This window comes from Zalophus californianus, chromosome 4, assembly GCF_009762305.2.
Source record: "Zalophus californianus isolate mZalCal1 chromosome 4, mZalCal1.pri.v2, whole genome shotgun sequence".
Lineage (NCBI taxonomy): Eukaryota > Metazoa > Chordata > Mammalia > Carnivora > Otariidae > Zalophus > Zalophus californianus.
The window spans coordinates 160236188-160380366 of NC_045598.1; the positions used below are offsets into that span (position 1 = coordinate 160236188).

Sequence of the window (144179 nt, forward strand, 5' to 3'; positions counted from 1 at the left end):
TAAAACTTTTTAAAATGTGGAAATTCTTTTCATTCCTCTAAGCCAAAACTAAAAAGCTCTTATGATTCCTTTCCTTAAAAACTAAATTATATTAATATAATACCACCATTATCTGTATCTTTCAAGACATCTGTTTGCTTAAATGTCCATTACGAAGTAGTTCAATATTTATTACCAGGAAAATGATGATATATTCTGATTCCACCAATAGTAAATTAATAGAAAATGGAATAAAAAATGTTATCTATAAAAGTTGCAGGACTTGGAGAAAGTCACTTCTCTATTCACTGAGGTCCTACAATAGTTTTCTATTACTGCTCTTACACATTACCACAAATTTAGTGTTTGGAACACACAGATTCATTATGTTGTATCTCTGTAGGTCATAAGTCTGACCCACGTCTTGTGCTAAAATCATTGTGTCAACAAGGCCACGTTCCTTTATGGAGGCTCTAGGCAAGAATCTTTCCTTGCTCATTCAGCTTGTTGGCAGAATTCATTTCTTGTTGCAGGACTAAGATCCGTTTTTTGTTTTTTGTTTTTTGTTTTGTTTGCTGGCTGTTCACTGGTTCTCAGCTTAGAGAGGCCACCTGCATTCTTTGATTTGTAGGCCCTTTTGTCTTCAAAGCCAGAATGGTCATGACTGTCCTTTCTTTCTTGCCTTTTATCTGTCGTCACATCTCTCTGACCATAGTTGGAAAGGAACTCCACTATTAAGAGTTACATTGTTCGATCAGGCATAATCCAACAAAATCTCCCCATCTCCAAATCCATACTTTTAATCATGTTTGAAAAGCCCCTTTTGCTGTCTCTAAAGTAACATTCACAGGTTCTGGGAATTAGAGCATAGACATTTGGCGGGTCTACTACTCTGCCTGCTACAGGTCCCTTATGAGATTCTGTGACTCTTTGATTCACGTTTATAGCTGCAGAATAACAGTTTTTTACTTCAGAGAAGTAAGAAATATTGCAAACATCGTGGCTCCTGTTTTCCTGGAACTCAAGGTCTTTCCGTTTAATTGCATTAAAAATAACTTTTTGGAAGGGCGCCTGGGTGGCTCGCTTGGTTAAGCATCTGACTCTTGATTTTGGCCCAGGTCATGCTCTCAGGGTCGTGAGGATTCTTTCTCTCTTTCTCCCTCTGTTCCTCCCCCGACTTGTTCACTTTCTCTCTCTTTCTCTCAAATAAATAAATAAAATCTTAAAAAAATAACTTTCTGGAAAAACAGACTCTGTTCCAATTAATGTTAAATATACAAAATAAAAGATTGATTTTTGTTAATTCAGTCACTCAATGCAATGAAAACAATTATAGTCTTGGTTGTTTAGTGTCAAAATGATTGAAGGTCCCACCTTGAAGATGTGAAACAATTCTATGCAAACATAATCATAATAAATGCAAATGGCTATTCATTAAAGGACAATATTCAATTTAAAAGAAATGTAATATAATAAAAAATAAATATTTGGTCTTTGCCTCTGGTTCCTGGCAAACAATTCCTAAAACCCTTGAACTTCCAGAGTGATTAAGAATGTCTTTTGTATGCTAATGAGATGTCTGTTGGCTGGGGGCCTCTATATTGAGCCAGGATGGGGGCTAGTAGCCAGAAGACCAATGTACATTTAGAGAGTTTGAACTTTTAGCCCCACCCCCCGACTCTGTTTCCTTCAACCTATTATGTTTTGTCAAATCTATTGACATTCAATGAGCTTTTAAATTTCAACATATATAATTTCAATTATAATTTTTTATTTCTGTACATTATAACCTTTTTCTATCTGCTTATTTCTCATAGTTTTACTATAGACTTTATAATCCCATTTTTCTTTTACAAATTTTACACATAGCTATTTTCTATTATGTCAAACAGTTTCAATATCTGCAATTCTTTCTGTTTAGATCTTTGTTTTTTATGGGCTGACTCTCCTACATAGTGGCTTGTTCTCCTGTGTATGTGGTGATTTTTATTTTGAGGTCATTCTTGCTTTCAATCGCTAGGAGACTCGTGGTCCTACCTTAGGGAAGCTTTCAATTAAGGACAGTTTGCCTCCACTGTTGGGTGGGTGGTTGAGCTATCCCAGACATTGCAGATCCTTTCATCTCAGTTACAGCTCAAAGGAGGAATCCCAGACTCAACTTTGTCTCCTGGTGCTACTCCTACATCATTGTTGCTTTGGGACTCTTGCCTCTCAATGATGTCTGTTGATTTAGTCTATTTCCCTGCCCCCTGGCTGCCCACTACTCTAATTCTCTCTAAATTTAGCCTCAACTCCTTTCCTCTGTGGGCCTGGCTCATTTTTATCAAATTCTTTTTTTAGACATTTTTATTAAATTCTTCAGAGAGTCCTGCTTTGTCTTGTGCCTGACCCAGTCCCTGTCCCCTGGAAGCCCTGGGGTGAGCTCTACTTTGTTGGTTTGTCTATTTTCTTTTCTTGGAGGGAATGTGACTCTAGGAACTGTCTCCCACCTTTTGTGACACCAGTAGTATCTCCAAGAATGTACGGTGTATGGTTCTAGTTGTGAATAATATGGTTGCTCATACCACTTAGGTACTAGTGCTCCTGGAAGTAAAACAAGCAACTGGTTTCTTGGCACAAGGATGTACAAGCAAGAATCCCAGAAGATAGCTCCATGTTTGTATACTGAGGGTGTGAAGGAGCTATATTTAGAGAGTTAGATTTTGAGAAGCAAATGTGGCAAGGACTATCTCACTTGTATTTGTGACTAACTACTAAGAAGAAGCCAGAAATTGGACATGATGGCAAAGGTAAAAAATACAGTCAAATCTGTATTTTCTTTGTGGAAAGAAAGGCATTACAGTTCCCACACTATTAGGAATGTTCTAATTTTTAAGTTATGAAATAGCTTTAAATAGGAGCTTGTCATGAGTACACTACAAATAAAAGAACTTATCATGAGCACCCTATGCAGGCACACACACCACTGGTGTCTTTATTCAGTATTTCATGTCCGCTTCAATCATAAAGCAAGGTTAACATGATTATAGAGTAGGTTCAAGATTCAAACTCAGTGACATTTCAGTATGTACTGAAATTGGCTTCATACACGTCACACAGAGCAAAGCATAATACAGTCACACAACAAACAAGATACCGAAAGGGGTAAGAAGTGAAGGAACTGAACACAAAGTTCACGAGTGTGCAGTTGAGGTTAGGCCTTGGTCTAGCCCAGGTCAGCTCTCAGGGCCTACAGCTTATTCAAGCCATAGGGGATCTCTATCATGTTCGAGATCAAACAGGCAGAGGCTCTCATGGCAGTTGCCTTTCTGATGTGGAAGAATCTGGAGAATCTGACAGGTTGCTGCAAAAGTCTTCCCTTTGTAAAGGAGTTTAATCGGTCTTGGGCCTCCTCTGGTTCTGGTGATTATCAGCTTTTGGCTCTTCCAGGCTCTCTTGGTTTTGCTGGGTATCAGTTCTGGGTGATATCCACCTGTACTGGTTTTCATGATATCTGGTCGTAGGTGTGATTCCTTTGCCCACTTACCTTTACTGCTTGACATGAGGGACTCCATCTTGCCCTCTGCGGAACTATCTTGTTTTCTCTCGAAAGCATAAAAATCTGGGTAATACATGAAAGATCCAGATGAGGAGAATTCATCTTCTGTCCAATTCTGTATGTAGATGTATAACTGTGGAGGAGTTAATGTCACATTGTCAAACATCTATAGATAACATGGGAAAAGCTCCTGAGAATTATGGAGTTTTATAATTATAAAGGAGAATCTCCATTTAGCCCTTGCAGGGAACTAAGTTCATAAAGGGGACAAGCTTTGTTGAAAGAACCAGTGAATGATACCATCAGTTTAGGACAAGTTTTTGATTTCCAGACCCATGCTCTTTTCACTGTAACCTGCTGTCAGGCTAGGGATACATGAACAGAGTCTACAGGGACAAGCTGGATGGAGGACAAGGGTCTTTAAAAAAAATCTAAAACTGTAGTTGGCTTTATTCAGGCCTTTAACAAAAAGTACTAATTTGTGAAGAGACTTTAGCAATAACAAATCTTTCTTGAATTATCACTGATTAAAATGTCATGTTGTCTATTGATTAAAACAGTGTGTGTGAGGAGAGGAAAACTTGTAGCCTCATTTCTTCCTAATGAAGTAGAATTTGGCATTCATCTGAAAAATTAAAAATGTGTTTTAATTTTCATGGGGCCCATGTCTATCATTTCAGGCTATTGAATAGTGGATAAGGAAAAAATATAGGGAGTGATAAGAATAAAACTTTTGTAGCAGGCACTTTGTAATGCTCACACTGTTGCCAAGCATGACTCTAAGTGGTTAATGAATTTTAGCGCACACATTCCTCACAACAACCCTACGAAGTAGGCCTTATTGCAATCTATATTTTAAAGATGGGGAAACAGAGTCACAAGAAGATTAACCAACTTACTCTGGGTCAAACAAGAATATTGAATTCCCGCAGTGAAATAATTTCTGAATCCTTATATTATTTAGGGGCACCTGGGTGGCTCATTCAGTGAAGCATCTGCCTTCAGCTCAGGTCATGATCTCGGGTGTTGGGATGGAGCCCCAGATGGGGTTCCCTGCTCAGCAGGCACTCTGCTTCTCCTTCTCCCCCTGCCCCTTCCCCCTGCTCCCTCTCTCCCTTTCTCTCTCAAATAAATAAATATAAAATATTTTTAAAAACCTGATATATTTAGAAGTGAATAACAGAACGAAATGACCTTACAAATCTAAATGAAGATTTTTTTTTCATATCTGTTCATTCTATGGCTTCTGAAGACATTTGCCCAACATACTGAAAATCCATTCATTATTTCACTGATCTTCTCCACCCCCCATCTTCTGGACTGCTTTTGTTGATGTTCTTCAACAAGGCACAGTTTTACCATGAAAATCATTGACATTCATGTAGTAAGACAAGCAAGGCCAGAAAAACTCTATAGATGGCAAGGCGCTCTGAAGACAAGTGCCAACAGCAATAATATTGTATAGTTTTTATGTCAACACCGAGGACATCTGTAATGAGTTCTTCTCATTGGATAGTTTTGTGTGATTGCCACCTTAAGTGAGGTGCCTACCCAGTGAAATCACTAATAGAAAGAAGAATGGCTTCAGAAAATTGATGAAAAATAACTATGAATTGGACATGACAATAGAAAAAAATGTTGATGGCAAGGGATGTAGAGATTGTTGGATTGAATAGAAGAGTATGATCTTGAGTTGAATTAAATAAAAGAATTTGATCTTGCTTATTCAAAATTCTTTTGCAGATAAACCAGAATGTTTTTCCAACATCTAGTCCTAAATAAATTGTAGCACACACACTACAGAGTATCTACAACCATGATCAGTGTTTCAATATTTATTTTTGTATTTAGTTCAGAAATGCCACATGGCACATTATACGTGAGGAACTCACCATGACCTAAACAGCTTTGTAAGCTTACTGCAAATAAATCACTTGAACGGATATATCATCTTGGGTATTTTCTCAAGTCATAGGATGGAATTAAAGTCTTAATAGAATACAGAGTAGGAAATCTGTATTTTGCTCTTGTGTTTGTAGGGCTATTGATAAGGACACTGCTAAGGATGCTATTGCACACTTTCTATGTTGGCCCACAGAGGGGAAGTCGGACAGATTTCCATGATGTAAGAAGTTGTGCTTCTCTTGAGTGATTGCTTATTAAAATTATTGGGACATTATGTATCTGGTAAGTGATTGTTTCTCTCTTTGTTTTGGGCACTAGGAATCTCAAAGTGGAATTAACAGAGCATTTTATAACTATGTAAACTCCTGCTGGACTCAAGTTTTATGTATTGAATCCCTCTAACAGACCTGCCTTTATTCTTCTTTGCACCCATTTCTCAATTTGTCCTTGGCTCTGTGGTGGTATCTATAAGCAACTCCAAATCACTTTGAAAGCATTTTAGGGTATAATTACCTGAAGAGATGTTTTTCCTTATCAAAACTTATAAGTATGATAAACAGGGATAAGAAATGAATTATTAAATACAGTCAAAGGACCTACGAGAAAATCACATACCATTATTTTCTGAGTATGATACTTCAACGTCTGAAGAAGATCAGAAATAGAGAAAAAATAATGTTCTATAATTCCAGTAACGGAAAGAAAGAAGCAGACACACAACTCAAATACAGAACATATACCAGATAAGTGTTATTGAAAGGAATTATGGGACCACAGTCACTTAGAACTTGAAATTTACAACATGGTTACATATTGGAAGCATTTCTACAAAAGCCTTTGAGATGTATGAGCTTTGTAACCTATTTTGGTTCATGTAAACCAATTGTAAATTATCCATCCTACTTGTTTGTCCATTTAGCTGGTGGGAGTATGCAAGGGACAAAATTTGATGTTATACATTTGCTTCAGCTTATTTAAGGGTCAGATTTTTGGAACTAAATTTTAATAACAGTGCTGGAATTGTGGTTTGAGGCCAGGCAGTTTGTTGACTTCATCCTCTAATCACTATGTTGGATTGTTTGTATCTGTAGGGAGAGACAAGGTTAATGTGTGGTAACAAATGACCTACCAAACTTAGGGGCTTTACACCATAAAAAGTTGATTTTTCTCATTCTCATTTATATGTTCACCATGGGCTGGTTGGGGTTTTGCCATCTGTTGTCTTCAGTCTTGGACCTAGGCTGATGGAGAAGTTCCTGTCAGGGGCACTGCTGGGCTCATAATAAAGGGAACACGGAAACACAGAGATTCATGTGCTGGGTCTGAACGCCTCCGAAAAGTGACACGTTTCACCTTCTGTTCACATTTCATTGTCCAAAGCAAGTCTGGTGGCTAAACCTGTTGTCAACAGAAAGGGGAGATAAAAAACAATTCTCCCACAGAGGAGCAGTGAATATTTTGAATAATGACACAGTATATAACACTGTTGCAAAAAGTCTTACCCCCTGGTGTTTTTTGTTATGTTAGATTGAACCTGGTACAGTGTTTAGTTCCTGAACTTTGACTCTCTAGTATGCAGACTGTCACCATCAGGTTCTGATCCTGGCACAAATAAATGGCACTTCCCTCTGCCTATCTTGTCAGGGACGCCAATTCTTTGAAGCGATAAAGCCTGAAACAAAAGCCTCCCAGCATGGCCTACTTTCATGCATTCTTTTCTAAACTGCCTTATAAAGGATAAATAGGAAGGGTGTATGTGACTTTGGAAAAGGTGTGAGGTCTGGTATATGTTCACTTCATGCAGTTGTGTTGAGGATTAAATGAGATGTTTGGGGGGGTCATCGTTAGCAGGGTGTTTGGCATGTGATAAGTGCTCAATACATTTTTTTTAAAGATTCTATTTATTTATTTGACAGAGAGAGACACAGCGAGAGAGGGAACACAAGCAGGGGCAGAGGTAGAGGGAGAAGCAGGCTTCCCACGGAGCAGGGAGCCCGATGCGGGGCTCAATCCCAGGATCCTGGGATCATGACCTGAGCCGAAGGCAGACGCTTAACGACTGAGCCACCCAGTAGTAGTATTCTAGCACAATGTCTTCTGCTGACTTCATGGCTCACCTAATACTTGAGTACTCATCTAAGGAAATGACTTACTTTTTAAAAAACTTGAAAAAACTCCCTATTCAAGAAATTTGTGTTTTATTAATACAGTGGTGTGTATGCACACACATGCATGGACATGCACATAACTAGAAAAGATAGATGTGAGAAACTGTATTTCATCTACTAAAAAAGGCAAATAGGTGTGCCAAATGATTTGGACGCCTTATAAAAAATAAATCTGCACCCTCTGGGCTGGTCCGCTCTTTCAGAGTTTCATGGCTGACTCGTTGGTGCCTATAGACCATTGCGTCCACTCCTTCAGTAGTGCCCTCATTCCAACACTGGCCTCTCATTAACTGCCAGTCCTCTCACTCAACATTATTCTGTAGGTTTGGCAGACCTTTTTGGTCAACATCAAGAAGCTTACTTAAATCTTAATGATTTCAAATGAAATCAAACTCTCTTGAATTTAAATTTTCATTAAAGCACACATGGTTTTAAAACTGAAGGGCCAGAATATTCCATAAAATATGTTTTTAATTTAACGAACCCAAGACTGTTAGCAATAATTTGAATCCCGATGAAATCAGCATGTATGGCAAAGATTTGTCTACTCTGGTAACCAGCAGTGCATTTGTGTCCCAATTTTGACTTGACGTTTTATAGAACTATAGCAAAAGGGAATGCGGTTGCTTACTTCAGCTCAACTCTTTAAGGCATTTTCTGAATAAAATGGAAAAAACGTTTCAGAAAAGCAAACAAATGACCCCATTCACTAACATACATACAATTGAGTTTTCTTTTCTCTAAAGCAATTATATATTATGTTAGTACTGTGCTTTGCATTTTCTTTGTCTCTTCCTCTCAAGAAATATTTTTCTTACAGTGGAAATTCAATGATTTCTTTCCTTGTATTGACATTTTCTGTTTGCATGAGGACAAGGATGAAACAGAGCAAATATAACTGGATGAGGCTGAGGAAGAAATATTTGGTGGGGAGCGGGGAGAAGAGTTGTAGGAGAACTCTTTCCTTGGATATAGGGGGCACAACACAGATGCATGTACTGGAGTAGTTTTATATCCCTGGAAACAAGCCTTATCACTGAAGCACTGGGTGAATTAATGTTTTGGAAAACAGGGTAATTTCTTTCCATTGATTTATAACTATAAATGTACTTGTTTTTTATTTCTGATTTAACTGTGACCTCACTTCCAATTTTGAAATTATAATCTAGATGTAGATAAGAATTCAAGGTAAAAGGATACTATATACTTTATAGAATTTTGAGATGAGGGCTTTTATAAAGTAAAATATATTACTTTAGTGGTAGTAATAACCCTCTGTTGATCTCTTTTCTAAGTTGATTTTTTAATATTTTGTCACATGCTTTTTTTTTTTTAAAGATTTTATTTATTTATTTGAGAGAGAGAGAGCACATGAGAGGGGGGAGGGTCAGAGGGCAAAGCAGACTCCCCGCTGAGCACGGAGCCCGATGCAGGACTTGATCCAGGGACTCCAGGATCATGACCTGAGCCGAAGGCAGTCGCTTAACCGACTGAGCCACCCAGGCACCCACATGCTTTGTTTCTTGAAAGTGAACACATAACGAATAATCTCTTTGCAATGTGAATGTTTACCCTGTAATTTCTCCTTTGGAAGTAAGGACCAATTACGTGTTAGGGTTCAGGGGATGCAGGATGGGCCAACACAGCTCCCAGATTGGGAATGAGCAGATTCTGAGGAATTTTGCCAAAATGACATGGCCCCTGATGGTGTTGCATAAGGTTCCACAAAGCCCCACCTGTCTTATGGAAGGGAGGGCTTTCACCTTTTTATGCCCTGGTTCCCATAGTAACTTGGTATATTACTTGTCTTTGGCATTAATAGTGGCATGGTGGCAAATCATGTTAAATTAGAGCCCAGGCCTCGGCCTCAAATGCTTTTGCTTCCTGATTTATGAAAGACATCATGATTGAGAGAAAAGAATTTGTAAGTAGCAATTAGAGGAGTGAGGTAAAAGAATTGCAGTGAGATTTATTTTTTCAGTGAAGTGCAGTTAATGGAGCATATAAATGGAAAGGACTTTCCATTCTTTGGCTGGCTGGTACATTCCCTGATTTAATCAAATAAGACTGAAGTGTGCCTTTTACTTTCTACACAGTCTGACAGAGGTAATTTAGAAAGGAGCTTTTAGATGAGTGTCGGCGGCGGCTGCCCGACTTATGTTTTTATGAAGGAAATACAATTGCAAATGTCTTCTCAAGCTGATTGATAAGCAATAAGAAAGTGAAACAAGAGCTCAATCTCCAAGAAACGAGAAAAAGTTGTGTTTGTTAAATGGGGCAGAAAGATATCTGCCATCCTCCTGGGATTTTTGTCTCTGATTTAGTGCCTATGCAAATCTGTACTGTAGCACATGAAACCAGAGCCACATTACTAATGTCACATGCCTCATTTCAGTCCCAGCGTTTTCACTGAACTGCATATCCCATATTGCTCCAGAGCCAGCCAAAAAATTTGGCTGATTAGAATTATCTGCATTTGTAAATTATTGACGTTGGGTCCAGAGAGAAAAGAGAATTTGCTGAGTTTGGGGCTCTAGTACATAATTGTAATTAATAGAAGGATTTAGATACAGAGCCTTATTTTCATCCTCCGATTATTCCCTTTTGTTCATATAAAATCTGTCCACTAAAAATTGAAGGCAATACTCTAAGATCACAATACTGCATTATTACTGCAACACATTCCTCCTCCTTCCCTCCTTCCATTCTTTGGAACATACGGCATCTTTGCATACCTAACAAGGACATGGCCATTTGCTATGGAGGTGGACATAAAACTAATTGTGAGGTAGTGTGTTTGGACAATAGTAGATAATCTCGGTACTAGAGGATTAAGTCTGTGTAAGGTGTCGGGAAAGAGAGTCAGTAACTCTGCCAGACAGTAACACCTGTCTGGGGGTGAGTCAGGGGACACTTCATACAGGAGCCCAAGGAGAAAAGAAAATTCCAGCCAGGAGAGCACCGATATGAAGATACAAAAGAGCAAAGTATGTTCGATTACGTAGCTCTGGTCAAAACTTTAAGGAAAGCTTAAGAACAAAAGGTAAGGACATTAATCTTTCCATACTACTGAGCTGGCTTACCACGTTGACTTGATAGTGTAAGAGTAGATAGAGCTTTGGGACAAAAGAGGTAGTCAGGAGCAAAGGTTAAACAAATTTCTCTTTGATGAAGGGTGTCTGGGTAGCTCAGTTGGTTAAGCGTCTGCCTTTGACTCAGGTCATGATCCCAGGGTTCTGGGATCGAGTCTCCGAGTTGGCGTTGTGCTCCCTGCTCAGTGGGTAACATGCTTCTCCCTCTGCCCCTCCCCCTGCTTGTGCTCGCTCTTTCACTCTCTCTCTCTCTCTCTCAAATAAATAAATAAATAAATAAATAAATAAATAATAAATCTTTAAAAAAAATTTCTCCTCCATGAAACTCTCAGGTGCCTAAGTGACTGTAATATGCAGCTATGCAAGGGGCACATTAATAAAGGAGATCCAAATATTTGGTGCAGATAGCAAATGGCTCCTCAATTTTGGAGAGAAAATTAAGAAGCAAGAGATGATGACCAAAGGTTTTTGTGAGGATTCTATCTTGGATTGTGGGTCATGCCTATGCAGATATTGGATGAGTTATATTTGAAGTACTGACGAGCCAAGATAACTGGAAATACAAAGTTAGATTCCAGGAAAGAAGCTGAGATTGCAATACAGATTTGAGAATGCCCATCATACAGTTGGTAGTTAAAATCATGAAATAGCGGATTAAAATACCCAGAATTGCTATACTTTGAAATTTTAGGCAGCCACAAAATTTAATTCATGGTCTAGGAGGAAACTGATTAGCATTTGTGCATGATCAACCCAGCAATAATTCCCCTACCTTCTCCTTCCAAACGGTACCCAGATTTTTGGGGGGCATCCAAACATCTTTCCAATATGTCACTGATGTGTTTCCTAAGAAGCTGCCTTAAACCCAGCTCTAGGGATGAGTCCTGGTTTATATAGCCATTCAGAGTAATCCCATACCGTTGCCATAATGATGGGGTCAAATAACCCAAATCTGAGACAATCCGAACACAGCATTTCCAGGGTAAGAGGGGTTCGTTGACGAAGGGGTAAAGACCCAATTAAATTTAATTGGACATGATAGGAAATTTGCTAGAGATTTTTCTGGGGGGAAAAACTCCTGAGAGTCCGTCTTATTCTGAGAGGTGTGGCCTGTTACTGTGAAACATGAAACTGTTACAGTATAGGATGAAACTTATACCAGAGAAGCAGAATAGTAGGAAAGAAACCAGGTTCTTGATGAACTGCCTAACCAAATTGGCTCTGAAACCTACCTTAACTGAAAATTTCAGTTATATTCGTTTACAGATTGTTACTATTTAAAGCCAGTTTTGGTTGAGTTTTCCTTTATTTGCAATGGAAGTCATCTTCACTGATACAGTTGCGTTATCACAATCAAGAAGACGTTGAACAAAGTGACTAATGCCCCAGATGGCTGAAGTAGGCGTGGGTTTAGCAATTACAGTTCGTTCCCTACCTTTGCTAGAGCAATTCTGGCCTAGTAGATGGGTGGAAGTAGATTTCAGTGGGTGGAAGTAGATTTCGATGGGTAGAAGATGGGAGATGAAAAAATAGCAAGTTCAATAAGAGCAAGCATTTTGGTCTTTAAAAAAGATATATTGTACCCCCAGCACTTAGAAGAGTTCCTGACACGCAGTGTGCACTCAGTGCATTCTGGAGAGTGAGCAAATGTGCAAACATTTGTTGCATATTTCTCATTTACAAAGCATGAGGAGAAGAGAATAGAGCATGGCGACATGCTTAAAGAGGGTGGGTTAAGTAACAATAATTTAAAATTGGAAAATTTTTAGCTTGGCAACTTTTTAACTGAGTAATCAGAAGAAATTCAGGAAAATGTAAAAGATGATAGAAAAGGCTGGAAAATATGAAGGATAGGCCTAGAAAATTTTTGAGAAGGTAGAAGATGGAAAGAGAAAATCTTGCAAGATTTCAGGCTGAAAAGAAAAATAGACTACTTACAAAGGAAGAAAAATGATACTGGAACTCTGGGAGCCAGAATATGTTGGACTCATTGCCATAGACCACCGGGGGGGAATCGGCTGCAAGCCGAGAATGTTGATGTAACTCATCTGCTAAGGGAAGAGAAAGATTTGTGGATTTGCAAAGATTGAGGGAGAATGTCAAGCACACACCCCAAATGGAAAAGATACTTGAAAATCTTACAGCAGAAGAAACCTCAGTATAAATGGGGATAAAAAGAAGAAAGAATGGCAAGCAATAAACTTTAAAATGTACATAAGTAGGTATAAAAATACACAAACGTATATTAAATGCGTGTAAATGGATAGTGATAATGGAACAAGGAATGCATCGTTTAAGTGCTAAATTCACACTGTTAGAACAGAAGGGATGTAGAAGAAGGGAAGAGTGTAGTTACTAAATGTTTGCCTTAGAAACGTAGAATTTAGATGTGGGTGGAGTGGGCTGGAGTAAAGAGCTCATTCTACAGAACTCATCATCAAGAGCGAGAGTGGACAAAGTCAAGTCTTTTAGGGTGGACTTGCTGGGGAGCGTGGGGGGAAGAACACGTAGTGGACACATAGCTCATCTAAGTTGGGAGAAAGAGTTATTTTGGTTTCATATAAAAAGAGATAAATAAGTGCTTATGAGTATTGGAATGGTAGAATGGAAAAATACAGTATTTCAAGTTAAATGCACAGGAAAGAGGGAATAACTGGCAAAACAGTCAAAGCAAGAGAAAAGAATGAGGAAACCATAAGAAAATGAAAATAAGTAAACCAAGTAAGAGGCAAAGAATAAAATTAAGTATATAAATTGTTGCATATGATTTAGTCAAAATCTCTTATTGAAAGATAGAAATGGAGAGGTTGGCTTCAAAATAAAAGAAAGCAGATAACATTCTTAAAAGTGATAAAATTTGAAAACAGGAGGATGGACAAGAGAGACCAAAGGCAAACAAAAAGAGGAGAGTGGCAATATTATTAGATGAGATAGAATGTGAGATTGAAGTTTCAAATCGTGTGGAATCAAAGAAGGCATTAGATCTACCAACTTTCTTGGTGAGATTTCCATGTGTAAGTGTGAAATGGTACCTGTAGAGACTATTAATATGAAAATCATTTGTATATAAAAATAATCCCCCAAACCAAGTTACATATGTGTATGTGTGTAATTCTATGATCATGGGGAAAGGCGTGGAAGGACACACACTAGTGTTTAATAATGGCTACCTAGAAAGCGTTGGGCAAGTTGTACAGGATCAAGTCAAGGTGACAGTTTATTGGACGCTATAATCTTACATTCCGCCTCATCTAATAAGAGTGCCACTCTCTTTTTGTTTGCCTTTGGTCTCTCTTGTCCATTTTTCTGTTTTCAAACTTTATCACTCTAAGTGTAGTTTCATGAGACTGAATGTGTCTGTTTTCTTTTATTTTAAACCCAATCTCGGGTTGGAGGATGACAAAGAAGGATTTGATAACATCTGACTTTGAGCAAAAGCATTGGTAAAAACACTACCACCAGGGCACCTGGGTGGCTCAGTTGGTTAAGCGACTGCCTTAAGCTCAGGTCATGATCCTGGAGTCCCAGGATTGAGTCCCACATCAGACTCTCTGCTCAGCAGGGAGTCTGCTTCTCCCTCTGACCCCTCCCCCTCTCATGTGTGCGCTCTCTCTCTCATTCTTGCTCTCTCAAATAAATAAATAAAATCTTAAAAAAACAAAAAAACACCACCACCAAATCCCTTCTAAGAACTGAGCAGTACAGGGGCACCTGGGTGGCTCAGTTGTTAAGCATCTGCCTTCGGCTCAGGTCATGATCCCAGGGTCCTGGGATTGAGTCCCACATCCAGCTGCCCGCTCCGCGGAAAGCCTGCTTCTCCCTCTCCCACTCCCACTGCTTGTGTTCCTGCTCTCAATATGTCTCTCACTGTCAAATAAATAAATAAAATTAAAAAAAAACAACTGAGCAGTACAGGGTTTGGATGGAGAACGGGACTTTGGAGGATAGGACCAACAAGCACAGAGGGGTTCTACAGAAAACGTTCTAGAACTGACCTGTAACTACTTGCTTAGGTATACTCCTTAGGAGGAGAATCAATTCTCTTTTTATTTGCTTGTACATAAGTATACAAAGGAACCTACATAATTTGCATTAAAAAATAAAAGCATAAAAATCGATGCTTAAGTCTAATAAAATGTGTTTGCATTGTCTGTTGGGGCTAAGCACCCTAGGCAAATACACCATTAATGTTTTCTTACAGTATTGTCCTAGATGTGTACATATTAAGGAGTGTTACTAAGTCAATTTTCCAGAGTCTTTGTATCACAGGGCTAATGTCTGCCAGAAAGTTTAGGCATAAAGAGAATAGAGTATATCCTGAATACTTTGGATCTGTGCTTTATTCTTTCTCTGACATTTCTTACAGACAGATTAGTTTCAGAGAGACAGACGTACACATCAGTATTTTATTGTTATTCCCCTGACCCCAGGTAATTGCTTTAAATATCCTACAAAGGTCTGGAGTCACCTTTATTTGGGTGATTTTAAATAAAAGACCATTTGGTGTAAAAAAATCTTAATAATTTGGAATTTTTCTATATGTTTCAAAGTCTAAGAAGTCTGACCATAATTTATATAAATATAAAAAACAGGCAAGTTCTCCAGAGCATAAAGAATTATCTTGCATGAAAAAGCAAAGTAACTTTGTGACATGTTTAGATAAATTTGTCAGAGGTGAGCCTAATTTTTCTTTCTATAGCTATAGGACACTAGCGGGAATGCTCTCTGCTTAAAAGAAAACCCACATGACGAATTCATGTACACAAGAAGGATGAATTCATTTACAGAGGGCTGGATTGATTATAAGGTTGATGTTGGTGAGCACATTTATAACTTCAGTGTGTAAATTTAACTTCTGATAACATTTTTTTTATTTAGGTGAGTATGGTTTCCTATAGCAAATGTCTTACCATGTTTGTGGTCATCAAAAGCTTTACTGTGAAGAGTTACATTCCTTTGTGATTAAACCAAAAGGTTAGTTAGGCAGTTGAATATTAAAGAAAAGCACTTTAATCATGCTAATAAGAAACAGAGCTTGCATAGATTTAAGCCTAAATAAGGCAATTGCTCCTTCAGGCTATTCTCTGCATCACGGGCTACCCTTGCTCTCTGTCTCCCAGACAGGTTCTACTAGGGCAAGGCAGAGGCAGGGTACTGGACTTTGGGAGGAGAATGGGTTGGGGTATTTATTTCCCTTGCTCCCTCCCTGTCCTCTTGCTATAGGTTGGCTGCATGTGTCTCTGGATGTCAAGGCTGTCCTTTATGCACCATTCTCTCTGGGTTCCAGTAACTGCCCTCTCCCCCTGCCTCTTCTGGCCTGGGAGTCCGCCTGGCCTCCACTATTGCCCCAGGCTACTATACTCCCCTCAGAGCAGTGCAGAGGACCCATTACCGAACACTCCTCAATACCTAGTATGATTGTGCCAAATGTTTGCTCTGAGGCCCTGTCCCTGTATCGTGTACTCTGCCCCTCTCTTCTGCCTCTTATTCAGAAGTGCATTTCAACACAGGATGTTTTTACTTATGGTAACAAGATCTCAAAATAATTTTAATCAAATACAAGCTTACCTTATATTGGCACAATTAAGACCAGCCAAAAAAAATTGTTTACTCATCGTGATTTTCATACTTACATCCTGTTTAGTAAGTTGCTAATCAGGGGCCATCCAGTTGCGATGTGGCTATTATGATCTTTGCATTTCATTACTGTATATGTTTGCAGGTTTATGCCTATAACTCTTTAGACTGTGGAATTAACATGTTGATATTTTCTGGCAGTGCTCTGTCTTTAAGAGAATCCCGAGCAGGTCTCAGTGACCATGATGTCTCCTTTTGTGTTCATTTTTGAGACCGACTGGCTCAGCAGGGCCCCTCAGGGTGCGTAAGAAGATGTGTGTACATCTAAATCTCTGTAGAAGAGGATGTCTGTTCATCATTCATTCATCCAGTTAAGAATTCTTGTGGTAATTGGAATCCCTAGATAGTAAACTAGAGACTTTCTCCTGCTCCAGACCCTTTAACCTAGCTGAAGACAGTGAGGTGTTTCTCAAACTGAGAAAATTCTAAAGAGCTTGATGGAGGTGACCAACTACTAGAGGTGAGCACCCTGACAGCCCAACATGCAAATTGCTGAAGAGGTTTGGTGAGTCTTGATCCTTAAGCTCGGCTTGCATTTAGGAAAAATGGCCCATGCAATACACTGACTGAACCATGATTGGGATGCAGCCTCTTGCTGACACAAAACAGTTGTTAGAGGGTTTCTGGCTAGGACTTTTGGCCACCTGATTAATGCTGTACTGTTCAGAGTCAGCACCTTTTTCCAGGGGCCCTGACCAGAGATCCAAGAGGTGAGGAAGGGGTCAGAAGTATCCCAGCTCCAGGCCTGGCTCCATTCAGATGATGGTAAAGATGATGATACAATGAACAGGAGAAATTTGGAGCCCTAAGGCAAATTTCCTCTGGATAAAAGGAAGTGAGGGCCCCTTTGGAAGACAGTTTGGTGGTTTCTTATAAAACTGAACAGACTCTTACATGTGATCCAACAGTTGTACTCCTTAGTATTTACCCAAATGAGTTGAAAATGGATGTCCACACAAAAACCTGCCCACAGGTGTTCCCAGCAGCTTTATTCATAATTTCCAAAACTTAAAAGTAACCAAGAGTCCTTCAGTTATTGAATGGATAAATAAACTGTGGTATATCTGGACAATGGAATATTACTCAGCACTAAAGAAATGAGCTGTCAAGGTTAAATGCCTATTGCTGAGAGAAGCCTATTTGGAAACTTCCATATAGCATGATTCTAACTATATACCATTCTTTTTTAAATTTATTTTTAATTAATTTATTTTTAAAGATTTTATTTATTTGGCAGAGAGAGACACAGCGAAAGAGGGAACACAAGCAGAGGGAGTGGGAGAGGGAAAAGCAGGCTTCCTGCCGAGCAGGGAGCCCCATGCAGGGCTCGATCCCAGGACCCTGGGATCATGACCTGAGCTGAGGGCAGACGCTTAATGACTGAGCCACCCAGGCGCCCCTAACTATATACCATTCTTAAAAAGGCAAAACGATGCAGATAGTAACAAGATTAGTGGTTGCCAGGGTTCAGGGTGGGGGACAAGGAGGGAACACAAAAGGTTCTTAGGGCAGTGAAACTATTCTGTGTGAAGTTATAGTGATAGATACATGTCATTATACTTCTGTCAAAACCCGTAGACTGTACAACACCCAGACTGAACCATGATGAATCCACGGTCTTTAAGTGATAATGATGTGTCAGTGTAAGCTTGTTATTGGTGACACATCCACCACTCTGGGCAGGATGTTGATAGTTAGGAGGCTGTGCATGTGGGGGGCATGTATATAGTAAATCTCTGTACTTTCTGTTCAATTTTTCTGTGAACCTAAAAATACCTTAAAAAATCTGTTTAAGAAAAGAAATGAGGCCCAGATGTAAATGTGACTTGAGGAAGCGAAGCAGGGTGGCTCATGGAGTCTCTGGCTCCCTGGTCATAAGTAAAGAGTATTTGTTCAGTCTCTATTTAAGCCCTAGGATCCTTCCACACTGCTGGTCATGCTAAGAGAGCAGAGTGTCAGAACAGTAAAGGGGGGAAGGTCATTCAGTAGTCATGGGGCATAACCCTGTCTGCAACTTACTCTCCTGAAGTATTCTATGCCGATGGGAATCTACCTTTACCAGTAGTGGGTTTAATAAACACCCTTAATCTATTCAGGTTTCTTTGCTGTTGGTGACAGCTTTTTGATTTTGAAAAACACTTCCTAAGTTACTGCTTGTGTTGTAGAAGCTTAGAGGTGTCCTATCTCTAAAGACAGAGGATCCACCCTGCACAAAGTTTTCTAAGAGTAAAAGAAGAAGAGATAGGATGACTGTTCACACCAAAGGCCAAGTGAAATAGTCTGTGCTATGATTGCATGTTGTTGGAACCCTGAAATTTTGAGGCAGTGTTTTCTGAAGCCCTTCGTCTTCCAGTAGCTGCCAGTTGGCCAAGAGAGAAAACAGCAGGGGGGCACATTTCTGTATGTTACTATCCATAACTGTTTTGGATATTTCCCCCAGAGAAACTGATGATCCTTTGGCAGACAGTAGATAATTAATCCATTATCCCATCCTTGCAGAGGAGAAAGTTTTCTGGTTTCACAGATGGGGGAAATGTGATCACCAGTGGAGGAGAGACTGGCCAAGGTCTGGGTCTGGGGAGAAAGTGTCAGAGACCTTGTTTCACGATCAAATTGAACAGCTTGGACTACTGGATACTCATGATACTGTGGGGTGCTGCTGAAGTTGCCAAGAAAGATTGGTTTGCTCGTGTTGACCTAGTCATTTCAGAAGTCAGTGGATATCCAAGGCCACTTAAATTTGAGGCAGAAGTGTCCTGACATTTCTCATGCTGTGTGTTCTTTAGTCATTCTCTTGGAAATTCAGCACATGCATTTATCCCATTAGTGATAGGAGAAAAATACTGATTACCTTCCAACACATATGATGTATGTCAGTGGGTTAGAGCTGTGGTGGTAACGTAATACATTCTTCTCTGCTTAGGCTGCACGTGTATTTAAGCATCCTTGAAATCTGAAAGTGGCAGCACTGAAAGCAGCTGAACCCCTTTTCCTAGCTACTCAGATACAGATTTCTAATTTAAACAACTATCCCAATCTAAGCTGTGGAACTCTGAAGGAGGAGATTATGACAGGTTCTATTTCCAGTTTCATTTCTTTGTGGTAGTTTGCCTTGATTTTACAAATTTAAGTTGATGTTAAAAAAGGAAAGACATGGAGTGCCTGGGTGGCTCAGTCAGCTAAGTGTCCGACTCTTGATTTCAGTTCAAGTTATAATCTCAGGTTGGCGAGATTGAGCCCTGCCTTGGGCTCCATGCTCACCAGGAAGTCTGCTTGAAATTCTCTCTCTCCCTCTGCCCCTACCCCCATTACTGCTCTCTCTCTAAATAAATAAAATCTTTAAAAGTAAATAAAATAAAGGAAAGACACATCTTTATAACACGTACACACATAGGCATAATAATATCAACAAACCTGGCTAGCTTGAGCTTCAGAATCTTTTGTTCCAGTGTTGTATGTGACTGCTATTAGGATTGTATGAGAAATGTGGAGAAATGTCAGCATCCTACTGGGAGGGGAGCACTGGAATAATTTTTCATGTAGGGTCTGTTTCCTTACTGCAGAATGACATCAGGAAAGAGTTGGATCGGTTCTCATCTTAATGGCCTTTGTCTCCTGTGTTAGGTCTAGGCCAGCTACATTTGGAGAAATGGCTGAGCTCTCTACTGAATTTTTTGACTCTAATGATGCTACAGTGGTCTGAACTTTTTTCTTCTCCCCCACTCCCTGCCAAATTCATATTTTGAAACCTAATCCCCAACATGATAGCATTTAGAGGTTGAGCCTTTGGGAGGTGATTAGGTCAGGAGGGTGGAGACTTCTGATGGGATTAGTGCTCTTATAAGAGACCCCAGGGAGCTTCCTCATCCTTCCCTCTTCAGAGGACACAGTGAGAAGACAGCTATTTATGAACCAGAATGTGTGTCCTCACCAGACACTGAATCTGCCAACACCTTGACCTTAGATTTCCTAGCCTCTAGAACTGTGAGAAATAGATTAGTGTTTGTTTATAAGCCCCCCAGTCTATGGTATTCTTTTAGAGCAGATAAGTCCTAAAGAGTAAGTTATATTTATGACAACAGTAGCAAGAGGCAGGGGCATTGAAAAGCCATATAGGGTAGGGATTGTGAATGGGCTTGGAGTTTGGGGGCCCACAACTTGAATCCCAGCTTTGACTGTTAGTTGTTGCATGGCCTTGGGCAAGGTGTAATTTTCTCATCTATAAAATGGTTTCGAGGAAAAAAATACATGCTGATAACACTTTTAGCATGGTTGCTGGCCTAGAATGAACTTTCAGTGTATTGCATAACAACACTGGAAATAGATCAACTTTGTATTTGAATCAAAATCCTGCATGCATTTCCAGCAACAGAGTTAGAGAATCTGAATAATCTGAGATTAGGGCCTAGACATGCACTTTTTACAGATCTCCGTAGAGGATAATGTAGGGACTAAATGAAAAAATCACGCTCTGGGTTGGGACATTCTCTGACCTCGCTCAGCTTGGTCTCTGAATATCTAACTCCAACAAATGTAGACCCTACTTTGTACAGGTAAACTCCTAGTCCTGACTCAGCCTTTCTCTATTTCTATATGATCCCCACCTCACTGACACAACCATTTCTCTGCCCCACCCCAGAACTTCACACTTCAATGAACACAGAGAGGGCCCGCTGAAAGATGGTATTTGAAAGAGAACCATAGTTGGACTGAGCTAGGACAGGTCTTTTGTATAGAAGATGCAACTGGTGAAAAGATGCTAAATTTAGGAGTGGGAAGAACCATATAGCACATAAGGAAGTTGCATAGACAAAAATGAAAAACACGTTTTTCTGATTCATCAATATTATTACTGAAATAATTTTACCCTAACTCCCTACATTCCTTGTGTCAGTTACGCAAGAGGGTAATAAAATTCTCAGCCTGGAATTTCTGTTAACTCTGTTAGTTGTTGAGGGAATGGTAGACATTCCAATATCCTGTTCACCTGTGGGTTTAGGGAACAATGGACATTTTTGTTCACCTGTGGGTGGGTGGTACCAGGGTCATAGAGGAAGCAGGATTGGGAATGATCACAGGTGAGTAAAACATCTGTTCATAGAGCATTCAAGAAGGGAACCAAACCAAGTCTTTAGTCAGTGAACTTAGTGAGGATAGTCTCTGAGACTGGGAAGTCTGGCCACACAGTTGGAGTCCCAAGTGAGACTTCTAGAAGCACAACTTAAAATCAGAAATCCATTCATATGAACCTGGATAGATTTGTCTGATGTAGTGTTAGGAGCACAGGTGAAAGTGCCCCCAAATTAACCAGATATCAAAGAATAGTGAACAGATTGTAAATTAGGAGAAATCAGCTTGAGGTTGCCACTTTTTCAAATTAGGGAGTAACAATGTTATAAGCCACTCAGGACCAGGCTAAGTACTTCCAGTTGTTGGGAATCTTCAGTCAAGATCAGTAGGTTTAACCGTGAGGAAAGTGGGTGGGATGGGGCGGGGAGAGAAGTCAAAGGCAATGAGGAGAGGGCTAATACCATCAGAGCATTACCAACTTTGAATTTTCCCAGATGCAATTTGCAAAGTATTACTGCAAGTGAATGTCACTACTACCTACCATTTATTAAATACTTACTATGTGCTAAGAACTGTGCTAAGTATTTTACATGTGTCATCTATTAATTCTTCCCAGCAACCCAATAGGTAGATTTATTTAATCACTGAGAAAACTAAGTTTTCATAGAAGTAATATGCTAGTTTGACAGAGCTGTTAGTGAAAGAGGTAGAACCCAGATGTGTTAACTACTCTATATTTTCTGATTTTAGCTGTGATGTGTTTGTGCTAAAAGCACAATAGTCCTTTCCAAAGTAGTTCTCTTTATTCCTTTCCACGTGTAACTCCAACTTTCCCAGAAGGAAAATGAGGACATGTGAAAAAAAATGTAAGAATATACATACCTTATCTCCCTCTTTCTCCCTCCTTCTCTCAACCATCTCTATCATCTATTATCTATCTAATGTATATTTATATAATGCTAAGCAGCATTAATTGATAAATCATACAAATACTGAGCTTCTATTCTGTCTTAAACATTTAGGAATATAGTGTGAGAAATTCAAGCATGTAGGAAACACTCTTCCTGAGCTCAAGGAAGTTCAGTTGGGGCCATAAGATAAATGCTGTAATAATGTAAGGAAGGTCGTATGTATACATGCTATGCAAACAAATGCTATAGGAGTCCAAAAGAGGGAAAGGCCTCTTTGATAATTGGGGATGACTTTATGGGATATAGGGGAGGTTTGGTTAGGACTTCATAGTATTCTGTAAAAATCAGCTGATTCAAGTTTGGGGCTTCATGTCTGCATCAGGAGTATCTAGCCCAGTGCATAAGACATAGTAGGAGTCAATGTTTTCAATTAAAAGAATGAGGCAATGAATGATATCTGTTGACCATTTAGCTCCTCTACTTTTTGCAACAGATTCATGGCTGCACACAAATTATTCCCTTTGTACAACTGTTGTGCATTATTTAAAGGCTAATTACATTTACCATCAAGGCTTTGAATCCAATCATCTTCTAATATTTGTGGTTATTGTAGGGGGCTCATAAGGAAAAAACAAACAAACCTGGAAATGGAAAAAAAAAATCACTTTGACCTGGAAAAGAAACTCAAAGTGTTTTCAATTAGACTCATTAAATTGTGCATATCTGTATTTTTCCACAAGTAGAAGCTTGCAAAATCTTGTAGACATGTAGTTCTTGTCCCATTGAAAAATACTCAGAAATATTTATTTTGTCTTTAGGCAACCAATAGCAATGTTTTATTATCTACCAATTACAAATAGCTTAAATCTTCTAGCCTTTCCCTCCAAGGAAGTTGCATTAGCTTTCTATTTCTGTATAACAAATTACCCTAAAACTTACCAGCTTAAAACAGCAAACCCTGGTTGTCTTTGATAGCAGCTCAGCTGGGTGGTTCTAGGTCCACATTTCTCGTGACATTGCTGTCAGGGTGCCAGGCTGGGCCACAGTCATCTGAAAGCTTGTCTGTAGCTGAGGATTTACTTCCAACCTCTATCATATGTGAATAGGAAGCCTCAGTTTATCACTGTCTCTTGGGAACAGACCTCAGTTCCTTGCCACATCAGCCTCTGCATGGGGCAGCTCCCAACATGCCGGCTGGCTTCTTTCAGGATAAGTCATCTAAGGAAAAGAGAGAGAACAAGAGAAAAGCCCGCCCTTTTATGACTTGGTGTCTGAAATCTCATACCTTCGTTTTCACTGTATTCTATTTATTAGAAATGAATATTAAGTCCTCCTTTCAAGAAGAAGGGGATCAAAGAAGGGGTAGAGAAGCAAAGAAGTAGTGAAGATTTGTTTGAAACCACCTTGTTCACTTATTATGTTTGTCTCTATACATAGTCTTCCTGCCTTAGAATAAGAGGATTTTTTCTTTTGAAAGGAATGATGGGCATTTTGATGTATATCACTTTCTATATTACAAATACATTGGCAAAATGGCATTGGATTATTTTGAAAAGTATTTAAGAAACAGACCTTTGTGAAACTCCTTGTTCTGTTGACTGTATGAATGTTTAGCCTGCTAAATAAAGAATAGTTTTTCTCCATCTGAACAAAACGTTTACTTTTTTGACCCTAAGAACCTCTTTAAATGATCAGCTTTCCTCCTCTTGCTATCTGCAAGATTTGAAGTAAAATTTCTGGCCGAACTTCAGTGAAATTAAAAATCTTTTGTATATATTTTGAGAACTAATTTCATACCTGACTTCCTCTTATTTTCTCATCACAACTGGCCCTTATCCCAGTTTTTTAACTTTCTCTTTTTTGTTTTTGTAAATTTTTGAAATTTTTTTTAAAATGTGTTTGAAAATGTCCTCTCATCATTTTTGGAACAAAAGAGGCTATAAATAAGTATGGGGCTTATCAGGGAAATTCAAGTCAAAACCACATTGAGATACCACCTTATACCAGTTAGAATGGCAAAAATGGACGGAAAGAAACAACAAATGTTGGAGAGGTTGTGGAGAAAGGGGAACCCTCTTATACTGTTGGTGGGAATGCAAGTTGCTACAGCCACTTTGGAAAACAGTGTGGAGGTGTCTCAAAAATTTAAAAATAGAGCTACCCTATGACCCAGCAATTGCACTCCTGGGTATTTACCCCAAAGACACAGATGTAGTGAAAAGAAGGGCCATATGCACCCCAATGTTCATAGCAGCAATGTCCGCAATAGCCAAACTGTGGAAAGAGCCGAGATGCCCTTCAACAGACGAATGGATAAAGAAGATGTGGTCCATATATACAATGGAATATTACTCAGCCATCAGAAAGGATGAACACCCAACTTTTTCATCAACGTGGATGGGACTGAAGGAGATTCTGCTAAGTGAAAAAAGTCAAGCGGAGAAAGTCAACTATCATATGGTTTCACTTATTTGTGGAACATGAGAAATAACATGGAGGACATTAGGAGAAGGAAGGGAAAAATGAAGGGGGGGGAATCGGAGGGAGAGACGAACCATGAAAGACTATGGACTCTGAGAAACAAACTGAGGGTTCTAGAGGGGAGGGGGGTGGGGGGTTGGGTTAGCCTGGTGATAGGTATTAAGGAGGGTATGTGCTGCATGGAGCACTGGGTGTTATACGAAAACAATGGATCATGGATCACCACATCAAAAACTAATGATGTATTGTGTGGTGACTAATATAACAAAATTAAAAAAAAAAGTGTGGAGCTTATATGTGTGTTGGGGGGATATATATTTTATCAATGTAAAATAATGACTATCATTTATTGAATGTTATATATAAATCACTTTATGGATATTAATTTAATGTTCACAAAGATCCTTTGATATAAAGAACATCATCCCAATTAATACATGATGCAACAAGGTTAAAAATTGCTTGTAATTGGCAGAACCAGAAAGCAAACCCAAGTCTGTCTTACTCCAAAGCCTCTCCCACAACTCAGAGCATAAGTAAATGGCTGAGATGCCTGTGCCCTCAGCTTCAGACTCTCCCAGTGCAGCTCTCTTGACCATCTCTACTGATGAGTCCTGCTTGCTCAGGAGAAGACATCACACTGCTGTCTCTGGATCACATGCTTGAACAGAAACATTGTGGTACAAGGGGTTTACTTCCCAACTATTTTCTGTCCCGTGCATTCCTCTCCTCCACCCACCCCAAACAATATGAAGCAAAACACAAGACAGCAGTAGGGGAATATGAACTAAGATTTATATTTTGGGAAGGCACAAACAGCTTTGTGGACTTAGCATACTTGAAAAGTATCTCTGAGGGCTCAACTTGACTCCATAAAATTTCCCTTCACATTTATGTGTTTGGACTTTGGGGATTGAGATAAATACTTGACTTGATATCAGCCCTACTGCCAAAATTAAACTATAGCCATCTTCCTGTTTTGAAAACAAATCTGCACAAATTATTGAACCATGCAGAATTTCTACCTGCGTTAATAAACTGATGACCTAAAATCAGGGAGAAGGGAGGCATGGTGTATACTTCATTTGATCTGTTGGCTGATGAAGGCAGAGAATCAACTTTATGAGATTCAAATTCACATTTTGCTTTCGATCATCTTTAAGTCTAGAGAAATATTCTTTTCACTGTCAAATTTTCCACATGAGTAGATTTGGGAGTAGTCTATTCAATCCATTCTATGACAATTTGGCAGGGATGGAAGTCCTTGATTTGATAGACACAAGCCCTATGAGCTGCGCGTGGTCTGTAATGTTCATCTGTTGACTTGGCTGAGGGGGAACTCAATTTATTCAGCATCAGGATATGAGTATTGGTTGATTGTAGCTCCTGCTTCATTTGCTTCATATAAATGGCATTCTACTTTAGACTCAGGAAATAAGTCCAGATTGGACTTATAATACAAACAGTTTAGCAATTTTTTAAAAAAATGTGTGTAAGGATTGGATTCCTTTAGTAGATTTAGCAGAATGCTAAAGTATCCTAGAAGTTGAATAGAGCAGTAGAAAATGAGTCTCATGGGTTGAAATCGTATAATTATTAGACTTTCTCTAATTAAAAAAGCAATCACTCTGTCCTCAGATCTCTGAAAATGCAAAAGAAATTGTCTTCTCAGAACATGGTTGGAAACTAAACAATTCTTAGGGAAGATTTAGAAAAGGCATTGGCTGGGGTGCTGATTTTTCTGTATGTTTTCTGTCTCTAATCCTTTCTTTAAATTTGTAATTTCTGAAGAAATGGGACCCCCCAAAATTTATCTGATATGGCCAAATTTTTCCTGTTACTTTAACTTGAAAAACCATCACTCACAACTATGTATTGGAAATGGTAGAGTTTCTGGGGTACAACAAATATACAACATCAAAGATTTTGTACATTCATTCATTTACTCATGTAACAATTTTTTGACTGCCTACACTACCACCAGGCAATGTTCAAGGTACTTGGGGATTCAGCACTGGGAAAAAAAAGTGAAGAGAGCAAAGACAAAAATTTGTTCTCTTAGAGCTTGTGTACTAATTAGGGAATACAACAATATACGACATAAGCAAAACATAGTTTGTTAGATAGTAGTAAATGCCAAAGAGAAAAAACAGGGGTTGGAAGTGTTGGGGGTAGGAGAGATTGAAGGTTGACAGCTTGTGGGCAGAGAAGTCTTCATTGAAAAGATGGCATTTGAACAGAGACATGCTAGGAGGGAAGGAGTAAACCATGTTGGGATGCATGGAAAGGGTTTCCAGTCAAAGAAATAGCAGTGCAAAGATCCTGGGGTGATAGCCTTTCTGACTGATTATGGAACAGAAGGTAAGGCCAGTGTGCCTGGAGTAAAGTAAGGGAGGGGAGAATTAGAAGAATAAGAATAATAATTATTGGGGACAAGAGGCAAATCCCCTAGAGGTTTGCATGTGTTAGCAAGGCCTGTTACTCTGTCAGTGTTTCCCAATGCATTGTTACATGCCTAGTAGTATCTCTGGCCTCTGTCCATTAGATTACAGTAGCCTCCCCCCAGAATGAAAATTAAAAATGTCTCCAGACATTGCCAAATATTTCCTGGGGGCAAAAATCACTGTGGAGAATCACTGCTTTAAGTGATATGAGAAGCCAAGTGAGATAGAAGAGTGGGCTGCATGGTCTGACTTAAAATTTAATAAAATCACTGACTGCCGTTTTGAGTATAAACTGAAGGGAGCATGAGAAATCATACAGTATTTCTGTAATTCAATAGATTCTGAATTTTAAAACTGGATGTTGATAATGAGAATTCTGTTGCTATATTCAAAGGCCACTTCTCCTTGTGTGATATCTGATTAGCTCAATAATTAAAGGAAATTTGTAGATATCATAGGAAACCCCCAAATGGCATCCCTCCTCTCCATTACAATGAAAAACTTTAAGTTTTCCTAACTTGTTAGAGGGAAAAAAAATCTCAGATTATCAATGTAAACTAACATTAGAAGACTGAATTTTGTAGCTGTCTGTTATTCCATATACTTTTTAAATGGAATTCTGTACAAAGTGGCATCATCTCATCCTAATATTAATATGTGTTAATATTAACATATTTAAACATATATATGGCAAATTATCATATTAAGGACCAAAATTGCTGGATAACTCTATTTTTATTATCAAAATCCTAATATTACATTTACCGTGAAATTAAAATTAATGTCCATTAAAAAAAAAGACTGAATTTCATAAGCTTTGGGCACATAGCTGGTTCAGTCAATGGGGCATGTGACTCTTGATCTTGGGATTGTGAGTTCGAGCCCTGCATTGGGTGTAGACATTACTTAAAAATAAAAAAGCTAAAAACAATTTTTTAAAGGTTTTCTATTACAAACAGTGCCATATAGTAAAATAAGGCAATTGCAAATGTTATTTTTGGACAAATGCTATTTTGTATATGTATGTGACATATTTTTTAAATTGTTTATATTTTACATCTACAAATTCATATATATTTGAATATATTAGCTTGAATATATAAAGGATTAATATTAGTACACAAATCTCTTTGGAATTAATAAGGAAAAGAGAAAGACTAATAGCAAGAAGGACACCTGGTATCAAGAAGTACACAATAGGAAAAAAATAGATGAATAATATAGAAAAATAATTTTAAAAACTTGTTTAACACCTCTAAGAATCAAATAAATTCAAATTAAATGATGTACTATTTTTCATCTATCTGGCAAAGATTAAAGAGCATCTTATTTAATATTTGCAAGTAACAGATAATTTACATCACTGGGTAAAGAGTAAAAATGAGAAACCATGAGTATTCTGCTTCTAAGAATTTTTCCTGTGGCAATAATTAGATAAGTACCCAACCATGTATGTATATGTTTTGTGGTCGTCATGCAAGGGTGGGATCAATGCCTCACCCAGAATAGGTTCAGATATTGATACTGATGAAACCACACATGGACCAAGAAGCTGTAAAAAAGTTTATAATTCTTATAATAGGACTTACTGGGAAGAGCAGAGCAGACACCCAAACTGATTTGGAAGGGCTTGATTGGAGGGAGAGATGAGTGGCTTTGGTTTTGATTGTGGTTAGGAAATGGGGCAGGGGTGAGTGTTTTTGTGCAGGGTCAGCCATTTGCATGGTCTGAATTTTCTGGGGCACCAAAAGAAGGGAGGACCCAGGTCTTCTTACCCGCCCAGGTGGGGCTTGAAAGCTGTCTGTGGTCAAACATCAAAAATAGAGTCAGACCCTTTATTGCAATTCACTCTTGATTTTAGATTGATAATGGAAATATGCCATATTTTATTAACTGATTTTGAAGTCATTTAAGCCATTATGACATTCTTTGAGGCCTGAACCCTAACTGTAAGGAAAGTGAAAAGTTCCATTAGATGCCTTGTTCAAGAGCCCAGTATTATGTATTCTGAGAAGTAAGATGAGTGCCTTGGTACTATATCAGTAATGGCTGGAATTCTGAACGGGTTAATAAGGAGTGTCTTGGTAAGACCTTGTTCAATGGCTTTAGTATGTGTAGAGACATGTGTGACTCTGATTTATATTTTCGGTATCAGTAAAGCAAGAAATTCTTATTGGAAGAGACCTTGGTTAAAGAACTACTATTGCTGTTGACTGCAACAGATAGCCAGACCATTGTCAATGACCGAAGAGTCTGTAAAATTATGCAGAAAGGGCTGATAATTGTTCAGCTCCTTTTCCAGTGCTAAGACAATTGCCTGAAGTTGGTCGGTGATGCTGACCCTTGGATGCTGTTTGATCAGGGATGTACCAGTTAGAGGATGGACAGAAGCAACTCTCTGGGGACCTCCCTCACGTGTGCCATCTGTGAAGTATATAAACTCCCTTTCTGATCATCCAGTTGATTCCTATGGGCTTCCCAAATGGCCAGTGGGTCTGAAGAGGCGTGACCTCCTCTGGTGCCATTGTCCCTGGTGAGGGAATGAGGACGGGTGAAGCCACTTTCTGTTATAGGTAGTATATACCAAAGGGTCCAGGTTTGGCTCTATCTGTAAGCACTGTTTCCATTTTAGTAAGGAGATCTCTGTGGTCATCCTGAGCCTTTAGACTTCTGTTCCCATAACCCAAGGCATAACAGTCAGTTGGGTTTGAGGAGTCAGAGGCTTAGGGCCGGATGAAAACCTTCATCTCCAGAAGGGTTCAGAATGTGGCCAGAGGTGGTTGTTCTAATGGAGTGTAGCATGGGGCTGAGGAGGGAGTTTCTTGTACAGTGACATTCTCTAGGAGTGCATGTTCCACTGCAGTTTGGATAGATTCTATTTTTTTTTAAAGATTTTATTTATTTATTCATGAGAGACAGAGAGAGAGAGAGAGAGAGAGGCAGAGGGAGAAGCAGGCTCCCAAGGAGCAGGGAGCCTGATGTGGGACTCGATCCCAGGACTCTGGGAGCATGACCTGAGCCAAAGGCAGATGCTTAACCATCTGAGCCACCCAGGTGCCCAGTTTGGATAGATTCTAGAGCCCTTTTTTGGTAGAGAACACAATTCAAAGTGGGCCAATTTGTAAGTGACAGCATGAATGGGCCTACCATCAGCTGGAAATGAAACATGATTTAATCTTTTTTTTTTAAAGATTTATTTATTTATTTGAGAGAGCGAGAATGAGAGAGAGAGAGTACATGAGATGGGGGAGGGTCAGAGGGAGAAGCAGGCTCCTTGCTGAGCAGGGAGTCTGATGTGGGACTTGATCCCAGGACTCTGGGATCATGACCTGAGCTGAAGGCAGTCGCTTAACCAACTGAGCCACCCAGGCGCCCAACATGATTTAATCTGTCACACAGATCGATTTTGGCCAAGACAAACAACCCAGGTCCACTTTAAGAGAAGCCCTAATCCCACACCTATATCCCTAATGTCAGGTATTGAAATTTGGGATTTTAGATGGGTTACAACTATAACAGAGGCTTGGTAGGATTCTACAAATGCAACAGAGTGTAGGGCAGCTCACATGCAAGCTTGCCAGCAGATAGCAACACAACTCAAAACTCATGCTAGTTGGCACACAGCAGCCCAAAGTGTATGCTTGCCACAGGCAGATGATCCAGTTAGCAAGCCAGATGCAAGAGAACAAAGCTCCCCTGGTGGTGGTGGTCATCACCTAAACCATCCTGCTTACAGCACCAACCCTATTGTCATGATCCTGTGGCTGGCGGGATCCACACTTCATTAAAATTTGGTTTGGATGTTGAGAATGATGTCACACATGCAGTGCACAAAGGGGATAGGAAAAGGTTTACTCAGATAACAAGACCATCCAGAATGACTGGAACAGAAAGAGGGACGAGTAATTGGCTTTGCTTTTTGTTGGGGTTGGGGCTAGGATGAGGGTCCCTGTGGGGTTTGTGGGGTTTGCCCCAGATATGGGGCAAGCAGAAGAGGAAGAGGGGTAGGGTTTGAAAACAGGTCAAAAAAATGAAGTCAGTCTATCACTGTGTGTTTATCACAATTACGCTTATAGTTGAAAGAATTAGAACTAACCCAAATACCCAAGGAGAGGATTCAGTAAATAATTTTGTAGATCTATGTCATGGAATATTGTGAGGCCAGAAATATTGCTAGGTGAGAAAATTAGGTTATACAGGATAATTTTATTTTTGTCTATATCTACACATGCATCAAACATACTTACACACATACATACATATATACAAATGCAATTAGAGGGACATACACCAAAACGTCAACAGGATTTACTTATATGATAGGATTACAATGGTTTTCATTCTGATTTTATTTGTATTTTCCTTTAATGTATATTATGTGTAATTTTTTTTTAAAAATAAGTATTTTTGTGGAAAGAGTGTTTTCTTGAAACCTCTGATTTAATGTCATTTCCAGACATGGGGCCACACATAGAGTTGAGGTGAGAGCTGGCTTTGCTGCACGTGGCTCTGGTCCTTCTGCCTGTGTGTTTCATCATTATGTTGGTCTAGTTTAACAGCGATCCAGATGGCCAAAAATGCTGTGTTGTGTAAATAGCTTTGCGGCATGGTCTGCTTAACTCTGATTTACCATGGTTCAAAACATCTTGAATTACTTTTGTATTTATTTTGTAATTTCATAAAACCCCCACATTTCAGAGATAGATAAGATTATTCAGAGTTACTATGGTAAATTACCTTCCCCTCCACTTTTTCAGTTCCTTGCCTAGAAAATGATACCATCTTTATAATAAAATTACTGAATTCCAATGATTGAATACAGAGAAAATCTGGTCCATGATAATGATTACTTCATTAGTAAAGCAAATAATTTGTGGAGGACATGAACATTTCATAGCAAAAATGAAGGTTAATAAATGAGACAATTAAAGACTACTTTGCATGTTTGAGAAAGCATTGCTTTCTAATGAAAATGAAATGCTATTTTTTTAAAAAAAGACTATTAAACATTTATGTTAATGCCTTGTAGAACGTTAATACTAAATTCTTAATCATAATTACTGAAAAAATATGTTTAAAAGTTACTTTAGCAGGTGATCTAAAATTAAAAGTCTTTGGGCGCCTGGGTGGCTCAGTTGGTTAAAATTAAAAGTCTTTATTATGTGGTATTTACTTTCATTTTCAGAATATTAACTAAGGATATAACACACAATGTCCAAGAGGTAATACTGTAGAGGTGTCTAACTCGGAAAAAAAGGGGGGTTAATTGAATTAAAAAATCTTTAACAGTAACTACATATATTATATTTTAATTACTTTTAAATTGATAATTTATAGAATGTATATTTACCATTTAACATGCTATTCTATAAATCAGAAAACTTATTCTCCAATTATTAAATATAAATGGTTTGTATAACATAGTTTCCAGAGAAGTGAGCATCACAAACTGGGAGAAGAAAATACATTCATTACTTGAGTAGTATGTGCCACACAGTGTGAATCTTTACCTGTATGGTTCATCTGTTCCTTGCTTTAAAAAAAAAAAAAGATTTTATTTATTTATTAGAGAAAGGGAAAAAGAGAGAACACGAACAAGGGGAGGGGCAGAGGGACCAGCACATTCCCTGCTGAGCAGGGAGCCTGTTGTGGGGCTCCATCCTGGGACCCCAAGATCATGACCCGAAGGCAGACACCTAACCAACTGAGCCACCCTGGTGCCCCTGTTCCTTGCTTTTTAAAACTTTATTACTCAAACAGCTCTTACTGAGCAACCGTTGTGTACCAGCCTTGACTTAGGGGTTATGGTCTCTTCCTTGATGGAATGTGTACAATTTCAGCCTTGTTACAAGTCTTCAAAGGAAGTATTTGTAGCTGAGCAATGGGTAAAAGTTATCTTCCACTGCATTCTCTCAGCCTCCCTCGTAACTAAGATGTGGGCATACTGACCCCAGACTTTGAATGGAGAGAGTGTGTTCCTGATAAATCAGAAGCCTTAAAAAAAAAAAAAAAAAAAAAAACCTATGCTTATGACTGATGGAAGAGTGAAGAGAGAAAAAGAAGGTGCCCATGGCATCTGAGAGGCAAGCCAACTCTGTATGCTCAACGCTATTGACCTCCATTAGTTTTTTTAGTTCTTACAATTCTATAAGATAAAATACTGTTTATCCCCCCACCTTACAGATGAGTGAAGTCATATAGTTTTGCAGACATTTTTCTTATTGCCTATTTGATATTTGCAGAGAAAGCCAGCTCTCCTTTTATGATATACTAACTAACAACAAAAAAAATTGTCAGGTTCTAATTTGGTACATGGGTTAATGCCAGAAGAGCCCTTACAGAAAGGGGAGAACCACAGGCCCAGTGTTGCAAGAGGAGCCCCCGCAGGAACCCCTCATGGCCTCCATCTGAAAAGTGGTTAATGGAGTCACAGTGTCCTCTCCAGCTGCTCTTTTCCCACCTAGCCCCTCAGAAACTGGGGTGACTGGGAAAGCTGTAGAAGCCCATTGCAGAGAAAAGTATTACTCTGAATGTTGAATTAAGTTATGTCAAGGCCTGGATCTCGCCTCTAAGCTTGGTTCTCTGCCCTTCCCTGAGACCCTGTGAACCACACTTTGTCTTTCTTTTTTTTTTTTTTTTAAGATGTTATTTATTTATTTGTCAGAGAGAAAATGCATAAGCAGTGGGGAGCAGCAGGCAGAGGGAGAAGCAGGCTCCCCACTGAGCAAGGACCCTGATGCGGGATTCTATCCCAGAACCCTGAGATCATGACCTGAGCTGAAGGCAGACGTTTAACCCACTGAGCCACCCAGACATCCCCACACTTTGTCTTTTAAATAAAGTTTTTTTTCCCCTAAAATCAGCTATAGTCAGTGTCTATTGCTTGCATCTTAAGAATCTAAATAACTTAATATTACTAATTTATTTCACCAAGGAGGGGGAAAAGATCTGTCTGCAAAGCCCATGCTTTTTTTAACATGTCATGCTGTAGAGATGGCTTCTCTTGCCAGCAAAGCTCCCTCTGGGTCGTTTTACCACCTGCTGGAAAAATCACTCTTGGTTCACTTTGGTCTGTATGCTCTTCTGCAGTGGTAACCCTAATGAGGGCAGAACAGGCTTTATCATCTTAACTGAGGTTATGTCTATGGTGCTGCGGCAATCTTTAATTCATTCATTGTAATGAGAAAATCTGTATTAAAATATGGCTGTACAAATAAAGCTCAGCATGGTGGAAGTGTCTAGTTGACTTATTGCATATTTTTATTTTCAAGTCATTGTTTTGTCATCAAATATAAAATAGTTTTTTTTTTAAAGATTTTATTTATTTGACAGAGAGAGACAGAACACAAGCAGGGGGAGTAGGAGAGGGAGAAGCAGGCTTCCCACTGAGCAAGGAGCCTGATGTGGGGCTCGATCCCAGGACCTTGGGATCACAACCTGAGCCGAAGGCAGACACTTAACGACTGAGACACCCAGGTGCCCCTAAAGTAACAGTTTTAAAGTAACACCTGGTCACCTTCTATTAGCGAGAGCAAGGCTGTTTGAAATGTTAGAGTTGGCAGTGGGGTTGTGGAAACATGGCTCATTCCACATACTCCTGCTGTTATGTAGAAAATGCTCTTAAGATTTATGTTTGTTTTGAAGTTAATTAGCCCAATATAAACTTTATGTGTTTTTGATTAATTGGTTTCACACTGGTGGACTCTGATATGCATGCATGATCTAATGCTGACACAGAAATGAGACAACGGGCTGGTCGTAGGGGGGAGGGCTGCTGGGTCCCATGAGGCAGTGGGTAGGAGGTCTTTCCATAGATGGCATGACATCTTGTTTATTCTCAATTATATCTGACAAAAATCTGAGTACATTTTACAGTCTCAGAGGAAAAATTTGTTTTACAACTCATATTGTGATTTCATGATCTGTCATATTTCATGTTTGCACTCAGTTGTAACTGTTATAATTTGTAGGGTTTTTTTTTTTAACCTTCTAAACTGTATTCTGTGAAGTTCTGGTGGTTGTTTATAAGGTCCTTTTTTGTGTACCAGACCCCTTCTTGAGTAATTGCTGAGTTTTTTAGATTTCATCCTTAGCCCTTTTTCTTCCCAAATTGACTACTTACCTTTGGGGCAATCCGAGGTGTGTTTGTGGTGGCTGGGGGGTAATAGAGGAGGTTTCATATCTGCATAAAAATCTCAGAGTTGTTTTCTGGGTCCTTGTTGGGCTTCACTTCTCCTGTCTTGCCCTCCTAGTCCTGCTTCCCAGAAGGAACCAGTCAAGGCCTGTCTTCCCTCCAGCGGGCCCATAAAAACTTTTAGTGCCCCTTGCATCAATCATATCACATAAGGGCAGATGGCAGAAATTCTAGAAAGATAAACGCAGGCCATGCTTCTCCATTGTACCGTTTGTTTACAGTGTGGTACTCCCAAAGGACCAGATGGGAAACCAGACCAAAACCCTCTCACTTTTAGTTTTTCCCGAACCTGTCAAATATGCCTCCTGCCCTAACCTGAGATTTTAGCTGAAAGTGGGAAGGAGATCTTGACTGGTCCTCACCACTAAATCTTTTACTCTTCTAGGCTTGGAGGAGACTTCTTTCTCCTTCCCAAGATGACATCTGTCTTGCCACCTTCTCTGGACCATAAGCATTGGTCAAATTGCAACCAAAGAAAGTGATGTATTAAGAGAAGTGCCACAAATTTTATGCTGTGTATGCATGCATTTAGTTCTATTGAAATTGGACACATAATAATAATTTTCTGCACCTTAAATTAGAATGTAATAACATATCTTGCATACACTTCTTTTGGGGTTGTATGTATACCTAAATACTTTAAAGAATTGAAAAAAAAAAGAGAGAGAGACAAAGTTCATAAGTAAAGCAACAGTTCCTGTCTTTCTCTTTCCCACTCCGTCTCATGTTCCTCAGAGGGGACCATTTTATCCTTTTATACAATTTCTGCTTACATTTTTGGATAATTATGTCACTAGATTATACAGTATCATTGTAAGGAGGGAAGCTGTCCCCCTGCAGGGAACTCCTTTACTTCACCTGGAGATGAACTTAGAGGGGAGTCCAGGGGCTATGGAGTGATGCATCAGTTGCATCTGCTGTTGTGTCTCTATGCTGACTTACAACCATTTATTTCTTATTGAGAGCTCATTATATACTAAATGTATGGGTATGATTAAATTTACTATAGCATTTAAATTAAGCATGCCCAATTATTTGCAGATGTCTTAAAATGTGAAAACCACAACATTTATAATGAAGATTACATATATATAGTAGGTATGTGTAACTGATAAATTGAATACATGATTCATGGGATGTGATCAAATCCTTGTCTCCCAATGTCCCTTTCAACTTTATTCAGTGAAGGGAGGACTTTCCTCAGCTACTTGGTGGAGTTATTAAAGTAATAGACGGTATTGGTGTCAGTTTCTGTCACCAGACAGTCACGATTCAAAAATTAAAAGCATTTAGTTCAAGCTCTTAATTAACACTTTAGTCTTTATTCAAAGATATGTCTCTCACCTTCTCCCAGCTAAGGCCTGGGATGTAGTGATCACTTACACTCTTAATTTCTTATTCTGTTTCTCCAGTGGTTGTTCTCTACCCCATCAGTGATAAGGCATGGGGAGAGAAGAGAGGTGATGAAATACGGATGTTGGCTGGATGGTTTTGTGCTCTCTGGGTTTGGCATGGTTAAAGCCCACTCTTTCTTGTGGTCCCTTCCATTGGCTCCTTTGAGAGTTCTAAATGGGGGATTTCTTACTTGTTGTTCCCTTGATTCAAGAGATTGCATGTCTAGTCTGACTAGTGACTGGAGCCTCCTCCTACAGCCACTAGGGATTGCTTCCATCTCTAGCTTTTTGCTTCAGGACTTCTGCTTTTCTAGAACAGGACACAAGGTGACTCCTTGCTAGCCCTCTCTCACTTATAGCACATAGGAAACACTCATGCATTCCTTGTTCCAACAAATTCTGGGGACAGACACAACGTCAGTGATGAGGCAGCTATCCTGGCTCTGCCACCATAGCACTAAGTCAACTGGTCTTACATCTTCTAGTTTCCTCTCCACATAGAGCACTCCAGCCCATTTCCAAATGCTCCTCCATCTCTTTTCTCCACAAGCACCCTAGTTCACTATTAGGGAACTATTAGTCTTCCCTCTTAGGGAATAGGTCTTCCAGCATTATGTGGCACGCTTCACAAAACAGTCTCTTCCAGGTCATTATCTCCCTTCCACTCTGACCTCCTTTTATGTTCTCATCTGGCTATGTTGTCCAAAGAATCATAGAATAGGTTTTGGCTGCTATTTTGTAAGTTTCACCTGGAATTTTACATTTGTAAATTTATTTTTTATCTTTTTTAAATTTTTAAATAAGTTACATATAATACCTTGCCACATACTTTTTCATCCAGGTCATGAATCCTTTCTTTACACAATGAGTTGATGAGAATTCATTAGCTTGTAGCTTTTAGATACAAGCCTTAATTCATTCTTATTTTCCTTTGTCTGCATTATTTAGGACTCTGCATTCTAACCAAAAGAAACCACCCACACTTGGCTTAAGCAACTGTTCATGATGACAGTTCTTTCATGGAAGTGAAAGGCAAGAATGCAACCTGACCATAGAAGGAATTTGAGCCAGGAACTAGAAGGTGATAGGAAGCCTAGGGAATAGTCTCACTCTGCTTTATTTATATCCATGTCGTATGTATATGTTTAAATCCTGAGTTGCAATGGTTGATTGGAGCTAACTAGTGACTGGACAATTGATGGAACATGTCGTCTCTAGCTCATTATAGTCCCCACTATTTCCTATTGTCCCTTCAACATAACACTGAGTATCAATTGCCATATATCATCACACATACTCTGAGATTGTTCTCATAGTCTACAAATATGAAAATCAATAATTTTAGCTATAATTAGAATAAAGCTCATTTTCTATGATTGCTTCTGTGGTATTTCCATAAAGCATAAAGTGATTGGCAATGAATTAATTGAATATTGGGATAGAATGATCAGCTAGAGTTAAGCCTTACTGTATATACTTTAAAAGGGCTATGAGATAGTCATTTATAAAACACAGTAAAGCAGCGATTTTAGTTCTAAGTTGCCACAGTGAAAACCAACTATTATTGCTATAATGTCCTTTGCCTTTTTTCTTTGATGGAACAGTGACTAAGGGCATGTGAGAAATACCTAATACCCTATTTCCCAGACACATACAGGACTCATTTCTTCATCTCCTTCAGCTCTGCTCAACTATCATCAGTGAAGTCTTCTTTGACCACCTTATTTAAAAATTACACTACTTACCCCTTGGCAGTCTTTTTACCCCTTCTCTGCTTTATTTTTCTTCAAAGCACTTATCACCTTTTAAAACACCATATTTTTAAAATATTTGTTTTTGGGCACCTGGGTGGCTCAGTTGGTTGGGCATCTGCCTTCAGCTGAGGTCATGATCCCCAGATCCTGGAATTGAGCCCCGCATTGGGCTCCCTGTTCAGTGGGGTGTCTGCTTCTCTCTCTCCCTCTGCTGCTCCCCCTGCTTGTGCTTTTTCTTGCTCTCTCTCCTGCTCTCTTTCAAATAAATAAATAAAATCTTTTTAAAAAATAAAATATTTGTTTTTTAGGTATTTAGTCTAAAAATATTTGCCCTTACTGCTACCTTAACTAGAAGGTGGTTTCTATGAAGGCAGAAACTGACATTTGTTTGGCTCATTCCTAATAGCTAGAACAGTGCCTCAGAATATTTTAAATGAATAGTTCTTGCATGAAGAATCAATATTTGTTGAATGGGTACTGAATGTTTGCTTTTACCTATTTATTTATTGAAGTATAGTCAACATACAGTATTATATCAGGTTTAGGCATACAATATAGTGATTTGACAATTCCAAACATTACACACTTCTCACCATGGTAAGTATAGTTATCATCTGTCACCATACAAAAATATTACACTAGTGTTGACTCTACTATGCTTCCATCCCTGTGAGTTATTTCTTTTGTAACTGGAGGTTTGTATTTCTTAATTCCCTTCACATATTTTGCCCATCTTCCCACTCACCTTCCCTCTGGCAACCACCAATTTGTTCTCTGTATTTACAAGTCTATTTCTGTTTGTTCTTTTGTTTTGCTTTTTAGATTCTACATATAAGTAAAACCATATATTTGTCTTTCTCTGACATTACATTTAGCATAATACTCTTGGGGTCATCCATGTTGTTGCAAATAGCAAGATCTCATTCTTTTTCATGGCTGAGTAATATTTCATTCTCTATATCTACCATATGTTCTTTATCCCTTCATCTATCAATGGACACTTGGGTTGCTTCCATAATTTGGCCATTTTACAATGGCCAATAAATATAGGGGTGCATATATTTTTTTGAATTAATATTTTTAATTTCTTTGGGTAAATACACAACAGTGGAATTACTGGATCAGTAGTATTTCTATTTTTAACTTTTTGAGGGAGGGAATTACATATTGCTTTCCACAGTGGCTGCACAAATTTACATTCCCACCACAAACGGTTCCCTTTTCTTCACATCCTTGCCAACATTTAGTATTTCTTTTCTTTTTGATAATAGCCGTTCTGACAGTGTGAAATGATCTCTCATTATGGTTTTGATTTGCATTTCCCTGATGATTAGTGATACTGAGCATATTTTCATGTGTTTGTTGGCTGGTTATATATCTTCTTTGGAAAAATGTCTATTTAGGGCCTCTGCCTATATTTAGTAGGATTAATTAGGGGTTTTTGGTGTTGAGCTAGGAGTTCTTTACATATTTTGGCTATTAACCTCTTATTGGATAAATGATTTGCAGATATTTTCTTCCATTTTGGTGGGCTGCCTTTTGGTTTTGTTGATGGTTCCTTTTGCTGTGCAAAAGATGTGGTCCCAATAGTTTATTTTTGCTTTGTTTCCCTTCCCTGAGGAGACATATCCAGAAAAAGTTACTAAGGCTGATGGCCAAGAGATTACTGCCTATGTTTTCTTGTAAGAATTTTATGGCTTCAGTTCTCACATTTAGGTCTTTAATTCATTTTGAGTTTATTTTTGTGTATGGTGTAGGAGAGTGGTCTATTTACAGTCTTTTGCATGTAGCTGTCTACTTTTCCGAGCACCATTTACTGACGAAACTGTCTTTTCCCCATTGTATATTCTTGCCATGTGTGTCTCCATTTTAATTGATAATCTAAACAAATATAAAATAGGTTTCTCTAAAATTTGGGAGTTATAAATTATTTGAAAACAAATTCAATCAGTTATTTGCTTACTTTACATTGTTAAATGGCGGTTATGGCAAGGAGAATTATGGAAGATATTACAGTTCTTGTTATACTTTTTAAAACGTAGAATTTTGGGGTGCCTGGGTGGCTCAGTCATTGGGTGTCTGCCTTCGGCTCAGGTCATGGTCCCGGGGTCTTGGGATCGAGCCCCGCACTGGGCTCCCTGCTCAGCAGGGAACCTGCTTCTCCCTTGTGTTCCCTCTCTTGCTGTCTCTCTCTGTCAAATAAATAAAATCTTAAAAAATGTAGACTTTTTTCAGAAGAGCATGAATATTCATTTTTTGAACATAAAATACACAAATATGTATTTTAATGATTATTTTCAATGTTTGTAACAAATGGGGTATCAATTGTTACTAATTTAGAGTCATCAAGAATCTCAATTATTTCTCATTAATATTTCTTTGCTGTGTATTTACCAGGGCATGGAGCAAAATTGCTAAATTCAGAAAGCATGTGCACCCTAGGAAAATTCTGTATACACTAAAAGATTATTATAAGCAAAAGTAAGCTAGTTGGAATGAAAAGGAAATGGCACATTTGAACTTTTCTGGTTTTTTTTTTTTTTAAGATTATTTATTTATTTGATAGAGTGAGAGAGAACAAGCAGGGAGAGCAGAGGGAGAGGGAGAGGCAGGGTTCCTGCTGAGCAGGGAGCCTGATGACATGGAGCTCAATCCCAGGACCCTGGGATCATGACCTGAGCAGAGGGCAGGTGCTTAACCAACTGAGCCACCCAGGCGCCCAGAACTTTTATTTCTTTTTACTTAATTCAGAACTCTTGTTGTTTTTCTATCTAAATTGATTTTTGGCATTTTGTTTTTATCTGTGCTTGATATTACTGAGAACATTGCTTAAGTTTTGCTCTAATTTTTATGATTTATTACATTTTATTAAAACAAGAGAATGTTTAAGATAACCTAATTACTATGAAGCCTCCTTAGAAGGGATACTGAGGTGATTTATAAAAATTGTGTTAACAGTTTAATAAGATAGACATGGAAAAAATAGTTCATTTGTTTTAGTTGATGCATTAAAGTTGAACTTTCTCCATTTGCCATATGGTGTATTTTAGCTCTTCGATATATTATTTTCCATGATCCACATCCCATTTAATTAGCTGGAGGAATTTGTAGAATGTGGTATTTTAGTCAGAATCTTCACAAATAGATGGCCGGAAGCAGAAAAGAAAAGAGCTTGGATTTCTAAGTTAGATGGATGTGTTTAGGTCTGTGCAGTAGTAAAAGCTTAAGGAAGATTCTCTTGTATTTATGGCTTTTGTATTATGGACCTAGATCAATGAACGACTTATTCTAAAGTCATAAAAGCCTGCATTAGAATTGTCAATCACAATTTCATGTTATTATAATTGTGGGCTTAATTTCTTTAAGGCTTAGTTTTCTCATCTGTAAAATGGGTGCTATTTTACACACATATATATGTACATTGGGGTGTAAGTTATATATTCTTCCCAAACCATGTGATGTGATGGGCACTAACTCTGACTTTGTGGTATTGACCAAAGAAGTTTAGAGACCTAAGACTTCATAACTAGTAAGTGGCAGAGACTGGTTAAGCCTGACACATCTTCTAATACTACAGTCTTCACATTATGCCTCACAGAAATCAGCATCTGCTTTATAGGACCTGTGGCATTCAAGAGATAGAGAAAGAAAGAGTTGGAAATCATGAGAGACCAAGAGAAAAATGACAGTAAGAAGGAGAGCAAATGATAGAGAAGTGAGAGGTCAGGGTCTAAAGTTAAATATTTATATTTTTTTTCATTGAGATAGAACTGACCTATAATATTATATTAGGTTCAGGTGTACAAGACAATGATTCAGTATTTTTACATACTATGATATGATCATTACAATAAGTCTAGTTAACATCCAGAACCACACAAAACGTTTTCTTGTGATGAGAACTTTTAAGATCTACTCTCTTAGCAACTTTCAAATATACAACAGTATTATCGACTATATTTACCACACTGTACATTATATCCCCAGGATTTATTTTATAATGTGGAAGTTTGTACCTTTTGACCCACTTCACCCTTTTGCTCACCTCATCCCTTCGTTCCCCTCTGGCAACCAACAATCTGTTCTCTGCGTCTTTGAGTTCTGTGCTACTGTTTTTATTTGTTTTAGATTCCACATACAAATGAAATCATATGCTTTTCTTCTCTCCGTCTTGCTTCACTTAGCATAATGCCTCCAGGATCCATCTATGTTATTGCAAATGACAGGATGTCCTTTTTATGGCTGAATAATACTCCATCGTGTGTGTATATTATATATAATATATATATCATGTCTTAGGTACTGTAAATGCTGCAGTGAACATAGGAGTGCAGATATCTTTTTGAGATAGTGTTTTTGTTTCCTTTGGATAAATATTTAGAAGTGGAATTGCTAGATCATATGGTTGTTCTGTTTCTAATTTTTTGAGAAATCTCCATACTCTTTTTCCATAGTGGCTATCCCAATTTTCATTTCTACCAATAGTGCACAAGTGTTCTTTTTTCTCCACATCTTTGGCAACAGTTGTTATTTCTTGTTTTTTTTTTTTGATACTAGCCATTCTGACTGGTGTGAGGTGGTATCTCATTGTGTTTTTCATTTGCATTTCACTGATGATTAGTAATGTTGAGGACCTTGTCACATACCTGTTAGCCATCTGTATGTCTTTAGAGAACCGTCTATTCAGATCCTCGTTCATTTTTCAAATTGGGTTGTTTTCCTGCTATTGAATTGTCTGACTTCTTTATATATTTTGGATATTAACCCCTTGTCAGATATATTACTTGCACATTTTTTTCCCATTCAGTACGCTGTCTTTTCATTTTGCTGGTTTCTTTTGCTATGCAGAAGCTTTTTAGTTTGATGCAGTTCCATTCATTTACTTTTGCTTTTGTTGCCATTGCTTTTGGTGTCTAAATATTTCACTGATTTGAGTAAAAATGGAGTGAATCCTAATCATGAAAGTGGAGCTGTCATATTTACATTTATCCAAACTTGACTACATGTGTTCAGTATACAAAAAAAATCATTTATCTATTACAGTATGGACATTATATATTAGCTAATTACTTTATCTTTATTTGGTGCACACCAAAACAAAAACAAAACAATTCAAATCCATGCTGGAGAGAGAGAGTGTACAAAATCACATAATGTAGTATATGGTGATTTAAAGGGTTATTGAGGATAATGTTGACAACATGGAGTTTTCTCCTTATGCAGTTATTTGAAAGCATAACCCATGTTAGAGGTGATTTTATTATGATGTTAATGTAAATCGTTTTCTATGAGTTAGGTTAATTTTTGCATAATCTATGATAATTCATAGATTTGTGCCAACATGCTACATTCTGCCAAAAGCTTTAACTAGTATAGAACTGAATGTTTTTTATGGTGATTTTCTGTATTTCTATATTTCCTAGCTTGTTCATATTTATGTGGTTTGCAACTTACTCATATATTACATTCAGGTGCATATACAGACGTTGTTATAAATGGTAGTTACTGCTCCCCCAACCCCAGGAACTACAATGTACCTGAAATATTTATACATTTATAATGAAAACAACACAATACCAACTTGAAAGTGAATTGCCCTAGATGATTCATAAAGGAGATAAATATACCCACAGTAATGCTTTGAAAGCCTTGAAAGAAATGTGCCATCAAAATGTCAATATGTTTTCACTTAAAAAGAAAAAAGTTCCCTCTGGAAACTGGTTTACATAGGATTTGGAGTTAACATTCCAGTTTTTCAACTGATTGAAACCATTGGCTATTTTATTTACCAATGTTCTTTGGACTTATTACCATCTGCTGTTTATTGTTAGGGCATGCAAAATTCCTGGGATTGTATATCCTCCAGCAGATTTCTTTGTTATGGTCCATTTTTGTAGACTGTTAGTTCAATTTTTCTTGGTAGCTCCAGTATTTCTTTACTAAAATATGTATTTTGGTGTAGTTCTTCCATGACCTGAACGACAAATTCCTATTTTCCAAAAGAAATAACAAAGCAAATGTAAATTATAATAGCTTAACTTATTCTGACCCTGTTAACATTTTACTTTTTTTTTTTTTGCTTTCAATAACTACATATGTTTTCCTTCTTATTTTCATTTGTTCCCTGAACTAAAATCATTTAACTTAGGTTGTTACCTAAGGTATGGTTAAGCAGTACTTCATTCCACTAGCCCATTAAATAAAGCTCTCTCTGATCTACTGCTTACTGTAATGGTTGATTGTGTCCCCCTTCTCCCAACTTCTCCACAAGAAAAAAAGGTATTGGAGTCTCTCAACCCTCAGTGTCTCAGAATGTTACCTTTGGAGCTAGGGTCCCTTTAGAGGTAATCAAGTTAAAATGAGATCATTAGAATGAGTGCTAATGCAATATGACATGTGTCCTTATAAAGAGGGGAAATTGGGAAACAGACACACACACAGGAGAATACCATGTGAAGATTGGAGTTATGTTGATATAAGCCAAGGTACTACCAGAAACTAAAAGAAAGGCCTGCACAGATTTTTCTTTAGCACCCCCAGAGGGAACGTGACTGCTGATACCTTGGTTCCAGATTCCTAGCCTCCAGAACAGTGAGACTATACATTTCCTTCAAGTCACTCAGTATGTGGTAATTTGCTACAGCAGCCCTAGCAAACTAATACATTTACTCACTAATCTTGTTGATCATTCTATTTCTTCATGTTCCCTCCTGTGTTCCCAAAGTTTCCCAATTCCTTGGCTTTTTTTTTTCATTGCTATTCCTTTATAATATGCTGCCCTTCTCTCACACTCATATATTCAAAATTTACCTTTCATTTAAGGTCCCGTTGTGCAAATGCCAGATTGTTTATGAGAATTACATGAACAATTAACCTCTCTTATAATTAAAGGTATTTCCTCCCCAGTGTCCCATTTTGAGATCTTTAGTTAAATTCCAAAGGGCTAGCAGATTGTCTTTGCATCACTATAGTAGATGTCTAGGGCCACGTATTCTGGGAAGGCTTGTTAAATGAGTTATTGGAAGGAGACTTGAGATATGCACATGAAAACTGCTAGAAGCAGGTGCGGTGCTTGGGGGCAGGTGCTAAGAAGTCCACATTTGTGGGGAACATGAGTAGTACATGGGAAAATTCTCCCTATCTAACCCAAGCTCTGTTAGTTTCTGTACATTCCTCCAATGGCCCTAAGGAAATTTTTTCTTCATTACACTTATCCTGGTTCTTCCCAGGCAGCAAAACTGCTGCAAAAATATTCTCCTGTATTTTATTCTGGTTCATTTTCATTTACTATGTAGCCTTTAATATAAAATTGATTTGGGGTGCAGAGTGACCTAATTTTCTTCTACAAGTCAATTTTTTCTTTTACCACATATTAAAATTTTACATATGCCAGAAGCATATTCTTCTATTGATTGATTTTGGGGGCCAATTTTATATTATTTTAATTATTTTAACTCCATAATAAATCTGAATATTGTGCAAGGCACATCCCTTTGATTACCTTTTTATTTATAAAACACATATTAACAAGATGCTTACTACTCCAGGTAAATTGAAATACATCTTTATCTTTGAGTTTAACATAAAATTTTATTATAGAAAAATGATACCTCTACAGTATTTGGCATTATCATTATTTAATGTGAATTTTCATTCTTTAGCAAAATTTCATAATTTTATTCACTCAAAATATTTCTTTTTGAGGTTACTTATAATTCCCATTATTATATTTCCTCCATTAAGTTAGGACTATAAATGATTATTCACTTGGGAATAGTCCATTTTATTCAGATTCTTTACTGAGGTAAAGTTTCAATTAGTAGGATTTTGGTCCATTTTTAAAAAAATTTTAAGTACAGAATTATTGAAATAAGAATGTCTTCTTTTTTTATATTTTGTTACATCAGTGTTTTCTGATTTGTTTGTTATTGTAATTGGTTAGAACTTCTAAAAACAAGAAATAATAATGATCAGAGTCTGCATCCTTGCTGGTTTCTGTTTGAATGGGAATTTCTTTTACCTATCACATCAAACATGAATGGGTGTGAGATTTTTCATCCATTGTCTCTTCAGTGTCTTCTGAGATGATTATACAGTTTTTCTTATGCAATTTCTTTTGATGTCTTTTAAGAGTTAATAAACTTTAAATCCTTCTTGCATTTCAGATGAAATCTAACAGCATTTTATAGAATTCACAATTAAAATATTCAAGAAAATGTCTCCCATGAAGCTTTGAAGGAATTAACTGATAAGAATATATCAAAGCCTTTATGTGAAGCAATTTTTTAATATTAAAAAATTTTTCCTTTTTAGTGTTTTGGGCTTTGACATTGGGTCAATCTTGATAACTTATATTAGCAAATCTGCCTTTCTAGTCTCACTATAATTTCTAATTTTAATCTTGTTTTATCACTTTTCTTCATTGAATAGAACTTTGTTACTAATGTTTACATATCTAAATTTGTACAAATATATGTATTTGCTGCTTCTGTTAATATTGATTTGTATTTTTTTCCCTATTCTTTTTTCCTTCTGAACTCTTTTGCATTTTACTATTATTATTTTAATTTTTTCATTGAGATAGAGTTGACATAAAACAACATATTAGTTTTAGGTGTGCAATATAATGATTCAGTATTTGCACATACTGCAAAAGGATCACCATAGTAGGTTTAGTTAACATCCATTACCACACATTGTTATAAACATTTTTTCTTATGATGAGAGCTTTTAAGATTCTCTTAGCAACTTTCAAATATACAACAGAGTATTATTAATTGTAGTAACCATGCTGTACATTACATCCCCAGGACTTATATATTTTATAGCTAGAAGTTTCTACCTTTTCACCCCCTTTTCCCATTTCATCCACCCCCATGTCCTGCCTCTGGCAACCACCATTATCTTTTCTGTATCTAGAAGCTTGCTTGCTTTCTCTCTTTCTCTCTTTATATTCTACTTATTCTTTCTTTATATTCCACATATAAGTGAGATCATATGGTATTTGTCTTTTTCCATCTGACTTATCTCACTTAGCATAATATCCTGAAGGTCCATCCATATTGTTACAAATGGCGAGATTTCCTTCCTTTTATAACTGAGTAATATTCCATCATGTATATATACAAAAATTTTTTATCCATTCATCTGTGGATGAACATTTAGGCTGTTTCCATGTTTTGGTTATTGTAAATAACACTGCAATGAACATGGGGTTGCAGATGTCTTTTCAAGTGAGTGTATTCATTTCCTTTGGATGAATACCCAAAAGTGGAATTGCTGGATCATATGGTGGTTCTATTTTTAACTTCTGTACGGCTGCACCAATTTATATTTCCATTTACAGTGGACAAGGATACCTTTTTCTCCATATCCTTGCCAATACTTTTTAGTTCTTGTCTTTTTGATAATAGCCATTCTAATAGCTATGAGGTGATATCTCATTGTGATTTTGATTTTTGTTTCTCTGATGATTAGTGATGGTGAGCACCTTTTCATGTACCTGTTGGCCATCTGTATGTCTAGTTTGGAAAATATTTGTTCTGGTCCTCTGCCTATATTTTAATCAGATTTTTTTTTTTTTTACTAAGTTGAATGAGTTTTTATATAATTTGGATATTAACCCTTTATCAGATACAGGATTTGCAAATATTTTCTCCCACTTGGTAGGTTGCCTTTTCTTTTGTTGACCATTTCCTTTGCAGTACAGAAGTTTTTTAATTTTATATAGCCCCAATTCTGAATTTTGCTTTTGTTGCCCTTGCTTTTGGTGTCAAATACAAAAAATATATATATATTGCCAATATTGATTGCGAGGAGCTTACTGCCTGTGTTTTCTTCTGGGAGTTTTATTGTTTCAGGTCTTATGTTCAAGTCTTTCACTCATTTTGAGTTAATTTTTGTGTATGGTATAAGATAGTGGTCAAGTTTCATTCTTTAGCAGATCACTATTCAGTTTTCCCAACACCATTTATTAAAGAGACTGCCCATTCCCCATTGTATATTCTTGGCTTCCTTTGTCCTAAATTAATTGACCATGTATTCATGGGTTTATTTCCGGGGTCTGTATTCTGTTCCATTGATCTGTGTATCTGTTTTTATGCCAGATCAAACTGTTTTAATTATTATGGCTTTGTAATATATTTGATATCAGGAAGTGCAATGCCTCTAGATTTGCTGTTCTTTTTCTAGGTGATTTTCACTATTTGGAGTCAGGCTTTTGTGGTTCCATACAAATTTTAGGATTGTTTTATTTCTGTGAAACATACCATTGGAATTTTGATTGCATTGAATCTGTAAATTGGTTTGGGTAGTATGGAAGTTTTAACCATATTAATTCTTCCAGCCCATGAGCACAAAATAGCTTTCCATTTATTTGTGTCTTCTTTATTTTTTTTCATGAAGGTCTTAGAGATTTCTTTGTATAGCTTTTTCACCATCCTGGCTCAATTTCTTCCTAGGTATTTTCTTCTTTTTGATGCAATTATAAAGAGATTGTGTTCTTAATTTCTCTTTATCATAGTTTGTAATCAGTGTACAGAAATGCAATACATTTTTGTATATTGATTTTGTATCCTGAAACTTTACTGAATATATTTATTTATTAGTCCTAACAGTGTTTTTGGTGGAGTTTTGGGTTTTCTATATATAATGTCATGTCATCTGCAAATAGTGACAATTTTAATTCTTCCTTCCCAACTTGGATGCCTTTATTTTTCTTGCCTAATTGCCCCAGGTAGGACTTCTAATACTATGTTGAATAAAAGTGGCAGGAATCAGCATCCTTGTCTTGTTACTGATCTTAGAGGAAAATTTTCATCATTGAGTGTAATATTAGCTGAGGGCTTCTCATATATGGCCTTTATTATGTTGAGTTATAGTCCCTCTATTCCCACTCTGTTGAGAGTTTTTGTCATGAATAGATGTTGAATTTTGTCAAATGCTTTCTCTACACATGTTAAAATGATTGTATGATTTTTATCCTTCATTTTGTTAATGTGGTGTATCACATTGATTTATGGATGTTGAGTCATCCTAGAATCCCTGGAATAAATCCCACTTGATAATAGTATATGATGATCTTAACATATTGTTGAGTTTGGTTTGCTAATAATTTTGTAGAGGATTTTTGCATTTATATTCAACAAGGATATTGTCTGTAATTTTCTTGTGGTATTCTTGTCTGGTTTTGGTATCAGAGTAATTCTGGCCTTGTAAAAATAGTTTGGAAGTGTTCCTCCTCTTTTTATTTATTTATTTTTTTGAAAGAGTTTGAGAAGGATTTGTATTAAGTCTTCTTTAAACGTTTGGTAGAATTCACCAGTGAAGCTCTCTAGTCTGGAAGCTTGGTCCTGACCTTTTGTTTGTTGGGAGGTTTTTACTACTCATTCAGTCTTCTTACTACTAATTGATGTGTTCAGATTTTCTATTTCTACATGATTCAATCTCTGTTGGTTTTATCTTTCTAGGGATTTAGCCATTTCTTCTAGGTTGTCTAACTTGTTGGTGTATAATTGTTCTTAGAAGTCTATTATGGTTCTGTGTGTTTCTGTAATATTAATTATAATGTCTCCTCCATTTCTGATTTTATTTCAGTCTTCTCTTTTTTTCTTGGCAAATCTATCTAAAGGTTTGTCAATTTTATTTATCTTTCTGAAAAAGTAGCTCTTAGTATCGTTGATCTTCTCTATTTTTTGGGCTTTATTTCATTTATTTTCTTTGATCTTTGTTATTTCCTTTCTTTACTAGCTTTGGCCTTCATTTGTTCTTTTTTTTTAATTCCCTGAAGTGTAAAGTTGGGTTGTTTGGGATTTTTTTGTTTGTTTCTTTTTTGTTTGTTTCTTGATGTAGGCTTTTATTATGATGAAATTCTTAGAACTTTTGCTGCATCCTGTAAGTTTTGATATGTTGTATTTCCATTTTCATTGTCTCAATACATTTTTTAATATCTCTTTTGATCTTTTCTTTGACCCATGGGTTGTCCAGTAGTATGTTGTTTAATCTTCATATATTTGTGAAAAAATTTTACTTTTTTTTTTTTTGAAGATTTTATTTATTTGACAGAGACACAGCGAGAGAGGGAACACAAGCAGGGGGAATGGGAGAGGGAGAAGCAGGCCTCCTGCAGAGTAGGGAGCCCAATGTAGGGCTAAATCCCATGACCCTGAGATCATGACCTGAGCCGAAGGCAGACGCTTAATGACTGAGACACCCAGGTGCCCTGAAAATATTTTACTTTTATTGTTGTAATTGATTTCTAATTTCATACCACTGTGGTCAGAGAGGTGCTTAATAGGATTTCAGTCTTTTTAAATTAATACTTATTTTGCAGCCCAACATAAGCTTGATATATGCTTGAGAAGAATGTGCATTCCATTGTTTCAGGATACAGTGTTCTGTATTTTTCTCTTAAGTCCATCTGAAACAACATGTCATTTGAGGCCAATGTTACTTTATTGATGTTCTGTCTGGATGATCTATCCATTGGTGAAAGTGAGGTATTAAAGTTCCCTACTATTACTGTATTGCTGCCTATTTCTTTCTATAGGTCTGTTAATATTTGCTTTCTCTATTGTGGTGTTCCTATGTTGGGTACATAAGTACTTTAAAATGTTACATCCTCTTGTTGGATTGACCTCTTGATAATTATGTAATGACCTTCTTTGTGTCTTATTAGAGTCTATCTTAAAGTCTATTTCATCTGATATAAGTATAGCTGCCCCTGCTTTCTTTTGGTTTTCCTTTTACATGGAATATCATTTCCCGTCTCTTCAGTTTCAGTCTGTAGGTATCCTGTATCTGAAGTGTGTCTCCTGGGCAGCATGTAGATGGGTCTTGTTTTTATCCATTCAGCAATTCTAAGTCCTTTTGATATGGGAAACAAGGGCAAAAGAGAATATTAAATTTCTTCACTGCCTACAGCCCATTGACAAGTCCTTGAAACGGCAGAGTGACATTCCTCTAGGAACTCAGCTGCCTGGATGTTAATACTTTGCTAAGGGCAAATGGCAATCTTGGTTTAACTTTATTCCAACCCCCCAGGATCCTGTAAGTCTACTTTAACATATAAAAATTCCTTTGGAAACTTCCTTTTATCTCTCTCCCCCAAGATATATGTTGGCAATCATCCCCCAAGAATAGGGACCATTGATATACATCTGAAGGGTCTCATGACTAAGGTTTTATTAGACAGCAATAAATGACCTTTTCCTAAAAACAGCCCCCTCAAGGTCCTGGAAAACTTGTTTCCAAAATACCTTGGAGGTTTGTGCTGTCCCTAACACCCTCACAACTTGAAAGTATATAATCCCAACTCGTCACAACCCCAGCGCAGCTTTTTCTGCCCAAAGGTCCTGTTTGCATGCTTTAATAAAACCACCATTTTGCACTGAAGACATCTCAAGAATTCTTACTTGGCCATCTGGCTCTGAACCCCAACATTTCCTACATCACTTTGATTGCAAAATTTAGCTCATTTACATTTAGTAATTATTGATAGGTATGTACTTTTTGCCATTTTGTTAATTGATTTCTGGCTGTTTTGTAGTTCCTGTTTCTTCTCTTGGTCTTTTCATTATGATTTGATGATATACTATAGAGGTATGCTTAGATGCTTCCCTCTTTGTCTTTTGTGTATCTGTAGTAAATTTTTGCCTTGTGGTTATCATGAGGCTTACATAAAACACCTTATATTTATAACAGTCAATTTTAAGATGTTAGGAACTTAAATGTGAATGCATTCTAAGCTGCTTTACATAATTACCCCCCCCACATATTATGTTTTTGATGTCACAATTTACAAGTTTTTATTTGGTGTATCCATTAACAAAATTATTGTAGTTATAGTTGTTTTTACTACTCTTTTCTTTTAACCCTCATACTAGATTTATAAATGATTAACTGACCACCTTTTACAACTGTCATGTATTCTGAATTTTACTATATATTTTATCCTTATCATTGAGATTTATACTTTCATAAGTTTTCCAGTTACTAATCAGTGCTCTTTAACTTCAGCTTAAAGAGATCTCTTTAACATTTTTTTGTAAGGCTGGCTTATGATGATAAACTCTTTTAGCTTTTGCTTTTCTGGAAAAGTATCTCTCCTTCAATTCTTTTTTTTTTAAGATTTTATTTATTTATTTGAGAGAGAGAGAATGAGAGATAGAGAGCACGAGAGGGAAGAGGGTCAGAGGGAGAAGCAGACTCCCTGCTGAGCAGGGAGCCCGACGCGGGACTCGATCCTGGGACTCCAGGATCATGACCCGAGCCGAAGGCAGCTGCTTAACCAACTGAGCCACCCAGGTGCCCCTGTCCTTCAATTCTTAATGACAAGTCTTACCCTTTCTTTTTATAAATACTTAGATATAAGTCTTTTTTAGTTCCATTTCTTTTAAATAGTTAATAAAATTTAGGATAGAAAATTACCTATTACTATTGTTTATCGTTCTATATGTTTTGATATATAGTATTTTTATTACTCTATAAATTATCCACAGATGTTTTAGATGTTCTCTTTGTATATATTATGGGTAGATAATTGATTTTTAGTTTCTGTGGTTAGGATATGTTTTGTTTTTGATTGTGTGTTTTAAAATTTAAACTTTTTACATTATGGAGAATTATAGATTTTAAGTTTATTGTTTAAAGTTAAGAAGGTGGCATCCTCTAATATGTAACTACAGGACTCTGATTTTAGCTCAAGGACTATGTAGGAATTACTGAGTAGATATACCATTCCAAGTCATGAGGACATGAGAATTTTGAAATGACAGTCACTTTGACTTATGAATCTGACCAAAGTTCTGTTTCAATCTTCATGATTATCTTAAGTGATTACATAGTATTTTCCCAGCTAAAAAAAAAAAAAAAAAATTAATAAGGTTAAAGAGGTGATCAATTTCAGTTAAATGTCCCTGGCCAAAATATGAAAATGTTTCTTTCCTTTGCAGCATGAGAAACTAGTCACATTATCTTCATTTAACTTTATTTAAGATAAAAATCTCTTCTTCCTCTTCTATGTTTGTGTACTTGATCTGCCAAAAGTGGAAAGTTCTGTTAAGATCTCCCACCATTTTAGCAATTTCTATTTGTCCTTTCTGTTTGTTTCTGTATACGTATGAGTGTCTGTCTGAACCTCAGAGAAAAAGTGTGAGTGATCACATACCTCAATACCCAGTGCAGAATTACTGATGGTCCTGCAATGCCCCTCTTTTCTTTTGAAATACGTTTATTCTTTTTCACCCTCATTCTCTATTCCACCTACCTCCCACTCCCCAACACACATTCAGGTAAGAAACCTTTTTAACTGGTTTGACAGATGTCTTTCTGTTTGTATATATGTTTATGAGATATATAGTATAATGTGCATATGTTATTTAATTTTCCTAAAATTTCCTAAAGCAGTACTGTATACTATATCTTCAACTGTTTTTCGCTTTTTTTTTTTTCACAAAGTACTATGCTGATATGACTATCAATTTTGCTGTGTATGTTGCTTTTCAAATCTGCTTGGTACTCCAAACTAGTATTTATGTATTCATCACATTTATCCATTTATTCTCTCAATAATGGGCACCCAGATTACATTCAACTCCATACAGCCAATCTGAACAAATTTTCTTATATACTTCCCCTAATTTACTTCTTTGGTATAAAAAGACAAGAGAGAGATTTTCAGAAGGAAACGTATCAATCAATGTAGATGGTAATCAGATGGTAATTTAACTAGATAGTATCAGATTTCTCACAAGGGTTGCAATCTGCATTTCCACCAGTGAGGCATGAAGATTCCCATCCCTCTTAGCCAGCCAGCACTTGGCATTATTCAACTTTCTAATTGTTGACAGTCTGAAAACTATAAAATGTTACTTCATTTAAATTTGCATTTCTGATTATTAGTTTGAGCATGTATTCAAACATTGAGACCTTTTAAATTTCCTTTTGCTTGCTTTTAGTCTTTGCCTGTTCAGTATTGCTATTCTTCCATTGTCTTGTTTGTTTGAAAAGTTTCCTTTCCAGTCTGGGCCAGAGGTCAGCAAAACTTGGTATGCGGGCCAAATCTGATATGCTTCCTGTTCTCATATAGCCAAAAGGCTAAAAATGGTGTTTATTTTTTAAATGATCAGGGGAAACTGAAGAGAAGAATAATATTCAGTGACACGTGAATATGATATGAAATCTAATTTTACTGTCCATAAATAAAGTTGTATTGAACATAGCCTCATTTATTTACACATTGCATATTGCTGGCTTTATGCTACAATGGCAGAGTTGAGTAGTTCAAACAATATATGACACCCAAAGCCTAAAATATTTACTAGCTGTTCCTTTACAGAAAAAGTTTTCTGACTTCTAGTCTGAAAGAAAGTTTCTGATTGATTTCAGGCATTGTAAATTCCATCTCTCAGTCTATACTCTATTTAGACTTTATGCTCTCCAATCAATAGCCACTATTTTTATATATCATATTGGTTTTAAAAATGTTTTTTGTCTGCTACTCTGTGCTTTTAAGGTTATGTGTAAAAAGCTCATTTCCTCTTCTACACACAGATATTTTCTCACATTATCTATAATTAGTTTTACTTTACTTTGACATTTTTGTGTCTTAGAAAACATGATTCTATCTTTGCTAATTAATGAGATAAATTTTAATTTTTCTCCATAGTGAACCAATTTCCCCCAAACCATCTAATAAACAACCTGTTCTTTCCATTTAGTACATAAATATGTAGTGCCATCTTTCTTGTATATTAAGTTTTTATATGATCATGGGTCTGTCTCCAAACTTTCTCTTTTGATTCATCAGCCCATTTATTTATTTATTAGTTATTGTAATAACTGAAAGAGCAAGTGTTGATCTTTGCTTTTTTAGTATATGTCACTTTAGTTATTTGCACACTTCTCTTTTGTCCATGCAAATATCAAATAGGTTTTTTTATACTCCAGATGGATATTTTTTTATTCAATTGAGGTAATAGATTAAATTGGGAAAAACATATCTTTATAATTTTTTTTCAAATTCCAATTTAGTTAACATAGTTATATTAGTTTCAGGTGTACAAAATCATAATTCTATAATTCTATACATTACTCTGTGCTCATCATGATAAGTGTACTCTTGAAGCACCTTCACCTATTTCACCTACCACTCCCCCCCCACACACACACTCACCTTCACTATGGTAACCATCGTTTGTTCTTTATAGTTAAGAGTTTGTTTTTTGGCTTGTCTCTTTTTTAAGTTGTTTGATTGTTTTGTTTCTTAAATTCCACATATAAGTGAAATCATGGTATTTTTCTTTCATCGACTTATTTCACTTAGCATTATATTCTAGATCCATTCATGTCACTAATGTCAAGATTTCATTCTTTTTTATGGCTGAGTAATATTCCATTGTGTGTGTGTGTGTGTGTGTCTGTGTGTGTGTGTCTGTGTGTGTGTGTCTGTGTGTGTTACATCTTTATCAGTTCATCTACTGATGGACACTTTGGCTGCTTCCATAATTCAGCTATTGTCAGTAATGCTGCAATAAAAATAGGGGTGCATAAATATTTTCCAATTAGTGTTTTCTTATTCTTGGGGTTATACCCAATATTGGAATTAGTGGGTCATATGGTATTCTATTTTAATATGTTCAGGAACTTCCATACTCTTTTCTCCAGTGGATCTACCAGTTTGCATTCCCACCACAGTGCATGGGGATTCCTTTTTCTCCACATCCTTGTTTCTTGTGTATTTGATTTTAGCCATTTTGACCAGTGTGAGATGATATCTCATTGTGATTTTGATTTTGATTTCCCTGATGAGTAGTGATATTGAGAATCTTTTCATGTGTCTCTTGGCCATCTGTATGTCTTCTTTGAAGAAATGTCTGTTCATGTCTTCTGCCCATTTTTAATTGGATTATTTGGGTTTTTGGTGTTGAGTTGTATAAATACTTTATATATTTTGGATACTATCCTTTTATCAGATATGTCATTTGCAAAGATCTTCTTTCATTACTTAGGTTGTCTCTTAGTTTTGTTAATTGTTTCCTTCACTGTGCAGAAACTTTTCATTTTGATGTAGTCCCAACAGGTTTTTTGTTTTTGTTTCCTTTGCCTCAGGAGACAGATTTAGAAAAATGTTGCTATGGCCAATGTCATAGAAATTACTGCCTGTGCTTTCTTCTGTGATTTATATGGTCTCAAGTTTCACATTTAGGTCTTTAAATCATTTTGAAGTTATTTTTGTGTATGGTGAAAGAAAGTGGTCCAGTTCCATTCTTTTACATGTAGCTGTCCAGTTTTACCAATATCATTTGTTGAAAAGACTTTCGTTTTCCCCATTGCATATTATTGACTCCTTTGTTGAAGACTAATTGACCATATAATTGTGGGTTTATTTCTGGGCTCTCTTTTTTTCTGTTGATCAACATGTCTTCCCTTCCTGTCCTCTCCAGTTGTGTTCTCTTCTCTACATTTAGCTGTGGAGATTCTATTCTGCCAGTCTTCAATTCATTTTTTGGGTTATTTATACTGATGTGGGTGCTACTTAGTTGTATCTGTGGGATGAGATGAGGTTAGGATCCTTCTACTTGGCCATCTTCCCTGGAAGTTCTAATATCTTTATAATATTAAATGGACTCATCCAGAGCACAGAATATAATCCATTTATTCATATAATTATCTACATACATTAGTGAAATTTAACATTTTTAAAACTTGAGTTTTATGTATTCCTCATAAAGAGAATTCTCAGGTACCTTAAATTTTTATTGTATTGGAAGGATGGCTTTTTTTTTTTTAATTGTATTTTCTAGTTGATTTTTGCTGGTATAGTGAATGCCATTGGTTTTTGTATATTGATTTTCTCTGGCAACCTTGCTGAACTGTTATTATTAATTAAGCTGATTTGTCTAGGTATATGATAGTATTTCTAAACAACATTTTTGCATTTTCCCTTAGAAGCCTAATACCTTTACTTCACCATCAGCATCACTATTATTGTTATTATACTTTATAGTATTGACCAGGAGGTCTGATACAATGTTAAATGACATTATTGTTGGTGGGAATCTTGTTCTTTAAAATGAAGTAACTCTTAAGTTTTCCATTAAGTATACTATTTATTATATTTGTGTGTGTGTAGATATAAACTTTAACAAGTTAGGAAGATTTCCTTCCACTCTGATATATGACTGTTTTTTTCCTAATAAATGAATCTGGAAATTTTTCAAAGATTTTTTTTTTGTCTCTATTGAGGCAATCACATGACTTTCCCTCTCTTTATGTGGGAGATTATATTGTCAATTTTTCATGATATAATTCACACACCATTAAATTCAGCACTTTTAAAGTATACAGTTGGAAACAAACTGAGGGTTTTAGAGGGGAGGGGGGTGGGGTGAGAGAAAAATCTCATTAAATTTGGAAATACAAAACTTTAGTGAACCAGCAATGTTTCAAACAAGAAGACATCTTTATGAATTCATTCAGTCCCATGTAATTAATTCTTGTTGATTTTGATCTTTGATAGCAGTTTTATGAATCCATCTGTTTCTCCACTAGAGTTCCACAAATTTTGACCCACTTCAGTGTATGATGTGGAAGTTATCAGAAACCACGAGAAACTATGGACTCCAAGAAACAAACTGAGGGCTTTAGAGGGGAGGGGGGTGGGGGGATGGGTTAGCCTGGTGATGGGTATTTAAGGAGGGCACGTATTGAATGGAGCACTGGGTGTTAGATGCAATGAATCATGGAACACTGCATCAAAAACTAATGATGTAATGTATGGTGACTAACATAACATAATAAAATAAAATATTAAAAAATATACAGTTGGGTGATTTTTAGTATATCCATAAAGGTATCTAGTTCTAAAACATTTTAATCACCCTGCCAAAGGAAATCTTATACCTATTAAGCAGTTGTTCCTCATTGCTCTGTGTCCACAGTCCCTGTCAACTACCACACTGATTTCTGTCTCTATGCATTTGTCCATTCTGTGCAGTTCATGTCAATGGAATCATACAATATGTTTTCTTTCATGTCTGGCTTCTTTCACTTAGCATAATATCTCCAAAGTTCATCCATATTGTAGCATATATCAATACTTCTTTATTTTTATAGCTCAATAATACTCCATTATATAGATATACCATATTTTATTCATCACTTGAATATTTGGAATGTTTCTACTTTTTGGCTATAATGAAGACTGTTGCTATGAACGTTTGGATACAAGTTTTAATATGGGGACACACACACACACTTTCATTTATCTTAGGTATATACCTAGGAATGGAATTTCAAACTTATAAGCTAACTATATGTTGAAATTTTTGAAGAATTGCCAAACTGTTTTTGAAAGCAGCTGCATCTTCTCCATTCCCATCAGCAATACATTAGTGTTTTCCACATCTTCATCTATACTTTTTTTATGAGAACCTTTTTTATTATAGTTACTCTATTAGGTGGGATGTTCTATATCATTGTGGTTTTTGACTTGCTTTTCCCTAATAATTATTAACCATTTCTATATCTTCTTTGGAAAAATATCTGGTCAATTTCTTTCCACATATTTTAATCAGGTTATATTTTTGTTATTGAATTGTAAGAAATCTTGCTAATCTGGATATCTTTTTTCTTTTTCCCTAGTTGCTGTAGCTATAGTCTCCAGTAGAATGTTGAGTAAGAGTGGCAAGGGCAGACATCCTTGTCTTGTTCCTCATTTTAGGAGGAAAGCATTCAGTCTTTCATCCATAATAGAATAGTTGTGAATTTTTCCCAGATGCCTTTATCTGGTTGAGAAAGTTTCTTTCTATTCCTAGTTTGTTTAGTGTTTTATAATAAGGGTGTTGGATTTTATCAAATGCCTTTTCTTCATCCATTGACATGATCATGTGTTTTTTATTCTTGATTAAATGGTCTATTGCATTAATTGATTTTCATATATTGAACCAACCTTGTATTCCTGGAATGACTCCCACTTGGTTTATGGTGTATAATACATTTCATATGTTGCTGGATTTGGTTTGCTAGAATTTATTATGAATTTTTTTTGTCTATATTCATAAAGCATACTGGTCTGTAGTTTAATTTCTTTTAATATCTGTGTAATGATTTGGGAATCAGGGTAATATTGGCCTCATAGAGTGATTTGGTTAGTGTTCCAGCCCCAAACAAGAGATCCCAGACAATGCCAAGTGGAATAGAACAATCATCCAGCTGATCTAAACAATCCATAGAATCACAATAGATAATAATCACTAAACCTCACTTCTTAAAATACAAAAATTATAGTCTTGCTTCTTTATCTGAGTATACCCAAAACTTTTTTCAAGATCTGCCCTGTGAGCAAGGGTGGAGGGTCTCTTGAAACGCAGGGAAGATAAAGTGTTCTGATGCTCATCGGGGTGGGGAAGGTGGTCCTTACCTGAAGTTAGCAAAATTCAGAGAGGCTACTTCAAAAGAGGGTTCTAAGAAAATACATTTGAAAGGAGGTAAATCTATATATTTGAAAAGAAAGGGAATCATAGTATTTATTTAGAAAAATAAAAGGAAGTATGACATTGAAGACCTATGAAGAGATTGTGATGTTTGTTCAAGGAAGTAATACACTAATAATCATTTTGGTCAGAGGTGCCTGGGTGGCTCAGTCAGTTAAGTGTCTGCCTTTAGCTCAGGTCATGATGTTGGGCTCCCTGCTCAGCGGGGAGTCTGCTTCTCCCTCTCCCTCTGCCTCTCCCCCTGCTTGTGCTCACTCACGCTCTCTGCCAAATAAATAAATAAAATCTTTAAAAAATAATTTTGTTCATTTTTTTACTAAGTATATAAGGCTTTGGGGGGAGTTTTTGGCTCATAGGTGGGCTGAGTTCCTCATCTTTATAAATTATCACTTTTATAGTAGCTGTTTCAAGTGGGTAGAACCAACTATAAAATTATGTGGGTTTTTTCCCCTCTATCTGGCTATTTCCTCAGAAAGTTTCCCCCTTGAAAGTTTACTGTATCACTGTCAGTAATGGATGGAAGGTTATTTAGAAGATTGAGATTTATTTGCTCTCCAGGACATGCTTTCTCTAAAGACATAATATGACTGAACACTGGCACAGTGGCTAAGACTTCTCTGGGGAGGAATCATTTATCACAGAGAATGAAAAGATTTTGCAATCAACATTTCTATTCCAGCTGATTCTATTTATTATCTAGGTCAAATGGGGCAGATTCAATCCGTATTTGTAGGTATCCAAAGCCAGACTGAGGCACAGAATATTTCCTATTAAGAAATCCATAATACTTTGACATTTGAATATACTGCCTTTTGTATAATATTGGAACTTCCAATGTTTTAGGACAGTTAGTAAAAACATAAAGCAAAAATGTTACTTTTCCCAATTATCTCTTTTTTTCTACAGCCTGATTATGATGTGTATAAGTGGGAATCTCTTTGAGCTTATCTTACTTGAAGTTTTTGAGTTTTTTGAGCTGTGTAAATTAATATTTCCCACAAAAATCAGGGAGTTTTCATCCATTAATTTTTCAAATATTCCTTTCCCTTTCTCTTTCCTTCTGTTATATGTATGTTGGAATGTTTGATGGTATCCCCCAGGTCTCTGAGCCTGTATTCACTATTCATTTTTTCTCTCTGTCCCTCAGATCTGTTCCTTGAACTATCTTCAAGTTCACAGATTCTTTCTTCTTCCAGCTCAAATCTGGTTTTGAGTCTCTCTGGTAAAATTTTCATTGCGGATATTATACTTTTTAATTCCAGAATCCCCCCACCCTTTTTAAGTTTTTTTTTTTTCCTTCCCTTCAAGTTGTTTGACCAAGCCATTATTGGTGTCTTGGGCAGCTAAGATATTAAACAGTTACAGTTGCTGCTTAATGTCTTTGACAAGCCCTTTAAGGGGGTGGGGGGAAGCTGTTTGCATTAAGCAAACTTGAGTCAGTTCAAATAAAGACAAGCCATTTTAGTGAAGACTTCATGGGAACTGCCAGACAAGTCAAATAGTGACAGTTATCTGGGGCTTTGGAGAAACTCCAACACTTTCCTCCCTCCCGTGCCTGCTATGCTCTTGGTTTCCCTGTGATTGTGGAATTGTTGGTTTTCAAAGCTACCGTGGAGCTGGGGAGTGAGGTATGGAAACAGGCCAAGTTCAAATGCCACAAAGGTAATGTTGTTACTGAGATTCAGCTGTTCTTGAATAAATGCTCCCCAGATTGTTTTAGCCTTTAGTTAATTTTCAGGTTCTAAAAAAGCTGAATGGACAATTTTTGCCATCGTTCTTGTTGCTTTTATGGAGAACAATTTTTGCCATTGTTCTTGTTGCTTTTATGGAGAACAATTTTTGCCATTGTTCTTGTTCATTGTTTCATGTAGCAAGTACTCCAAAACAGATAGAAAAAGACTCATTTTAATAATTAACCGATTATAGACTCAAATTCCATTCACATCGCTCATTCACTGAAAGACTTTTTCATGTAGAAATTTTCTTGGGTAATATTAAGTGATTATAATGCATGATTTAAAAAAAAGTTGAATTTTTTAAAGCTAAATTTTATTTGGGATTTTTGCATCCAGATGCATATGTAAAATTGTATTATTTGTTGTTTTGTCATCTGATTTTGGAATTCTAATTATACTTTTCCTGAGTATTATTCAAACTATCATTCAAAATGACAGTGTTCACTGTTTAATCATTATGGAGCACAGCCAATCAGAATGTAAGCAACTAATACAACTGTATAAGTAAGAATTGGTTGAATATTATCTCTTCCTATTAGCTGGACAGCATTTGCTCTTTCCTTGGGCAGCTTCTGTCAGTGTTAACTCTTTCTGAAAGATTGGTAGAACTCATCTGTAAAATCTAGGACTACTTGGGGGCAAGGTGGGAGAAAGATGTTGACTGTACTTTCTTTAATGCTTCTTATTCAATATTTCTATTCACTTTTGATTCAATTTTGACACTTTATACTCTTACAGAAATTCACATATTTAGGTTTTAAAAGATAGTAATATGAAGTTGTTCATAATACTCTCTTGTTCTTGCTTTGCCTCAGTCATGACCTTCATAGCTTTTCCCCCTCCTAGTCCACAGTCTAATCCAGAATCACTCATTATATTTAGCTTTTATGTTTCTTTATCCTCCTTCAGTCTGGAATAATTTTTTAGCAATTTCTTTGTCATTCATGACATCGGTATTTTGAAGAATTCAGGTCATTTATTTTGTAGACTGTTCCTCAGTTTTATTCAGTCTAATGTTTATTTATGATTAGATTCAGGTTGTATATTTTTGGAAGAAGTACTACTACTATGATGTCCTTCTAAGAATCATAATCTTTAATACAAGTGCTTGGAAATATGTCATGTTTTCCCAAAATACAAGATTCTAAAGCATTAATTTTCTTATCAATTTCCAATTTATTATATAATCATCAGAAGAGAGATTACTTATCATATTGATTCTTTAAAATGTATTGAGGGTTTTTTTTTGTATTTTTGTAAATGTTTCATGTGTACTAAAAAGAATATATATTGCAGTGAATAACAAAAATTCCCAATTTCATTTAAGTGAAATATTTTCCTTTTTCTCAATAAAAGCTAACGCAGGGGAAAGAGGCATGCTTAGTTGCACTGTTTCCTTGTTTGGTTCCTCCATCCATTCTCATCAGTTCTTTCCCTATATCCTCTCATCTTGAATTTGATGGTGGACAAAAGTGGGAGAGGAAGAGGAGAGAGAAAGCTTTTATTTGCCTGCTATTATGCATATCTATGTTGATGCTCAGTGGATGTTCAAAGTTGAATGTTTCTCTTGAGGGTAGTCCCAAGGGGTTCCTTAAAGATTCCCCAGCTGGAAACACTTGGCTATGGCTCCCTGATGCATGCTGTGCCTCTTTGGCTGGTTGCTTATTCCCTCTACACTGAACTGCCTCTAGTGATAAATGTCCCCTTCTTTCTACTAGTGGCATTGCTATTCAAGCTTCAGAAGACTGGAATTGAGCTCTTTGTTTCTTAAAACTCTTTAATAGGTATAAGAAGACATCTCTTTTACCTGTGAAGGAGGGAAAAGAAGTTCTCTTTCCTCACCTCCCACACATATTTGCCCTGAATGTAGTGCTTGGGCTGTGTGTTGCAAACTACTTAGCAACTACTCCAAAACAGATAGAAAAAGACTCATTTTAATAATTAACCTATTATAGACTCAATATGATACTAATTATGTTCTCTAGTGACAATGCACTGTAATTAGAAATTGAGGAAAAATGATACTAAAAAGTTTTTTCATGTCGATGAAAACTTAATAGCTATAATAGTTCAGACGGTATAGTAGTACCACAGAATTAGACAAAAAAAAGACAAATGGAAGAGAATAAAGAGCCTAAAATAAGGCTGCACATATATGGGAACATGAATTGTGACAGAAGTGCTAGTAGAAATTAACAAAAAACTGAAAATTAGAAATGGTTCTTGGAGGTCCTGCACAGCTGCTCCCACCACAGCATGTTGCATGCTGCCAACCTCGGGCCCAGCCTGGGCCATCACCTAGTTAGTGTCTGCTGCTGCCACCCAACCAGCAGCCTGAAGTCTTCTACAACAAGATTTTCATAAACAATGTGTGGCACAGTGCTGTCAGCAAGAAAACATTCCCCACTGCCAATCCACCCATGGGAGAAGTCATCCGTCAGGTAGCTGAAGGAGACAAGGAAGATGTGGACAGGGCAGTAAAGGTGGCCTAGGCTGCCTTCCAGCTGAGTTCACCCTGGTGCCACATGGACACATCCGACACAGGCCACCTGCTGAGCAGCCTGGCTGATCTGATTGAGCAAGACCGGACCTACCTGGCAGCCTTGGAGACCCTGGATAACAGCAAGCCCTATGTCATTTGGACATGGTCCTTGAAAGCCTCCGTTATTACCCTGGCTGGGCTGATAAGTACCATGGGACAACCATTCCCATGGACGGGGACTTTTTCAGCTATATCCACCATGAATCAGAGTGTTCAGGCAGATCATTGCATGGAACTTCCCACTCCTGATGCAAGTCTGGAAACTGGGCCCAGCCCTGGCAACAGGAAAGGTTGTGATGAAGGAAGCTGAGCAGACTCCACTCACCACCCTCTATGTGACCAACCTCTTTAAGGAGGCTGGCTTTCCCCCTGGCATAGTTAATATTATTCTTAGATTTGGCCCCACAGATGGGGCTACAATCACCTCCCATGAGGATGTGGACAAAGCGGCCTTCATGGGCTCCACTGAAGTTGGCCACCTAGTCCAGGTTGCTGCAGGGAGCAATAACCTCAAGAGAGTGACCCTGGAGTGTGTGTGTGTGTGGGGGGGGGCAATATCATCATGTCAGATGCAGTCATGAACTGGGCCATGGAAGAGGCCCCCTTTGCCCTGTTCCTCAAGCAGGGCCAGTGCTGCTGTGCAGGTTCCCAGTTTGTGCAAGAAGATATTTACACTGAGTCTGAGAAAGAGCATCACCTGGGCCAGGTCTTGTGTAGTTGGGAACCCTTTGACAACTAGGGACCTCAGGTAGATGAAACTCAGCTTAGGAAGGTCCTTGGTTATATCAAATCTGGGAAAGAGGAGGGGGCAAAGCTGTTATGTGATAGAGGGGTGATGGCTGACCGTGGCTACTTGTCTAGTACACCATCACCATTGGGAGATATATAGGGCAGCATGACTACTGCCAAGCAAGAGACCTTTGGGCCAGTGATGCAGACACTGAAGTACAAGACCGCAGAGGAAGTCACTGGGAGAGCCAGCAATTCCAAGTATGGGCTGGCTGCAGCTGTCTTCACCAAGGACTTGGACAGGGCCAATTATCTGTCCCAAGCCCTTCAGGCTGGCACTGTGTGGGTCAACTGCTATGATGTGTTTGGGGCCCAATCACCATTCAGTGGCTGCAAGCTGTCCAGAGTGGCCAGAAGCTGGGAGAGGATGGGCTGCAGGCACATACTTAAGTGAAAACCATCATGGTCAAAGTGCCTCAGAAGAACTCCTGAAGAACTGTGCCAGGTCCCTCACTCATCCAGTGACAGAGGTAAAGGACATCAGCAGCAAAACCAAGAAAAATGACACTTGTACACTAAAAGTCTCAAAAGAGAAATTCTCCCACAAAATCTCTTGATCATTTGAACTGATAAATAGGGTGGGTATTGGGCAAAAAGTACATGAAAGCCTTTTACACTGCAACAGGACTACTAGCTTCTGAGCTGATTTTTCAAAACTAGGTTGAAATGTCTTATCCGTTCCATCTGATATACTTCTGTAACTTGCTTTTATGGGGGAACAAAACCTATACTAACAAGTCAGGGCAACAGCTAGTGCCCTGCTTTGTAGTCTGGACTAAAATTCATTAAAAACAATGCTGCTGAGTGGAGTAGATGGCGGAGGAGTAGGAGACCTGGATTTCGTCTGGTCTCAGGAATTCAGCCGGATAGGGATCAAATCATTCTGAACACCTTACAAACTCAACAGGAGATTGAAGAAAAGAATAGCAGCAACTCTCTGAACAGAAAAGCGATCACTTTCTGGAAGGTAGGACGTGCAGAGAAGTGAATCTGAGGCGATATTTGGGAGGTTAGACAGTGGGGGAGGGGGTCTCCGTCGGCCGCTTCTGGCAAGTGATAGAGCCACGGAGCATAAAATCGGAACATTTAGAAGTCGGCTCCGCTGAGGGACGTCGCTCCGGTGGCTTAAGTGGGGGATGGAACCCTCGCAGGACAGTGTGGTCTCAGGACCCTCGGGGTCACAGAAAGACCAGGGGCGCCTGAGTGCGGCAGAGCTCCTGGGTATCAAAGCAGGGAAGCCGGCTGCAGAGATGGAGCCCAGGAGCAGGCTCTCAGCTCAGGGTTGCCATAAACTGTGATCCACGGCACAGTCGGGCCATTGCTCCTCCAGCAGGGACCCAACAAGCGGCAGATCCAGGGAGACTCCCCTTCCTCCCCCGGGGAGGAGCGGCGCAGGAGCGCACCGCAGGGATCTGCTGGGTTTGGAGATTCCACACGGAGTCGGGTGCCAGAGATAGAAACGCTCGGTCACAGGCTGGGTGAGCACGGAGTGCAGCCGGAGATGGGGGAGATGGGAGTGATTGACTGCTTTTCTCTGGGGGCGCACTGAGGAGCGGGGCCCCGAGTTCTCGGCTCCTCCAGGCGGAGATTGGGAGGCCGCCATTTTCATTCTCGTCCTCCAAAGCTGTACAGAAAGCTTGCAGGGAACAAAAGCTCCCGAGAGCCAACCCGAGCAGATTGCTTAGCACGGACTGGGCAAGGACGGCGCAATTCCACCTTTGGAAAAGACGTTTGAGAACCACAGCAACAGGCCCCTCCCCCAGAAGGTCAGCAAGAACAGCCAGCCAAGATCCAGGTTTACTGATCAATGAGAATGGCAGAACTCGAGCGCTAGGGGAATACTGCACATAGAATTCATGGCTCTTTTACCATGATTCTTTAGGCTTGCAAAGTTAATATTTTTTAACTGTTTTTTTTTTTAATTTTTCTTTTTCCCTTTTTCAACCAACATCTTATCAGTCCCTTTTTTAAAAAAAATTTTATTTTTCATTTTTAGAGTCAAATATATCCCTTCATAGTAGTTACCCTTATTTTTGGCATATATATACAAGTTCTCTCTTTAAAATTTTGAGATACAGTTTCTTCTAACAGATCAAAATACATCCTAAATGTCTAGTGTAAGGCTTTGTTCTAGTCTCCTGCCTGATCACATTCTCTCCCACTTTTTTTTTCTTTCTTTCTTTCTTCTTTTTTAATCCTCTTCTTTCTTTTTTCAAACAACTTATCAATTCCTTTTATAAATTTTTTTATAATTTTCATCTTTACAGTCTTATTCCATCCCTTCATTGTATCAAACCTTATTTTGTACATATGTAAGTCTTTCTTTCTTTAAAATTTTGGGAGGCACTTTCTTCTAACAGACTGAAATACACCCAAAATCTAGTGTGTGGCACTGATCTATGCACTAGTCTGATCATATTTGATCATATTCTGTTTTTTTTGGTTTTGTTCTTATCTTTTTCTTTTCTTTTTTTCTCTCTTTCTTTTTTCTTTCTTTCCCTTTCTTTTCCCCTGGCTTCAGGTCTTTTCTGATTTGTTTAGAGTGTATTTTCTGGGGACGTTGTTACCCTGTTAGCATTTTGTTCTCTCATTCATCTCTTCTCCTCTGGACAAAATGACAAGATGGAAAAAATCACCTCAACAAAAAAAACAAGAGGTAGTACCGTCTGCCAGGGACCTACTCAATACGGACATTAGTACGATGTCGGACCTAGAGTTCAGAATCATGATTTTAAAGATACTAGCTGGGCTTGAAAAAAGCATGGAAGTTATTAGAGAAACCCTTTCTGGAGAAATAAAAGAACTAAAATCTAACCAAGTTGAAATCAAAAAGGCTATTCATGCGGTACAATCAAAAATGGGGGCACTAACTGCTAGGGTAAATGAGGCAGAAGAGAGAATCAGCGATATGGAAGACCAAATGATGGAAAATAAAGAAGCTGAGAAAAAGAGAGATAAACAACTACTGGATCACGAGGGCAGAATTTGAGAGATAAGCGATACGATAAGACGAAACAACATTAGAATAATTGGGATCCCAGAAGAAGAAAGAGAGAGTGGGGCAGAAGGTATATTGGAGCAAATTATAACAGAGAACTTCCCTAATGTGGGGAAGGAAACAGGCATCAAAATCCAAGAGGCACAGAGAACCCCTTTCAAAATCAATAAAAATAGGTCAACACCCCAACATCTAATAGTAAAACTTAAGAGTCTCAGAGACAAAGAGAAAATCCTGAAAGGAGCTCAGGAGAAGAAATATGTAACCTACAAAGGCAGAAACATTAGATTGGCAAATGACCTATCCACAGAGACCTGGCAGGCCAGAAAAACTGTCATTGAAAATAGAAGGAGAGACAGAAAGCTTCCAGGACAAACAAAAACTAAAGGAATTTGCAAACACAAAACCAGCCCTACAAGAAATATTGAAAGGGGTCCTCTAAGCAGGGAGAGCCTAAAAGCAGCATGGACCAGAAAAGAACACAGACAATATACAGTAACAGTCACCTTACAGGCAATACAATGGCACTAAATTCATATCTTTCAATAGTTACTCTGAATGTAAATGGGCTAAATGACCCAATTAAAAGACACAGGCTATCAGATTGGATTAAAAAACAAGACCCACAGGGGCGCCTGGGTGGCTCAGTTGGTTAAGCGACTGCCTTTGGCTCAGGTCATGATCCCGGAGTCCTGGGATCGAGTCCCGCATCGGGCTCCCGGCTCAGTGGGGAGCCTGCTTCTCCCTCTGACCCTCTCCCCTCTCATGCTGTTTCTCTCTCTCTCTCTCTCAAATAAATAAATAAAAAATCTTAAAAAAAAAAAAAAAAACAAGACCCACTGATATGCTGTCTGCAAGAGACTCATTTTAGACCCAAAGACACCCCCACATTGAAAGTGAGGGGGTGGAAAACCATTTACCATGCTAATGGAAACCAAAAGAAAGCTGGGGTGGCAATCCTTATATCAGAAAAATTAGATTTTAAACCAAAGACTGTAATAAGAGATGAGGAAGGACACTATATCCCAATTAAAGGGTCTATCCAACAAGAAGATCTAACAATTGTAAATATCTATGCCCCTAACATGAGAGCAGCCAATTATATAAGGCAATTAATAACAAGAGCAAAGAAACACATTGACAACAATACAATAATAGTGGGGGACTTTAACACCCCCCTGACTGAAATGGACAGATCATCTAAGCAAAAGATCAACAAGGAAATAAAGACTTTCAATGACACACTGGACCAAATGGACTTCACAGATATATTCAGAACATTCCATCCCAAAGCAACGGAATACACATTCTTCTCTAGTGCCCATGGAACATTCTCCAGAATAGATCACATCCTCCAGAATAGATCACATCCTAGGTCACAAATCAGGTCTCAGCTGGTACCAAAAGACTGGGATCATTCCCTGCATATTTTGAGACCACAGTGCTTTGAAACTAGAACTCAATCACAAGAGGAAAGTTGGAAAGAACTCAAATACATGGAGGCTAAAGAGCATCCTACTAAAAAATGAATAGGCAACCAGGAAATTAAAGAAGAATTAAAAAATTTCATGGAAACCAATGAAAACGAAAACACAACTATTCAAAATCTTTGGGATACAGCGAAGGCAGTCCTAAGAGGAAAGTATATAGCAATACAAGCCTTTCTCAAGAAACAAGAAAGGTCTCAAATACACAACCTAACCCTACACCTAAAGGAGCTGGAGAAAAAACAGCAAATAAAGCCTAAACCCAGCAGGAGATGAGAAATAATAAAGATCAGAGCAGAAATCAATGAAATAGAAACCAAAAGAACAGTAGAACAGATCAATGAAACTAGGAGTTGGTTCCTTGAAAGAATTAACAAGATTGATAAATCCCTGGCCAGACTTATCAAAAAGAAAAGAGAAATGACCCAAATCAATAAAATCATGAATGAAAGAGGAGCGATCACAACCAACACCAAAGACATACAAACAATTATAAGAACATATTATGAGCAACGCTATGCCAGCAAATTATATAACCTGGAAGAAATGGATGCATTCCTAGAGATGTATCAACTACCAAAACTGAAGCAGGAAGAAATAGAAAACCTGAACAGACCCATAACCCCTAAGGAAACTGAAGCAGTCATCAAAAATCTCCCAACAAATAAAAGCCCAGGGTCAGATGGCTTCCCAGGGGAATTCTACCAAACATTTAAAGAAGAATTAATACCTATTCTCCTGAAACTGTTCCAAAAAATAGAAATGGAAGGAAAACTTCCAAACTTGTTTTATGAGGCCACCATTACCTTGATCCCCAAACCAGACAAAGACCCCATCAAAAAGGAGAATTACAGACCAATATCCTTGATGAACACGGATGCAAAAATGCTCACCAAAATACTAGCCAATAGGATCCAACAGTACATTAGAAGGATTATTCACCACAACCAAATGGGATTTATCCCTGTGCTGCAAGGTCGGTTCAACATCCGCAAATCAATCAACGTGATACAATACATTAACGAAAGAAAGAACAAGAACTATATGATCCTCTCAATAGATGCCGAAAAAGCATTTGACAAAGTATAGCATCCTTTCTTGATCAAAACTCTTCAGAGTATAGGGATAGAGGGTACATACCTCAATATCATAAAAGCCATCTATGAAAAACCTACAGAGAATATCATTCTCAATGGGGAAAGCTTTCCCCCTAAGGTCAGGAACAGGGCGGAGATATCCACTATCACCACTGCTATCCAACATAGTATTAGAAGTCCTAGCCACAACAATCAGACAACAAAAAGAAATCAAAGGCATCCAAACTGGCAAAGAAGAAGTCAAACTCTCACTGTTTGCACATGATAGGATACTTTATGTAGAAAACCCAAAAGACTCCACCCCAAAACTGCTAGAACTCATACAGGAATTCAGTCAAGTGGCAGGATATAAAATCAATGCAGAGAAATCAGTGGCATTCCTATACACCAACAACAAGACAGAAGAGAGAGAAATTAAGGAGTCAATCCCATTTACAATTGTACCCAAAACCATAAGATACCTAGGAATAAATCTAACCAAAGAGGCAAAGGATCTGTACTCAGAGAACTACAAAATACTCATGAAAGACATTGAGGAAGACACAAAGGAATGGAAAAACGTTCCATGCTCATGGATTGGAAGAACAAATATCGTGAAGATGTCAATGCTACCTAGAGCAATCTACACATTCAATGCAATCCCCATCAAAATACCATCCACTTTTTTCAAAGAAATGAAACAAATAATCCTAAAATTTGTATGGAACCAGAAAAGACCCCGAATAGCCAGAGGAATATTGAAAAAGCAAAGCAAAGCTGGTGGCATCACAATTCCAGACTTCTAGCTCTATTACAAAGCTGTCATCAAGACAGTATGGTACTGGCACAAAAACAGACACAGATCAATGGAACAGAATAGAGAGCCCAGAAATGGACCCTCAACTGTATGGTCAACTAATCTTTGACAAAGCAGGAAAGAATGTCCAATGGAAAAAAGACAGTCTCTTCAATAAATGGTGTTGGGAAAATTGGACAGCCACATGCAGAAGAATGAAACTGGACCATTTCCTTACACCACACACAAAAATACACTCAAAGTCATTGAAAGACCTAAATGTGATACAGGAGTCCATCAAAATCCTAAAGGAGAACACAGTCAGCAACCTCTTTGACCTCAGCCGCACAACTTCTTCCTAGAAACATTGCCCAAGGCAAGGGAAGCAAGGGCAAAAATGAACTATTGGGAACTTATCAAGATAAAAAGCTTTTGCACAGCAAAAGAAATAGTCCACAAAACCAAAAGACAACCGACAGAATGGGAGAAGATATTTGCAAATGACATATCAGATAAAGGGCTAGTATCCAAATTCGATAAAGAACTTATCAAACTCAACACCCAAAGAATAAATAATCCAATCAAGAAATGGGCAGAAGACATGAACAGATATTTTTCCAAAGAAGACATCCAAAGGGCCAACAGACCATGAAACAGCAGATGAAAAAGTGCTCAACATCACTTGGCATCAGGGAAATCCAAATCAAAACCTCAATGAGATACCACCTCACACCAGTGAGAATGGCGAAAATTAACAAGTCAAGAAATGAGAGATGTTGGTGCCAATGCGGAGAAGGGGGATCCCTCCTACACTGTTGGTTGGGAATGCAAGCTGGTGCAGCCAGTCTGGAAAACAGTATGGAGGTTCCTCAAAAAGTTGGAAATAGATCTACCATACGACCCAGCAACTGCACTACTGGGTATTTACCCCAAAGATACAAATGTAGTGACCCTAAGGGGTACGTGCACCCCAATGTTTATAGCAGCAATGTCCACAATAGCCAAACTGTGGAAAGAGCCAAGATGTCCATCGACAGATGAATGGATAAAGAAGATGTGGTATATATATAAGATGGTATATTATGCAGCCATCAAAAGGAATGAGATCTTGCCATTTGCAACGACATGGATGGAACTGGAGGGTGTTATGCTGAGTGAAATAAGTCAATCAGAAAGACAGGTATCATATGACCTCACTGATATGAGGAATTCTTAATCTCAGGAAACAAACTGAGGGTTGCTGGAGTGGGGGTGGGGTGGGAGGGATGGGGTGGCTGGGTGATAGACATTGGGGAGGGTATGTGCTATGGTGAGTGCTGTGAATTGTGCAAGACTGTTGAATCACAGATCTTTACCTCTGAAACAAAATAGCAATATATGTTAAGAAAAGAAGAAGAAGATAGCAGGAGGGGAAGATTGAAGGGGGGGGGGAAGTCGGAGGGGAAACGAACCATGAGAGACGATGGACTCTGAAAAACAAACTGAGGGTTCTAGAGGGGAGGGTGTTGGGCGGATGGGTTAGCCTGCTGATGGGTATTAAAGAGGGCACGTTCTGCGTGGAGCACTGGGTGTTATGCACAAACAATGAATCATGGAACACTACATCAAAAACCAACGATGTAATGTATGGTGATTAACATAACGAGAAAAAAAATTTAAAGAAAAGAATTGTAAACTTAATATAGATAAAATGGTGAGTTTTGGTTACGGGAATTTTATCTCAAATAAAAAACATGTTTTCTAACACCAAAAAAAAAAAACCCCAATAAAATGCTGCTGTTCACTTTTTGGTCAAAGAAAGAAATGGTTATTGGAAAATTGATTATCCAAATATAAAAAACAATAAATTCTTGCCTCATTTTGTACACAAAATTCAAATCCAGTCAGATTAAAGAACAAATTGTGAAAAGCAAAACTTTAAATTTTTAGAAAATAAATTGTAGAAGATATTAAGACCTCAGTGTAGGAATACCTTTAATCATGATACCAAGAACCTATTTCATAAAAGTATTGCTGGATAATTAAAATATTTATGTAAAAAAAAATCATCAAACTTGGAGGTAAATCAGTTAAAAGGAGGCAGAGATTAAAAAGGTAATTCTTTGAAGAGGGAACCCAATTTAGCAATGTATATGCCCAATATCATTGGTGGAAGAAAATAAAAATTAAAAATTAATTTCTGTCTTATATTTATCAATTTGGCAAACATTTGAAAAGTCAGGTAATACCAAGTATATTAGTTTGTTAGAGCTGGTGTAACAAAGTACCACAAACTGGGTGGTTTGCACAACAATTATTTGTTTCATGGTTCTGCAGCCTAGAAGAATAAGATCAAAGTGTTGGCTCCCTCTGGAAGCTGTGAAGGACAATCTGTTCATGCTCTCCCTAGCTTCTGGTGGTTCGTTGGCAACCTTTGGTGTTCCTTGACTTCTACATTACTACAATATCTGTCTGCCTTTATCTTCACATGGCACTCTCCCTATGTCCAAGTTTCCCCTTTTGCTAAGGACACCAGTCATGGGATTAAGGACCCACCCTACTCAAATATGACCTAATTTTATTAATTTTATCTGCAGTGACCCTATTTCCAAATAAGGTCACATTTGAGATATTGATGATAAGGGATTCAATACGGAATTTTCAACATGACTTTATAAATTTTGGAGGAGGACACAATTTAACCCATAACACACCAAGTATTGCCAAGGATGTGGAATAAAGCAAACTCTCAATCACTATTAATGGAAACACAAATTAGTACTATTGATTTAAAATGCAGTTTGACAGTATCTATTAAAAGTAATGATATATAACCATAACCCAGACATTTTACTTCTAGACATCTTGTCCTATGGCCACTATTATATGTGGACGTAAGATGATGTGTTTAAAGATGTGTGTAATAGCATTGTTTGAGATGGAGAAAATAGACTGGACAAATGGGCAACTGAAAATGAAAGAACTGGTACCTCATGTTTTAACAAGGATAAGGGTCAGAAAAAAGAGTTAAAAAAAACAAACTACGTAGTGATTCATATTCTGTGATATATTTAAAAGTATGTATAGTCTTTAGCTGTCTGCATATGTAGAATTAGGTGTATAAATCTGGGATGATAAGTATACATAGCACCTTCAGGATGGTGGTTTAACTAGGGAGAAGAGGGTAGGGGGTGTGATTTTAGAGTTCTCAGTTGGGCTGCAACTATATTTAATATTTGCTTTGCTTAAAAACATAACCTAAAGAAAATGTGGTATAATGTTAATATTTATTGTATTTGGGTTTGGCCATATTAGCTTTCATTATATTCATCTCTTTTTCCAAATGTTTGAAATATTTTATAAGAAAAATATTTTTAAAAATCTCAGCAGTGTAGAACGATGTGCTGACAATAAGAAGATGAAATTTAGGATATGAATAAAAAAAAAAATCCTAACCTTGAATCAGATAGAAACCCCACCAATTGATTGTATATACAGTAGAGGGCATAGGAGTTAGAGGAAGAATTTGTTTAAATATCTATGGTTTGATTTAACTATAATTTCATGTGTCAATATTACTAAGGCCTGCCAACAAATCTAGTTTGTCCTTAAAGCCAAACAGTATGAGTTTGAAATGTCTAAAACAGAAAAATAATGTAATAGACTTTGTTTTAGCTAAAACTTATGTTGTTCAATTTTATAGAAACTGGAAGCTATTTGGAGGACAATGACCACAACGTAGAGAGGAACTATTGAGTTGTGTCAGTATAGCACTAGCAAATGCTTGGCTTAGAGAAGAAGAAGTTCAAGATGGGTATGGTAACCATCATTACTTATTGCTGTCCTATAGAAGTGGAATTTGGCTCATTTGCTGTGACCTGCAAGGTAGAACAAGAGCCAAGAACCAAGAAATTGTGGGGGGATGATTACAAATGTTACATTTTACTGCAACATAAAGAACTTTCCAATAGGACTGGCCAAATATGACATGGTCTTCCTTAGAAAGCAGAAAATTCCTCACCAGTAGAGTTGCTTAAGCAAGACCCTGACTATTGAGTTGTTGACTAGACTAGAACAGTGATTCCAGAATTTTGGGTTTCATGGATCAGTAAAATTTCAAATGAGTAAATGGAGAACCAACAAAGCTTCCAACCTACTATTCTACTAAGGAATATTGTTACAGTGTTGTATTTTTCATCTATTTCTACCATTACTTTAACACCAAAATCAAGGAAGAACATCATCCCAGAATATCTTTTTTTTTCTCAAGAAAGCAACATTGGCCACTTTGTACTGATATTTTTTAAGTATTTTAAATAGAGGAAAATTTAAGCATTTGGGTTTTTTTCTTGATTAAATATATCAGTATGGGAATTCATACATATAATTGTATACCATGAAGTGGAATTCAAATATGAAAGCTATTCTTGAAATTTATTTTTTTTAAGATTTTATTTTAGAGACAGAGAGTACAAGCAGGGGAAAGGGGACAGAGAGAGAGGAAGAGAGACTCTTAAGCAGATTCTGCACTGAGTATGGAGCCCGATGTAGGGCTTGACGTGGGGCTTGATCTCACGACCCTGAGATCATGACCTGAGTGAAAACCAAGAGTCAGAGGCTTAACCACCTGAGCCACCCAGGTGCCCTGAAATTTATTTTTTTTTATAGTCCTTGTCAAACATACTGTTTGGCCTAGAGGTGGAAGCAAACTCCAAATGTCATTCAGCTTAACTTAGAATATTCCAGGTGAGTTGAGAAAAACCAAAAAAATAACATTTTATTTGGCTCCAGCCTCCCTTTTGTGTCTTTCTTTTTAGACTAGAGCAGGTCAGGATCTGAGATCCAGGTCTGTTAGAAGAGAGGAACAGAGCTATGGACTCCAAATAATTGCTTACATGGAGGGCCTCCCAACTTGGAAATAAGGAGAGGAACCATGCCCCTCAGCCCCAATTGATACATACATAGCAGGGTAATTATGGTTCCAAATGCCTGCTTACAATGAGGACCCAAAGGTCAAAAATCAGTAAGAAGACCATGCTTCCTCATAGATTGGGCTGATCCAGGGGACACTGATCTACAACAGTGTTTCTCAACTTCTGCATTTGATATTTGGGACTATAATGCTTTCTTGTCAGGGGTTGTCCTGTGTACTGTGGGATATTTTTCAGGATTCCTGATTTACTCAGTAGATGCCAGTAGCGTCTCCTGCTCTCCAGTTGTAAGAATAAAAATGTCTCTGGACATGCCAAGTATTCCCTAGGGGCAAATTTCTCCCAGTGGAGAACCACTTGTTTAGAAGATCTGTAGATGCTTCTGAGCCTGGAAACCTTAGGATCAATCTTCTTGAACTGTGTTAGTGTGTATAAAAGAGGTTTTCTAATCGTAACTCTAGAATCACTCATTTGTTTTTCTCATGTCTTATTAAGCACAAATGAAGATCAGAAAGGGTTTGAGGGTGGGCAGGTTTACAGGCTCTCCCCTATTGAGTCAGTGATCTTTCTGCCTTAGACATGGATAAAAATATCTGGGAACAAGTTTCAGCTGTACTTGAGTGTAGGGAAACTGGTGAACCTTTAAATGCCATACTTGCCCTCTTTGCATTAATCAGTCTTGATGAAGGCTGTGGCCCTTTTATCATGCTGTTTCTTCTTTTTAAAAAATTACCTCAAAGTATTTGTAAAACATTTTTAAAGTTTGTAGTGTGACCATTATATTTCCTTCATTCTCCTAAAGGCACCGAAAAGTTAACTTCATTTTTTGGGGAAAATCCCTACTTACATAGGCAACTTTCTCTCAAATACATACATATGGCTTCTCTTATTCTAGGTTTGGCTTTCTGCCTGGATCAAAAGCAGGAACTGTATTTGCCTTTGAGAAAAGGATTTGCAACCTGACTTTTATTTTCCAGTGCCATTTTGTAGAAATCTGCAACCACGCACTACCCAGATGTAAGTAGCCTCTTTCATTCATCCTAATGGAAAAATCATACTTAGTATAGAGGGACTAAAACTATGTCTGCAAGACACCATTGGGACTTGGAAAGCAAGCAAAAGGAATGAAGTACTATACCAATTAAATGACTATTTGGGATTTATTTAACAGTGTAAGACAAAGAGTAGAAAACAGTTTGGAGCAAAGCATGATTTGCATGAAGATACTTATTAATAAGTAGATCACATAAATAAATTTCGTATAGGCTAACATTCATCTCAGTTTCTTAATGGAGCTGTATACGATGTCTGGATCCTATGTTTTCCAGAATTTTGTCTCTTGCTTGTGCTCGGAATCCCATTTATTCTAGTAGGACAAAGAAATCCCAGTCACCAATTATGGTAGATGAATATCCACTGATCTGTAAAGAATTAGCTCAAAAAAGGTATAGCTAGTAGGCCAATCGTTCTAGGATCTCCTAATCCCATGGATTGGAAATTATTAACTGTTTAGAAAAAGGGTATAATGGGCTAGTCAGAGTGGCATTTTTTTTTTTTTTAATATGTGTTTTGTTTGTAAATGGGTCAAGACTTCTTGTTTCAGATACAGATACTGCCTGAGGTAAAAACACCTTTAATATTTAAAATCTCCCCTGTAGTCTTATTATTTAGTTCATTTAAGCTTTGGGGTACTGGAAAATGAAGAATTTCCTTTTAGGAAGGTCAATGTCAGCACCTGAGTTTCAGAGCACTACCATGTATTCTCTTACCCTCTTTCCCTAGGAAATTAAATGGTTATGATCTTCTATCTTGTTTTTTGCTCACACTTTTCCATTAGTAACTATCTAAATACATATTTAGGGCTCAGTTTTTTGCTTTGCTCACAGTTGGAAATTTCCCAAATATGACTCATGCAAATGTCTTTGACTTTTTTTATTCCTCTTTTCAGATGCTGAGAATTTAATGATCATTTTCTTTATGCTTCTTTTATATCTGTATTTCAGATGCATATTCGATAGGAATTTACTCTTGGTTTCAGTAAGGTTCTTTGTGTGACATATAAGTTGCCTTTTTGCTGAATGTGAGGGATTTTTATTACATTCCTATAAATATCACATACACAAATTTCATTTTTATACTAACCATACTATTATCAGATTTTTATTGTATTTTTCTCTTAGGTGTTTGTTATATGAGGATAGAAATTTTTTCTTCTCTTATGCCCCCTTTGGAGCAAATGTTACCTCAGGATTAATGATTATGCATCCAGCATCAATGACCGTAGCCTCAGGACTGCTTGAATGTCCAAGAGCTCAGTGGGCACATGGCTGTCAGAAAGAACGAGATCCATAAACTGAGATGAGCAGATAGGAAGGGGGAGAGCTATGATCCAGATGTCTGCAAAGAGAAATTCTCTTTCCAGTGACACTAGGGGAGATTCAAGAGAGTGAGTATAAATGGGGAAAGGCACAACTAAATGTGTCAGGGATTTCCATTTCCAGTCTGTTGAGTGTTATATATAATTTAGGTTAAATTTAAGTTAGGTAGTAATTCCTGAAAGGTTTTTTCTAATAGAGGTTCTTTATAATATATAAGCACCAGTGTAGTTAAAGGAACATTAGAGTATGTCCAAGAGATCATTAAACATTTTATCGAAATTTTCATCATAATAAAGTATAAGGATAGTATTCGGAGTTATATTAGTTAAAATCTCATGGTTACCTGATGATTTATCAGGATGCAATAAAGGGGGAGGTGAAAGCAAACAAATAGAAGATAGTAAACCTAATGTTATAATTTTAAAAGAAAGAAGAGTAGAAATATAGACCTAGTCCCAAATCTTGGGACAGCAATCTACCCTGATGTCATCTACTTCTTATCCCAGTTTATAGTTCAAATGTCTCTAATGATCTTTGGGTGGCCCAATGAGCAATAAGCACAAAGATTGTCTACACATGGGCTATTCCAGTGATTTCTTGACATCAAGCTATTTACGTTTATACTTTGCAGAGCTTCAAGAAAAAGGGCAGTTTTAGTTCTCAAATGATCCAAGTCAGAAAGGTGGAAGAAAATTAAAAATGTTAGTTTGTAGAGTTGTACCAGGCATTAGAGGACACTAAAAGAAATCAGGATCTAGTCCAGTATATAATAAATAGTATTAAAATCTAATAATATCTACAAAAATTTGTTACTGGAGCATATTCTTTTTATAATCATCCTTGTTTTAATCAACTTGGCCTAATTCTTTATAAGAGGCATAGCAAGAATAGTGAGTTACCATACAAGTTATTTAAATCTGCTTTGCTGGGACTTTTTATAAGGAATTTCAAATTGAGCTTTTAATAACCTCTCAAGATTAGAAGCCAAATACTTAACATCAAGATTTGCCTACAATACCTATAGGGTTGGGTGAATTTCTCTTCTTGATGTACCCAAAATATCCTGAGGTCCCTGTACCTGTTAGGAAATGACATTCTTTACTCACCTGGTAAGGCTACCGGGTATTTTGGAAAGCAAGATATCAGGTCAACATTTCCAAGGTGATCTCTTGTCCCATAGAGTCAACCTTCATTCCTCAAAGTTGTCTGGTCATATCTGAGGCTATTCATGTCTCTCAAATATGACATTCCAGTCAAAGCCTTGGTAATATAACCAATGTTTCCAATGGTGTTCTGTTCCAAAGAGAACAGATTCTTACTGAATTTATGTAAATAACTGCGTGAAAGAAAGAATATTCACTGACAGATTTTGAATTACAGAGGGTTCAGGTAGGGAGAAAAGATAAAATATTCCTTCATAAACAAGTTGAAACATTTATTTCTGTAAGGCATAGATATCTTAAGAGAAAAAGTTTCCTTAATTCTGGAGGATCAGACAATAGAGGACCAGCAATATTTCAAACAAAAGTCACCAAACTGTAATCATCTTTCTTAATTCATTTAGTCTCATGTTATTAATTTTTGTTCTATTTGAATGCAGCTTTCCCATTAGTTTTGGAAATTCTTACTCAGCTTAATTTTATGACTTAAAATATATTAGAAACCAGTGTTTGTCAAAAAGTCCTTTTCCTGAATCTCCTTGAAGAAGAAACACATTTTACAAGAGCATCAGAACAATAACTATAAATGACAAAAGACTAAAATACAGCCACAAAGATCTGATGAGAGTTCATGATAATGCACTTGACAAGGAAATCCGTTTATTTCTGTGACATAACATCATTTGACATGACCTTATACCAGAACATATGAAAACTTCAGGAATTTCATATAATTTCTAAACCAGAGCATTTACCTATACAATGTAACCTAAGAAGGTTTTTTTGATCATTTGTTTGACAATGCTTCCCTTGTAACTTAAACACACCAAATAAACAAGTTCTAATTAGTCAAAAAGACTTCTTTTAGAATTTGAATGCTTGGGAACTTTGGTAAAGACCTCAGAAGCTTCTTAAAGTGTATGCCTAAATAGGATTACAGATTATCGTAAACTTTATGTTTAACCAAGGTGGCAATAAGAGATTCTACAGAAGGTTATATACAGTTATAAGAAAAACTTAAGCCCCTTTAATAGAGAAGATTTAATTTTCAATAATCAAAAACTTGATAACGGTAAACTTTGTTTTTCTGGGCAGATAAAGACAAACTTTGTTTATAATTTCTTATCACGAGTAGACCAATAATCAGTCACCTGGGTCAGTTAAGCATCTTCCTTCCGCTCAGTTCATGATCCCAGTGTCCTGCCCCTCCCCCAGCTTGTGCTCATTCTCTCAAATAAATAAAGTCTTAAAAAAAAAAAAACAAAAAACAGACCAATAATCTAAGAAAAAACTGAATCTCAATCTTATACTAGTGTACTTTTAAAACTCACTCATTCCAATCTTAGTCATTCCTGACCATGCATAATTTCTTTTAAGGATTCCCCTTCACAAACCTATAACTTTCTTTTTCATTCAGATTTTGTCCTAAGCCTTCTCTCTCTAAATAGTCTCCTTTTAGGACAAAATTACTTTCTTTTCCCTCAAGAAAAATGTATTCCCATTCCTCATACCTTATCAGAATTTTTACTTTTAGGGCGCCTGGGTGGCTCAGTCGGTTAAGCGTCTGCCTTCAGCTCAGGTCATGATCCCAGGGTCCATTGGGCTCTTTTCTCAGCGGGGAGCCTGCTTCTCCCTCTCCCTCCCTGCTCCCCCTGCTTGTGCTCTTTCTCTCTCTCTCTCAAAAAAAATCTTAAATTTTGTTTTTTTTACTCTTAGAAACTTTAGTCTCCAGTGAGAACTAAGTAGTAATCAATTATGAACTGTTACACCAGAATTTCTTAGGTCAGAAATTTATGAATACATTTCATAATTTCTAGAAGCATTTTCTCATAATTTTTCAATTAAGCACAAAGCGTGTTTACCAACAGATCCAAGAATCCTCAGTTTCTCTGCCAAAAGCAGACAAACCTAGTAATCAGTGATTTAGAATTCTATGTTATTTGGAAAAGACTTAAATGAATTCAACCTAATTAGTCATTTAACTTAGCAAAACTTCAAAGTTTCAGTAACTGAAGACTTTGAAAGCCATTTTTATTTTCCTATAAACGTATCTATTCAGCCTACTTGTTCTTAATAATTACCCATGAAAACTTCATGAGACAAGCAAAATCAACCATCCTTTTAAGTAATTTTTTTGCTGATAAATTACAACAGGTAAAATATGAATTTAACTAATGCATTTAGGTAGAATAAAAGGCTGTTATCTGTATTATATTTGGTGTTAATAACTCCAAAAGACATGCCTATTTTAATTAAACCAACAAACTTAAACTGGTTTTAATACTGAATATTTTTCTAGATCGTATGAACTTGCAAGATATTTGGGTTAATCTCTATCTTTCTGAATTTTAGAATGCTGTTTTTATAAGCACTTATTTTTAACCAATTAAATAGAGCGTTTTTTAAAGATTTTATTTATTTATTTATTTGACAGAGAGAGAGCACGAGGGGGAACACAAGCAGGGGGAGTGGGAGAGGGAGAAGCAGGCTTCCAGCAGAGCAGGGAGCCTGATGCGGGGCTCGATCCCAGGACCCTAGGATCATGACCTGAGCCACCCAGGCACCCCTAAATAGAGCTTTTTTTTACAAATTAATTGACTTTTTAAAACTTTGACAGGGAGTGTGGCAGAAACAGGCTTCCTGCAGAGCAAGGAGCCCAATGTGGGGCTTGATCCTAGGACCCTGGAATCATGACCTGAGCTGAAGGCAGACGCTTAACCAACTGAGCTACCCAGGTGCCCCTACAAATTAGTCTTAGCAATACCATCCAGAGGTAGAAAAAACATCTCACATAACACACATGGACACATATACACAAACAGGATGCAAAGAAAATCTAGCCTTTGTTTCATTAATATTTCTGGAGAGGACATTAAAGGCCAAATTGCCAAATATCTCCCCTTTATTAAAACAAATCTAATTGTAAGGTGGCAGTATAATCTATGGACTCATTAATTAGTCATTTTCCATTTTCCAATCTAATATGGATAGTTCTGTCCAAAGATGCCCAAAGCTGCAGCAACAAATAAACCAAATAAATCTCAAAATTCCTCTGTGAGCATTGGTTCCTCCCCAAAAGTTGGAGGTTTCATCAATTGAACCAAATGGCTTCCTAGTTTCTGGTTACTTAGACTTGTAGCTGGCTTTTTATAATTGTGTGCATAAGAAAGATAATTTAGACATGGTAAAAGAATCCCATTTGTGTCATCTGAGACTTCAGTTCCTCAAGGTTATTCCCACCTAGAGAACAGCTTGAATAAAAGGATCTTCAACTCAAGTTGAGGAGATGCAGATATCAGGACAACTTACCAGATTCACCAGTGAGGTGGTGAGAAGTCAGTGGGGCACAAAGGGCCTGTGCTTGTACTGAGTGCCAAGTTCCAGATGACCCCCAGGTGTTCTCAGGTGAGTTGCTCTGATATCCTGCCAACTGTACCAAGAAAGATCAACACAAACTGAACAAGAGTTTTATTTGAGTCCAAGTTAGGACAGCTGCCTGGAAAACATGCTCTTCACAAGGAAGAAAGTGTTCTGGAGAATGAACAGTTTTTACAGGGTTATATTACTTTTTATGACTTGTAAAAGCTCAAAATATTATAGATTAGCATATAGGCAGGAATCATGAGTTTTATAATGGGAAGCAGGGAATAGGCTACTAATTCACAAAGCAGATGTACAATACATGTTTGGTGGGCCATAAATCAGGATTTTGGTTTGAACAAAGTTTATAAACAGTCATGTTGACTTAGAAATAAATCTATAGTGGTTTCCCTTGTATACCAGGCCTTTAGAGAGTTTTTCTATTAATATAATTGATGTGACTTCATGAAGCATAACACCACCAACAGTAGTGAACCGACTGTTTAAAAAGTAGAATATTATTGTACAGGCCAAGTGTAGGCCACCCCAAGATGGGACATTTTGGCGTGAACATTATTTTGAGTTAAAAGCAATTTAAACCCAGCAAATTCAGAAAAAGCTCTTTACCTCCCCCTTAAATTCCTTGTACCAGGAAGAGAGCTATTAACAGAGATTCTTCTTTACCTGAGACACTTACCTACATAATGGGCCAAACTTTGTTTCCCAAACATCTTTCACCTTCTTGCTAAGGGCTTTCTCCTCTTTGTAACCTCAGACCCCTACTCTCTCCTTAGCTTATACAAGCCTCATGTTGCCTCTTTGGAATTTCCACGTCTGTCTGGATTCCCTGTATATACACTATTAAATTTGATTTTCTCCTATTAATATGTCTCATGTCAATTTAAGTTCAGCTAGAAGGACCTTGAGGGGTAGAGGAAATTCTTCCTCCTCAACATTATCAACATCTTTAGGTTATAGGTATATTCCTCCAAAGTTCCATTCCTCTACCTCCCTTCCAGAAATAACGGACATATTTCCTTATCTTCTAAAATAAAATTTTCACATATGTAGCAATCCTTAAATAATCTGTTTGTAAAATTTACAGCATGTAATTTAATTATATATGTATACATATTATGTATTATGTAATTACATAATAATTAATTTTCTCCAACTTGCTCTTTTCATTCAACATTGTTTTTCATTTATATATCTTATTGCCAGTAGCTATAATTCATTTTCACAGCTATATAATATTCTATGACTATGTCATAATCAATTCATCCACTTTTGTCAGATTTTTGTTACCTGATTTTTTTCTATCATTTCAATCATTGTCAATTATGCAATTCTTGTACATATCTTCTAGGACTCATGCAAGTTTCTCTAGGTTTTGTTACTAGGAGTAAAATAGGTAAGTTTATGTTCCAATTTACAGAATTACTGTTTTCCAAATGTATACCCCTAGAGCTATATATATTTTTCATTATTTCCTTGCCAACAATGGATACTATCAGAATTTTCTATTTAGTGTCATATAAATAAAATGATATCTTGTGATTTTAATTTACCCTTCTCTGATGACCAGTGAGACTGGGCCATTAGTATTTAAAAACTAGTTTTTAAATAGTTTGATCTGTTTGGTCGTTATTTTTATTTGTTTTGGTCATTTATTATTTTTGTTTTGTGGGGTGGTTTATTTTTGTTTGTTTTGTGGGCTGAGGAGTTTGTCTTTTTCCTGTTGGTTCATAAGAATTCATAAGAATTTACTTAATGGATACTAATCCTTTGTTGAATTTATGTATGTTGCAAATAGTTTGTTGTTTATTTCCATTTTCTTTATGGTGTCTTTTGATAAACAGAAGTTCTCTCTATTAATGTAGTTGAATTTAGCAATTTTTTTCACTTTGTTAATATTTCCCATATTCTGAGATCATAAAAATTATCTTCTATATTTTCTTCCAAAAGTTTCCCTTTGAAATTAAATTTTTAATTTACCTGGAATTTTATAATATATGTTATAAAGTATAAATTTTATTGTTTTTTCATATAATTAGCTTATGTCCTTTCTCCAGTGATCAATAATATCCTGTTTGTGATTATGAAGTTCTATTATGCATAGGTCTGTTTCTGCACTCTCTATTCCATTGAATATTCTATTCCACTGGCCAACTGGTCTCTCCTTGACTTAATATCACATTATATTCATTGACACGTTATAATAAAGCTTAGTATCTGGTAACACAAGTTTATCCTTCTTCAGTAATGCTTTACCCATTTGGGGACACTTGATTTTTGAAATAAGTTTTAGAATTAACATGTCAAATTTCTTAAAATTTCTCTTAAATTTTGATTAAAACTGTAGTGAAATTTAAGGAGAACTGACATTTTTGTGATAGTTATTCCATCCATAAACATGGAATGTTTCTCTCTTTCTATTTGTGATTTAGCTTTCAATAAAATTTTAAACATTTACCTTTTTGTATATCTTTCAAAATCTCTATTTCATTGTGTTTTAATATTATAAATATGTATTTTCAGTTATGATTTCTAAATTTGTAGCTGATGTATATTAACACATTAATGTTTGAGTATTGTATTTAAGCACCTTGATAAACACTAATTCTAATATTGTTGGTAGATGATTTGGTTTCTATGTAAACAATCATATAATCTGTTAGTAGTGACATTTTAGTTTCTTTCCATATTTACAGTAATTCTTTTCTTAAAAGTACGCTGGCCCCCAGTAAATGATGCTATTGAGCACCAGAAATGTAGCTAGTTTAAACAACTGAATTTTTAACAATTTATTTTTATTTGTCAGAGAGCACAAGCAGGGGGAGTGGCACACAGAGGAGAAGCAGGCTCTCTGCCAAGTAGGGAGACCGATGATGTGGGACTTGATCCCAGGACTCTGGGATCATGACCTGAGCCAAAGGCAGATGCTTCACTGACTGAGCCACCCAGGCATCCCAACAATTTTTTTTTAAGTTTAAATAGCAATTTGTGGCTAATAGATATTTTATTGGACAGTGTAGATCTAATATTTTTGTTCTGTCTTTATTAACACAGAAGTTAGTCATCATTTTACTATCTACATTATTTCTTTTTAGATTAATCTACATGTTAAGGAAATTGTTAAACATTTCTTCTTGCATTTCATAACTTTTTTGTAGAATCTTTCCTCCTTTAGTAAAGATCTATCACTGGTAAACTCTGGGTTTTTCTTTTAGTAAATATTATTTTGATAATGACCTTGAAAAAGAATTTTTTTACAACACAATTCTAAGTTGATGGTTATTTCTCTCCACATTTTGAAGACACTGCTCTAAGGACTTTTGGCTTTGACTGAGCTGTTGAAAAATCTGTTAGTCTAAGTTTTCTTTCTTGTAGGTGTTCTGATTTTTTCTCCGGTTGCCTTTCAGATACTTACTTAATCTTTTGTGTTCTGAAGTTTTGCTTATATTTTGCATGTATATTTCTTTGATTATTCTGTTTGGTAAATATTGTGTATCTTACACCTGCAGTTTCTATCATAAGTACTTAGCCATTCTCAGCCTACTTCTAAACCCTTCCAATATGCCTCTTTTGCATTCTTTCTGTATTATTTTTCAGAAACTATTGCATGTATGTTTTACCTTCTTGTGTTAATTCTGTCTTCAATAGTTCTTAATCTTTTATATTTCCATGTTATCTCTCAGTACTACAAATTCTTTAGTTCTTGTTTCTAGCTCATTGTCTCTTTAGTTGTCTAATTTTTTTAAACGAATCTTTTTTTTTTAAGATTTTATTTATTTCAGAGAGAGAGAGTGAGAGCATGAGAAGGGAGAGAGTCAGAGGGAGAAGCAGACTCCCCACTGAGTGGGGAGCCCGATGTGGGACTTGATCTTGGGACTCCAAGATCATTACCTGAGCTGAAGGCAGTCGCATAACCAACTGAGCCACCCAGGCGCCCTAGTTGTCTAATTTCAATAAATCTTTTTTTTATTTATAAAATTTCTACTTGATCTTTTTGCAATCTGCTTCATCATAATATCTCCAGGTTTTGGCAGTTTAAGTTTGTTTTTTGTTGTATCTGCTGACTCTCACTCATGGTGATCTAGTTCATTCATTGTTAGGCGATTTTTAAAAATTGTGAGTTTAGGGGTGCCTGGGTGGCTCAGTTGGTTAAGCGTCTGCCTTTAGCTCAGGTCATGATCTCAGGGTCCTGGGATCAAGCCCCATGTTGGGCTCCTTGCTCACTGGGGAGCCTGCTTCTGCCACTCCCCCTGCTTCTTCTCTCTCTCTCATTCTGTGTCAAAAAAATAAATAAAAATCTTTAAAAAATAATTAAAATAAATTCAAAATTTTTATTTTTTAAGTAATTTGAGAATTCTGAAGGTTTAATGTATTGTGGCTTCTGTCACACAAGATTTGCATTTTCTTCACTGGAGCCAAAGGCACATATAACTACCTTAGCTCCTATGGAGCAGCATTCTGTTCTACACCCTCACCTTGCAGAATGGCTTATGTGTCTTCTAAGTCCAGAACTGCTAATTTTCAGTGAGGAGACTTGACTTTTATATTTGTTTACTGGCACTATTCAGGGTTTAACTTACTGTTTTGCTTCTTCTCCCTCTTTATCCTTCTCTTTCTTCTCATCTTGGGAGATTTCCTGGGTTTTTTTTTTTTTTCTTTTTTGAGCCCAACTCTGCTTTAAACAAATATGTTGTAGTTATGCAAGATCAACTTGCATTGCTGTAAGACCACCATTTGGAACATCTAGCCCATGACTTTTATTCAATAGCACATATGCTTCTTCTAGAGCTTTGAGGCATTTCTGGATTATAAAGTGCTTATTATAGAGCCTTCAGCACTGGAATTAGATGGAGTCACTTGTTTTCCTCATATGCCAGGCTTTGAGCTTCATGAAAATCTAATCAGGTAATTATCTCAATAAAATATGGACAAAATACTAAATTATATCTGAAAAGGAGGGGCACCTGGCTGGCTCAGTCAATAGAGCATGCAACTCTTGATCTCAGGGTCATGAGTTTGAGCCCCACATTAGGGTTAGAATTTACTTAATAAAAAAAAAATTACATCTGAAAAGGAGACATAAGGTTTACATTTATGATCTTCCTTAGGAAAACAGTTTCCTAAAAGGTTGTAGATACATGTTTTTATTTTTCCAAAATTCATCCCTCTGGCTTGTACTGTCTAAGATTATAGAAGAAGGCAGCATGTGGAAAGAATACTGAATTTGAGGTCAGGAAAATGACTATAATCTCAGTTTAAACACTAAGCATATGATTTTCAACAATGTAATTAACTTCTATGAACCTCTATTTCCTCATTTGTATAATGGAGGTAATTTCTATTTCACACAGTTATTATATGTGGAATTACCCATGACAGTGTCCAGTAATGGAGAGAATATGCCACCCGAAAATACGCCTTTTTGGCATAAGGATTATCTTGAGCTGCTTATTCTTAAGAAACAACAGACATGGGAGAAGGTCTAAAAACCAAGTAGAAGTTATCGCTTTTGAAAGGGACATTTTTTTATAAGGGTGTCTCCCTCTCTGTATCAGGAAGAGTAAGATGACTAAATCTCAGAAATTTTTAGTAGTGGAAAAGGCAACAACTTAAATCCACATGTTATACCCTTATTTGTTTTGCCTGATAAACTCCCATAATGGTCTTCTTTTCGCATCCCAATATTTTTTGTATTTAGCTGGTGGCTTGGACTGTTTTAGGGGAGTTACTCAGTTTTCCTGGATATCTACCATGTATACAGGAGATAGACATGTCTAATTAAAAAATCTGTTTTTCTCCTATTAATCTGTATTTTGTTACAGGTGTGTCTAAGGAACCTAGAAGAGTAGAGGGCAAATTATTTTTCTTCCCCTACAGTTTGACAACCCATGATGGGACCCACTGAGATACTATACTTGCTTGCAGATAGGATCCTGGAAGACGGGCAGAAAGTAAGACTTCTTACTAAAGTAAGCTCTCTAGGATCTATTTCTGTATGCCTGGTTTAGAGAAGGTTAAACACACACACACACACACACACACACACACACACACACACACACACACACAACAAACTTTATTCCTTCATTTTCAAATCTAGATTAGCAGAGAAAAAACTGAATTAGTTTCTTGGGTATAGTGACTGCTAAATATTTTTATTATGAGTACTCTTTCTATTGTTCCCTTTCCTCCCAGAAATGGTCATTGTATGATTTTGCCTCTTTTGTTATAAGGAAGAGAAGCATAGGCAAGATGAGGTTTCTTTTTGTCTTGTTCTAAGAGCAGGGCTTTGTGACTGGTGAGGATATTCTCTCTTATCTCAGCCAGCTGAAATAGGCAGGGGATCCAAGACTCAAAGTGACAAGTACCATTCTCTTTTTCTGACCAAGCTGGCTCTCGTCGGAGTTTATCTTAAGGGGTTCTGGTCAATAAGAAGCCATTGTCACCAATGCTGAAAAGGTTCCATTCCAGTAGCATCTGCCCAGTGTCACAGATTAGCAGGTCTGTGACTGCAGGCATCCCATGTTTTTGTGGGAGACCAAAGATATTGTTTTTACTAAAACCATTCTTATGGCCTGTAACAATAAATTGCTTTCTTAGGCTACCTGTGGAGGTAAACTTTTTGTATCATGGGGGCTACATCATTGTGTCCTCTTTTGGGATGCCTTTTGCATCCATAGTGAAGCCATGAAAAGGCTTATTTGTTTGAGTTATTACTGAAATGAATATACCATTGAAAATCCTTGTCAATGGCCAGACAATACATCTTTTGAACTACAAAATAATTTTAGAGGCCTCTCGTCCTAAAGAACTGTTTTAGTTGTACCTATGGAAAGATGACATTTTTTTTTAACCTCCAATTTCAGAAGATCCTACCAAATTTAGAGAAGAGTTAGATCAATGGACATTCACAGCTCTACTCACAGGGACCTTGATTGGCTGATAAGGGGGGTGTTCCTCCCACCCTTATACTGTAGTTAAACAGACAAGCCAGATTGTCCCCTGGGGAAAATGCCCTCACAGAGAAAACAGATGACTTTCTCCCAGGCCCTCTTATAAAAGATCAGGAAATGTCTTCAGTTGGAGGCCAATGTGCATGGGCTAATAGAAGAGGTTATTTGGTCTAAGGTTGAATTGTACACTCAGAAAAAAACATAAGCACTTACATAGACTTTATAAAGGCATATGACATTAAATCCTGAAGCTCTAGAATGTAGGAATTTATTGATTTCCAACTTAGTTGGAAATCTCTTATATAATGTATTTGATATCAAGGGGCTAATTCACCCATCCATTTTAGGCCACAGTCCAGATCTTTGAGGAATTACAAATTCTTTGTCTTAGAAATATTTACAAAACCAGAAATGCACCTCTAGAAGCAATTCAAAGTCCACCTATCATTACCAATTGCCAAACCTCCCCTATTCATCTCAAAATGCTTGCAGATATTGAAAAAAAAAATCAGAACACTGGAAACAAGAATTGTCCTACACTTAAGAAAAAGAGGGAAAATGAAAAAGAAGGAAAAATTTAAATAGTAATTATGCTACACCTCTGGTAACAGATATACCAAAAACTCCCATCTTGGAGAAAACTTTTTTGTGCTTTTGAATATACCTTTCTACCCTGTCTTCTCTGTATGCTGACAGCCATTTCTTTGTAATGCAAACTTTAGGGAAATGGTTCTCATCTGGAGGGGATAAAGGAGCTATTTAGAAATTTGGCAAAACAAACAAACAAACAAAACACTTTAAGTGTTTTTTTTCACAAATATTAGTAAAATAGCTTTAGCCATCTGAGCAGGTAAACTTATTTTATCTGCCAGAAACATATTTTGGATCCAACTGATCTTTCATAAACTAGTGAGTTTTCTATTGTACCTGACACATGGCTAAAATTTTAAAACAAAAGCTATAAGTTCTCTGTGTCTGTCTGTATCATTATGTGTGTCTGTCTGTGTGTTATAGATGTGGTGTTTTTCTACCTCTACATGGCATTACCAAAATTAATTTGTAAAAGCTATGTTGTGTTGGCTTGAAGGAAAATGTTTGAATGGATTGGGTATCCCAAAAATTTCAGATATATAAAAGCTAACCCTAATGTTTAAGTTCATATGATCTGGAAAAATCCTCTGTAAGTAAAAACTGGTTGAAGTTTGTTGGTTTAATTAAAATTGACACGTCTTCAGAGTTATAAGCATTAACTATAATGCAGATATGCAACTTTTATTCCACCTGGGTGTACTAGTCAAATAAGATCATATTGTTTCTGTTACCGAGAAAAATAAGATGGCTTACCTTTATGTAATGTCTCAAAATTCTCATGAACAATGTTAATATGATTATTAAAAACAGTGAATTAAATAGATATAGGTGGAATGAAAGTTTATAAATGAACTTTTCAACAATGATGAGGTTTTATTGGCTATGTCTCCTTTGAAATAGCTTCCAAAATCTTTTTGGTAACTTGAAGTCTTAAAATTTTGCTAAGTGACAGAAAATCATTGAATATCACTATCAATACAGAACACTCATCTATCTACTTCTGGTTTCTTTTTACAAAAAAATAAAGGTATTTGGGTCTGTTAGTTAACATGTCTTGTGCCACATTGGAAAAAGAGGCATATACTTTTCAAAATTATGATATGAATTCATAAATTTGCCAATTTAAAGAATCCCAGTGTAACAGTTCATGATTACTTACTTCTGAGTTTTCACTAGAAATTAGGTTTCTTTTTTTTTTTTTAAGATTTTATTTATTTATTTGACAGACTGAGGGAACACAAGCAGGGGGAGTGGGAGAGGGAGAAGCAGGCTTGCCGCCGAGCAGGGAGCCTAATGCGGGGCCTGATCCCAGGACCCTGGGACTATGACCTGAGCCGAAGGCAGACGCTTAACGACTGAGCCACCCAGGCGCCCCGAAGTTAAGGTTTCTAAGGGTTAGTTCTAATTACATATATTAATTAGAATTCCTAACTAGCAATAGCAAGAGAAACTATTTTATGTTGGTCTACAGGGAAAGTAGGATATGTCCTTGGAAAAGTAGGGTATGTCCTAAGAAAAGGTATAAGATATGGAGATATATTTTTGTTAAGGAAAATGAAAGTAATTTTGTCCTAAAGAACAACTGTTTATTTCAGGATGGAAAAGAAGAGAATAAAGAGCATTCTATATAGGGGTACCTGGGTGGCTCAGTCGTTAAGCATCTGCCTTCGGCTCAGGTCATGATCCTGGGATGCTGTGATGGAGCCCTGCATCAGGCTTCCTGCTCAGCAGGGCATCTGCTTCTCCCTCCTCCACTCCCCCCCCTGCTTATGTTCCCTCTCTCACTGTCTCTCTCTCTGTCAAATAAATAAATAGAATCTTTAAAAAAAAAAGAAAGAAAGAAAGAACACTCTATATAGATTAGGCAAGTTGGGAAGAGAATCTCACCTTGTGTGGCCAAGTGGGCTAAAACTGAAAATCAGTGGTGTACTTATGTAAAACTAAAACTTAACTTTGTCCTTTTAACAGCTGAAAGAAACTTTGCTTGGACTATTGGCCTGCTCTTGATAAAAGGTAAAGAAAAATATTTCACACTCTCCTAAGTAATGTGCCTCAAAAGCTAAGGTTTTATATTTTATCAAAATAATTTCCTATGCTTTATGGTGCTATACCAGGTCTTTGATTACTTAAGAAAATTGAATCTTCTCCATATTAAAAGAGCTAGGCTTTGCTTACAAGTATGTATGTAGCATTCTGTATTTATCTTTTTTTTTTAAGATTTTATTTATTAATTTGAGAGAGCGAGAATGAGAGAGAGAGAGAGCACATGAGAGGGGGGAGGGTCAGAGGGAGAAGCAGACTCCCTGCTGAGCAGCGAGCCCGATGTGGGACTTGATCCCAGGACTCCAGGATCGTGACCTGAGCCGAAGGCAGTCGCTTAACCAACTGAGCCACCCAGGCGTCCCTGTATTTATCTTTAAAATAATTTATTCTCACTTTGATTAAATAGATAATTAAATAGTATTTCATAAGGATCTGTGATCCAACTTACTCAAATGTCCAAAACCCTGTGATATTTTTGACAAAAATCCCCAAATCAGATTCTAAATAAAATCTTTTTGACTAACTTTGGGACATCTCAAAAGATTTATTCTATTTTTGAAAAGAGAGATGTCACACTACTTAGGTGTATTTGATATGTTAAATTATATAGAAAGCATTGTCAAGTAAATAATACTAAACCTTCTTGGCATTATATTTGGAGGGGTATATGTTAATTTAAGTATTCTAGAATTCTATGAAATTCCTAGAAATCTGATATGTCCTGGTTTTATGCTATTAGTCATAATTCTATTATCATAAAATGTATGTCAGAAACAACCAAAATTTCTTTTCAATTACATTATAATAAAAATGTCCACGGTTAAAGCTCTAATGAGAGTTTAAGTCTTATTATCATTTACAGACAGTTGTTATTTTACTTTGATGCTCTTGCAAATTTGTTCTCTCTTCAAGGAGAAAGTCCATGGAAAGGACTTTAAAGTACAGTTTTCTCACAACTTTTTTTTTTAATTTAATTTTATTTTGGTATGTTAGTCACCATACATTACATCATTAGTTTCTGATGGGTTCCATGATTCATTGTTTGCATGTAACACTCAGTGCTCCATTCAATACGTGCCCTCCTTAATACCCCTCACCAGGCTAACCCATCCCCCCACCCCCTCCCCTCTAGAACCCTCAGTTTGTTTCTCAGAATCCATAGTCTCTCATGGTTTCTGATAGCTTTCATATCATACACTGAAATGGGTCAAAATTTACAGAAGTCTAGTGGAGAAACTAATGGATTCATAAAACTGCTAACAAAGATCAAAATCAAGAAGAATTAATTACATGGGACTGAATGAATTCATAAAGATGGCTTTTTGTTTGAAACATTGCTGGTTCACTAATGTTTTGTATTTCTAAATTTAATGAGATTTTTCTCTCATCTATGACTTACAACAATTTGGTAAATTTTACTTTTTTACCAGAATGGAAACAATTTCATTTTCTACCTAATGGATCCCTTCAGAATTTAGAAACTCATAAACTTCAATAAGAGTATGTTCTGTTTGTAATATGTCGCAGTTAGAAACGATTGATTGAAATATCATATTTGAGAGTGATGTGCATAGATCAGATATGATCAGAGATTTTTAAGGATCTATGTGGACATTATGGAAACAGTAAAGCCCCTTAAAAACATCTTTTTCTACCTTGCTGATAGTGTTCCCATCAGCCCTACCAAGTGAGTAAAGAATGTCACAGGAATCTCAGAATATCTTGAGAACCCTGAGAAGCGAGGAATTTACCCAAATCTATAGTTATTGCAGGCAAAGTCTAATGGGGAGTCCCACCCTGAGGAGGATTTTAAATACCCAATCTAAGATTCCTTATGAAAAGTTCCAGCAAAGCAGACAAAAAGAGCCTATATGATCAATCACTGTTCTTGTTATACTAATGTAAATAATTATGCTAGGGTTAATGAGTGTAGACCTATTTTGCAAACAAAATAGTACCTGTGGTTATCTTTGGCAGAAATGAAGGTGATTGTAGAATAAAAGCTTATGTTTCAGTAGAAATTGCAATATCCCTTTGTAGATATCAGATTCTAATGCTATTAACTACTCTGAGGGTTTGTTTTCTACCTGTAAACCAGACTGGATCTTAAATTTTTCGAGTTTTCCAATATTTGGCCACAACTTTCAAACTATGTTTCCAATTCTCCCCCACCTTTTTTACCTGGAATCACTAAGAACAACACTTGCCTTTTTCCCAAAGCACTGTACACTGAAACTGAACGACTTGTTATAAACTTCGGAGAAACCACAACATCTCATTTATGGAGAATATTTATGCCTCGTGCTGTATGGGCCATTCAGAAACATCAGAGACATTCAAGCTGCAAACCAGAAAAATCTGTCCTATTACCACTGCCTAGTCTCATTCCATCTGAAGATGTTTTAAGCCTGACTGAAGTTGTAGGGGTCAAGAGCAGGCTACCCCAAGATAGGCCACTTTGGCATGAATGTTATTTTGAGTTAAAACCTATCAAAACCCAGCAGATTCTGGAAAAGTTCTTTACCTCTCCTCCTTAACTGCCTGCCTATACCAGAAAAAGAGCTATTAACAGAGATGCCTCTTTAGAAACTTAGAGCAACCTTTGTTTTCCAAACATCTTCTCTTACTTTCCTGTTAAGTGATCATTCTCTCCTTTGTATCCTCAGACCCTTACACCTCTCCTTAGTGGATATCATATAAACCTCACCTTGCCTGTCTTTGGAATTTCATGTCTGTGTGGATTCCCTGTCCATATGATAGATTTGATTTTCTCCTGTTAAGCTCTCTCCTATCAATTTGGTTGTTAGTCCAACCAGAAGGACCTTCAACAGCAGAGAAAATTCTTCCTCTCCAACAGGTGGCACAGTCAGCAGGATAGCTCAACTTGCTGGACACTGTTCGCCCCACACACTGCTGCAGCTGAGAGATCCTTGAGAAATCTTACAAGCAGCTGGCAAAAGGTTATCTCTGGAGTCTGATGGAGCAAGAGCAGTGAGAGTCCCTTCTCTTTCCTAAATTTAGATTAGCTGGAGAAAATACTTTTTGGAACTAGTTTTTTGGCCTTAGTGACTCTTTGGTTAAATCCTCCCAGGGATGGTCTTTATTTTTCTTGGTGTCTTTTTTGTTTGTCATAAATAGGTCAATTTCACAGTTCTCACCAGACCAGCTTCTGTTTAGACAAACTTTGCTGTGGGTTAAAGGATACTGCTAAGGGCCATCTTGGAAGCCAAAGCTGCAAAATTGATGGGCATCAGCCAAGCACTTAGAAACTAGCAGATTGTTTACCACCTAACTCAAAGACTACTGTGTTGGGATAAGTTGGTCACGGAACAGGTTAGATAGACACTAGGTCACCCACTGACCTCAAGAAAACTTCCATGCAATAAGGTTTACTGTAAAACAACACACAGTTCCCAACCTTGCAGCACATCCCTCCTGGGTATTAATGTGGCTCCAAGAGACCCAACGCTTAGCCGAGAGAAAAACCAGAGGAGGTTTTTTTCTTTCATGGTGCTCTCTGTTCTAAGAACTTGGCTTTTTGACGACTGAGGATATCTGTTTCCACTATCAGGAAGGTGCATTTACCAGGGTGCATCTTGGTGGTCAAATAGACTGGGAATCTGAGTCTCTCTCTCTGTCCCGCTGTGCTAGCTCTCAGGGGTGTTTGTCATGAGAGGTTCCAGCCCACAGGACTATTGTTGCTTGTTAGTTCTGGAAGGTCCCAATCTACTAGCACCTGCCCAGTGTCACAGATTAGCCTGCGTATGACTGGAGGCATCACATGATTTGTGGGAGACCTGACATATCATTTTCATTACACCATTCTTACCACCTCTGCAACTAAGACCTTTGCCTCCTAAGACTAATTTGAGGAGTAAACTTTTGGATCATAGAGACTCCCTCAGCTATGCCCTGTTTGGGTATCTATTACATCTTTGGTTAAACCATTTAAAGGCTTATTGCTTTAAGTTGCTAATAATAGATCCTACTTGCCAGTGGCCAGATGATGGATCCTTTAAATTGGTTATATTTAAAAGAAAAATATTCTTTATATAGAGCTCACAACTGTCTTCTTAGTATAATGGCTAGCCTTAAGGACACCCATGACAAGACCAAGAACAGAAATTAGACTTAAGTGTCCACTTCCAAAATAAAATTCCCTTAAAATTCAACCTCATCTGCCTGTTTTAAATTCCCTTTCCCTACAAGCTTTACAGTGAACATGCCAGTCTCATCTCTAGGTTCAAGTATACAGGTTGCTCATGTAAAGCTGAAAGACAGGAAACGGAGTTTAATAAAAGCACCCAAGATTAGCACTAAGGATTGCTTTGCTCCTACCTTCCAGAGTTCAATAATCAGGTTCTGCCAGCTTTGGACTTTGCTATGTGATGTCTATTGCAGGTGTATCTTAGGTCCCCCCACTGCAAAAGAGTTCATGTCCCCTGAACACCAGTGGGTCTTTTAAATTATAAGGTTATTTTGCCTCTATTTTCAAAAGATTCTACCAAATTTAAAGAAATTAAAAAGATTAATGACTATCCACAAAAGAGGACTAAAATTTCACTTAGGCCTTCCTATAAATGATCTGTGAAAGGCCAATATTCAGAGGCTAATAAAAGCCAAGTAGAATTATATACCCAGAAAGAAGGCTTTTGTTAAAATGCTTTATACATATTTAAAGATGTAAATCTTTTTGATTCCCACTTTAGCTAAAAATCTCCCTGATATAAATAAGCAAATTTAGTTAATATCAAGGCACTGGCCCATCTTTTTTAGGCTATAATCTAGTTCTTTGGGGAATTAAAAACTGTCTTTGTCTTACAAATCTCTACAAAAGCAGAAATGAAACTCTAGAACCAAGTCAAAGCCCACCAATATTAGTTTCCAAACTTTGCCTATACCTCTTAAAATATTTGTAGATATTAAAAAAAAAACCTAGGATATTGGAACAAAACTGGTACTTTTCAAAAAAGAATTATTTGAGGGAGCAAGAGGGAGAGAATCTTTCAAGCAGGCTCCCCACTGAGCGCCCATGAGATCATGATCTGAGCCAAAACCAAGAGTTGGACACTTAACCAACTGTGCCACCCAGGTGCCCCTAGGAAATGTATTTAAAAATTGCTAATCTAAAGAATAATAGTGTAACAAACAGCTCACAATTATTTGTCAGAGAGGAAGACCTTCCTCTGCCCTTGAAGGTCCTTCTAGGTGGACTTAGAATCAAATTGACATGAGACAGGTTAATAGGAAAAATGTCAATATTAATAGGTGTATGTATGGAAAATCCACACTGACACGAAATTCCATAGACAGTGAACCATCATGACTAAGAAGAGGGGTAGGGTCTGAGAATACAAAGGGAAGGCCATTATAAGGAAGGTGAAAGGAGATGTTTTGGAAAAACAAAGTTTGCCATATTATGCAGATAAGTTTGTTAGGTAAAGGAGAATCTCTTTTAATAGGCTCTTCCTGGACAAGCCCTCTTTTCCAATGTATATGTAGACAGGGAGAGAGCTTTTTCTGTATCTGTTGGGTTTTGATTGCTTTTAACTCAAAATAATATTCATGCCAAACTGGCCCATCTTGGGGTAATCTGCCCTTGGCCCCTACAGTTACTAAGAGAAACAACTCTGTGTGCAAGGAAAGTATGATGTCTTTATGGATTAAAAAAAAAGGGGGTTGGGGTGGGAATACACTTTTGTTGAGGAAAACCTTAGTACAAAATCTGAATGTAAGATAGAAAGTTGCAGATTTATGGAAAAGGAATCTTTAGAAAAGAATTTTATATGGTAGTCAGTACTGCCTAAGATTAATTTAGGTAAATGAATTTTAATATTAAAAATACACTGATGTAGGGGCAGCTGGGTGGCTCAGTCGGTTAAGCGTCTGCCTTTAGCTCAGGTCATGATCCCAGGGTCCTGGGATCGAGCACTCGTCATACTCCCTGCTCAGTGGAGAACCTGCTTCTCCCTCTCCCCACCACCTTGTGCTCTTTCTCAAATAAATAAATTCTTTTTTTTTTAAAGATTTTTTTTTTTTATTTGACAGAGACACAGTGAGAGAAGGAACACAAGCAGGGGGAGTGGGAGAGGAAGAAGCAGGTTTCCCGCGGAGCAGGGAGCCTGATGTGGGGCTTGATCCCAGGACCTGGGGTCATGACCTGAGCTGAAGGCAGATGCTTAACCACTGAGCCACCCAGGTGCCCCTCAAAAAAATAAATTCTTGAAAAAGAAAAGTTTCTTGAACTACTGATCTGTTCTTAACAAATTGTAAACATGTTTTTCTTTACCTTTAAAGGTAAAACAAGGATTCTGTGTTTTGGCAACATATTTTCCTATGTCTAAGCTAAATTTTGCTCAAAACTATAATCTGTATTTGGCTTTGATATCTTTTATTGTCACTTGGGTTAAATGGATAATTAGATCTGGTTTCATAATGACATCATCCTATTTAATCTAATGTCCAAGTCTTTTGATGTTTGGACACATTCTGAGGTGTTCCTGAGAGCTCTTGGAACATTTAAAAAAATCAAAGAAATTTGTAAGAAATTAACATATCAAATAAGTCTAATTAGCTTAAAATATATGGAAAGCATTGTCAAATAAATGCTACTAAATCTTCTTAGATTATATTTATGTAGATATATTATTAAAATAAGCGTCCTAAAAATAGTATGAAACTCCTAGAAATCTGATGTCCTAGGATGTTATTATCTTGAAGTGTTGTATGTTACAGAAGTAACCAAATTTCCTTGTCAGTTGCATTATAATGAACTCTAATCAGATCTTTTAGCCAGGGCCATTTTTAAGTATTGTCGGTTACTGTTTTACTGATGCTATTGCATATTAAATGAACTCTGAGAATAGGTTTCTGATAACCTTAAGCTCAAACCAAACTGGATAAGAATTTCTAGAACTAAGGGTGCCTGGGTGGCTCAGTTGGTTAAGCGACTGCCTTCGGCTCAGGTCATGATCCTGGAGTCCCAGGATCGAGTCCTGCATCGGGCTCCCTGCTCAGCAGTGAGTCTGCTTCTCCCTCGGACCCTCCCCCCCCCGTCATGCGTTCTCTCTATTTCATTCTCTCTCTCAATAAATAAATAAAATCTTAAAAAAAAAAGAATGTCTAGAACTAGTGGAAATATTGGGTTCAAACAGAACAAGAATTAATAACATGGAACTAAATAAACTGAAGAGAATAATTGCAATGTTTTAATCTGGAAAACCATAACCTTTAAAAAAACTTTCTCTTAAGCTGACTTACAGCAATTTGATTGTTTACATAGGTATACTCCAACTGAAACATTTATCTTTTATCCCTACCTGATTTCAGAATCCAGAATTTTGAAACTGTTAGTATTCTTATATTTTTATGGCAATAAATTTACATATGTTCAATAAGAATCCATTCTTTTTCTAACAGGAAACTATTAGAAATAGTGGTTATATTACCAAGGCTTTGAATGGAATATTTGGGAGAAAGATGCATAGACTCATGTATGACCAGACAGCTTAAAAGAACTAAGGTGGACTTTATGGAGCTAATAAAGCCCTTGTAAATAGCAGCGTGATACTAGCTTATGGATTTCCCAGCAGTCTTACCAGGTGAGTAAAGAAGATATAAAAACATAGGGATATTTGGAGGGAACTCAAGAAAAGAGGAATTCACCCAAATCTATAGGTATTGCAGGTGAAGTCTGAGGACAAGTATTTGGCTTGGCTTCTGGCCTTTAGAGGCTGTTAAAAGTTCAATCTAGAGATTTCTTATAAAAAGTTCCAGGAAAGCAGGTTTTAAAGAGCGTATATGCTCAACTGCTATTCTTTAAGATTTTATTTATTTGAGAGAAAACACACAAATAGGGGGAGGGGCAGGGAGCCTGATGTGGGGCTCAATCCCAGGACCCTGGGATCATGACCTGAGCTGGAGTCAGACACAACTGACTGAGCCACTCAGGTGCCCCAGTCAACTGTTCTTCTTGTAGCACTTATGTAAATGATGAGACCCAGGTTTTTTGAAACTAGATTTATTTTGCACACAAATTAATTTGAATTTGGCTGTTTTTAGTAGAAATGAGTGTAATTATAGAAAGAAAATGTTTCAGTAACATAACTGAGTAAAATGTTCATTATAAACTAGATTAGATCCTAATTTCTTCTAGTTTCCTCCAGTGCCTAGCTACATCTCTCCAAATGAATATTTTCAATTTTTTTCCCATGTTTCTGAGTTGGATATATTTGAGAACTGACACTTCCTTTTTTCCTGAAGCTCTGCAAACTAAATATGAATAGCTTGATGTAAACTTCAGGAAAATCACTACAACAGCTCACATATAGGCAGTCTTCATGCCCTTTGCTCTGTGGGGCACACAAAAGATCACCAGAGACATTTGAACTACAAACCAGGAAAAATCTGTCAGATTGGCAAACTGCCTGTCTCACTCTATCTAAAGATGCTTTAAGCTTGACATCTAGAAATCTTCTGGACTGGCTATTCTCAGCACTCAGAAACTGGTTTCTAATTTGATCCAATCATTAGCTACTGTTTTTCTTTTGTTTCTCTATAAATGCTTCTTATTTAATACCTGATTACTTGAACCAATAAGGCCTAACTTTGAGAACATAACTGCATCACCACCTCCTCAAATGAGTTTAATTGAACTGACCCATTATCAGGACTAAGACTGGTTCAACAAGATGAAACAATCTACCAATTCAATTTTAAGGTGTAAAACTTGAGCTACATTTCAGAGGAGGGAACTTAAGGGCCCAGGGCAGGTTGCCCCAGGATGGGCCACTTTGGCATGAATGCTATTTTGAGTTAAAAGTAATCAAAAACCAGCAGATTCAGGAAAAGCTTTTTACCTCCTCCTCAACTGCCTGTCTATATCAGGAAGAGAGCTATTACTGGAGATTCCTCTTTATCTAAGAAACTTCCTGGGGCGCCTGGGTGGCTGTCGTTAAGCGTCTGCCTTCGGCTTGGGTCATGATATCAGGGTCCTGGGATCAAGCCCCACATCGGGCTCACTGCTCCGTGGGAAGCCTGCTTCTTCCTCTGCCACTCCCCACTGCTTGTGTTCCCTCTCTGTCAAAAAATAGATAAAAATCTTAAAAAAAAAAAGAAACTTCCCCTCTTATGCAGGTAACCTTTGTTTTCTAAACATCTCCTCTTGCCTTCCTGTTAATGGCCATCCTCCCTTTGTATTCTCAACCCCCGCCCCCCCCCCCCCGCCTCCCCCCTTAACTCAGGATATCATATAAGCCTCATGGTGCCCAACTGTGTTTGGAATTTCATGACCAAAACTAAACTTGATTTTCTCCTGTCACTTTGGTTCTTAGTCCAGCCAGAAGGACCTTGAACAGCAGATAAAATTCTTCCTTCCCAACAAAATCTTCTAAACTATCTGCTCTCATGACTCAGACAGGGTTTATAGTCGGCTCTAACCATTAATCTTTTTTTCCCCCCATAGAACTGCATCTTATTAAGTACTTGATTGTTTGTACCTTATAGACCTAACTTTGGAAGCCCACCTGCCACACCACCTCCAGAAATGAAAAGCAACTGTTTAACTGTTTATTCTCAAGATTAAAAGACTGGTTCAATGAGATATGGAACACTCTTATCAATTCAGCTTCTGGATTATCAAAGTTATTGGGGAAGTTTCAAAGATAGGACCAAAGCAGAACAGAGTGTGCTGCCCCAAAATAAGCCTCTTTGGCAGAAAGATTATTTTGAGCTAATTATTTTTAAGACACAGCAGCCACAGGAGAAAACCAGTAGAAGTTATTACCATTTTGTGAGAGATGTAGACATTTATAAGGGAAATCTTCATTTATAAGGGTGTCTCCCTTTCTGAACCAGGAAGAGAAGGCTGACTAAATCTCTAGAAACTCCTATCAGCCCTACCCTTATTTATTCTGCTTTGCCTGATAACCTCCCCTAATATCTTTTGTCTTTAACTGTAGATGGTATTTAGGTGGTGGTTTGAGTCACTGCAAGGAGTTACTCATGTTTCCGGGTATTTCCCATATATACAGGAGGGGTATATATGTTATTAAACTGTTTTTCTCTTGTTAGTCTGCACTTTATTACAGGGGTTGGGTCTCATCAGGAACCTAAAAGGGAGAGGGAAAATTATTTTTCCTCCCCTACATAGTGGACACTCAGACAGTATTAATTTGTCTTCCTGTCTTATGGAATCCTTGAGCTAATGTGATTAAATGTATGATTTCCAAAAATATATCTTGAATTTTTATTGATATTCACTTCTAGGGAATATCTATCAGCCTTATCTCTGTATTAAGCTGGGAGTTAATTTAAAAAAAATAGTGCAGAGTATAACTCCTACCTATACAAATTAAGTTACTTTCAAGATATGGGAAGTTAGGTCTGATTGTAGTTAAAAATGTGAACAATGTTTATGTAACTTTAGTTAGGCAACATCTGGAACTGATCTTCAGAACTTTGATTAACAGAATCAGCCTGATGAATCCCAGATGTTTAAACATGGCTGTGTTTCTTAGACTCACTGGATTATGAGAGTGAATACATGGAAGGAAGGGAAACATTTACAAGAACTAGGTGTTAAAGTGGCCAAGGGGGTATTTGGGTGGTGGCTTAGTTTCAGGCTGAAGGGGAGGGGGTTCTAAATGAACTTCCCCCTTTCAAGTTTTATACATGTTATTTTTAAAAAGCCCCAATCTTTGATAACCTCAGTAGTATGTCTTAATAACTTTACTCACATTTGTTCCTACACAAGTATATTTTTGTGTATCTACTATAGCTAAAGTTCTGTGGTCAGAAAGATAAATACACATTCTTTGCCTTTGAGTCACTCAGTTTAGTGAAGGAAATGGGTATGTGAACAGTAATTATAACTGCCATATTAAAGGGCTGAGTACAGAAAGTAACCAAGACTGCCAAGAAAGGTAGGACAGTTTCAAAGAGAATGAGATATGGGGCTCATTTCTACAAGCTGCATTTAGCTTTGCTAATTTAACTTCTATATAATTATGTGCCCATTAGATCATGGGACTCTTTGTCATGTCATAAAAATATATTTAAAACAGCAATTTTTAAAATCATAAAACCAAAGTACTTTGACAATGCAATCCATGAACATAATGGTAAAAACAAGATTAGCAATCATATGGACTTCACATCATTTGGTAAAGGCTCTAGAAAAACGTATATTTTTAGTCTTTCTTTCCCACAAATTGTGCTTTTAAGTGAAGGAATGCCTTTTCCTTGCTTTCATGCTTGACCAATGTTGTGGACAGGAAAGTAAAATAAGTGTTCAGAATCCAAAATTTAGAAGCCTTAGGGGGGAAAGCTGTGTCCTGTTTTGTGACATACTTTAGTTTTCATAAAACTTCCATCTCCCCCCCCCCACCCCCCAGGACATATCAACTCTGAGTGAAAAGAAACAATGGAGAGAACCCAAATGTGTTACTGACAGCAATTTTGCAAAACAAAAAACGAAAATGCATTAATAGCACAGTTTCAGAGGTAGAAGAGGGGGATTAAGTATAAAATAGTAACTTGATGACAAGAATAGAAAGGCTAATTCTTATGCAAAAGTTTTCAGGGAAAACTAATGGCACAGGCTCAAATGTGCTTTAACTCCTTCCTTTTGCCAGCCATGACTAGCAATTTATCACTTTTGTATTATATTCAATGTCTCAATACCTCCTTCTCTATCACCCATTAAATCTAAAATACCCATTTAGTCTTGTAAATTGTTTCCTCTGAAGTAACAGATCTACCTATCTCTACTTCCAGAGAACCCTAACCAACAGACCTGGACTTTTCCCTCTTCTTGGACAGACTCCTGAGCCTTTAACTCTTTTCCCAGAAAATACCTACTGGGAAAAACTGACCTGACTGGAGCCACTTCTAAAATAAAGCCAGAGTGGTTTACCCATCTTTTGTTTAAAGTGGGCCAAAACCTTTGGACTAGGCAAAATGGCAATTGTTAGAGAGTCAGCAGGAGAAAGGGCATTCTGATCGTAAGACTGATACCTGTGGACCTTCTAAAGATAAAACCAGTACTCAATGAACACATAACCCAGAGTAGCTTAGCTTGTTAACCCCATAGAAAAATATTTCTTTTCAACTCATGTAATTGCCCCCTTCCTTTCCATCACAAAAATTCATGGCTTTCACCCAATAAGCTGGACATATTTGGGTTTCTCCCTGAATCTGTGCTCCCCTATAATATGAAAATACTCAATTGCTTCTCATTGTAGCTTTTTATTTCCAGGTTGATACTAATTTTTTAAAACCTTGTTCAAATGTCATTTGCTTAGAAAGGATGCCCTCAGTCTTCTAGGTTTGGTAAAATCTGCTTGTTACATATGTCCATATTACCCCCATCACATGGTCCTCATCACATCTGTAAATGCATGCTCAGTGTCTTTCTCACCTGACTGTAAGTTCCAGGAGAACAGGAAGTTTTTATATCTGTATTAATCATTTTGTCTCTAGCTCATCCTATTCACATAGGAGATAGTCATTGAAAAGAATACATTCAATATCTTTATCACTGTAATAGCTTATGCCCTTATATATCTTAACTGATTTATCTAGAAGGTATGTCTTATATCTTGGTGCCTTCAACACACTGTTCTATCTGTCTGGGCCAACTTCTCAAAAATGATTACTTCTTCACCTTCAGGTCTCAGCTGCAACTTCACATCTTCACGGAGAACTTCCCTCACCAATCTAAAGGAGGTGGTTATTTTCTATTTACTTTGTTTTCTTCATGGTGTTCATCACAATTTATAATTATATATTGATTTTTTTAAACTTATTCGATTGTTAAGTTGAGGGCAGGATTGTGTCACCCCATGCCTAGCTGGGTGTTGGATAGACAGGCAGGTTCTAATTTTTTTTTCTTCACTAATAGAAGTTGCATGTGTGAATGGTGAACATTTCTCTAAATATATTGCATGTTTCTTAGTCACAGGGGTTGTGGCATTTCTTCACTGTTATTTTAATATCTAGAATGCTACTTTATGTATATTGAGTTAATTCTTTATTAGATGACTGTAAAAATGTTTTAGAATCATCAAAAAGAAACTCTGCATTGTCTTAGTCTGTCATTTACACTGTTTAGAAAGAAGTCCAAGGGAGATGAATTGCATGTGTGTGACAGTAAAATGTCAGTTACCAAAACACAACTATATAACTTCTATTTAGTAAAAATTAATAGTGTACAAGGTGCTATTCCCCTCTCTGAATAAGACAGAGATCATCTACTCACGCAGTCTTATTATTATAACTGGGGTAGCCCCAGCCTCAATGTTTTAGGGTGCTACTATTGCATTAGTCATTTTATCCCATGATGGAGTTGAACCTCTCCATCTATTAAGTATCGCAGCAAATCCAAAATAATCCCTTTTCCACAGGTCCCCTAGGGCTAAACACTCAGGGCCAGACTCCCAATGCTGCCCTGGTAATGAATAGATGCCTCAGACTGGCAGTTCTGAGGTGCAGAGCCTGAGGTCCTCAGGGATGCTAAAGCTATCCTCTCTTAAAGCTTCTGGGCAGGGTCACCAGGGACTTGAGAGGCCCGGGACTAAGCGGTGTCCTCTGTTAAAATCACTGCCAGGTGCACTGGGATTATGCCTCTTTAAAACCTTCTTTCACCTGGCCACAGGAAATAACTGGCAGTTATTTTCCAGGCCACAGGACAGGGAGAAGGAAAAATAATTTTCTTTCTACCCTTCTAGGTTCTTGGCTGAGATCCCCTTACTGGCTTTGTAATAAAAGATTAATAGAAAAAATAAGTTTGATAACATGTATACTTTCTGTGTACATGGAAGAGACCCAGGAAAACCAAGTAAAACTACCTGAAATGGTCCACGCCACCACCTTAAATACAGTCTCCAGTTAAAGACAAAAGAAAGATGTTCAGGAGGGGAGGCCAGTTCTGGGAGATGACCAGGGAAAGTGCAGTAATAAGGGTCAGGCTTGTTATGCAGATTTAAGTTGTTGCCTTTCTCCACAGTTAAGAGATTAACATAACATAATAAAATTTAAAATTAATTAAAAGTTTCTGGAGATTTAGAGTCACCTTCTCTTTCAGATACAGAGAGGGAGACCCCCTTAGAAATGGCGATTTCCCTTATAAATGTAAATAGCCTTTACAAAAGGGCAACTTACACTCTGTTTTCAGAGATTCTACTGTCTCTCAAAAATAACCAGCTCAAAATAATCCTTATGCCAAAAAAGGCGTATTTTGGGACGGAGCATATCCTGTTCCCCGTCCACAGTTGCAGAGAGTGGGGCAGGATTGGGGTGAGCATCTGCCAATTCCCAGGTTCCGAGCCCACTTTACCAATCCTGGGGCTGCTCTTAGTTTAAACTAAGAAATATAAAAGACTTTGTTCTACTTTCTTTTCAAGGACAATGGGGCCACCCAGTTACCAGTATTTGTCAAGTAAGGCAACTTTTAGTGACTCCAAATGCATTTCTCTGCTGAGGGAAGAAATGAGTTGGTGTATAGAGTGTACTTACCCCACCCTCAACCACTCACCCAGCCGCTTCTGAAAGAGATGGGCTTTATTTATTTTTTTTTCTATTCTTTCCTCCCACTTTTAAAACATCTTTCTTGTTGAGGCAGAAAGGGAGAAATTTCCCAAGTTAAATCTATGTTAGGACAATCCAAATATAGTTATGTTAGGCAAAATTAGATGTTTTCTTAATGAATGAATTACTAAGGTAATGAATATGTGCTGAAAGGTACCAGAATATGCCACCCCCAAATACGCCCCTTGGACATATGGATTATTTTGAGCTAACGGCCATTGCAAACCTAAGCAGGAAAAGCTCTAAAAACAGAGCATAAGTTTTCCTTTGGTAAAGGAAATTTTCATTTGCAGAGATCTCTTCCTTATACTGGAAAGGGAGAGAACTCTTAACAATTCTTATCTGCTTAAATCTGCATAACAAACCTAAGTAAACAACTCTTATTTACTGTACTTTCCCTGGTCACCCTCCCTTAACTGCCTCCCTAGCCCAGAAGCCCCAAACTCCTTTACATTTGTTTAGCCTAAGATAAACCCAAGTTTTTTAAAATCCCCTCTGGTTTATTCACTGTTGGGCGCTCCCAGGTGTGTATTTGTGATGCAAAAGCTAATAAACCTCTGTTTATTTTCTCTTGTTAACCTATCTTTGGGTAGTCTAATTCCCCAAATTGGAAAATCTATGATGGATAGAGGCAATTTTTTTCCCTCCCCTTTAATAAATCAGTAAATGTGTATAAATAACATGTGACATAAGTTTGTGGGTTAGGGAAATGACATTTGCTTGCAGGAATGAGTATTATGGAGAAAATGGCCTTGGAATTGAGAGCAGGATAAAACTTGAACATGTGGAAAGGTGGCAGAGAACTCCAAGTGAATGTAATAATCCAGGCGAAGTCAGAGCTGGGAAAACGCATGGGGCATGACTGGGGAAGAGAACTGGCAAGTCATAGACATCCTTGATTAACAAGGATGTTAAGGAGACTTGAATTTAGTCAGGAAAAATAAGTAGGGCTGTGGTATGTGTATAGAAATGATGGGTTTGTGAGCATTGTTGGAAACTCAAAATTTTTCAGGAAAGGAGTTAATGAGAGCCTAATCTGGAGTGGAAGTAGTGGGAAAGGAGAAAATAAAGATAGACTGGACTATAGAGTTCCAGTGACTGGTGGTATTTGTTGCGGGGTGACAGCAGGTCAGAGTGGAGATTTTACAGTACTTCCTTGCTGTCTCAGTGAGATTACTGAAGAGTGCCAGTAACCAGATACTTAATACCATCATGGTTCAATATCTGTGCTGCTTTCCCAAATTTCTAATCTGTTAAAAAAAAAAAAAGTCTGCATGGAACAACAGTCTTAATTAAGCTGGACCTCAAAGTCGTATCCATATCACCTGTGTGTCCGGAGTTCATGGCTTCCCTAGATAGCCTCATATTCTGAGCCAAATTGTACTTTTCATATGTACTTCTGCCTGACCAAGGAAACTCTTAAAAGTGGCACCAGATGAAGACTGAACTTTATGGAACATAGTCATTCCCACAAGTATAGTTAAATCCACATATAAGGAGTTTATAATAATTATGCATACATTATGCTATTTTAACAGTTTTTAAAGTGATGTAAATTTAACTAGAAGACTAGATCTGTCTATACACAAACTTGACTTGCATGATTTTGTTTCACTGACCAATAGTTTAATTGATTTAACTCGATGAACAGTTATTTTTGTGATGTTTTGGCTGTAGAAAGCATGTGTGCAGGCTGTGGACACAATGTACATTAAACCCTGCTGGCACGAATGAACAGAACATGGTTGCTACCCCTCATGGAGTTTATATTAGATATTTTAGTCAGTATTTAGTCAGTGTCTGTATTCACAACTTTAAAAGGAGTGTGAAACTTCTCACTGTGAAGCTCTTTTCTCATGCTGAATTTCAATAGAAAAATGCAACTTCTTTTTAATGATTCTTATGGACAATTCAACATGGTGGTACCCTTATACCAGGGTCACCTTAAAATTGCGTCTTTTCTCCTACCTCCTTGCATTTCAGTAACAAGTATGCCTGTACTTTCTTCCAATGCTACTTCAAATAATCAATTTGAGCTGTAGAAAATACTGGAGAGTTTCACCTCAAAAGAAAATTTTTGGCAAGTTTTGAGTAAAAACAGAATTATAATAGAAACCACTATGCATACCTCTACTGCTGAGAGCAGACCTCATGTTTTTACAGTCACCCAGTGCTAATGCAGCAGGAGGGCCCTGCCCTAGATTCTTTGTGGCTCCAGACTACTTTATTTCCTTTCTTCTCACCATTCGAGAATGTTTCCTTTTTCCCTGTGTCTCAGGGCCTATGAGACAACATTAGCCCTTCTGGCTCTATATCTTGTTATTTATCTTTTCTCTTTCTTCTGTTTCAATTCTCTTATTTTTAAATTTCTGCTTCTGTGTGAACAAGACTGGATTCACTTTTAAATTAAAAGCTGAAGGAATAATAGTTCATAGCCACTTTTGAATACCTGTTATGTGCCAGACAGTATAGGTGCTTTGCATCCTTTATTTATACTTCTAATGAAACAACCCTGTAAACAAAGTGTTGCTATCCACATTTTGCAGTTGTGGAAACTGAAGCTTGGAAACTAAAGAAATGCTAAAGGTCAAGCAGTCAGTAAGCAGCAAAGTTGATGGAAGACCTCAGGACTCTTGCCTTCTAAAGGCTGCGCTCTCTTTTTACTAGGCTATGAATCTATCCACCTAGTCTAGCTTAGCATGGGTTTGCTTCCCAGGCAGGGGACACTAAAATTCTAGTAATGACTATGGGACTTTTGTCTTTATGTAGGGATTAAGTTTCTTATTTAATTTTGCTACCTTTTTTTTTTGCCAGTATGTCTGGAAACTATAGCTCTGGGAACCCACTAGACTCTGCACTGTTGTTGGACTTCAGAGGTTCTGCTCCTTGCATCTTGCCATACTTCCTATCAGCATGATTGATCAGTTATCACCCACTGACCAACTGCTGGAAGCCAGAGTAAAGTTTGAATGTCAGTGGCCAAGTTTTTTTTGAAATGCTTTCAATCTTATAATTGGAACTTTCTGATTTACTTTAGATACACCTCAACTGTTCTTTTCTAAGCTGTTTCTCCTAAGGCAGTACTAGTCAGAATACAATTATAAGAAGTAAAAATCTAGCTGTTTGAAGTGGAGAAAGATTCAAAACAAAGAAGTACTCTAGGAATGACCCTCAGAGCTGTAATGAGGAACCCACCAATCAGGGAAGCTGCTGCTTGTGCCAAAATCAAGGGCTAGCAATCACAACGCCACTACAGCACCTATGCAACTGCTGCTGGGCATCTACGTGTTAGCGAGTGGGCAATGGAACACCATTTCAGAAAGACCCAACCTCTCTGACTATCCACAGAAAATAGCAGTATGGTAAATCACTGGCTTTTACCCCATTTTCCATCTTGTGGACCTTGCCTAAATGGATCTCATTGGTAAACTGTATCTAAAACCCTAGCTACAAGGGAGTTTGAAGTATAATTTCTAGTTCGTAGATATGAGCCCCCAAAACATCTAGCTTTGAAAGCCAATAGGGCTTAGATCCAAGAGGCCCACAGACTATAGTGAACTCAAACAGTTCTTAAAGGGCTCCCATGCACAGGCCTGAATCTGAATCTAAGGTCCAGCACAGGGGTAGTTGACTGAAAAGGACCCAGATATTCTGTAAAAGAGGCTTATTTGCCTATCTAAAACCATCAGCCTGAGGCTTAGGCATCTAATTTAACACACATCTAGGTGCTTACTGAAATACTCTCCACAGATAGATGCCAACTCATCCCATCTTTGCATTCTCCCCCTGCCTCACCTCAGGTCACTGGTATCTGCTGGAAAGCTGTTTGCACACTTGTCTGACACCCGGCTTTTGGCATCTGTCATCCAGGGGATACCTCTATATCACCTGGCTCTGGTGACCAATGGGGCTTACGCTCACAGGTCTCACAGAACTGTAACCAATGGAAAGAGAGTTCTTAACTACATACCACCTGTAGGGCAAAGCATAGAGGCAACAGATTGAGGGGCCCAGTCTTTCTGTGAAAAAGCTATATTAGCTTATCCTCATAGCTGTGGCCTGAAGAGCAGCCTTCTAATTAAACATATATCTAGGAGTGACTACAGTCCTCTCCAGAGACTGGGGAGGATGACAGGTACCCTATTGGTACTCTCCCTTTGCTCCATTCCAGGTCATTGTTGTCTCTGAGAAAGGAGCTTGTTTTGCATATAAATCTGGCAGCCCAGCTTTTGTGTCTGCTGCCCAAAGGACACATCCCTTGAGATTATGGATCTGGTGGCCAGAGGGCTTATGTTTATGAGTTTAACAGGACAGTAGCAAAGCAACAGTTCTTCACTGGCTATCACTCCAAAGTTCAGAAGACAACGAATAGACAGAAATGCTAATATCCCAGCCTTCTCCTGAAAGAGGTATATTTTTATATTGTAAATGCTGCCACTTGATGCTCTGGCTTCCAATCAGCCTGAATCTAGGTGGTGACTGTGATCCTCCCCTTTGGACACTGATAGCTCTTAGTACACCCTCAAATACTGGGAACCACTAAAAATAAAAGATGCTGCTCAAACAGTCAAAAAGGTTTGAGAGACAGCCAAGAGCTAGGGAAGAGTTGAACAATAAGTTTCATCTACAGGAGACCATTCCTTCAAGACTATGAGAGTTAGCTGTTTTATCTAATGCTTAGACCAACACAGAGAATGAAGGAAAATAAAGAACAGAGGAATATGTTCCAAATGGAAAAAAGCAAGAGAAAAACCCTAGTAAAATTCCTCAATAAAATGGAGGTAAGTTATTTTCCTAATCGTCAAACAGATGCTCACTGACCTCAGGAGAAGACTGACTGAACAAAGTAAGAATTTCAACAAAGAGAAAAATATAAGTACCAAATAGAAGTCACAAAGCTGAACAACACAATGACTGAAAGATACAATAAAACAGACTAGATGCTGCAGAAGCAAGGATCAGTGAACTTGAAGATAGGGATGTGGCACTCACCCTTTCAGAGCAACAAAGATTAAAAAAAAAAAAAAAAGAGTGAAGATTTACTTAAGCGATTTATGGGACAGCATACATGGACTAAATTTACATTATAAGGGTCCCAAAAGAGAAGAGAGAGAAAGGGTCAGAAAACTTATTTGAAGAAAAATGGTGAAAATTCCCTAACCTGGGGAAGGAAACAGATTTCCAGACCCAAGAAGCCCAAAGATACCTACACCAAGACACATTATAATCCAAGTGTCAGAAGTTAAAGACCAGAGAGAAGCTTAAAAGCATCAAGAGAAAAAACAAAACAAAACTTATTACATACAAGGGAACCCTCATAAAACTACTGGAAGATTTTTCAGCAGAAACATAGGCCAGAAGGGAATGGCACAATATATACAAAGTCCTGAAAGAAAAAAAAAAAAAACTGCAATACTCTATTCCACAAAGTTTTCCTTCAGAACTGAAGGAAGGATAGAATTTTCTAAACAAATGAACAAAAGCTAAAGAAGTTCATTACCACTAGACTGGCCTTGCAAGAAATGCTGAAGGAAATTTTTTAAGTTGAAACAAAAGGCAGTAATTAGTAACAAAAGAATATGAAAGCATAAATGCAGTGGGGAAAGATAAATATACAGCAAAATTCAGAATCATCTAATGTTGTAAGAAGGTGAGTTAATTTATAAAGCTAGCATGAAGGTTGAAAGACAAAAGTAGAAAAATATGTATAATCACAATAATTTGTTGATGTACACACAAGCTAAAATGATGCACATTATGACATCAAAAACATGGGGAGGGAGACTAAGTATGTAGAACTTTAGAATGCATTCAAACTAAAGTTATCTTAAAATAGATTGCTATCGATGTAAGTTATTTTATGTAAACCTGTTGTTTTATATAACCACAATGCAAAAACCTAAAGGGATACACAAAAGATAAAGGAATCTAAGCTTACCATTTCAGAAAATTATCAAATCCCAAATGAACAGAGCAAAAACAAGAAATTATAAAACCGCTAGTAATCAATTTTAAAAACAGTATTAAATACATACCTAACAGTATTTACTTTAAATGTAGATGGATTAAATTCTCCATAAAACAGTGGCTAAATATACTTCCTATGAGAGACTAATTTAGGATAAAAAAACCAAAAACATACAGACTAAAGTGAAAGGATGGAAAAAGATATTCCATGCAAATTGAAACCAAAAGAAAGCAAGAGTAGCTGTATTTATATCAGACAAAATACACTTTAAGACAAAAGCTACAATAAACAAAGACAGTCATTATATAATGATAAAGGGGTCAATCCAATAAGAGGATTTAACATCTATAAATATGCATCCAACATAGGAGCACCTAAATATATAAAGCAAATATTAATAGACCTAAAGGGAGAGAGAGATCATCCAGAATGAAAAACAGTAAGGAAATACTGGCCTTATACAATGTGTTAGACCACATGGATTTAACAGACATATACAGAACATTCCATGTAAGAGCAATAAAATACACATTCTTCTCAAGTGCACACAAAACATTTTCCAAGATATATGTTAGGCCACAAAACAGGTGTAAGAAGTTTGAAATAAAAATCATTTGGATCATGAGGTAAAAAATCAATTACATAAAATTGTTAAATTCACAAATATGTGAAGATTAAACCACATGCCTCTGTACAACCAATGGGTCAGTGAAGAAATCCAAAGAAAAATCAAAAACTATCTTGAGACAAATGAAAATAGAACTAAACCTATCAAAACTTATGGGACACAGCAAAAGCAGTTCTAAGAAGGAAGTTCATAGTGAATAAATGTCTACATCAAAAATAAAAAAAAGCTGCTTTACACTAAAAACTAGAAAAAAATGAATGAATCTCAAAATTAGAAGGAAGGAAATAAAGATCAGAGCAGAAATAAAAAGTGTAAAAAGAATAAAGATTAATAAAATTAGCTGTTTTTGAAAACATAAAATTAACAAACCTTTAGCTAGACTTACGGAGGAAAAAAAGGGCGTCTCAAGTAAAATCAGAAACAAAAGAGGAGATACAACTCACCAAGACTGAATTGAGAAGAAATAGAAAATCTGAACAGACCAATTACTAGTAAGGAGATTGAAACAGCAATCAAAAACCTCCAGCAAACAAAAGATCAAGACCAGATGGCTTCACTGGTCAATTCTACCAAAGATTTGAAGAATAAATCTCAATCCTTCTCAACTATTCAAAAAAAAAAAAAAAAGTGATAAGGGAATACTTCCAAAATCATTTTATAAGGCTGGCATTACCCTGTTACCAGACCAGAAAAGGACATTACAAGAAAAATTTACAGGCCCAAATCCCTGAAGAACAGATGCAAAAACCTTCACCAAATATTTGCAAACTGAATTCAGCAATACATGAAAAAGATCATAAACCATGATTGAGTGGGATTTATCCATGATTTGGGTAATTTCATCAAAAGGATTTGATGAAATTCAACATCGGTTTTGATAAAAACTCTTAAAGTGGGTGTAGGGGAATTCCTCAACATGATAAAGGCAACATATAACAAGCTCACAGATCATCATCATCATATACAATGGTGGAAACCTGAATGCTTTTTCTGTAAAGATCAGGACCAAGACAAGAATGCCCATTCTCATCACTTTTATTCCATATGGTATTGGATACCCTGGCCAGAGCAGTTAGGCAAGAAAAAGAAATAAAAAGCATCCAAATTGGAAAGGAAGAAGTAAAACTGTTACTATATGTAGATAACATGATACCATATATATAGCAAACCATGAAGATTCTATCAGGAACTGTTAGAACTAATGTGTTCAATAAAGTTGTAGGTTACAAAATTGATACACAAAAATCTGTTGCATTCCCATATACCAACAATGAACTATCAGAAATAGAAATTAAGAAAATCCCATTACAAATACATCAAAAAGAAATATTTAGAAAAATTTAACCAAGGAGGTGAAAAATCCTATACACTGAAAACTGTAAGATATTGATAAAATAAGTTAATACAATAAATAAATGGAAAGGTATTCCATGCTCATGGATTGGAAGTAATATTGTCAAATGTCCATACTATCCAAAGCAATCTACCATTCAATGCAATGCTTATCAAATTTTCAATGGAGTTTTTAAAAGAAATAGAACAACCAGTCCTAAAACTTGTATGAAACCACAGAAGGCTTGTAATAGCCAAAACAATCTTGAGAATCAAGACACTCCTTGATTTCAAATGACATTACAAAACTGTAGTAATCAAAACAGTATGGTATTGGCATTAAAACAGATATATAGGTCAACAGAATAGAGAACCTACAAATAAATCCACACATATATGGGCAATTAATTTACAAGAAAGAGTGAAGAGTTGGTTGGAAGATGGTAGCAGAGTAGGACCCTAGACTCACCTCATTCCAAATCATCCTAAATATCCCAGAAATTTACCTGAAGACTGGCAGAGAAAATGCCACAACTAAAGGTAGAGAAGAGGCCACATAGAAGAAGGTAGGAAGTGTGGAGATGCATTTTGGGAGAGAAATGGATCATGGCTGATGAGATGGGGAGGGAACCATGGTCACAGAGAAGGGCAAGAGACAGACTAGCGCACAGGTGAGCACACAGGGAAAATGAATCCCCACAGCAATTGGCTTGGAAAATGAGAAGGGATGAATTTCATGACTTCTGGCAACCAGCAGGGCATAAGCCCTTTAAGGTCAGGGGACGTGTCTGGGATAGAGAGCATGGAGGGCATTGCACTCTTCTTGGAGTGAAGGCAGGTGAACAAACTGCAGACATATAGCATGAAAACAATGATCTAAAGAGCACCTGGGGCACAGAGTGGGGGTGCTATTTGATCATCTTAGTATGTGTTGCAGAGAGGCAACATGCATAGGGAGACCCTTCTGGGAACAAAGGAACTGGCAGGCACCATTTCCCTCCCCTGCCCCTCAGCATAAGCGCAAGGCCACCTGTGGGAACCAGTACAGCACCCACACTCACTACATAACTTGCTTACATAAAGGCCCATCCCCCTCCCTGTGTTCTGGTGGAACTGCCCTTCCCAGTCTCACTTGTCTCAGTCCCAGTTTGGTGGGCCCCCTCCCTAAGAAGACCAGCCCCAAACCCTGCTCACATAGCATTTCCCAACCCAGGAGTTTTGTGAGGCCTCAGTTCTGATGGCAGCAGCAACAGGACTCATTTCACAAGTAGGCCAGAGAACACCTGGCTAAAACACACCACATTCAGGCCAGGGACCAAACACTGCCCACAACAGGGAAAGAGAGCCTCTGAAGATGACTGGCCTGAAGGATAAAGCAGCCAGAACAAAACAGCCTAGCAGACGTAGCAAACACTGGAGACACTCTTAAAAGCACCAGTCCTGGGGAACAGGGACACTACACAGCAGGACATTACACAGCAGGGCACTATAGGACCTCTTCTTCATAAGGCCATTACCCTCAAGAATAGGAGATGTAGCCGACTGTCCTAACACACAGAAACACTCACATAGACAAAATAAGATAGAGAAATTTATTCCAAATGAAAGAACAGGACAAGGCCACGGCCAGAGATCTAGCAAAACAAATATAAGTAATATGCTTCATGGAGAATTTAGGGCGCCTGGGTGGCTCAGTTGGTTAAGCAACTGCCTTCAGCTCAGGTCATGATCCTGGAGTCCCGGGATCGAGTCCCACATCGGGCTCCCTGCTCAGCAGGGAGTCTGCTTCTCCCTCTGACCCTCTTCCCTCTTGTGCTCTCTAACTCTCATTCTATCTCTCTCAAATAAATAAAATCTTTAAAAAAAAAAATAGAACTACCCTAAGATCCACTAATTGTACCAATGGGCATTTACCCAAAGAATACAAGAACACTAATTCAAAGGGATACGTGCATCCTTATGTTTCTAGCAGCTTTATTTAAAATAGCCAAGATATGGAAGCAGTCCAAGTATCCACGGATTTTGATAAATGGATTAAGAAGAGGTGGCATATGTACACAATGGAATATTATTCGGCCAAAAAAAAAGGAATGAAATCTTGCCATTTATAGTGACGTAGATGGAGCTAGAGAGTATAATACTAAGCGAAATAAGTCAGAGGAAGGCAAGTACCATATGATTTCACTCATACGTGGAATTTAAGAAACAAACAAGCGAAGGGAAAAAAAGAAGAAGGTGACAAACCAAGAAACAGTCTCGTAACAATAGAGAACAAACTGATGGTTACCAGAGGAGAGGTGGGTGGGAGGATGAGGGAAATCGGTGATGGGGATTGAAGAGTACAGTTCACATGATGAGCACTGAGTCATGTACAGAACTGTTGAGTCACTATATTGTATACCTGAAACTGATAACACTGTTATCTAGTGTTAAAATAAAAACTTAAAAAGCTAAAAAAAAGTTTCTCATCGAAAAAAATTCTGTAGCTCTGGTGACAGATGTTAACTAGACCTACAGTGGTGTTCCTTTCAAAGTATATACAAATATAGTGCTGTATAACTGAAACTAATATAATGTTGTCTGTGAATTCTACCTCATAAAAAATTAAATTTAAAAAAACAATATAGGGCGCCTGGGTGGCTCAGTCGTTAAGCGTCTGCCTTCAGCTCAGGTCATGATCCCAGGGTCCTGGGATCAAGTCCCACATCGGGCTCCCCGCTCAGCGGGAAGCCTGCTTCTCCCTCTCCCACTCCCCCTGCTTGTGTTCCTGCTCTTGCTGTCTCTCTCTGTCAAATAAATAATAAAAAAAATAAATAAAAAAAATAAACAATATAATGAGGAAAGAATAATCTCTTAAATGGTGTTGGGAAAATTGGACATCCACATGTAAAAGAATGAAATGGGACCCCTATCTCATACCATACCCAAAATTTAATTCAGAATGGATTAAAGATTTGAATGTAAGAAATGAAATCATAAAACTTCTCAAAGAAAACATAGGTGGTTAACTCCTTGATATAGGTCTTGGTGATGTTTTGGGTTGGACATCAAATGCAAAGGCAGCAAAGGAAAAAAGAAAAAACAGGTGAGACTACATCAAACTAAAAGATTCTGTACAACAAAGGAAACCATCTCTTTCCTTAACAAAATGAAAAGGCAACCTACTGAATGGGAGAAAATATTTGCAAACCATATATCTAATAATGGATTAATATCCAAAATGTATAAAAAACTCGTACAAGTAAATAACAACAAAAAAGTTCCAATTAAAAATGGGCAGAAGATCCGAAGAGATATTTTTCTAAAGAAGACATACAAATGGCTAATAGGCACATGAAAAAGTGTTCAACATCACTAATCAGGGAAATGCAAATCAAAACCACAATTTGGTATCATCTCACAACTGTTAGAAAGGTTATTATGAAAAATACAAGAAATAACAAGTGTTGACAATGATGTGGAGAAAAGTGAATCATTGTGAACTATTGGTAGGAATGTAAATTGGTGTAGTCACTGTAGAAAATGGTATGGAGTTTCCTCAAAAAATTTAGAACTGCCATATGATCCAGCAATTCTACTTCTGTTTATTTATCCAAAGGAATAAAAAACACTACCTCAAAAAGCTATCTACACTCTCATATTCATTGAAGCATATTTACAATAGCCAAGACATGGGAGCAATGTAAATGTCCTATGGTGGATGAATGGATAAAAAAAATCTGACATACTTATTCACTGGAATATTAGCATGCCATAAAAGAAAGAAATCTTGCCATTTGCAACAATATGGATGGGCCTTGAGGACATTATGCTAAGTGAAGTCAGTCAGAGAATGACAAATACTGTATGAGAACACTTATTTATGAAATAAAATAAAAAGCCAAACTCATAGATGAAGAGAACAGATTGGTTGTTGCCAGAGGCAGGAGGTGGGGTGTGGGCAAATGGGTGAAGGGTGTCAAAAGGTACAAACTTTCATTTATACAATAAGTAAGCCATGGATGTAATGTACAACATGGTGACTATAGTTAATACTGTATTGTATATTTGAAAACCACTAAAGAGTACATTTTAAGTGTTTTCATTTAAGAAAAAATAATTGGAGTTATGTGTGGTGATGGATGTTGACTAGACTTACTAGTCTGATCATTTTGCGATATGTACAAACATTGAATGATTATGCTGTACAACTGAAACATGTTTTATGTCAATTATATCTGAATAATATAAAAGAATTGAGTACTGGAAATTTGATTAAAAATATGATCTCTATAAACACAACTACTAAACCGGTTATAGTTCATTTCATTCAATTTTACCACAAACTTATATACATCATTTCATAGGTGAATTATGTAGTTTTACATCTCCATTAGAATGATAGCATGTCTAAAATCAAAATAGAATCTGAATTCTGGATTTGAAAACATAAATACAAAGTTATTACTATCAGAAGTCGCTGGAAGAATTATTTCCAATAGAGTTACGAAGGGAGCTTAGTTTATTTAACAGGTTTTTAAGGTTATGTTCCTTAGATGCAAAGCATGACACAAGAATTCAGATGCAGATTTTTGGAGGGAGATCTCTTCAGAAAAAATATCTGTAAGAGAGGATGTAAAGCAAGATAAGGAAGGTGAACAAGAGGGGAAAGGCAGCACCTCCTCCAGGGTGAGGGTGGGGGGTGGGGCAGCTCCTGTCAGCTGAACAAAGGTCCCTGGAGAGGGGGGAAAGCTACGGGGTGTTTAACAGCCACACTCATAGGAGCTGGAGTATGAATGCACTGGGTCCTAGAGATGGAGGTTGGGGACCACACATCTATTACAATAGTGAAGAAGAAACAGCAATTGGCATAATATACAATTGTAATAGTTGCTTCTCTCTGGCCCAGTCTAAGGAGAACTAAGCTGTTGGCAATAACTACAGAACGGGAGTCTGGATGATCATCTTTGTACCATGGGATAATCAAAACTATGGATGACTGGAGGACCAGGGCCAGGCCCTGAACAAAGGAGAGTCAATTCATATGGTGCCCGATAAGCTGTGGTAAGACCAGACTTAAAAGACAAGCTAGGTGATCAGCTTTCTTAGTTTGAATATTTGAAGTAAGCAGTATTGGGAGAAGTTGAAAAGTCAAAGAGGTCATAATGATCTAATTTATAGATTGAAGTTATGAGGGAATTAGGAACTGTAAGTAAGCAGCGACCATAAGGTAGAAATAGGCATATAGACAGTATCGGGTGAAGAAACCATTTGCTAGAGGAATGTAGGATGGGAAGAGGAATGTAGGATGGGAAACAAGGTAGAAACATAAAGCAGAGGTCATCACATTGGCAGAGCTCAAGAACAAAGAACTGCAGGGTCCTGATGTTATTTTTCTTTCATCAGATGGGAAAGATTTCCAAGAGCATGATCAGGAAACACTAGACTAGACAAATTGCCTTCTGGAGAGGGTAAATGCTCTTTATTTGCGTGATTTTTTTTTTTTTTTTTTTTTTTTTTGGTCAAACATTGAAAAGCACCTGGTATGCTTGAAACTGGAACTGGTCTGCAGAAGAGAGACTAGAGAATTCTAGAGGCCAGGGTGCTGCCAGAAGGAGAATGGTAAAGAAGAGGACTTTGAGGCAGATAGATACCTAAGCAGGATTTTGAGGTTGTTAATGGCGGAGTGTGCAGTGTAAACCAACTTACACTGGTGGGTGGGGGGATGGGTTAAATAGATGATGGGGATTAAGGAGAGCACTTGCTGTGAGGAGCACTGGGTGTTGTAGGGAAGTTTTGAATCACTATCTTGTATACTTGAAATTAATATTACACTATATGTTAACTGGAATTTAAATAAAAATCTTAAATTCATTAAAAAAAAAAGGAAATACAACCACTATTAAAAAAGTATTAATCAGATTGGGTTAAGGTCAGCATTTAAGTGGAATGCTCTAAGAATCAAAACAGTGTTCCCTTCATGTGATAATATGTACTTATAAACGGCTTTGTGGTTGATGCCATCAACCACTTGGCAAAATCTTGCCAATAACATTATTGCCATAAAAATGGGAAAGTTGATTAGTGGGTTACTTAAAACTGTAATCTTAGCCTTTAGAGGATTTATTTAAATCTAATTTTAAAAGTTTAATATTTATTTTAACAGAAATTAACCTAGAAATTTAAGATGAGGAAACAGTTTGAAATGAGTGCTGCTGAAACTAATATGTGGATATGTGGCTTTTGTCCAAAGTGGTCATGTTTCCTTCACAGCCAATTTGTCATTGATGAAACATCTGTCCAAAACCATTCCTGTGTGTTTTGAAAACCTAGGATCAATCAAACTCTGTTTGGATAGGCAACTATTGCTTTCTAAGTAAAGATGGATGATGCTAGGTGAATATATTTTTTGGTTTAACTATAATGATGTCTATTTTTCTGAAATTGGAAAAATACCAGGATGGTATTTTGTACTTGCACCTTATCTCACAATTAAGTTCTTACTGGAAACTCGGAAGAGGAAACAGTCAAAGGGTATTTGGAAGTCTTATGAGATATTTTATTTAGTGCTAATGGCACCTCCTTATGGAACTGTTTGAATATACTGCCAATGATGGAACTGGCTGTCTATAAAAGCAAATTACTGAATTTTTTTCTGTTTAGAAACACTTTTTTTTTGAGGCACCAAAACCATGTCGTCATTTTACTATCTGAGGGTCTACATACTACATTTTCTGTCTCCCGGATCTTCCCCTTTCCTATTCTAGCCACAGACATACATGAGGTGTATTGTGCTAATGTATGCAAGAACTGAAATTTTTAGTCTTTGCCGATATAGGGTAAACGATAACTTTAAATTTAAAACTCTAGAAAGAGATATATACTATAGGTTATGCTTTTCACTTAACCATTTGTTCATTTATTCACTAAGCATTAATTGAACATCTGCTCTCAGGTACATTTTGTATTACACTAGTAATTTTACACTAGTTTAATGATCTCATATCAGACTGTGAGAACTTCTATCTCAGTGGCTGGGTTGATGAGTAACATTTAGTATGTTTTATATACATACCTGTCAAATAATTGAATATGAGGATTCAAGAATGATTTAAAAGGGTAGTGGGAAAGAGACATCTAAGATTTACTTAGTATGTAATATACGTTAGATGTTCTGTGAATCACTTTACTTATATTATCTTTGTTTTATTCAACTCTTAGAGTAAACCTTTGAGGAAACATAAAGATAAGTAGAATCAGGGAGATTTAGTCACCTGTTTAGAATCAGTGGGTTGGTAAGTTAGAACTGGAAGTCGAGCTCATATCTGTATGATCTCAGAGTCCATGTGTTTAGATTGCAGCAGCTGCCCACCACACAGAAACCCTTACCACTCTAACCAGGTTACATGAAGAAAAAAATCTCTTACCACTCTATTATATTAAAAAGAAATTTAATAAGCTTCAAAACCAAATCTATTCAGAGCATTTCTTTTAATGAAGTAACGACTACTATGTGTTCTCTCCAAAACTGGGATATGAATGACAGCAAGGGTTATTACTGTTTTAAAAGTTTTAGCCAATTAAAAAGGACACAAAACATATACATTAATAGTAAACACAGGAAGGTAAGAAAATATTTTTTGTAGTTGGTATATTTGGATATCTAAGAAGAGTCAAAAGACTCAACTAAAAATTATTCAAATTTAAGTGAATTAATGTAAGTAGCCAGGTGCATGTCATACATAAAAATGACTTTAAAAAATTCATTCAGGGGCGCCTGGGTGGCTCAGTCGCTTAAGTGGCTGCCTTCGGCTCAGGTCATGATCCCAGGGTCCTGGGATCGAGGCCGGCGTTGGGCTCCCTGTTCAGCCGGGAGCCTGCTTCTCCTTCTTCCTCTGCCCCTCCCCCTGCTTGTGAACTCTCTCTCTCGCTGTTTCTCTGTCAAATAAATAAATAAAATCTTAAAAAAAAATTCTAAGAAATTCATTCAATAAATATTATGTGAAGTTAGTATTCTAAATACTAGGGATACAATGGGGTAACAAGAGAGACAGAAAAATACTGCTTTCACTGAGCTTACATTCTCAAGAAAGGAGATAATGGTATTTATTCTAGCATTTATGTATATGTAGTGCTTATATGCCAGATACTTATTTTTCTCACTGTCTTCTCTCTCTCTCTCTCATACACACACAAACAGGCTTAAATTCCATGACTTAGCAGCCCTATGAGGTAGGTTCTATTTTTTTTTTTCAAGATGTGGAAAATTCATCATAGAAAGGTAAGGAAGTTGTCCAGAGTCATAACAGTGAGTGGTTTCAGTGGCAGAAGTGAGACAAGTTTCAAATCTAGGCAGTTCATATTCCTATTTCAGGTTTGATTAGTGATAGGAAGAAAAACTAAAATAGAATAAGGGGACAGAGCGTGGCAAGGGTGCTGTTTTATTTAGGGTGTTGAGCAAAAGCTTTGGGAGGAGATGGCATTTAGAAGAGACCTGATTGAAGTAATAATTTAGCCATTATGTCAGCGTTGCCTGGGTGGCTCAGTTGGTTAAGCAGCTGCCTTTGGCTTAGGTCATGATCACAGGGTCCTGGGATCAAGCCCTGAGTCAGCCCCCTGCTCAGCAAGGATTCTGCTTCTCTCTCTGCTCTTCCCCCTTCCCCTGCTTGTGCTCTCTTGTGTGTGCTCTCTCCTTCTCAAATAAATAAATAAAATCTTAAAAAAAATAATTTAGCCATGATGTTATCTTAGGGAAAAAAAGAATTCCAAAAAGTAACAATAGATGCAGAGATCCTGTGGTTGCAGCATGCTCGATATATTCTAAGTATAGCAAGGAATTCAGTGTAACTAGAGTAAAGTAAGTAAGGGAGAGAATGAAAATGAGGTCATATAGTTACCTATGTGCCATACTGTGGGATTTTTAGACCATGAATGGACTTTGGATTATTCTGTTAGAGATAGGAAACCATTAGAAGATTTTGAGCATAGATATGATCTAAAAATTTTTAAAAACTTTGTAAAGATTAGACTGTGAACTTACAGGACTGGAGACAGAGAGATTATTTAGGAAGCTTTTACAATTGTTGAGGATAATAGTTCTTGGACCAGGTGGTAGGAAGTGGGTAGATTTTTTAATGTATTTTGAAAGAACCACCAATGAGATTTACTGATAGATTGGCTCTTTCAGTGTGTGAGAGTGAAGAGGCAGGATGATTCCGCAGTTTTTATCTTGTGTAATTGGATGAATAGTTGCTATTTAATAAGAAGGGAAATTTTGGGGGAAACCATATTGGGGGTAAGAAGAATAAGTTTGTTTTGAACATTTTAAATTTTAGAACATCTAAGTGAAGATGCTGAGTAGATAGTTGCATATAGGAGTCTGAAGACTGGGGCTAGAGCTACACACTTAGGAATCATGAAATCATGAATGATTTTAAGACTGAGGGCCTGGATGACCTCACTTAAGGATGAATGTAGATTGAGAAGAGGACTCCGGATTGGGTTATAAGGCATTCTTACATTAAGAAGTTGGTCAATGAGGAAAGTCCAGCAAAGGATCTTGGGAAAAAGTGGCTAATGAAATACAAAGAGACTTAAGTGCCTTTTGTTCCAAAATTCAAGAAGAAAGTTTTTGGTGGAGGGAATCATCAATATTGTTAAATGCTAACACTAAATAGGATGGAGACTGATGATCAGGTTTATTGATGAGGAGGTCACTGGTAAATGGTTTTGGTCCAGTGGTGGCAATGAAAGTCCATTTGAGATGGGTCCATGAGGGACTAGGAAGAGAAGAGATGGAGAGAGTAGGTATGGTGGATTTTACTCTAAAGGCAATAGCTTGTGGGATAATGTAAGATGAAGGGAAAAGTTTTATCAATATTGGAGATGTAACATGTCTGCCTGTTTCCTCTCAGTAGAGAGGAAAAATTGGTAATGTAGGAGAAACAGGGCCATTTGCTGGAATGAGGTTCTTCAGTGGACAAGAAAGTATGAAATCTAGTGAACAAATGGAGTATTGGGTCCCATAAGGATATATATTTCAGTCACTGTAACAGGAAAGGTAAAGAGTATAGGAATTCAAATGTAGAGGGTTGATTGGTATGAAGGTGGGATGATACAGATTTTCTCTTTTGATGGTTTCCATTTCTACATGAAATAAGCAGAACCATTTACTGAGGTTGATGAAGGAAGATGCTGTGGATTGTGATCCCCTAGCCCCAAATTCATATGATGAATCCCTGACTCCCAAGGTGATGGTATTTGGAGATGGGACGACCTTTAGTGGAAATTAGATTTAGATGAGGTCACGGCATAGGGCCCTCGTGATGAAGTTAGTGCCCTTATAAGAAGGGATGGCAGACAGCTTGCTTCCTCCTTCTCTCTCACTTCACCATACAAGTATACAGTGAGAAGGAAGCCATCTGCAAGCCAGGAATACAGCTCTTATCAAGGAATCAACTGGCTGGCACCTTACGTTAGACTTGCCAGCCTCTAGAACTAGGAGAAATAAGTTTCTGCTTAAGCCATCAGCTGCTGTGTTGGTAATGGTAGCCTGAGTACACTCATTTGGAGGAGGAGGTGCTGGAGACTTGAGAAGTTATATAAAAGTAATACAGGGGAATAGAGCAAATTGATGGGGAAAGTTTAATAGTTTGGAAGGCAGAAGTGAGGGCTAAGTTAGGATTTTTACTCAAATTCCAAGTTGGTCTGTTTAGCATGTTTTTGAGTTTTATTCTAGTTATAATCAACTATTCCAGGGTAGAGAGAACAGTTTTGGATAACTAGGCCATTTGAGTTACTGTGATGTATGATGGAGGGAAAGGAGATAAAGGCATTATGGTGTTCACAACCATACAGTAAACATATTGTATAGAGATCACATTGACAGAGGCAATTATAAGTAATTAGGAATGTGAAACATATAATTCATTTAAATAAATTCTATTGAGAGATGTGGATTTGTAACCTGTCACTTTGACTAGACTGAACTACATTTCTCAGAATTCCTTTTCTGTATATTTCCAGTTATAATGGGCCACTAAAGACATTTTTACAGGCCATTAGGGAGATGGAAGTTAAACAAAAACATTAGCGTTTCTCAACATAGGGACAGTAATGCTATCTCAGACCTTGGTGTGGGACACTAGCTTGGTCTGCAGTTTCACCACCTTTCCCTGGATCCTTCTTTAACTCTGCAAATCCTGGCAGGTGTGTGTTTAGCTTTATGACGAAGGTCACTCTTTCAGTGTGGGATCACATCATCAAGATCACAGGTGGTAAGAATTGGCGTGGGTTCTGTTCTTTCCTCATGGGTTCCAGCTCCTTCTTGTGAGTTCCAGCCTGTCCTCATTCTTTCCTCCACTATATCCATCTTCTCTTCTGCCTTTATCCTGGAAATTTCAAGTTCCAGCATAAGACAAAAGATAACCACCTTATAGACACTGCTTAGCCAGCTCTCATAATCGTATAAGACTCAATCCTGGTAACAAATGTGTTAACTCACATGCAGTGGTTTTGCTTCTTTGATGAGATTCTGATAGAAAAGATTATGAAAGAAGTATTAAACAAATGGAGGGACATATTTATAAACTGGGAAGATTATTGCACAGGTGTTAGTTCTCTAAATTCATTTATTAATTTAACAGCCCTGATAAAAATCCAGCCGGATATATAGGTCTTAGAATTTCAAATGTAAGAATCCTTTAACAGTAAGTATGTGACAGAGCACAAAGAGCAGCTAGGTTCTGTGGTATGCCTGGAAACATTATATAGGTAAGCGGTGTAAAATGTCTACAGCAAGAAATCAAACTATGAACCAAGATTTTCATTTCAGGTGGCAGGAATTAAGTAGAATAAAATTATAGCTTGTACATATACGGTGCTTTATGTGTGAGACACTCATTTTCTAAGTGCACGCACATACCTACGTGCTGCCCCCTCCCCCAGCTCATTTAATCGTGACAACAGCCTTATGAGGTATGATAGTCTTCCTATTTTTCAGGCAAGAAAATTGAAGCACAGAGAGATTAAGCCTTGAATAGGGTCACACCAGAAAGTAACAGTAAACTCACACCAGAGATTAATAGAAGTCAGAACTCCTATCCCATACCAGGCTCTTGCTTTTTCTCATTGAGATGTAAAGTCTGCTCTTTGAGAACTTCACCCTGGAAGAGATAGGCAGGCGGTGGAGTAGATCAATGCCTACAAGGTTTCTTGAGAGGGAGGCAGGAGTAATTTATCTTGTAACTAACTGAATGCATCTGGACCATTAAAGATAGAGAAAATCAGCTCCATTAACAGAGCTAAGTAAGAGCAATTGACTGTCATTATTCTTGTGGGTTGCTGGGTTGTTGAAATAAAGCGGACATAGTAGCCCCAGGGATAGACTATTGAGTGAAACATGTTATGGACCAAGAATCAAGAATCAAGTTGCTTACTATGTGGACTTTATGAGTGGGGCATTTTAGTGCACACCAACATAAGAACACTTCTTCAGCGCATTGTCAAGCCAAAGTGGATCCCCTCAACTGACAGATCAGCGATTAAAAAGAGAGGGAAAGAAGTCATATTGCTCCAGGCCCATAAACATGGTCTCATGGTCAAAAGACAAGGTAGCTACATTGGCTAAAACATGCTCTGCCTCTGGGAAACAGGAAATGGTTGCTGTGTACTTGGGTGGGAGGAAAGGATTTGAAGGATTACTAATTTTCCTAAAAGGCCTCATAAGATTTTTATCTTTATGTTCATAAAGATCTCTGGTTTTTAAAAATTGCACTAAAACCCACAATGAGATCCAATTCTTCACCTATCAAATTAGCAAAAATGCGAATGAGCCTGGGATGAAAACACTGGTAAGTGTATGATGGAATGTTCCAGTTATTGCTGGTGGCAGAGCTAATTGGTGTGACCTTTCTGGGCAGCAGTTTATCGAATATGTATGAAGAGTCTTAAGAAACCTGATGATTCCTGTAAACGGTAATTTCATCCCTGAGAATCTACCATAATAAAGTAATCTCAAGTATTGAAGACAGCTTTACCCTCAAAGAAATTCCTAGGATTAAAATTGTGAAAAACTAGAACAGAATGTCCAATCATAGGAATTAAAGAAACCACTTATTAAAATATATAGGACTGAATATTTACAGAGATTCTATAAGAACATGGAAAATGCTGATGGACTAATAAGTGAGAAGAGTAGGATATAAAACTATATGTGTACATATATATATATTCTTAAGTGTACATATTTTTGGCAAAGCCTTAGAAGACAAAACCAAAACTGTGAGAAAAAATAGTTGAAGGTAGCTGGTAGGAAAATTGATGATTTCTGACCCTTTGTTTATACTTGTCTGAATTTTCAAGTCTGTTCATGAATATGTTTTGCATGAAAAAAATTAGTCAAATGCTATAACAGTAGAATAAATAACAGGGTCACTTTAATCATCAGAAAGAAAAGGGTACCGTAATAAACAAGCCTGAGCCCCTCAAGCCCATTCTCATTAAGGTCAAAGAGAAGTTCCAACTCTTGAAAAATAGAAGAACAGTTCTATTGGAGCTATTCTAGGAACAGCTTTCAAAGGGATGCTCATAATAGAACCTAAAAAAAAGAAATGTTCTGGATATCTGACAGAGCTTGGTTTATTTGGAATAAGTTGGCTCAGAAACTGTTCTGATTAACCTGCATGGGCAAGATGGCATTTAACTTGAATATTTGGTTATATTGCATCCATCTTGCTTTTTGTACTGGAAAAACAAAACAAAACACAAACTAATATTGTATTGGGAAAGGGTAGGGGTGGGGAGTGAAGAGAAATTTTTGTCAAATGTGTTTTAGATTAGAGACCCCACTAGACTACAGCTTTGAAGTGGAATTAGTCATTGGCACAAACGTGCCTTTTTAAAACTATTTCTGGTACAGAAGCAAAGGTGTGTGTGTATGCCAGGGCCAGGTTTTCTCAGCTTCTCTTGCTTTGCTATGTTGTCACTTGAACTAGGATTTGAGGTAGGAGATGGCAGTCAGGGCTTCTAGCATGTGATCTACTACATAGGATTATTTTTTTCTTTTTAAATTTCTTCTGAAGGACTGGTTGCTATTAGTGCATAGTTTTTCAGAAATGTTTAAAAGAACAATAAATAGCATTTTGGGGTTATTGCCCTAAAACTAGGGTTTTTGTATACTTTAGACCAAAAAAAAAAAAAAAAATCCTGCCATTTGCAACATGGATCAACCATGAGGGAATTTTACTAAAAGAAGTCAGAGAAAGACAAATGCTATGTGACATCACTTTTATGTGGAATCTATTTTAAAAAAATGAACTCATAGATACAGAGAATAGATTGATGGTTGTTGGAGGTGTGTGTGGGGAGGGGCACAAAATGGGTATAAATGGTCAAAGTTACAAGCTTTCAGTTATAAAATAAATAAGTCCTGGGGATGTAATGTACAGCATGAGAACTATAGCTAATTGTATATTTGAAAGTTGCTAAGAGAGCAGATCTTAAAAGTTCTCAAAGGGTGATGGATGTTAACTAAACTTATTGTGGTAATGGTTTTGCAATATGTAAATATATCAAATCATTATGTTGTACACGTGATGTTAATACAATGTTATATGCCAGTTATATCTCAATTAAAAAAAAGTGAGGAATTAGAAAAGCCAAAGTAAGTAATACTTTTGGATATATAAATCTGAATTACACTGATAGACTCACAAGATACTCTATATAATTTTACTTTTGTTAAAAAGTATCTCTTATACATTTCTTTTCCATTAGTTATTATTTATTATAAAATATAGCAGGATAACTCCTAAGCATTTTGGACATTTGCAAATATTAGTAGACACATGTAATAGATCAGGTCCCCACATTTTTACTCTTCTTTTTCTGCATTCCCAGGGAGAATTGTATTATGGGAATTTGTACATTCTGTCTGTAGTGACACTATCTACTATTTTTATTTTCAAACATGACTGCTGCCTTCAGCATTGTGCAATGTTTGGCTAGCATTATGTTTTGGCTGTGGCTGTGTCAAGAGTTTCTTGTGTTATACATTATTGCAATAGATTTTGTTATTGATTCCAGATATGTTTATATGTCTTTCTTGTTCTCGGTTTCTGGAGGTTAATCTGTCTAGCGTTGTTCTTTTTCTTGCAGAAAGGAATCGGAATCCTTGAGAGTTGGATAAAACTGGCACAAAAAAGTGGAAGAAAAAAACCTGAATGAAATCTTTGGAAGTAAAACTATAAATTGACTCCAAGTAAAGACTTTCTTAGGTCTGAAAAATCTCAGACAAATTTAGAAGTACTTTTATCTATAGTGTCTTTACATTCTTGCTGCGTAAAACAAACAAAAAACCCAAACCCAAATAAAACAACAAAACAATTGCTATTCAATAGCGATACGTTCTTGAACGCATAAAATGGTGTATAGGCTTCTCAATCAAGACTGGCTCTATATTTGGCCAGCAAATGAAGAGCATGGCAAAAGTGGATAGTAGAGTAGTGTAGCTGGTAGCATTTTTCTTGGTTAATCAATATGATGGAAAGGTGGACATAGATGGATTTACCTTCCAAGTTTTTCCAGACAAACTGGTTTTCATGGAAACGGCTCTTTTATTTTAATCCTTGTCCCAATATAACCACTATGTATTGGATATAACCTAAACAGTTTTACTTATAACTCCTATTGTTTCTTTAAACTAAAAGTTTAAAGCAAAGACTTTTTCTATCAGATTAAAACTTAGCAGATCCCAAAATGTTTATGTTCACTGTACAGTGATAACAGTTACTTTGAGATAAGACGGCCTCAGTGCGAAATTTAAAAATAATCCAGTGTAAGATATTAGAATTTTGATTTTTAATCCAGAGTAAGAGGCCCAGGCCTGTAGATAGTAAGCTGGGGCATTTGGGGAGGAGAAAGAGAAGCTTATCAGTAACCTTCCTGGACTTGGGCTTGTTGAGCTGTAGTTTTGGACCATGCCAACGTTAGAGGAGGAGGAGGGAAGAAAGGGAAATAAGGAAGGAAAGTTCTTTGCTGCTGGTGGCTGGTATCTTTGTAAGCCAACTTCTCACTCTGGTCCTGGCGGGCGTTTATAGCTGATACTTTCTTCTGTGGGTACTTTGAAGACCCCTCAGTGGCCCTTTTTAGGGGCAGCTCTCATAGCATGGAATAACATCTCTCCTTCTGCCCTCAGCCCTGGTTGTGGAGATAGCGTCCTCTTGGCGCTGCATCCAAGCCTTTTGTGTTCCCGACCAGCTCTTTCCCCCAGAGCCCACATTTGGTCCATGGGAATCAAACATTTCTTTGCTTTTACTAATAATGGAAGTACTGTTCCTTTGCAAACATAGCCTGTTATCCTGAAATAAATCACTCTAACTTTCTCAGTCCATAGTCTCTCTCAATTATGGAGAAGATCAGGTCCCTCCAGGGGCTCTGGCTGCAGCCCTTACTCTCACTGTGATGAGGAATGACAAACTCCTCTCTTTTCCCCTTGGGGAGAGGAGATGGGGCTCAAGACCAGCTTTTTCCACAGAAACATTCTCCAAAATATCTTTTTCATTCTCTGAATGCTTTGCCTCCCCCTTTTTCTATATTCTTGATCTGACTGAATAGCCCAAGAATTGTGGAACCAGTTTTTGTACATTCTATTTGTGAATTTTGCATCTTGTCTGGCACCTAGCTTTGGCACACATCACCTTTAGTATTTTGTTGCCTGGACCAAAACCCCGGTTAACATACTGTTATACTGATGTGAACTGCAATGGCAGTCCTGTTAGTTAGATCTTAGCCTAAGATTGCCAGAAAAGATGGAGAATACCTATTTAAATTTAAATTTCAGATCAATGAATAATTTTTTTACTATGTGTATGTCAGTGCACTACCGGAGACATGTAAACTAAAAATTGTTTATCTGAAATTCAAATTTAATTGGGCATCCTGAATTTTATTTGCTAAGTCTGGCAACCTTCTCTTAGTCAAAACCTTTTAAAGCAACTGAAATACATTTTTATTAACATTTTATTATCTACAGGGCTGTACATATGTATTTGTCTCTCATGTCCAATTTGGATAATTAGGTGCAACCTGTGCTCGAGGCATAAAATAACTGTTCAGCAAATCTGTTCTGATGACAATATGGCTCTGTTTCTGGGTGTGTAAGATTTGCCATCTTCCTGAACACTAATTTGTCTTGCACCTACACATGTGTAATGAATCTTGAGGGTAAAGATCATTTTCTCTTAGCCATGTTGAGGCCTAGTTTGGGGAGGGTTATAGTATGATGAAAAGGATTGTAGTACAGGGAATAAGCTGTTTGTTCTGCTATTAAACACTTCTTGCAGTTAACTATTTTTCAACCCATAAATGCTTGTTATTTATAATGTGTCTTGTAAGGAGTTCAAAGTGTATTACAAAAGCATCCTATTAAGGCTATCTGATTCCACTGTTGATATTATTAGATATCATGGCATGATCCTGCTTTTAATGATAAACAAATGGGTTGAGCAATGAGTTTCCAAAAATCAGAGTAAGAAAGCAATTTGCCAAATCAAGGTTTCTATTCAACATTTTCAGTTCACATCATGAAGTTAATTTAATGGCACAGTCTTTGGAGAAGGAGTCATTTTGTAAGTTTTATGTTTTCTCAAGGTTCTGGTTTGGTGGCAGAAGGAGAAACAGGTTTTCCACAATAAGATCTCTGAGGCATGTTTAGAGTATATAGAGTGCCTGAGAGGACTGTGGGTAGGTGTTTCATGGAAGATGGGATTCTCTTCAGCTGCTAATTCTGAAAATCATAGGAATGGTAGAAGAAGAGGGTTTGTGGAAATTACCCGGGTGGAGCTTTAAATGTATAACAAGTGTTTCTGATTAAAGATGGTAGAATTGATTATTACTCTTTCCTTGCCTGAAAGTTTATAGCATTACCACTGTAATACTTGACTAGTTTATTTCAAAACCTAAAAAGGACAGGGTCTCAATGAAGATTATCTTGTATCTGTGAAAAATGCATAGGATGGAATGGGAGATAACTACCTTAAAAGAAGCTAATGTGAAAAACCCCATAAATCATAAACATAATCTGGTTATCATATACCACCAGAAATTCAAAATGAGTTAATGGTGTGATGTCACTGCATGAAATATTAATGTAGTCTTGGTCTGCAATAGTGGAAGCATACTGGTATGAGCATCACTTTGGGGTATAACGTATGTAAGAATGCACAAAGCTTATGTGAGGAAGGGAAAACTTAAGTAACTTAAGTGGGAAATTCTAGCTGTCTTCAAATATTGAGAGTGCTCCCTCATGTAGAAAATGAATGGACTTAGTTTAGTTGCAGAGCATAACTATAGCGTCAATTAATAGAACTTACCAGGAGACGCAGTTCAGCCTGTAAACTAGCTAATAAATAGAACAATCTAAAAACAAAAACTGGTTTCAGTTCAGATCTTTCAGTTCAACTCTATGATTTCATAATTCTAGATATTCTTACAGAGCATGATATTAATTAAAATATGTAAAGTACTTGCTATCTTTAGTCACCATCCTAAGGGTATGCACACATTCTTTCACTCAGAAAATACTAACTAACCACAGGTACCAGGCACTGTTAAAGGCCCAAATTTTTGCCTTCCTAGAGTGATATTCTAAATAGCATAATTAAAAAATAATTATATAGTAAGTGGAAAAAATGGTACATGTTCACATTAAAAATAGAACCAGGACATAGGATGGGGAGACCTAAGGGAGGATTTGCAATTTCAAAGATTTTATTTATTTATTAGAGAGAGAGACAGAGAGGGAACACAAACAGGGGGAGTGGGAGAGGGAGAAGCAGGCTTCCCGCTGAACAGGGAGCCCAATGCGGGGCTCGATCCCAGGACCATGACCTGAGCTGAAGGCGGATGCTTAAGGACTGAGCTGCCCAGGCGCCCCAGGATTTTCAATTTTAAATGGGGAAGTCCTTGAGAAGATTATTATATTTGTGTGAAGGTTTGAAGGGGGTGAGGAAGCAAACCATTTGAATATCTAAGGGAGAAATGACCCATGCAGAGTGAACAGCAAGTGCAAAGGTCCTAAAATAAGGCTTGCCTTTTGTTCCGAACAGCAATGAGACCCCTGAGCCTGGAGGCAAGTGGCACAGGGGAGGGTAATAGGAGTTAAGGTCTGAGAGGTAATAAGGGACCAGCTTTTGTAGGGCCTTTCAGGCCTTGGTTGAGAATTCGCTTTTTCCTCTGAGCAAGATAGGCAGCCACTGAAGGGTTTTGGCAGGGAGTGACATGATGTGGTTTTACTGTGTGATTTGCAGAGAATGGATGGTAGGGGACAAGGGAGACAGTTAAGGAGCCTGTTGAGATAACCCAGGAGAGAGAGGATGGTAGCTGGCCCCATGTTAGTCGCAGCAGAGATGGAGAGAAGTGGCCAGAGCCTGCATTTATTTTGAGGATAGAGACCACAGAATTTGCTGGCAGATCGGATGTGGGGTGTGAGGGAAAGGAAGAATGAGGATGCCATCAAGGAGTTGGGCCTGAGCACATGGAAGGACCGAATTGACATGAAATGAAATGGAGAAGACTATGAAGTTTTGGGTAGGTGGGAGGGATATCAGCAGCATTCCAAGAATTATCCTTTTAACCGTCTTAAATGCTTTGAGGTTATAATCTCCATTCTACAGAAGACGAAACTGAAATAGAAGTTAGGGAACTGGGCAGCATTCAAAGTGAAGGCAGGTTCTGAACACAGGTACCTGACCAGGACTTGTCCTCCCAACAGCTGTGTGTGATGTCATATAGTAGACCTGGTCACAACATAGCCCACGTTCCTCAGCAGAGAGCAGATGGCACAGGCTCAGAAACACAAACCACCACTGAGTTACGGGGATCTGAGGAGGAGACTGAAGGTCCAGGAACAGGAAAAGAATGAAACTCTACTTGCAAGCATAAACAATGACTCCTCTCTCTCACTGATTTTTACTGAGGAAGAAAAACATTTTGAGTAAAGAGACTTTGGTTAGCTAATTGTTGAATTTTTTAAAAAAATCCTAATTTTTCTAATATGGAATTGATTTTGTGTCATTTATGTAAATTGAGCATGGTGATACTCTTTTTTTCCCCCAATTAAATGGTTTCACTTTTATTTTTAATCTTTCTGGCTATCAATTTTCATCATGATAAAGGACTTTTAAATCTTGTATTATATACTCAGCCATCTTCCCTTTTTATGAACATTAAAGATAATCTGAAAAGCATAGCAAGGTTTTAACATAAAGTCACTCTAAGAAGTAACCACGAATGGTATTTTAGTACATTTCCTTTTAATAATCCCTTTTTTTAGCACATATTTATAGATGTTATATATGATGGATATTATATGTATATAGCTTTGTATTATGCTTTTTCACTGACATAATATGACAATTTCCCCAGGTTATTAAATTCTTTGTAAATGCAATAGCCATTCATAATTCTTTTAAGCATCCCCTGTTGTTGAAATGACCTGTAATTTTGTAATATCTTTTTAAAATGACTTTTACTAATATTGTTAATATTTTCCAAATACAACGGCTTGTTTAGAAAGAAAACATATTTTGGAGATTGTGCAGTCTGTGATGTGCCAGTTATGTTGCTCTCTCTAAAATAGTCATTGGTGAGAGAAAAAGCTTGAACTGATAAAGTCACTTCACTAGAGATCTATGTTCCATGCTCTTTGAAAATCTGATTTGTTAATGTTTTTCCACGTCAATAAACTTTGTCACAGACAACTCTTTTAAAAGCAGTCAAAGAGGTGATGTGCTCCCTGCCAATATTTGTAATTTTGTTACAGTTTTCTTAGAACTTTTATAGGAAACAATAAATGCAAGCCTCTCCAAGTAACATTGTGAACTTCTATTTTATTTTAATGATTCTTCTTCACTAAGTGGTGCTTAAGTGTTTGATGTTTTTCAAGGATTAAAAACTAGCTATTGATGCATCCTGTGATGAGTACATGGGGATATATCTGTAAATTTCAAGTTTTGGGGATTAAATTTGCGAAATGCTCTGGAAATATCCTTTTGTGTTTTCTTATTTTTAATGAATATATTCTAATATTTATCTCTATTTCTACTTGTATAAATTCTGGCTTTGAATGTAAAACAACTGCAATAACCTAGTGACCAATCTATGATGATGATATATGCCTACTTTATTTTTATCTAGAAATAAATAAATCTAAATCTCATCAATTTTCATGGAGTTATTTGTCGTAGCTCATGCTTAGGGTCAAATTTATAATATCCAAAATATTAGTTTTACTTATTTAACCTGATTAAACAAAGGGATACTCCATTAACAGAAAGTTACATTAAAAAAGATTATATAAGTAGATGACCAATTTTTAAAAAAATGAATATGAAAAAACATATACCTAACATTAAGATCATTCTGAGCAGAATTTAATCTTTGATAATTTGTACATTTCTTGAATTATAAAAGATTTAAATTATAAATATTAACTGCTCTTATACTGTGGATATTTTGAAGTTTACTTAAAAAAAACCCACAAAAAACAGACCCAAAACACCAAAAAACAAAATAAACAAAACAAACAAAAACAACCCCAAGAACCCAAGAATATTAGAGTTGGAAGAGTCTACAAACTTTATCTAGTATAAAGTTACTAGGAGACTAGTAAGTATCAACTTACTTAGAAATAAGTTCCAGGTTGTCTGGCCTCTAATTCATGTATTTTTTCTACAATCACTCCTCCTTATGAGGCATAGGCTTGTAAATAGGACTTAATGGTAGCTTAATCAGCTTGTTGTCCAAAGATCTGAAGCCAGGAGTGACATTACCAAGATGGTGACAGGGATCATTCTTGACTTTACTCTCTCTCACAAGAAGAACTAATAACTATTCATAGACAAGACATCACTGAGAAAGTCCTAGAACACAGGAGTTAGATTGAAACCCCTCTGTACCACAGAGGCTAAGACAGACTATATTAGAAGTCTCAGAAAAGTAGCTCATGTTGACTACATTGCTCCTCCCCCAAGCCAGCACAGCACCACACTGAGAGGTCTCCCCTGAGCCTTTCACCAATGGAAAAAAAAGCCCAGTGTGGACATTCAGCTCCCCTGAATGGGCCACTTCTTGGGAGCCCCAACTCTGGTATCACCCCATGGTATTACAGGGAAATGTGTGAGATTTCACCCCTAAGAATCTGATTGTAATGGAGATGAGGGGAGGTGTTTGCAACAACCAGTGCTCAGATCTTGGCAGACCAAATTCCTACCTGCAGCACCCAGGTAGTACTCTGAACTAGTGTCTTAGTTCATCTGCAGAGCCAAGATGGCAGTATGCCCTGACCAGGGAATTCAGTGGGGCACAGATCTGCCTGCGTTGGGTCCTTGCTGGCCCTGAAAACTGAGAAAACTAACCAGAGAAAATGAGAAGTTGTGTAGAGCCTTCAATGGTCCTGTGTACAATGGCCCTTGAACAGAGAGCATAGACTGTGGTCTTTCCAATCTACAGAGCAAAACCAGTGGCCCTGTTTGGCCAAGGAATTCAGTGCAGTCTTTCCTGATTTAGGTCCCTAAACAAGCTATACAGGTCATGGGGCCCATTCTGCTGCCTTGCTGGGACAGGGAAACTAATTCACAGCCCCACCTACTACTGAGAATATTATCCAGTTCTGACATCTAGAAAGCCTGAACAGAGAACCCAGACAATAGTGGAACCCATCCTACAGCCTTGCTTGGGTGGGAAAACATAGTAAAAATCACCATACCTACAATAATCTGTTACTGGATTCACAATGTAACAATATATAAACTGTAATATCAGCAACTTGAAATGTGAGGGGGAGGAGAAGTGTTTAAAAGTTTAGGAATGCTATCAAGGTTAATTTGTTAACAGTTTAAAATAGGGTGTTATAAGGGTGTCTGGGTGGCACAGTTGGTTGTCTGGCTCTTGATTTTGTCTCAGGTCAGGATTTCAGGGTTGTGAGATTGAGCCCCCCCATTGTGCTCCACACTGGGCATAGAGCCTGCTTAAGTTTCTCTCTCTGCCCCTCCCCCACTTGCTTGCTAAAAAATAAAATAATAAAATAGTGTTATAATTTTAAGATATCTTATGTAAGTCTCATGGTATCCACCAGGGGAAGACCTGTAGTCATCATACAAAAGAACATAATAAAGAAGTCAAAGAAAATGGACACAAAAAGATAACAAGACATGCACAAAAACCACAGCAGGATTAGGAGCAAGAAACAATGTATCTACAAAATAGCCAGAAAATAATTTACAGGATAGCAATAGTAAGTTCTTGTCTATCAATAATTACTTTAAACATAAATGGACTAAATTCTCCAATCAAAAGACAAAGAACGGATAAATGGATTAAAAACAAAACAAAAAAATGAGATCCAGGGAAATGTTGCCTACAAGAGACTCACTTTAGCCTTAGATGCACAAAGACTGAAAGGGAAGGGTTGGAAAAAGATATTTCAAGAAAATGGTAACAAAACCAGACAAAGCAAAACAACAACAACAGAAGACAGGGGTAGCTATACTTAGACAAAATAGACTTTAAACTAAAAATGGTAAAATGAGACAAGAAAGGTTTTTATATAATGATAAAGGGATCAATCCATCAAGAAGATATAACAATTGTAAATATTTATGTACCCAACATTTGTGCACCTAAATATATAAAGCAAAAACTAACAGAGGTAAAAGGAGAAATAAACAGCAATATGATAATAGTTAGGGACTTTAATACCCCACTCTCAAAAATGGATAAATCATCTATACAGAAAATAAATAAGGAAACATCAGATTTGAACAACACTATAGACCAAATGGACCTAACATATACAGAACGTTCGATCTGACAACAAAAGAATACACATTCTTCTCGAGTGTGCATAGAACATTTTCTAGGATAGATCAGATGTTAGGCCACAAAACAAGTCTTAGAAAATTAAAGAAAATTGAAATCATACTTTTTCCTCCCTGACCACAATTGTTTGAAACTAGAAATCAGTAACAGGAGAAAACTGGAGAACTCATAAATACATGGAAATTAAACAAGCTTCCTGAACAATCAATGGATCAAAGAAGAAATTGAAAATAAAAAAGTGTGTGAGACAAACAAAAATGGAAACACAACATGACAAAACTTATGGGATGCAACAAAAAGCAATTTAAAGAGGAAACTTCACCTACAGCAAGAAACAAGAAAGTTCTCAATCTAACTTTATACCTCAAGGAAATAAAAATAAATAAATAAACTGAGCCCAAAGTTAGCTAAAGGGAGGGAATAATAAAGATTAGACCAAAAATAAATGAAATAGGGAACAATAAAACAATAAAAAAAGATTAACAAAGAGTTGATTTGAAAAAATTAACAAAAGTGATAAACTTTCCGCAAGACTAACATAAAAAAAAAAGAGGACCAAATCAACAAAATCATAGATGAAAGAGGAGACATTACAACAGATAGCACAGAAATACAAAGGATCATAAGAAGGTGTTATGAACAGCTATATGCCAACAAATCAGACAACCTGGAAAAAATAGAAAAATTCTTAGAAGCATACAACCTACCAAGACTAAATCAGAAGGAAATAGAAAATCTGACCAAAGGAGATTACATGAATTAAAAAAAAAAAAAAAAATCTTCCAATGAAGAAAAGCCCAGGAAGGGATGACTTCACTGGTGAATTTTACCAAACATTTAAAAAAGAATTAATGCCAATCCTTAAGTTCTTCCAAAATATCAAAGAGTAATTTTATGAGACCAGTATTACCCTGATACCAAACCAGAAAAGGACACTATAAAAAAACTATGGGTCAATATCCATGGTGAATGTAGATGCAAAAATTCAATAAAATACTAGCAAAATGAATTCAGTAGCACATAAAGGACCATTCACCATGATCAAGTGGGATTTACCCCTGAGATGCAAGGATGATTTAACATACATAAATCAATGGGATAGCTCACATAGAATAAAAGAAAAATAATTATGTCAATATATATAGAAAAAGCATTTGACAAAATTCAATATCTATTCACAATAAAACCTCAACAAATTAGGTGTAGAATGAACTACCTCAACATAATAAAGGCCATATATGACAAGCCTACAGCTAATATCACACTTCATTGTAAAAGGTTGAAAACTTTTCCTCTATGATCAGAAACAAGACAAGCATTCCCACTCTCACTACTCTAATCCAGCATAGTCTAGGAATCCTATCCAGAGAAATCAGGCAAGAAAAAGAAGTAGAAGTCATCAGAATTGGAAAGGAGGAAGTAAAATGGTCTCCATTTGCAAATAACATAATTTTATATATAAAAAATCCTAAGGACTCCACCAAAAAGTTAACCTAAAACACAAATTCAGAAAAGTTGCCGAATATAAAATTAACATACAAAAATCAGTAACATTTCTATACACTAGAAACATTTTTTTGAAAAAGAAAATGATCCCATGCACAAAATTTAAAAAATCAAAAATAATACTTAGAATAAATCTAACCAAGGAAGTGAAAGATCTGTACACTGAAAACTAAGATACATTAAGACACAAATAAATGGAAAGGTACCTCTGTTCATGGATTGGAAGAATATTGTTAAGGGGTGCCTGCGTGGCTCAGTCAGTTGAGCAACCCACTCTTGATTTAGGCTCAGGTCATGATCTTGGGGTCATGGGATCAAGCCCCACAGGGGGTTCCATGTTCAGTGGGGAGTCTGCTTGGGATTCTCTCCATCTTACTTTCCCTCTTTCTCTCCCCCTGCTCAGGCTCTTCCTCCCTGGCTCTCTCTCCCTCTCTCTCTTAAAAAAAAAAAAGAATATTGTTAAAATGTCCATACTACCCAAAGCCATCTATAGATTCGATACAATACCTATCAAGATTCCAATGGCATTTTTTTCAAAAGTAGAAAGAGAATCCTAAAATTTATATGGAACCACAGAAGACCCAAATAGCCAAAACAATCTTGAGAAAGAATAAAGTAGGAGGTATCACATTCTCTGATTTCAAGCTATATTATAAAGCTATAGTAGTCAAAACAGTATGGTACTGGCATAAAAACTAGACATACTCTCCAATGGAATAGAATTGAGAGCCCAGAAATAAACCCATTTACATACAGCCAACTAATATTTGATAAGAAATCTTAGAATACTCAGTGGAGAAAAGACAGTCTCTTCAATAAATGCTGCTGGGCAAATTGGATATTCACATGCCAAAGAATAAAACTAGATCCCTATTCTTCACCACTCACCAAAATTAATTCAAACTGGATTAAAGACTTGAGTATGACTGGATGCTGTAAAATTCCTTGAAGAAAACAGGAAAAAATTCTTTGACATGGGTCTTGGCAATGATTATTTGGCTATGACACCTAAAGCACATTTAACAAAATAAAAAATAGGTGGGACTACCTCTGCTCAACAAAATGAAAAGACAACCTATCAGATGGGAAAAGATATTTGCAAATCATGTATCTGATAAGGAGTTAATGTTTAAAATACATAAAGAATTCATACAACTTGATAGCAAGAAGACAAATAATCCAATTACAAATGGGCAAAGAACCTGAATAGAATACCTGGAATATTTTTCCAAAGAAAATATATGAATGGTCAACAGATACATGAAAAGCTGCTCAACATCACTAGTCACCAGGGAAATGCAAACCAAGAACTCAATGAGATAGCACCTTACACTTGTTAGTATGGTTATCATCAAAAAGACAGAGGATAACTCATGCTAGAGAGAACTGGAGAAAAGGGAACACTTGTGTGCTATTGGTGGGATTGTGATTTGATCCAGCTACTGTCAAAAATAGAATGAAGTTTCCTCAAAAAACTAAAAATAGAACTACCATATGATCTAGCAATTCTGCTTCTGGGTATTTATCAAAAGGAAATGAAAACATTATGTCAAAAATGTATTTGTACCCCTTTTTCCTAGCAGCATTATTTACAATAGCCAAGACATAGAAATACCCTAAGTTTTCACGAATGGATGAATGGATAAAGATGTGATTACACACACAGACACATACTAGAATATTATTTAGCCATAAAACAGAAGGAAATCTTGCCATTTGCAACAACATGGACTTAAAGAGTATTACACTAAGTCATAGAAAGACAAACATCGTATGATCTCATTTATATATGCAAACTAAAAACAAAGATTTGTGGTTTCCAGAGATGGGGGTGAGGGAGGGGTAATTGGGTGAATGTGGTCAAAAGGTACAAACTTCCAGTTGTAAGATAATTACTAGAGATGTAGTGTTCAACGTAATGACTACTCCAGTTAACACTGCTGTGTGGTACATTTGAAAGCTGTTAAGAGAATAAATCTTGAGTTCTCATCACGAGGAAAACATCATCAAAAGGAAAATCCTTTTTCCTCCTTTTTCCCCCTTGCACCTGAATGAGATGATGGATGTTGACTAAACTTATTGTAATCATTTCACAACATATGTAGGTCAAATTGTTATGCTCTACACCTTAAATGTATACAGTGCTATATGTTGAATATATCTCAAAACTGGGGAAAAAGAAAGACGCCAAGGGAAATTTAGGGCTCTTCCTTTGATGGTATTATCAACTACTGCCCTAGTCTTCCAGTTTTAAGATGCCATCATTTAATAAGATTGGTCTAATTATAGTAGTTCAGAAAAAAACCCCACCATTACACAAATGTTATAACATTACCTACTTTAGAAATAGTAAAATGATCCATGGTCTGTATCTACTACAGTGACAAAAATAAAGTCATGTAAATACTGGAAAAAAATAGTAAAATGAATATCTTAGATTCAAAGATGTAATTACATGTACTCTTTTTGCAGATACTTATTGGCTTGTATATATTCTCTGTTCAGACACAGTTTAAAAAGATCACTTATTGACTTATTCCAGTAGAAGTGCTTTCTATTTAGGTATGAATCCTCTAATCCGTTGGTGATCCAGGATAGGAACTATAGTTTCATGTGAGTTTTCATTTACATGCCCTTCCTTAACATGTCTGAACAGGTTTACCTGATACTTTAAAAGATCAACAAAATAATTATTTGAAACTTAAAATCCACTTTTTTTTTTTTAAAGATTTTATTTGTTTGACAGAGACGCAGCAAGAGAGGGAACACAAGCAGGGGGAGTGAGAGAGGGAGAGGCAGTCCTCCTGCTGAGCAGGGAGCCTGATGCGGGGCTCGATCCCAGGACCCTGGGATCAAGATCTGAGCTGAAGGCAGATGCTTAACAACTGAGTCACCCAGGCTCAGTTTTGTTTGTTTTATATTTAAAAATATTTTTAAAATCCACTTTTAAAAATATTCAATTTATACTTAACAGAAGCTTAAAGACCATTATTTCTTTCAGGTTGCTTGCAGCATTTTTCTAAGCTTCAGAAACCAAATTCATGGCCTAAGTGCCACTCCCTATGGCTCTTCTACTTTTGACAGGAGCTAAACGGAGCTTATATAGAATGGCATACATAAAATAGAACTCTAGGAACTGTTATCCCATTATCTAAATTGGGTCTTTGGTTGAAAACTATCAACCATTTTCTTGCTACTGGTGAAGTCCCTCAATGGGTGTGCTTAGAATGATCTATCTAGTAGAGTCTTGGTCTATTCGAAATACTCATTTTTTCTTAGTTTTGTTTCTGCCTCTGACCCATATGGTTTACTTCTATCTTCTACATCTGGGGCTCATTGAGAGCAGTGAATGTTTGCCTGCCATTGTTCAAAGCTCTTTTTGTAAGGGACATATGCTTTCTGTCT

The 144179-nt window shown here is 37.1% G+C and overlaps 1 pseudogene; it reads left to right on the plus strand.

Annotated features, from left to right (window-relative positions):
• The first annotated feature begins 11610 nt into the window (after positions 1 to 11610).
• Positions 11611 to 65560, plus strand: LOC113925523 (annotated as a pseudogene).
• The last annotated feature ends 78619 nt before the right edge of the window (positions 65561 to 144179 follow it).